General features: G+C 40.0%; 2 protein-coding genes and 8 long non-coding RNA genes across 19 annotated transcripts in view; 5 read left to right on the top strand and 5 right to left on the bottom strand.

Annotated features, from left to right (window-relative positions):
• Positions 1 to 15,679: 15,679 nt before the first annotated feature.
• On the top strand, positions 15,680 to 18,917 carry LOC137462689 (uncharacterized). The gene is made up of 2 exons (XR_010993756.1): positions 15,680 to 15,984; positions 17,769 to 18,917. It is a non-coding gene; the product is annotated as an uncharacterized lncRNA (long non-coding RNA).
• LOC137462682 (uncharacterized) lies at positions 16,018 to 22,891 on the bottom strand. 2 transcript variants are annotated; one of them, XR_010993752.1, is made up of 4 exons: positions 22,660 to 22,873; positions 22,343 to 22,427; positions 20,625 to 20,786; positions 16,018 to 16,233 (listed from the first exon to the last, which is right to left on the bottom strand). It is a non-coding gene; the product is annotated as an uncharacterized lncRNA (long non-coding RNA). The 2 variants fall into 2 exon arrangements; XR_010993753.1 differs by lacking the exon at positions 16,018 to 16,233 and adding an exon at positions 19,917 to 20,012 and having other exon boundaries at positions 22,660 to 22,891.
• Positions 22,849 to 27,376, top strand: LOC137462685 (uncharacterized). The gene is made up of 2 exons (XR_010993754.1): positions 22,849 to 23,071; positions 26,807 to 27,376. It is a non-coding gene; the product is annotated as an uncharacterized lncRNA (long non-coding RNA).
• A 5,300-nt stretch (positions 27,377 to 32,676) lies between these two features.
• LOC137462693 (uncharacterized) lies at positions 32,677 to 42,358 on the bottom strand. The gene is made up of 3 exons (XR_010993757.1): positions 40,838 to 42,358; positions 37,987 to 38,061; positions 32,677 to 33,609 (listed from the first exon to the last, which is right to left on the bottom strand). It is a non-coding gene; the product is annotated as an uncharacterized lncRNA (long non-coding RNA).
• A 7,113-nt stretch (positions 42,359 to 49,471) lies between these two features.
• On the top strand, positions 49,472 to 92,712 carry ITGB1 (integrin subunit beta 1). 3 transcript variants are annotated; one of them, XM_068173256.1, is made up of 17 exons: positions 49,473 to 49,644; positions 69,012 to 69,081; positions 69,324 to 69,409; positions 70,862 to 71,084; positions 73,094 to 73,264; positions 73,582 to 73,820; positions 75,032 to 75,187; positions 76,199 to 76,294; positions 77,062 to 77,151; positions 77,791 to 77,931; positions 78,064 to 78,266; positions 79,264 to 79,502; positions 80,901 to 81,123; positions 81,896 to 82,128; positions 84,227 to 84,393; positions 85,136 to 85,216; positions 91,428 to 92,712. In XM_068173256.1, the coding sequence occupies exons 1-16, from the start codon at positions 49,636 to 49,638 to the stop codon at positions 85,208 to 85,210; spliced, it is 2,421 nt and encodes an 806-aa protein (XP_068029357.1). In that variant the 5' UTR covers positions 49,473 to 49,635; the 3' UTR covers positions 85,211 to 85,216; positions 91,428 to 92,712. The 3 variants fall into 3 exon arrangements, with proteins under 3 accessions (XP_068029350.1, XP_068029357.1, XP_068029342.1); XM_068173241.1 differs by lacking the exon at positions 49,473 to 49,644 and adding an exon at positions 68,816 to 68,833; XM_068173249.1 differs by lacking the exon at positions 85,136 to 85,216 and having other exon boundaries at positions 49,472 to 49,644.
• Positions 92,713 to 98,591: 5,879 nt separating this feature from the next.
• On the bottom strand, positions 98,592 to 103,277 carry LOC137462657 (uncharacterized). Its single transcript, XR_010993746.1, has 2 exons — positions 101,895 to 103,277; positions 98,592 to 99,612 (listed from the first exon to the last, which is right to left on the bottom strand). It is a non-coding gene; the product is annotated as an uncharacterized lncRNA (long non-coding RNA).
• Positions 103,278 to 104,179: 902 nt separating this feature from the next.
• LOC137462652 (uncharacterized) lies at positions 104,180 to 105,245 on the top strand. The gene is made up of 2 exons (XR_010993742.1): positions 104,180 to 104,326; positions 104,739 to 105,245. It is a non-coding gene; the product is annotated as an uncharacterized lncRNA (long non-coding RNA).
• Positions 105,246 to 113,791: 8,546 nt separating this feature from the next.
• Positions 113,792 to 119,393, bottom strand: LOC137462647 (uncharacterized). Its single transcript, XR_010993741.1, has 2 exons — positions 119,212 to 119,393; positions 113,792 to 116,925 (listed from the first exon to the last, which is right to left on the bottom strand). It is a non-coding gene; the product is annotated as an uncharacterized lncRNA (long non-coding RNA).
• A 9,190-nt stretch (positions 119,394 to 128,583) lies between these two features.
• Positions 128,584 to 144,179, top strand: part of EPC1 (enhancer of polycomb homolog 1) — a 65,066-nt gene continuing 49,470 nt past the window's right edge. Inside the window, exons 1-2 of one of the 7 annotated variants that reach the window (XM_068173176.1) lie at positions 128,584 to 128,725; positions 129,457 to 129,560. Coding sequence is in view for 6 of the 7 variants with exons in the window: in XM_068173184.1 (XP_068029285.1) it covers positions 142,832 to 142,984 (153 nt within the window). In the remaining variant the exon portion in view is untranslated. Of the gene's footprint in view, positions 128,726 to 129,456; positions 129,561 to 142,452; positions 142,985 to 144,179 lie in introns of those variants that run through there. The other 6 variants (XM_068173184.1, XM_068173145.1, XM_068173193.1 and 3 more) reach the window with 6 other exon arrangements.
• On the bottom strand, positions 128,605 to 137,186 carry LOC137462636 (uncharacterized). Its single transcript, XR_010993739.1, has 2 exons — positions 136,113 to 137,186; positions 128,605 to 129,349 (listed from the first exon to the last, which is right to left on the bottom strand). It is a non-coding gene; the product is annotated as an uncharacterized lncRNA (long non-coding RNA).

Genomic DNA, 144,179 nt, shown 5'->3' with positions numbered 1-144,179 from the left:
AATCTATACCCTTATCTTCATGTGTACTGAGGTCTTAAAGTGGTCAACTTAAAGCCATCTATCTTGATAAAGTGGCTGAATTACTGCTGCTGAATGGGAGGCCATTATCTACAATTAGTTTATGGCTCTTAATAGCCATTATTGCAAAAGATGGATTTCTCGATAGGGTAAGTGTCTTACCAAAGATCCTGTTAGTAGTCCTGCTTATGAAAACCTGAGTCGTAGCTGCTTTCTGGAAAAGATCAGGTTGCTCTCCAAGTGAAATAAACCATTACCAGCTTATTACTATGGGTAATAAATAGTTTATATGCATTATAATAATCATTGTAACTTAATATGGGGACTATTTGGTTCTTCTGTGCTGTGTACTGTATGCAAATGCATGCAGCACTAGATAGACAGACTGAAAAAATGCTGTGAGGATGTCACCATATGGTTTAAGAGAAAAATACCAAACATCTCACAACTAGAAGATGTAGTAACTTGCCTCAGAGTAGCAGCTTTTCATTCTCTGTTTACAGAAGTTTGGTGGTTAGAAGAGTTAGAATGTGTGCCTGCCAATTCATTGGAGAAAACTATGGATTTATGAATCTCCTTGAGGAAGTGCCTCCTGATGAAGGACATGAAGGAGTAGAGAGTAGAGGCAGAGTAGATGGGGTCATGAACTTCATTTTACTTCTCATCATGAGTAATAGTGCTAAACTGATAGTCAGTCAGATCTCTCATTTTCTTTAATTTAACGCTATACTTCTTGCTCCTTGCATTACTGACCCCACATTATAACTGAACCGTGTGTTTTATTACAATCCTAAGCGCTGCTTTAAATGCACAAGAAGATTTCACTGCTTTTTATACTGAACAGTTATCTGTGGTAAGTTTTTTTCTTTTCACATGAAGAAGCAATTCAGAGCTAACAACTTGTATAATTTTAATCAAGTCTCATTTCGTACGGGCTGTGAACTTTAATACAATTGCTGTTTCTTCTGGGTTTCAAATACAGTGTACAGTTCAACACAAGCCTGACCTTTGTGGTTTCATATGGGCACATACTTGCTAAAGTCACTTCATTAGACATCAATGGCAATAGAGCTTTCAACCTTGTTGCCAACTTCTTCAGAGCTGCTGCTGATTAACACTATATGCATTTTAACCAATGTCACATTGTTCATGCATTAAATATGGAAAGCAGACATATGTACATATCTGCTGAGATGCAGCTGTGGCTCTACATCAGAAAGTGAAGGAGTACTAGAAGCACTAGAATGGAGTGTTTGCTGAAAAGTAAAGGTGTGTGCAGTTATTTAATATCTGAAAGCTTTAGTCAGGTTTGTGGATTGCTTCTGACATTATAATGCATTTCGAAATGCAAAGAGCTTCTCTACAAGCAGAAGTATTTTCAGGCTGTTCTTTCTGCTCTTTTAGCTCACTTCCTAATTCAGATTTGAGAAAGTCTTTAATGTTTGGCAAATACTTTGCTCTACTATTTTATGCATATAATATTCTTTGAGATAAATGAATTTGTATTTAATGTTTATATTTGGATAGTCCCTACATGATTACAATTCATGGTCCTGTAAAGCTAAGCATTATCAAAAGATACAGAAAATGTGCTTTCCAACCTCACAGAGAGGAGCTGTAATGGCTGCTGTGACCACAGGTGGTTCTGAATGCAGTGTGTTCATCAAGTGCCTCTGTTTCCAGCTCTGTCTCTCGTATTTTCCAGAGCAGTTACTGGATTTTAGGATCAATAAAAAATAAAATAATAAATAAATAAATAAATAAATAAAGATAAAAAAGCATGGGATGTTAAGAAAAAATGTGGTCAATTAATCTTCAAGCGTAACATCCAGCTTGTCTATTACTGGCTATGTTGGACATCATGTCCAAAGTGTGAGTTTCATTCACGGTTTCAAACACCTTCCTGATGGGGTGAATTTTTCTTTCACAGCCCCAGTTTCTCTTTTCTGTACAGTAGCTTGAATTAATAGTTTGGATTTAAGGACCTGTATTTAGATGGATAAAATTAAATTTAGAAAACAAAACCCTCCTAATCATTTCTAATTATGTGCAAACTAGTTGTGGCTTTGTTTGATTTTACCAAGGACAAGGATCTTTACTCCATTGACTGATTTGTACCATAGCTTGTTTTGACATCCGGAAGCATTGTGCACCTGCCAGTCAGTGAGCACAAGCAAAATTTCACCACTTAGGCCATAGTAGGAGTCTCAAAACCTATTGGCTCAGGTTTGGTAGTGGAGGAAAATATGTAGTTTGAAGGTAGGTAGAACACTGGATCCTTCATCACTGTGTCAGCCACTGCTACTTCCAGATTCATGATATGCCTTGAAGAAGAAGAAGCTTTATCCTACCCTCATACTTAGGTAGCCTTGGGTCTAGTCATGTCTTTATTCAGAGACTAGAACTAAGAATTCAACCTGGTTTTTTATAGGTCTGCTAAATTTGCTTCCTAAATTGGTTTTGCTCTGGCTCTACAAGGTAATTATAGTGTTTCCTACAGTGCTGCAGTTCAGACCCATAGTCACCTACCTCACAATCATCTATTCATTTTCTCACTTCTTTTTGTGTTTTGGTTTTATTCTGATCTATGTGTGTAACTTCACATAAAGCTGAGGGTTTTCTTCTTACAGATTTGCTGTACCTACAGTTTTATTCTCTTGTAACTCTGTGAATAAAAAGCATCTATTTCAGAAGTGCAGCTCTTAATTCTCTCCAGAAAGTCTCAAACTTCTGAAACTTACAGCTTTATTTTATAACTTCACACACATTTCTAACCATTACTTTAGATAGTTTGTTAAGTATTTTTCTCAGCAACAAGCATACTTATGTCCATGACAGGCAGCATGAGGATGACCCAAAATCATAGTCTGCTTTTAATACAGAAAAAGGCTTAGTGAGTATATTAATGAAACCTGTCAGAACCCTGAAATGAGCTGGAAGAAACTATCATCAGAAGTGTAGTGAGAAATATTACAGTTATTATTATTAACACCATTGTGCTTGCAGCAAACCTCCAGTTCTTTTCTGATAGTTTTTTATTAGGAAAAATAATATTTCTTATCGGAATGTATATTTTAACAAAAGGGCCATGACATGTCTTCCTTCTTTTTGCATTTATGTAGGCAAAGAGGATAGGTCCCAGTAGATGCCATATGAATCACCATATTGAAGAATCATGTTCTGATGTGATGTTTTGGTGCTTGCTACACTAAAGAAACAGAGGTATTCCTATTATTTTCATGTTACTTTTCAATATATTTGCAAACCTCTATGGTTCACATTATAGTCACTTCCAAGCACAGTTTCTGTTTCTCCATCCTCACTGTGAAGAATGAAGATAAAGATTTCCTGAGTCTCCAATCATTCTAAAAAACCCACTTTTTTTATTTTATGATTATTGTCTCAGGTTAGTGCATGTTCCAAAGCAAATATGAGTGTGTACAGGAGATATCTGTGATCTCTTAATGCATATGTTATCAAATGTCTGAAGATATTGTGCAAACAAAATGCGCAGATGATAGAGAAATGGAAATTGGCCAGTCATTTCCAAGCCCTTTAAACAGAGTAATCAGACATCCCCGTATCTGCTGAGCTATGCTGAAGCTGCGGAAAGTACAGAGCAATCAAAATGTCACTGCTCTTCCTGCTAATGGTGCTGCCAGACCCAGTTTGACAGGTCTTACTCAAGTAAAGCAGCACACAAGGTCAGGTGGAGCTTTTTTGGAGAAATGTTCAGGGCTACTGTTCACTCTTGCCACTGAAAAACAATGTCAGTGTCTTAGAGGACTACTAGCAGAGAAGTAGTGCCATAGTAAAAAAGACTAGAAAAAATTGAAAATGAGAAGTTAATATTGACTGACTGGAGAAGCAGAGAAGACTGGTCATTAGCAATTCACACAGGCTTTCAAATATGAAATAATCATTATAACTGTTTGCACAGACCACAGTTTCAGCCTTTTATCCTAATAGCTTAGCTACTAGCACTGAATCTATTTTTACATTCAATGCAGTGTATTTGTTGACTTTACTGTATGAAAACCAGGATCTGTAGGTTTGTAATGTACATTCAGAATGTAAGAAGCCGCCATATGGCAAGTTTCAAACAACTCCTGATGCTAACAAATATACAAAGCCACTTTTTACATCATTCTCTAAGGTTAGTAGCTCCTCATTCCTCAAGCAGGTGAAATAACTTCTGCTCCCTAGACATGCTGTTTGGTGCATGACTGCAGCAGATACGGGTTCACCTCAGGCATGTAACTCACAGAACTCATTAAATATCCAATTTCACTGTTCAGAATTACAGTTTGTGAGAGCTTATTTCTCTCAATAGAAAAGAAACTTTAGACGACAAGTCTCGTCTTCTTCTCTCCCCCGAATCAGTTCCAGAGCTCAGCTCCTGCTGTAAATTATTATTCAGTGCAAGCCAAAGTCTCGAGAACTTGCTGGCCTGTTTGCTATTGGCAAGCATATCACAGTCATTCAGCAGTTTTTCAGTTTTTTTTAAACCCTCCTGCTCTTTATGTCACTGAAAAGGATAAAAACAGAGGAGGTTGATTAACATGGACATAGGATTTATCCAAGATTTTTGACCCAAGAATATGGTGGCCATCATGTGCATCAGCAAGAATACTTTAAAATATATCTGTAAGGTTTGGCATCATCTCAATATTCCACACACAACAAAACTATATGCCTGTAAAATCTGTTTGATCGCCGTTGGTGCTGATAGGATTTGTCTTTTTAAATTCCATCTCATCCCTAAAGTAATTGAACTCTATTTGCACCATAGTTCAGATCTTAGAAGCTTGAATTCCACCTTCCAATAAATCATTACCATTTGACTGCAAAGACTTCACTCTTTTCAAGACACTGAAGAGCAATGTAAGTCCAGCTCTGAGAATTAATATTCCAAAGACCATGGATATTTTTAGACCTTTAAAACAAACTACCCCCATGGAGTGAATAAAAACATACCTTGTCAGCCAATCAAGATGAAATGATCCCCTGAAGCAGGGATTTGGCACTGTGAGGACCTTTTTAAAGCTTGCTTTGAAACCTGCTTGAACACAAGCTCGAGTATATTGAAAGAGTTACTGAGGAGTAGTTAAAATACTATATATTTTATGTGTGACCCTAGATTCTACATTGATAGAATAATTTAATATAAGTGAAGAGAAATAGTTCATTAAGCAATGAGTGTAACTGCAGTTTCCTAACATATGTCTTCATCTCTGTACAGACAATGGTTTCTATTGTTTTCTTTAGCTTGTGAAATAGAACCAGCTGTCACCAACACTGTTGCCTTTTCAGAAAACAGAGCATTTGGCTGTGGCAAATTGTTTCGTTTTTCTAACTATTCAACATACAGGTTCATCTGTCTCTCTTCTGAACATTTTACACTGAATGGCTAACAAGAAGACACACAGCTTAGTCATATTACTTCCTTAATTAAAGAGGGTGCTACTAGAACAGTGGATTTAATCCCAGTGTTTTAATTGAGTTCTAGCTTGGCACAAGTCCACCTGCCTGGATTCAATTGGATATAGTTCTTTCCTTCTTGCTCCAGACATTACGGTTTCCTGCTACCATTGAACTGCTGCAGTGATTCTCCCCTTGCATCTGAGCACATATAAAGGCAGTCCTAGAATACAGAAAGTCTCCTGCATAAAAGGGATGTAACATAACGCTACTATTTAAAACTAAAGCATTTCACTGCTTACATGTTCAGTTGTCTGAGGAAGGCAGTTGTGCTCACACGCTGACCTCATACTGAGTGTGATGGTGTAGCCACAACATGGAGCTCAGCACAGACAACTAAAATTAGTTCAGAAAGGCAATATCTGTCCTGTTAGCAAAACCCAAGTTAGCACTTCAAAATCGTACTGGACAAGTTTATACATGGTGCAGTGACTTCATAATGTCACAAACAAAGGGGACAGATTTCCCACCCAGAGTCACAGAGTGGGTGAAGCCAAAATCCCAAATATATTGACAGTGGGCAGTATTTTGCAGCTTCATTTTACTCATCTTTGAAAATCCTAACTATTTAAACACAAAGGCTTTCAGAGGAGTATATTTCTACTCCTTCTTCTGCTGTTAAAATTCTTATGTTAGTTGTCCATAGGTGGTAGTTATCCTAGAAGTGGACAGGAACCCAGTACAACCCAAGGTCACAGTTCAGTTGCTCTTAGGGCAGAGAGGGCTCTGAATCCTATAGGTCACCAGTCTATCACTAGTCACCAAAAAGAAAACAAAGCAACACAAAATAGGGATCTCATTTTTTCCACTTCACACAACAAAATTTTAAAACTTGATATTGCAACCTTTCAAGTCAGGATAATCTATGATCCTATTCCATGATTCTATTTGCTGTCTCTAGACAAAGAGTTGGTCAGGCATATCATGAGGAAGAGGAAAGGACAAGGGTGGAAGGAAGCAAAGAAAGGGACATGGAAGCCAGAAACTTGAAAGGAGTGAGTTAACATCCTCCTGCAAAACACCAAAAAAAGAGAGCAAGCACTCAGTCACAGCAGTGGGATTCATCTTCATCTCTAGTCATTCAAAGTGAGGTCTAAACCAGCCATGTAATTTCCTTCTGTGAGTAGAGATGGGCACTTCCACATGGCAATTCAGCTCACAATTCTCTGCTGTCTGTCTAGGTAAGATTAACTCCTCATGTTCCAGCAGCCATGTAGCTACATTCACCTCTGAATCAAGGTTTCTTGGTTCATCGAGGGTTGAAATGTCAATATATGCATTGCTCACCACTCCCACAGCCTTGATCTTCTCTCAGATCTAACTTCTATAGCTCATCCTTTTAGTCCCTCCTTCAGACATAGGAAGTAACTCTTGAAAGACACTTGATCTTTTAGAGTCAATGAGATTCGTTATATTTTAGAACTACCAAAAAACAGACCGGTCTCAGCACAGACACCAGTACACCTGGTCTGTACCAGTATGATGGCTCTGTTTCCTCTGAGGTGACATATGTGAAATACTGAGACTACTCCCCCTCCCCACATGAAAGCAAATACTGAGAATTGCACATGTTTACCAGCCTGAAAGCCCTGCCACATAATACAATTATGATCTGTCAAGCACTTGCCAGTTTCACTCTCTGCAAAGAGCATTTTGCCACTCTCAGTTTGCCCATCCATTCTGCTGCTAAAAGACGACTTTTTGCCAAATAAGATTAGTAATAAGGAAGGAGATATTAAAGGGGGAGGCAGGGGAGGGGCAAGAGTGCTACATTTCTTACTGAAAGTTATTTTCTTACTGAAAATAAGTGCATAATTAAATATCACAATGTGCATTGTTGTGCCTGTTGAACTTACTTGACTGCAACATATTATGAAACTAAATTCATTCACTTACCTGGTAGGAGGTAAATGTCTAACTCAAACTTACGTACCCCCAGATTGATCTTTATAGATAATTATAAGATAACCAGAGGCATGTTTTTTCTGTTGTTTTAATTTAGGATAGACCCACAAGACTTCATACTGAGCAAATTCTGGAGATTAAAAAGTGCTTTCTAAACTCATCTAAACCTCAAGTGCCCAATAGCCTCATGATTTTGAGAATCACCCCAGCCTCAGCACTCAAACAGCTGGTCCAGGCAGAAGCTCACTCTCTCCTCTCCTCTGTACAGAGCTACTTCTTCCCAAAGGTAAAACCATGATTCATATCTGCAGTTTTGCCATACTTCTCTCTTTCATGACTTCTACTTTTAAGATTATGCCAATGCCACGGGCAGGGAATTTTCCTCCATGAGGCTGTACTCTCCTCTCTGTCTAATGTTGTAGATATCTTGTTATTTTGTGAGTTAGTGAATTGTTGTGATTAATCTTCAGCTTCCTCAAAGGCTGGAATACGGGCTGACTGCCCTTAAAAATCAGTGATATAGAAGTGTTTTCATTCTCTAAGGTCCTCTACATCAGTTAGGCCACTACTTGGTCTTTATTTCACACTGATGGAAGCAGGTATTGCAGAGGAGGAAATGATAGCACTATTCAAATGAGAACCTAAGCCTCTGTGTTCTTTTACCAACTGAGACTAGTTACAGGCACCTATCAAACTTTCATCAGTCATCTTCCCCTTCCCCTTCTCCTTCCCCTTCCCCTTCCCCTTCCCCTTGGAATAACTGTGCAGTTTTTCCTCTCCCCCACCTACCAATCCCACCAGTCTGCAGGAGACTCAGTTTTGGTCTCACACCTTCTGTGGCAGTACTAAGGTTGCAAGAGGATCTGGGAATAAGAGAAACAGCGGGCAGCCAAATTCCTTGCCTGTGCCTAACATTGGGATCACATCAGCTGGGCATGAAGCTGAAAGCATTTCTCAAAGTGCAAATAGCTCCTCACTTTCAGGGGTAACCTCCCACAGTGGCACCATCACTTTATAGTCCCAGCACTTGGCAACCACAGGGCAGGGTGTGTGATCCACACAATTTGGATTACCATTACTCCCAGCATGGTTTCACTTTCTTACACCCAGATGTGTGGCAGCAGCTCTCTGGCCACAGAGAGAAGGCACAGACTTTCCCAGGCATTTTCCCAGAGAAGGCTGTGAGAAGATCAGAGAAAAGAATGAGAAACCATTCTCATCTCCACTTGCACCTGCTGTTGTGCACATGTGGAATGTGCCATGGAGATTTGTTTACCACAGGGTGGTTTCTTAATTGGACACTGGATGGTGTTTGGATGGATTGAGCAATTAGGTCAAAGCTGTATCGGACTGGCTGTAGGGGTTACTGAGTTTCTTAATGAGTATAGTATAATATAGTATAGGATGAGATAATAAAGCAATTGATCAGCCTTCTGCAATCATGGAGTCAATGCTAATTGTTACCCGACTAGGGGCCTGCAGCGACACAGAGGTACCAGACCTGGGGAGAACAGCAGCTCAGACTAGAGGATGGGAGATGTGTGTGGCAGGTCAGAAGGCCACTTTGCTCATGGAGGCCTGCTGGAGGCAGGAGGGATGATTCACACGTGCATGCCTCTCTCCAGCTCAGGGAGCTCCATGATGTGCGAGGAGCCAGCAGATTGCAGAACTCCCCTGTGCGTGTGGTGCTCGGAGGGAGCAGCTTGTGGCACTGCAGGTTCTGGAGGTGCTGCTCTGCCCCTGCCTGCTGCTGCTGCTGCCTGGCACTGCCTGCCTCTGTCAGTGCTGCTGCTGGACCAAGCAGAGACCAGCAGGGACACACAGCAGAGAGGGTGGGCTAGCAGCAGCAAGGTGTGATGGCCCAGGCTCTTTGGAGATGTGGGAGTGTGGAAGAGGCAGTGAGGGATTCAAGTTGTTGGGGGGGTTGAGGGAAGCAGAGGGGGATTGCTCAGTGTCTGGGGGGACATCTGGGTTGGGGCAGTGGGACTCACAGGATGGCTGAGAGAGTCACTGGGGAGGGAAAGGCTCCCAGCCAGATGAACATGTTGGATTGTTGCTTGCAGGACCTGGCAATCTGGGCACCCCTGTCATAAGCGTTTAGAGGCACTTTGGGTTCTGTCTTTCCCAAATGAGTACTTGTAAGTCGCCTTGATGTTAATGAGAATTACATGCACGCATCAGGGAAAGAATAGTCCCTCTACAATGGGCATGTGACAGCTAAAGAGCATCAGTCAGGAGGGAAACAAAAGAGGTCATAATTTATGTAAAAGGTTCATTTTTAATGTAAATTCTGCCCCCAAATGTTCTGCTTACCAGCCTGAATATGTGGTATTTGGCAGCAGAAAATGAAAGGGGTGAAAAACTCACTGCTGGCAGGTAACTGCATAATGTGATAGATTGATTTAAAATCCTTGTCATCTTTCTTTTTCACCTGCATACATAACGATCCTCTGTTAGTCATTAGGGCTCCTTGTACCTTCAGCACTCTAAAAAAATATTGGCTTTGAAATGATACTTCATTGTTAAGGAATTTTTGTCAGCTAGCTCCATTTATCGATGTATCAAAGCCATTTTACAAGAGATAGGCTCCACTTTGGCACGGATAGCGCATACATTACACGCCTTGCGAGGACTCATCTCATTCCAGCACTGAGTGGAAGTGCCAATTGCCACCGCGGTACATAATGAGCCATGTCACCCGGCGCTGGGGACAGCAAGGAGACGTGCATGAATCAGCCCCCAGTGTTTCCTGCCAGCCAGAGATGAGAGGAGCGGGGACACAAGGGTCACAGCTGACACATGCTTCGGGTACTCCTCTGCCCAGAGGAGCAGGGGACTCTGCTGTCAGGGCTCCCAGGTGAGGGGGAACATATGCCACCAAGCTGCAGCTTTCTGTTGTTCTATTTACACCTCCTCCCCCGACAGCAAGAGCCAAGCCAGGAAACACTCTTTTCTGCAGCCATATGTGTGTCTGCAACAAGGATTTTTTCAGCGTATCAGCAATAACAGGGTGTCATATTGCTTTGTGAGCAAAATTTTGTAGCATAAGCCAAACAGAAAGACTACCAGCAACTACCTCCAAAGCTGTTCAGGCCATCTTGGGAATTAAATAATTTTTCTTTGTCCTTTTGTTTAGATCTTTACCTTGTGTTGCCAAGCAACTGCACTTGGAAGGTTAATGGCAAAGCTCTCCTTTTGGACCAGGCAGGTAGGAGCTCTTTGAACTGAGTCGATCTGGTATGGAAAAGACAATGGCTAACAGAGGAGAAAAAGCTCATGGTCGTTTGGATCTTCTTGTATTTTCTATGCATCCTAGAAGCAGAGGATGCTGTAGCAGAGATAGCCAAAGACAGGGCTTTCCTGTGTATGGGTTATTGCTGTGCAAGTTCAAGGAAACTGAACCCAAGCGCAGGCTATGTCAAAAGTAAAATATCATTGCACCAGTGATTTCCACTCTGAATTATCCTACCAACAGGCTTTCTACCTCAAAAGGAGAATCTCAATTCACTGCCACTCCAGTACTCATAGTCTGAGCCTCTGCAGCCCAAGAAGGAATCTGTCTCCATTAAATCACAGTGAAGCTATAAATGATGTCACGGCTTTGTACCAGCTATAACTATTTCATCTTCCCGGTGAAAAACCCAAAGCCCACAGATTCCCTGTGAACTGGGACATGTATTTTTTTAGGCTGAATGTTCATAGCTTAAATAGCAAAAGAGGGACCCAAGACTGTCTCATACTGTTTGCCACACTCAATTTGCACAACTCCCTGAGCACAGTCACAGGAGTTGAGGAGTCCTGACCATTAAGCACTTCCACACCCAACCATCAGACTCCTGAGCCAGGTCTTTTCCATTCACTGCCTTGCTTTTTCTTTTAGGAATATTATTAATGATCCCAATCCTGTTTTCTAGTTACACCACATAACATCCATGTGTCTCAAGGCCAGGATTTCAAAGTGCATTATTCCTAATTGCATCCTTCATTTTGTAAACTCCTGGGTTTAGAAGGTATTAATTAGATTGGCCTAGTTAGTACTATTTTCAATTCATGATTTTTTCCATGCCTCATATATTTGGCATTATTCCCAGGAGCTCTACTGCTGGCCTCAGGACACTGCACAGGGACACTTCCAGCTCTCTTTGCAGAGAAGAAACCCAACAAAAGTCAAAGCTTTTGCACCTACAGGCTCAGAAGAGCACCAGTAAAAGTGTTAGTTAAAACAAGCCTCTTGAGTTTTTGAACCAATCAAGCTGTACAATGACATTAGAGGTTCTGATTTTAATACTACTACTAATAAGTTGAGCTAGTGTGAGCTCAACTATTTAAACTCTGGTCCAGACATGGCCAGAATAAAGGAATTCACCTCCAAAAGCTATATGTGTTATTTGTGCCTCGCTTAATCTCCAAAGGCCAATAAATACATCAGCAGGATCATGAAAGAGCTATGCATGGAAGCCAGAGATTCAGTAAAAAGCTGGTTTAGTTTCTGCTGGTTTTCTATGGGAACCAGAGGGAACATGAAAAAGACATAAGAAAGGCAGAGAATTGCTGAGGACTCATGGGATGACTTCAGTTGAGCCAAATGGAGCACAGCCTCTGTGCCTCTGTCTCTCTCACTGATCAAACCTATTTAGAAGTGAACATTATTCTATGTTCGCCATTCACACTGGGAAAAAAGTTACTATTGCAGACAAAAAACTATACCATGATAAAAAGAAACTGCAATCAAGCCTAATTTTTGTCATGCAGTATCATAGGTGCAGTCGTGAGAGTCGTGCTGAGGCTTGGTTAAAAATACTCCTATGGTATTTTGCAAAGTTTGCAGGCTGAACTGACCTGGCAGTTTCTATGTTTCTATCAAGTCTAGCATCCTGTCTCAGAGAGACACTTACAGCAGCAGCTTCAAACAAGAAATGAAACCTCTCACAGCAAATGATTGATTACTGAAGGCAAACTGGCTCAGCTTTGTAACAAATGCCCCATATGCAATAACAGCATAGTAGTTACAACTTGTGTATGTTAAAAATCAAGAAGTCTTTGCTTTATCACTAACAGCATAATGGACGTTTATCAGCTGTAGAACTGCTTCCAGCTCTCTCTAACTATTTTCTGAACACAGTAAATGTTAGATTATTTAACCTAGCAAGGTAAATTCAGCTGTGAGCTATAAGAAAGAACAAATACTCCTGTATGGTTAAAATTGAGGAGATAAAAATTTAAGATCTCAGCTAAAACTATAGAAATCTATCAATTGCCAACATCATAATGTAATTGTACACAGCCCAACTCACAGTACTAATATGGTTTAATTTTTCCTTCAAATTTTGCCTGAAATAAACAAACATTTTATTCTAGTTTGATAATGTTTTATTTCTTTTAATTCAAAGTATTTGTGTTCATATATATGACTGATAACCTCTTAGTTCTCTTCTAAACAGGAAATTACACTGTAGAGTTCTCTTTTAAAATCTCTGATAAAGTTCACACCTATGTGTACGTATGCATACCTGATTAGGGCTGGGATGGAGTTCATTTTCTTCTTTGTAGTTGGTACACTGCTGTATTTTGAATTTAGTAGAGAATAATGTCAATAACACACTAATAGTTTAGTTGTTGCTTGTGGCACTCACTCTAAATCCAGAACTTTTCCGTTTTTCATGTTCTGCCAGCGAGCAAGTGTGCAAGAGGCCTGGAAAGTGCACAGCCAGGACACCTGATCCAAACTGGCCACAGAGATGTTTCACGCCACAGAACATGGTGCTCAGTATATAAACTTGAGGGAGTTGTCCGGGAACCAAAGGTTGCTGCTCAGGGACGGGCTGGGCATTTGTCAGCGGGTAGTGAGGAATTGCACTGTGCATCACATGTTGTTTTCAAGTTTTATTCCTCTCTCTCCCTCTTTTCCATTACAATTATTGTTGTTGTTTTCATTTGTGTTGTTAGTAGCATTATGTTTTACTTTGTTTCAATTATTAAACTGTTCTCATCTCAACCCACAAGTTTTAATTTTTCTTCCAATTCTCCCTACCCAGAGGCAGAGGTGTGTGGGTGAGTGGCTTTGTGGTGCTTAGTTGCTGGCAGGGGTTAAACCACAACACAATATTTGTTGTTAACTTGTATTTCTGTGTGACACTGTATGTTCACACATGAAAAATCACTTTATCAGGAAAGACAATAATAAATTTCTCTTTGCAAGCATTCTGTGTCTCCAGAATTCCCTAAACACCATTACAGCCTTTCTGGTTCTTTGCAACCCATGTTAGTTAATATTAATTATACATTAATAAGAATACTCTGTGGCAGACAGCAATTCTAGACAGACCATAGACAGAACAAATCATACCTTTAACTGTGTTTTAAAACATGCAAAGTATAAATTCTGTATAATGCTTTTGAAGTTGAGAGGGCTAGGAGGATGTTATGGTGGTCTCTGTCCTCCCTAAGAGAGATGAGAGAACTCACTGACAGGAAACCACCAGATAAATACAGATAAATACATACTCAGAGCTCAAGGAAAGTGTTGTATAAGTTCCACATTAATTACCCTCCCTCCTCACACACACACTGCTTCTCTATGGACAAAGAGACCAGTGTGGCCGAGCACACTTCAGGTACACACAGGTTGTTTGCCTAGAAGCACCAAAGTCTGGAGACATCAGACAAAGCTTAAGATAGGTATCTGCACCTGGGACTGCTGCCATCAGAGTGAGAGAAGGCCACCTCCAAAGAGACTTGAGGAATAAACCAGCAAGAAGCCCTTGTACAGGCTGGCTGGCAGAACTGGCAGTCTGTGATGCTGGGCGTCTGAGCTGCAGAGCCTTCTGGTGCCCAGGAGATAAGGACAGGTGCTGATCCTGCCAGAAAAACCAGGATGCAGGATCTAAGGGTTTGTATGGAGCAATCACATGCACACACCTATAGCTGAACTACACTACCTACGGCCAAGCAATTGCCAGACACTGCCTGAAACTCACGTTCTCCTCTGATGAATGAGATACCTTCTTCAGATGGTATTCAGAGACAAGGATTCAGGGTGTGGGGAGCATTGGGAACACAGGCACGAGCTATGGAAGGGTGCCTGTAGCTATTGAGGCACTTTTGTGCCTCTGCAAGGAAGGATTTTCTCCCCCTTGAAGAAATGCAATGCAAACAGCTGAGCACTCAGACCTGGCTGACATTTTTCCCACTGGCTTCTCATGCTAATAAATTTTAATTTAGCAGAGTACAACCTTCCAGTTTTCTTAGTGTCAATTTTTTTTCAAGAAAGATATTAGGTTAATGCAAAATGCTGTAGTCAGGAAATCAAGAGCTTTCTTTTCTGTCGCCAGTTCTGGCACTGCCTCTCTCCATGCCATCAGCATTGTCTCAGGGCTCTCACCCTCCCAGTGCACACAAAAGATTGCAATGCTTCAACAACTGGAGGAACTTGCTGGTTACATTTGTCCAGCCCTATATAAATAGCAGGAATTTTAAGAGCAAGAAACCCTCCATAAGCCATATGGCATTTATATTAATATATTAATAAATTCCTCCCTAACTGCAACAGATGCTCAAGTCAGTAGTTTCACCATACAATACAATGCACTGTTATGTCTTTTTCTGTGAGCAAGAATAAGCCAGATGCTTTTCCACAACATACTGGCAGAAATATGGTGCTATACAGCCAGAAAAAGCAAATTTTACCTTAGCTACAGATGAACATTTACAGAACAGCTTTTTCAACCTTGCTTCCTTAAAACTGATTAATTTTGACAGAGGATTTTCCTACCAATGTCTATCCAGATGATCAAATACTGTTGGAGCTGAGATGGCTTCATCATCAAGCAATATGAAATTCCCCTAATGTTACAATTATATTTTTCTTATTTCTTTCTATAATACCATTAGACAAAGGAAAAAATTAGTGATTTTCATTTTTCCTCCATTAACTACTTTTTTCTTATTTATCTTCTCTATTCACTCTCATTTATTTTTCTTCCCATTTCCTCAGAGAGCAAGGAGTGCTAAACCTGCTTTCCTACTTCACTCATTAAATATAATTTTAATTATTTTTACTTCACCCATACCTGTTGGTTCTCTAAAGTTCTCTTCCAGCTGCATAAATTAGCACCTCACTATTCTAATCATTCTCTCTTGCAAATATCACCACCTAATTTTGGCATTTGATTCTTTGCTCTTTGATCCTTTAATTGGCATCTACTGCTGAAATCCTGTGGGGCTACAGACCTCCCAGTAATTCACATTACCAGCTCTTACCTGACCATATATCTCAAATTGTTTAAGCCAACTGAAGACTGCATGGCCACCAACCAAGTGTTATCCCACCATCCCAGCATCCCTGGGTGCAGGCTCCCACCCTGCTGCTGGCACTGGCATTGCCACTTGTGCACCCACACAGTCAGCAAGGCCACAGCTGCTCTTTCAGCTCTTTGTGCCTTTTTTGGGAGCTAAATTTTCTGCCAGATCGTGCCCAAAGGAGCCAGCAAGGAGATGAGCAGAGAGGGAGAAAGGCAGGACTGCCCTTTTTGCCCACAGGGCACACAGAAGGATTCACAGCAAGTATGAAACTGCCATCTGGTAAGTGCAAAAACCACACAGCGACAGGAGGAAATGTGCATTTAGATTCTTTCCAGCTACCACTTTTCTGTTTTAATCACAATCACAGTTTCATGTGGGCAGTGCATTGCCCTTGTGGGGAGGGGGTTGCTATTTGCTTCACTGAACTGTTGAACTTCTCCAGGCCCTCAGATCAGCCAAGAGCAGAGCACACAGCAAGAAAGGGGCAGGTTTTGCAATCCTCAGTCACCAGTTTCAGCAGGAGTTTGTCTGGAGGGGAGGAGGGAAAGCCGTTAACGAATAGGCCTAAAAATAAATGCAGGGGTTTCCTGGCATTGTTTTCTGGTCCTCTGTATTCCCCCTATGAAGGAAAAAGAACAGTGGGATTCAAACTGCATTTTAGCTTGTTGTTAAAATTCAGATGCCAAGAAAATATATGATAGGTCTTGGAAACAAAAGCACATATTGGATGATGACCTTCACTTCTGTTGTCCCTGGGGTTTGTAAAAGAGAAAGGAAATCACCCATCATTACCAACACCCCTTCAAATTATTAGGTACAAGCTTAGGGATCCAAGTATCATACACTTAGAGGACCTTCTTTCCTCCAAAAGCTAGACCACTTTTATAGAAGAAACCAGTACATTACATTTGTAGGTAACATCTTAAACTTTTCCATGTCAGAGAATATAATGAAAGGTCTAATTTTTTCTTCCAGTATGTTTAGGGAACCTGTCAGAAATTCTCCCACATCTGCAGCAGCCAAATATACAACTTTTCTAGCTATGTATCTATCTATGTCACAGGAGAGGCTTAAAAAAGAAGCAGCAATATTGATCTTTCAGAAATCTATACAAAAACTATTTAGGTTCATCTATCTTGGATACCATAATTATACAGCACAGCTCTGTCTAGCTGTTAGGTTCCTCAAAACAAGCTGGAAAGTAGCAGTTTGAGTATTTATTTTCTCTTTTGGAGTACCTCATTGCAATTGCCCTAAAGATAAAAAATCTACAAGTTTTCAAAAGCAAAAAAGCCCATTTTTAGTGGGAGGGCTGTACAAGATGTATCTAACAGGCAAACTCCACTGGAGTCTGGATGTATCTGGGGTCTGTTGTGCTGATGTAGCACTGTATGAGTTTTCTCACCATTGCCCTTCTGGTGCCCTCGCCCAGCTGCTGTGGGGGAGTGAGCCAGGGCCTGTGTGAGTCTGAGCTACCTAGCAAGGTTAAACTAAAACAACTTATTTCACATTTTTTTCTGTCCTAGTCAGTCTTGACTTCATGTTACAGAGCTTAAGAACCCCTAGCTTATTGTTGGTTGACCTCATAAGACCTTCAGTACACAGAAATAAAGTAAAACTCACTCACACAGTTATACTCACAAAGATATTTGCTTGACTAAAGGTTTCCAGTGTGGGGGACAAGAGAGCCAGTCTAACTGGTATCATTTGCTGCTGGTTTGATGCTTGCCAGATGCTTGTCCTGGTCCTCTGCTCCTGCAACACCAACAGCTGCTTCAGCTGTTTCCCCCAGTGCTCTCAGGCATTTTGCTACCCCTTGCATGTCTGCTGGCATCCTGAATCCTTTTGACCTGAGTAAGCAAGTCTCCATCACCACCCTGACTTCTGCTAGACAAGAATTACAGGTGCTCAGAGCCACCTGCTACTCTTCCATCCCTTATTTCCTACCCATCGAGTCACACTGCTCTTGTTTGTTAGGGGCCAGAGTGCTTTGAACACAAGACAAAGATGTTATCAGCATTGTTTCTGTGTACATATCCTGTTTCAGTCCTTTTTTCTTTTAGGTCCTGCCCTCCTTGTGACTTCTCCATGACCTTACCACTTGCTCTGTGAGAGTGCCTCTGGTTATTGTGCTTCTAAGCTTAGATGCTTTCCTGTTATTGCTTTACCTTGATCTGCTGCGTTCGTTCCCAGCAGACAAACAAGTGGAAAAAGGCTGAAGCTGTAGTCACAAAGCATTAATTTGGAAGTATAGCATATCTATCTGAGGGACAGGGGAATGAAAAAGATCTCAAAACCAAGGAAGTAGATTATATAATAGAAAATATGTCCACAGCTTCCCATTTTTCTTCTGATGCAGTTTAACATGACAGTTCAGCTTACAGAGATGACCTGGATGTTGTCCTTCATCACTCTGACCAGTGAGCACTAGCTCAGAAAAGTGGCTAAATATTATATAAACTATTATCAGAGACAGCTTTGTAAAATATACACCTACAGACCCAGGGCTGCCCCTGTTTGTTTGAATTTTAGCTCTCCATCTGACAGATGCCTGTCAAAGCCTGTGCTCTGCTGAGGGCAGGGTGTTCCTGGCTGGCTGGTGAAGCTGGAGCATCATCAGTGGAGGCAGAACACAGCGAGGAGCCAGCCAGGCCGGGAGGCAGCTGCCATCATCTGCACTGATGCAGAGAGCAGCCACCAGCTCAAATCCCTTCTCCAGCTCCTGTTCATCTCCTGATAATACAATTACTTGATCAAGCCCCAGATTCATCAAAGACAAACTCAATCTCTGAGTCACGATGTGATCTCGGGACAATGAAATTTTCACAGTCGGGATGAAACGCACAACAGGAGCTTTTACAGGAGCTGGGAACAGAACATTTTTGGATGCTGAGAACTGACACTCTTCTTCCTGAAAAAAGATAAGCCTCAAGTCTGATTCATAGAATAAAAATAAACATTATACATTAATATAAAATTGGTGACCATTTTCTATAAAGCTATGAATATAATTTAAAATAGGAATGGACCACCATGATAATTTGTTTTGATCCCCTACAAGGTATTAACTATATGAATTCCCTGAATTCTTGATTTAAAAAAAAACAGTTTGACAATATTTATTACAAGCCTGTTACCAATTATCCTCCTTACTAATAAATTGTACTTTTATCAGTGAAAATTAAAATAAAATATTGTCATTCTACAGTGAATGTAGTGTGGTAATACATTAGTTCATTTTCTTATAAAATGTTGAATTTACAGATCAAAATTCATATCAAATTGCAAATATGTAAATAGACATTTTCACTGTTCTGACAGCCTTTAGAAATAATCAAATACACATAATGTTGGCATCACTGAAAACCTGTATAGAAACCTGGTTTGTATCCAAAGTAAATTAATTTCTTTCCAAAATGCATTCTAAATAAGAATTGATTTGGTAACATTTTAAAATTGTATTATCAAGAAAGCCAGGTCTAAACGTACCATTTTAACTTGATTTGCCATTTCTCATTATCATTTTACTATTTATTTTGTCCCATTTTTCAATTGAATGACTTAAGTATTGCCCTTGAGATGCTCCTATTTATAGCATATCTTAGAATTTATTAGGTTCACAAAAATTCAGTCAATGATGTTGACCTTTACAAGAAAGAATCACTCAGACTTCTTAATTCCATTTCACTGCATTGCAGTGGTAGCTATCTTTCTCCATTTTATCTAAATTTTACCTATTTATTTCACTATCCTAGGGTTCCCTCAAGCAGGAGGACATTTTCAAGCTTCAATTTTTCATAGCCTCTTTATTAAATGCAAATTTCCTCCTTTTGTACTTTTCCTTTTCACTGAAAACATAGAACAGATCCCTAAGATCTAAGAAAAAAATGTTGGTTAGTGAGGTATTTTAAGGTATGTTCTGCAAAGACAGAGAAGCCTTTCTTTCCACAAAAGCATGGACAAGTCCAGACGAGGGTTAAGAATCAAACTGAAGAGTGACCATCCAGGGCATCTTACAGTAATCTTACAATAAAGCTTCAAATTAATTTTGAAGCTTTTCTGCTTCAAAATTAATAGTAGGACCACTAACTAAGACTAGGAATACCAGCACACAAGGAAAAAAAAAAGCCAAAACAACTCATGCAAAACTGAATTAACTCAGTAGATTTCCAAGAGGTTAAATAAAATGTCTGCACAGGGAAGAACATACATCACTGAAAAGCTTCAGCATACCAAGTAGATAATGGGACTGTGGATTCATGGAAAATAAGGTGATAGCAGGTTAATTAACCACATTTCATGTAGCCCTAGAAAAATCACAAAAGGGGAAGAGTCTCAGAAATGATAGTTAAAAAACTATATTTTAATTTTCAAAGTTGGAATTGGCACGAATTTTGTTTGCAGTAGCTGTCACTAACTGATGACTGTTTCATGCTGGGGTTCAGGAGTATGTGCTCAGTGACAAATGCCTCAGCACAGAGGTTCTTTTAGAAACTCAAGAGGAGCTAGAAGGATGGCAAACCTAGACAGAATCATGATATTTACTCAACCAGAGCCAAAAGCAAAAGCACCAGCTCCAGTGCAATAACACACAGAGGAGTCAGGTATTTATCAGGGCTATAAAGTGATTTTGTCACACCTAAGGGGCAGCAAAGTTCATACTTCCAATCTTTCTTCTCACTTTCTTATGATTATGAAAAAAGTGGCAAAGTAGCTTCCTCTTTGCAAATATAAGACCTTTTCCACCTCACAAGCCATCTCTTCCACCCAAAGTCACCCCAGGATCCTGGCTGCTGGGAGAGCCAGCAGAGAAGACGAGGACCCCAGCCCCTCTGAGGCATCACAAGGCAAATTAAGTGATGCCCAGATCGAGCCTCTGGAAAACTCTCCTCCTCTTAATTTTGGAAAGTCAAACTTACCAGTTTACAGCATGCACTTGCAGATAAATGTATGTTCCCTAACAGACTCTGCAGGGACTTGTAACCATACAGTGTGTGGTGCTGAAGGAGAAATCCCACAGCTCCAGTGACTGCAGCTACAGTATCCAGTGCCTGCCTGGTAATAGCAGCTCAGTTCCATCCCTACAAGATGGGGATGAAAGATAAGGACCATTTCATTTTGTAAGACACAGATTAAAACAAAGATCTGCAATAATAAAACTGTAACAGAAAACTACAAGGCAGGGTTTTTCCAGTAAGGCCAGCACCTTCTCAGCTGTTCTGGTGAGACATGTCTGTCCCTGTCTATCACCTTTGCCATGCTTGGAAAACCTCCTTATTTTCTGTCAGGATTTTCCAGTGACAGTATTCTCTGTGACAAGTCACATGGCAATGTGAAAAACTAGATTATCCTTTCCATTCCTCCTTGATGTTTCCATGAATCACATATTCATTGGATCCCTCTGCTACTTTTCCCAGGAGGAGTATTTTAGTGTGGGGAGGGTGAAAATAAAAGGAGGGTGAGATTTGTCATCACACAGAGAAAAAACTCTGGAGTGTGCTATTTATGGGACACATCTACCTGCTCACTGACCTTACATTCTCTGCGCATTTATATATCCATTAGAATTTATTAACTATGAATACATTAGGCTCCAGGTGCATAACACAGTGTCTAGAAAATGTATTTTAATAAAATATCCCAACAGCATGTCCAGATAATGCTTGCAATGTCCCCATATGTCTCACTACACAGATCACACAACTTAGTATGTCCTGGTAATGTATGAGCGGCAATGGTATCATCAGCTGCACTCATTACCATTTAAGACAGGACAAAAAGGCAAGCTCCTATTAAGTGTTTTTGGGTTTCTAACTGTTCTATTTGATACTTAAGAGCATAATATTTTAATTAAGGGGGTTGTTTTCCCATTATGGAAATAATTTTGAAGCAACTTTCCTCCTGGTTGCTTAAGCAGGTTCATTACAATGCAATGCAATTTACCCAGCTGGACAGGTCTGCAGGTGGCCAGAAATCCATTAGAGAGGTATCTACCTACTACAGGGGAAACTAATATTCAGGAGACAGGAAATCTCACAGGGACTTCGATTTTGCCAGGCATTAACACAGCTGACTGGGTAGCAGGTGGCTGGAAGCATAAATTTCCCTGTAAGTTATTTATTAGGTCTCCCTTGCCTCCTTTCTTCTAGAATTATGATATGCTCTTGGCATTGATAAACCCCAGCAAGGGCACACTGTAAAGACACAAGTAGCAAACTCTTGATAAATATTTTTTATCTATTTGACCTGAGCTATTTGAACCAAACCGAGTCTTTTTCTTTTCTTTTCTGAGGAGAAAATAAAATATTCCTATGATGCAAACCTCCCGATTTAGAAATAATTTATAACTGCCTGTCTTCCTGAATAGAATAAGAGTCAAAGTGGAATTAGATTCTTCTGTCACAGCTCCAAACCTCCTTTCAGCCAACTCTCTGCTTGGAAAGCTTTCCATCAGCTTTTTTTCCCTACACTATAATCTGGTTTTCCTCTCTATTTTATCTCCTCTCCATATTTCCATTATGTTTTCCCTACCACTAAAGTTTTAGTCCCTCTGCTCATTCCTGTGGAAATTACTTGGGCTACAAAGTTTGGTTTTCACTTACCATATGCCTGTGTACTGTTTCTATGTTTCAGTTACCTGGTGCCCCCGAGGAGCTCATCTGAAGTTCATGCTTCCATGGAAGGCTCATCGTCACGCTCCCCAGCTCTAAAGAGGTTTACTTCTGTGTCAACCAGAACACAGAAAAGAAGAACATTTTCCATTCATTCTGGCAGGAAAAGCATAGACAATTCTCTCATGAGTGCTTTGGGAGTAGTTACTCAAATTCCCTAGAATATTCTGAAAATTTCAGCATTAATCCACGAAAGCCAAGGTCTGTATGACTGCACTGCACGGCTTACAGAGCTGCTTGTGAAGCAGCACTCGTGACACCTTCAGTTTCACAGCACACTCACCTGTTCTGCTACAGCATAGCAGACACTTGCATTTAGGTTTTTTTTCATGGTTCATTCAAGACAATCTCATATTCCCCCTCCAGCTCCATGGCCACATGTGCCACTTGTGAATGGCTGTGGATTTGTGCAGATGTAAAGGAGCTGCTTCAGTCCTCCCTGCTCCATGTGCCACACATGTCCCATGTCACTGTCTGACACACCACTAACTCTTGTACTGCACAAAGAGGCCCTGGAGGGGCACAGGAGTATATGGAGAGCTATGGCATCTATCTATCAAGACCAAAAGTTTTTGGAAAAAGCATTGCCTTATGCATACTGAAGAAATAATTCTCCCTGCTAACACTCACATGGGTTTTCCTGGAACTCACAGTCTCCGAGTAGGCAACGGATCCAGAAAGTTGATATAGTTACTGTAAGTGGTTAGGAGAATGGAAGTAGGTCTTACATCTGTTTCTAAGAAATTTCATTAATAAGTAAACATATCCATAAATATTCTGAATAAAATAGGGGCAAGAAAGACAATCATTTCATCCACTTAAGCAGCAGGAAAGCAAGAAAGGATTTCTTTTCATAGGCTTTTCCTGTAAATTATATGGGAGAGCTGCATAAATCTTCTTTGACCCAGTTTAGCCATACACTATGTTTTCCTGTTAAAATATTCACATACAATTAAGTATCCACTAGGCAGACAGACAGGAGCAGAGACCATGGAGGCATAGGAGGCTGTCAGAGAAATAGACTCCTCCTCACAAGACAAAATACAAAAATCTCTAAAGTGGTCAATGTAACTTGAATCTCTTCAAAACTGGCTTTAACGTATTGTCATTTCATTTGTCCTTTCTCCGAAATCATTCCAACTTTTCTCTGTTAAAGCTGGCACACAGGAAACAAATCGTTACAGTACCACACACCATTACTAGACAAATCCTGCTGGCTTCATTCACACACATCTCATCTTAATGACAGTCTAAGTCCTTTAAAATAAGGCTTTAAATAATAAACTCAACCACAAATATACCACCATTGCAATAAATTCATATAAGACATTCAGACACTATGGCAGTAAGAGGTTAGATGGCTAGGAAGGTACACTCTTAAAGCCACTTGAAACACAATTACAAAGGAAAACCTTTCAGCTCTTTTTTCCCTTTATAGAAAGCAATGCACTGCACCTTCAACACCTTCTGTTCCTGCCTTCCTTCCAAGTGAAAGAGAAAAGGTCCACTTTGCAATCTCTTGACCCTAAAGAAAGAATTTGCATCAACCTCAGGAATTCCTGGGTTTGGCCCCAAAACATTTTCTTCATTGGTGTCCTGGACTTTTATGGTAAAACCACTAGCCTGGGGGTGTATAAGTTTCTTAGGAATTACCCTTCTACCCACATACCTGCCTATAAGCAGTCCTGATCAGCTCCAAGGTAAGCAAATGCCATCACATTCTTCACAGCAAATGGGCACCTACCCTGAAAAAAACAGATGCAGTTAACTCCAAATCATCAAGACACCAATTCCAAATGGAGCCAAGCCTCAGGCACATCAGATACATCCAAAGAAGTAGTTTTTGATGTTGTCTGGTCCCAGAACACTTTGTTCCACATACAGGAGCCTTACATCAACCTACATAAGAGAGCAAGCTCCCCACTTAAACAAAGGAAAAAGCATTTCATTCACATTCTCTACATAGGTCTGCAGAGGTACTCAGTCCCTGCAGTGACTGCAGAATCCTGTGCACCTAATTTCAGCAATGTTAATTCCCCCTGCCAAGACTAAACACTCACATGTTTTTTCACTGCCTAAATAATGATGGTAGGTGATCAGAGTCTGGCTTAATACCACGTAAAAGTCCTTGGAGGTGAATTATTCCTGAAAATGTATTCAGTTTAATTTCCTGGTAGGAAAAGTGACGGCTCATGATGACCCTTTGTGAAGTGGTTGCAAGCCATAAATTTTACTTGTTTCTTCTCTAATGTTTGGTCTTAATCTTTCTACATCTTTCCATGCTTTCTCCTTCCCCCCTCCCCCCTTTGTATTTAGGCACAGAATATTGTATTATATTGTACTTAGGCATAGGAGTATTGTTTACTATCTCATTAAGCTCATCTGAGAACAATCACAAGCTCCATTAGACCCCACTGGCAATATATGGCTTTAATTATTTTTTCATAGAAGATTCTCACACTGGAGTAGAGTAATAGAGTGTTTGTGACATCTTGCTACAGATTCTTACATGGGAGTCTATGCAGTGGGAACAGGGCATGGGGAGGGCTAATGGAGAGGCAGGAGAAGGCAGAACTGTTCTTCCGGGGTTCTCTAAGGAGAAGGATCTTGGTGAAATATTTCCATATGCTACACATTCTAAAAGAACTTCCATCTTTAATGTCATATGGTCAGAATTACAGATTCATCATGCACTAAAATCTAAATCAGGTCACTAGTCACTCATTGAGATGATAGTCATACTTTTATTAAAAGTTTTAAGCAATTTTGATCTGATAGATTTTCATAATATTTGATCTCTAAGCCATATTCCACTATTCCTGTATTTGCTGTTCAACCTACCTTACAGCACAGTAAAAAGTCCTACCATCTGGCAGAACAATCAAAATCTTGCAAATTAGAACATAATTCTAAGCTTTCTTGGTATGTTTTTTTGGCAAAGCCTTTGTCCCAAAGTATGAATTCTCCTTACAAGCTAGAAAATATTTCTTAGATATTTACAGCCAGAAAAACTTTGGTACACAGTGTCTCTTTTCACCAACTCATGCTGCTTCTAAAAGCAGGGGAAAATAGGCCTCAACATCCCTAATGCTCTTGGCTTTCACTTCATTAAGGCTTTTCTGTTGAAACATTCAATACTGTCGATAGGAGAATTTTTGTGCTGGCAAGACAGTTTTCCTCTTTCAAGGGATCATAAAATAGCATTATGCATTTATTCAAATCCTACATAGTAGAGTTTATTCCACTGCCAAGGTTGTCAAGGTCTAAATCTTGGCCTCACTTTTTCATCTCCAGGATATTTGCCATTACTTCATCTCCAAAGAACTATTTCTTTTTCTCCAATCTCCCCTAAACACACCTAAAGAAAAGCCTTGAATCCTCCAATAAGTCAGTTTAAGAGCACACAGCCCTTGAACACTCCCCAGAGAAGCCAGCAGAGTCCACGTGAAGACTCCAGCTGGGATGAGGACAGTCACAACTGGTTCTCCTGCAAGCAAGAGGCTGCTGCCCATAGAGGGGTAGGGTAGCTTTGCAGGGGTCTGAAAAAAGCTTTATGAAAAGCTCTTTAGTCCTTCAGCTTCCTCACAGTTTCGTGATATTTTTCAAACCACCTGGCTAGGGCCTGTGAATTGGCAGGCACTACTGACCTTCTGGCAATTTAATGAGACCCATTGTTTCAGTTCCAGACTCCACTTCTTTAAAACAAATAGCTGGTGCATAGTGAGTGTATAAATATGCACAGAACTCCAGAAATTTCCAGCCTCGCAATCCCATTGTTCTGCTGTGATCTCTGGCTCTCAGGGGCCTTTAGCCCTTGTCAGTAAAATCCTGATGGTGAGGAACAGATAACTTAATTACCTTGAAATTGAAGTTTCAGCCTCAGTGTTACCTAGCAATGCGTGCATCGAAAGCATTATGTTTTAAAAGCCATCTGAAAGCATGGGAAGGTTGCCAACTATTCAAGTATTGTCATAGTTCTGATTTTCTCCAGCTTCCCTGATAGGCACTCAGAAATGGGACCAGCCTTCCATGGAGGAAAGACAGCTGGAATAAGGACAACTCCATTTACGTATCCTGAAAACTTTCAAAGCAAAGAATTGTACTTGGCTTCACTGTTGTCATGTGGGTGCCCCCACTTCTCACTGGGCAAAAAGTGCCTCCCTCCACTCCCTGCTGCCTGGGGGAGGCAGGTTCCTATTGAGTCAGCTCGTCAGGAGCCCTACAACCTCAGCTTTTTTAACAGGAAGCTTTGTCAGCACGTCTCTGCCAGGCCCACAAGATTGCCATAGTGACTAGATTGGGTTTATTGTGGATTTCTGCCTCCTGGTCCACACTGTGAAAGCTTGATTTCAAGGTAAAGAGAAGCCCAGAAAGCCATGGAAGACCTTGGGAGATTCACCCTGACTCATCTTTTCACCATCACTTCTTAGATTACCTGTCAGTCCAGGCCTGTTACCTCTCTCCAGATGAAGCCCTGATGAAGGACAAAGGGCTGGCTATCATCTTGGCTGAGGTGCTCTACTCACTGCTTGGCTGTATAGGCCTTTGCTACTTTTGCAGACTTTGGGGCAGGACCTGTCATTTAATGCTGGAGCTGCTCTGACAGGCGCTGGTCCAAGATGAAGGCTGCTAAGCTCTACCCTGATAAAAATAAATAAATGAGACTCTGGGCAGTCTTTGTCCCCCTTCACATTTACAGAGCTCAGAAAATCTTCACCAGACGATTTCATCTATGTATATTTGTCCATCAGAGAGACTTGTCACACAGATGTGACTGGTGACTATAGCTCATTCTCAGAGATTTTGTGTTCTTTTCCTTGGAAAAGTTCTACATTTTAATATGGTGCACTCTCTTCTCTGGAAGCATCTTCAGAGCTAGACAGAATAAAATAGGAAGTGAAGAAACACTGAAATCAAGCAATGTGGAAGGTCAGAGAAGAGTGTAAATAACCACATAAACATTTACCTCTCCCGACCTATCCCAGGATGGAGCAGTTCCCCTCTTCAAAGTAATGACAAAGTTCCTCTGCACAACCCTTTTGCCATTCTCCCTTCCTTCCACTGCTGCTAACAGTTCTGTAGATGCTACCTTAAAGAATCTGCTCATTTGAGCTAAAGCCCTGTGTTTGTACTGAAACACAGAAGTAACTCATTAACTCCTCTTAGATAAATTGTTTAGACTTAGTAATTCTCTCCTTTCCTCCCCTTACGTGTTCAGCCTATTGTTTATAGCTAGCAGTCCAGGCTGTGTGTGATGAAAATGCTGATGTGTTTCCTGAGTTACAGACTCAAGCTTTATCTCATCTGTCATTTAGGAAACTGGCTGCATTATCATTTTATACTGCTGTGTGCAATGTTTATTTTCCCCCATTATTAACATTGTATAGGAGGAAGTGCCCAGCCCCATCAGCTGGTAGCTGCATTGTGCATACCATACAGAAACACACACAAAATAAAAGGGAATACATCGTGTAAAGGTTTGGGGAAATTTGTGAGCACACATAGTTTACAAATTCTCTGTGATATTTGGGACAGCCTCTGGGTGACAGTGTCGATGTGTATTTATATCCTTCACACACTATCTTGATGCAGAGTTTGCTGGTATCCTCTGCTGTGTTTAAGTTCCATTTTTCAATCAAAATCCACAGGATGTGATTAAAAAAAAAAACCTCCTGACCTTTGTCAGACCTAAAAATATCACCTATGTATCAGGAGTCCTCCTAGAAATAACTCCTTCCCAGGTTTTCCTCTGTTTGAATTCCAGGGGAGACATCACTAAGCAGTGACTCACCCAGGATCATGAAAGCAGCAAAGGCGACACAGGTTGTATGTGAATCTCTGACTAGATGTTCTGGTCAATAACAAACTAATTGAAAAAGTCAAAGACAAGCCCATGATTTAGAGAAGCTATGTTTAAGAGAAAAAGAATCCTGAATTTCCGATAGGATTTTGACTTAAATCCAAAGAATGCACAAGTGGTTAGTAAAAAGAGGCACATACTTATTAATTTGTCTACAAGAGATATCTCTAGGGCTAGTTCAAGTGCATTGATTTTTCAGTCAATTTTTGCAAAGCCTGTTTAACTTTTTGGTTTAACTCCTGAAAGCAGTAAGTATTGGGAGAAAAAAAAAATTGTTTCTTCTGAAATTAAAAAGAGGAAAAGCATAGGTTGTAGGGGCCAAAAGAATTGAATTAAAAGATAACATCACTGTGAAGGTGTAAAATTGCCTATTTTGGGCTTTGTACTGCATATGAGTACAGCTTCTAAATCTGCAACATTCTCACATGTGGTCGTCACCATAATTATTTTGAGTTACTGTTTTTATCAAGTGGGCTCATTGCATGCACACAATGGATTGCCCTGGGTTTCTGAAGAATCCCAAAACTAAGGCTATCATACCCTCTTAATGTCAGACAGTTTAACTCTTCCTAGAGATTCTATCAAGTGCTCTCTTGAACCAATTTTCTTTTCAGAAGAATAAGCATTCTAATAATAAGCATTCTACTAAAAACATATTCTTTACAAATTTCACCTACAACCACAGAATACCCAGAAAATTAGTTACCAGTTCAATCTGTTTCAACATGGTTTATCTACAGTTGCTTATGCTGACCTTTGTTTGTAAAGAATTATCTCTCCAAAATAACTTACATTTACCTAAACTGGAACAAAGAGTCCTGACAAAAATACGTCCTGTCAAAATCCAGCTTGAACTTAGACTTGCTGCTCAGGTCTGCTTCCTTCCCTCTCCACACCCAGCAGTATTTTTTTCTCTAATTTAAATGGTTTCAATTCCATTTAATATTCTCTTTCTAAACACCTCACTTCCTCATTAATTCCCAGAACAATGTGTGGTTTCAAATGTTTACCCTGTGGTCATCCACAAAACTCACATAAGCAGTGCCAGAGCTACATAACAATCTCTGTGGATTAGTTGTCGGAGACTTGGGCCGAGTGGATTCGATTTTCTAAATTTTCAGACTTTTCATAATAACTTTGGCAAGGTTCAAACCACCTTGGAGTTGCTGACTTTCTACCAAATTTCTCAGCTCTCCAGACATACTTTTTTTACACCACTTAAAATTAGTCACTTACTAGAACACCCATCTCAAGGTATTCGGTGTAGTTATTTTGGGATCAATAAAAACGGACGTACTGGAAGAACTACAGGCTAAACCAAAATAGTTTAGAGATGAAGTGTTTAAACTGCTCTTCTTGTTCTGTGCATGGTATCTCCTGCAGGGGCCCTGGAGGCGAAGCCTGTGCAGTACCAAAACAGGATCTGAGTCTATATTAGACTTACACTATATCCAGCTGCAGCACAGGGACATTCAGTCCTTTTGCTTTAAGCCAAATTTTTCTTCTTCCCATGCAGGGAAGATGTGCTGCATTGATGTGCTGCATTCCAGTGTATTGTGGTTGTGATGTGATCTAGTGGCTGTAATATCCTAGTGCAAGCTGCAGGTGCTGTTTAAGCTGTGGTATCTATCTGTAATCTGAAGGAGCTATTTCAGTGCTCTCCCCTCCCTTGGCTCTCCCTCCTCCATCCCTTTTCCAGCCCTGGAGCCAGCAGCGCCAGGGTCTGCCTGCCAGCCCGCTCTGTGCATGGAAGGCAGGACTGCAATGGTCTTACAGGGTCTTTATGTGGGACATCCTCCCCGTGCAACCCAGGCGAACCGGCTCAGCAATCTGCTCCATATAGGGAACACTAGATGGCACACCACAACCGCTCTATTGCTGCTTTTTTCGTTCGGAAGCCAAAAATTTGTTTCAAAGCATCAGCCTGGAATGTGGCTAAAAGGACCAAGCAAAACATGAGCCTATGTACACTGTTAAACTCCACTGGGCAGATAACCTTTCCAATAAAATTTCACCCCTCTTACTCTGTCAGAGTTGTTTTTCTATTTAGAGCTCTGCCTAACTTGGCAGCCTTGGAAAGTAAACAGATACTTTATTTAGTGGCGTGTTGACAGGCAAGGGGATGCTCATTTTGGTGCAATGTGAAATAACAGAGTGGCATGCAAAGTAAAGCCCACTTGGCCCAGCAACCTCCACAGTTAAAAATATAACTGCTGGGACAAGACTCAAGTGATATAATTACCTATCACAGGGATTCTGTTAAAGGACCTGTGCTTCACTTTGCAAGTAACAGCAAGTACTCACTTTCACTCTTTACATAGCTATAAGTACTTTTTCCTCTGTCCCAAGGGACCTAAAAGCCCGGAAACAGAAATTCTGCTATTACAACTTTATACACTTTATTAGATCTGTACTTACTGTGGGTCTGTTTTAATTCTGGGGGGAGTGGAAAACCAAAGGAAAGCATTTACAGGAGGAATCTTCACACTTCATTTCCAAAATACTGAAGCAATCAGTTCTTGATGCTACTTCAGAGATTCAACAAGCATAAAGTGATGAAGGGTCTGGAGCACATCATATGAGGAGTGGCTGAGGAAGCTGGGGATATTTAGCCTGGAGAAAAGGAGGCTTATAGGGGACCTTACCAATCTCTGCAACTGCCTTAAGAGAGGATGTAGCCAGATTGGGGTTGACTCTTCTTCCAAGTAACAAGTGACAGGACAAGAGGAAACAGCCTCAATTTGCACCAATGACCTCAATTTGAATTTGAGGTTCAAATTGGATATTAGGAAAAATACCTTGAAAAGCATTGTCAAGCATTGGAACAGGCTGCTGAGGCAAGTGGTTGAGTCACCATCCCTGGAGGTATTTACAAAATGCGTAGATGTGGCACTTAGGGACATGGTTTTGCGGTGGACTTGGCAATGCTGGGTTAATGGACTTGTTGGTCTTAGAGGTCTTTCCCAACCTAAATGATTCTATGATTCTATGACTCTAACTTATGTGAATGTAAGACTTTACTATTTAACTGAAAAAATGTGAACTTTCAATTTCCTCCCTACTGCTAGTAATTGGCATGTCTTCTCTGATAAAGAGAACCATGTTCATGATTACACAATTGAGGTTCCATCCTAAACTCCCTGAAGCAGGAAGCTGTAAGCACCAGTTTACTGGCAGAAGGGTGTAAATCCTTCCTTGCCTGTATCAACTAGCTGACAGGGGGGTGGGGAGGGGAGTCTTGACTCTGAAGATGCCTAGGAAGAGACCTAGGGGCCCCCTAGGTGGGGACTTTTCTGAGAAAGTAACCTCAAGCTCTAGAATCAGGACCAGTGTAAAGCACCCACCAGGTTAAGAGATGACTCGTCCAGGGAGAAAGGACATTCATTGCTAACCAAAGCCTCTGCCAGATATGAGTGTTGGGGGTTTTTTTTTCTACTTTCATTTCCTTTCATGTATTTTTGCATGTTCTGCATTTCATGGGTTTTTTTCCGACTATATAAATAAGTCGTTTTATTTGTTTTTAACTTTCTCCTGTTTGTGTCAAGAATAACTTCTTATATCTGGCAGAACTTCATGGTATTCCAGTTCTCCATAATGACCATCCTAAAAAAACAGAGTTCTAGATACCTCTCCCCTGCTTCTCCTCTTTGCCACACATAACAAGGTATATTTCCACATAGTCTCAGGGACCATTTTGAGGTGGAAAAAAATAGATGCCTCGGGAGAAGAATTTATGCCTGGAAGTATCATTAACCTAGAAAATTCTTCAGCATTAAGTAAAAAAGAGAGGAGGAAGAACAGATAAATTCATGGTCTTTTTAAGGGATATGTAATAGTAATTACTGGTATCTTATTTTTCAGTTCCAAGTTAAATTCCTGTCCAAACATTGTTTGAGCTAAGTGATATCTATTTCAAGGATGCCATGGTAAGCAAACTGATGAAAAAATTGTGAACTGTGTAAATCCACATTCTGGCCTACAGGAAATACTCTTCCAAAAATACTGTTGCAATGTTGTGAGTGTGTGCTGACAGTTTGCTGTAAGAGCTGCATATAATTAATGGAGGCATATAAACAATTCTCTCATTTTTTGTAAAGACTCATATTTTTTATGCTACTTGGAACTGTAGCTGCTAATTTTGTATTTGTTGCTTGAAATAGTTTTTTTAATGTCATCACATCATTAATCACATCAAATTAATGAAGAGTGATTGCAAGCTTCCCAACAGCATGGGAATGCTTGAAGACACCTGTCTCATACACAAGGACAGACATTGAGAAGGAACTTCAGGCACAAGAATCCTCTGCCTGAGACCAGTTGAATGCTGATCCAGCTCCACCACTTTCAGAAACACAAATACCTGCTCCTGATGTTGACCTGTTCCAGTTGTACTGGACTGATGGGAAGTGACTGTGACATTACTTTTCAAAGGCATTCCTTTACAAAGGCATTGAGGTCTCTGAGCCAAATCCCTACCAGCCTGTCTGAAAATGCCCTTGGGGATTACTTGCATCTGTAACACATACACACCTAAATATTTCTCACTAACATTCTATGGTAAATCTTGAAAATTGATAGTAGGAACTTAGTAGCATATATTTTAATAAAACTACAGAGAAATTGAATGTTAGTATTTTAACTAACATTTTCTTCTCTAAACATATGGTATTATTCTACTCTACATTTTGTTCTATCTACTGTGCAAGAAAAAGTAAAAAATGTGAGTTGGTCACAGTCCAGAGGAAAAAAGAGCAGATTGGAAACAGAAGCAGTGTGATCTAGGCTGTACACTGGCAACAGACTTCAGGCTGTAAATTGCAAACAGTAAAAGAACATGCAAGAGCTGGTTGTGGTGGATTCCTCATCAGCTGAGGTTTTCAAGCAAAAAGTGAAAAGCTCTCTGAAAGATATGCTTTATTCAAATAGGCATTTATGCAAGGCTTGTGTTATGTAGGAGATCATCTAGTTTGATCTTAAGGATCCCTTATGGCTTTACAGTCTATGAATAAAGAGCCTCTTTCACTATAAGAGACTCAGTATTTCAGCTACTTTGGACTCAACGTGGTGTAAGCAGGACTGCCACAAAGCAGGAATTGTGTCAGATACTTCTAATGCTGTGAAGGCCCCTGCAGAACACAATGGGGGACAAGTGTGTGAAAGAAGTCCTTTCAGTGCCCCATCAGGTCAGTTGTTTGAGCACAAAGCTGGGCTGAGTAAAGAATTACAGTATCTTACTTCTCACATTATGAATCTCTTTCACTGACATTTCCACGGACCCATTAAATTTGATATTATGGCCACACAAACATGAAGTCTTCCGTGATTAGTGAGAGGTATACAGGTCTTCTGCATTGCCATTTTATGTGAGCACTACTGTTTGGAGGGAAAAAGAGCAATTCAGAACAGAATTAAACATGGTGTATGAGAAAATTTTTCACACTCGAACACTCAGAAAACTGACTTGTTTTTTGAAAAGGTAAAATAGAAATACTGACACGTTGTCCACTCTGAAGTCCAAATTAGAGACAATTTGCTCCACAAATAGAAGCTATCAGTAATAGGGTCTAGACAATGGAAGAACTGGGTTATAAAAAGGGATTACATCTGACAAACAAAGACACTTTGTTTCTTACTATAAAAAAGAAAACAATTTCATGGTTATAACCAGCAACAACTTGATTTTAGGAAGCATTCGAAAAAGTAACTACGATATCTTAAACAGCGTTTGGCTTGAAGAAACCCCAGAATCTCAATTGTAGCTTCTGCAGTAATTTTGGCTGATGCGCAGAAATGCATAAACAAGCTCTTCCCCAGCTACTTCAGATATTACAAGGAACATAACCATGACACCACAGAGCTCATCTCCAGTTAACCACAGAGCCTTCCCAGCCTTCCTAGACGCCTACTGCAAACCTTTCCATGTTTCATTTGGCCATTGCTAGAGAGCCATCAGTAACTAAGCTAATTTCTACTGGAAGCCAGTTCAGATCATTTTTCATTTAACACCAGTTACAGCAGTAAGCAAATGACAGGCATACTCATAGTACCTGGCGCTGAAAACCAAAATAATTCTGAGTAAAATAATTATGAGCTGAAAGAAAGAACAGTACACGTCCAACAGGAAAATTGTTATAAGTCTTATTTTAAGTTAAAGTATAGAAGAGGGATTAACACTACATTTTGAAAGGAAAATTATACTGATTTAGAACGGGTTGTATATCTGCAGTTCATATAAAACACCAGCTATTTCTGGAATGTAAAAAATATTTCAAGCAGAAATATTTACCCTCACAATCCACTCTCAGAACTCAAGTTCTTGTCTTGTTTACTGGAGTAAACTTCAGTTCAAAGGTTACTACTCGATGTCCCTCACAAATAAGCATATTATACACATCCTTTTTGGTTTAGGCTAGCTTCATGGGGGTTTGTGTTTCTCCTGCTCATTAACTAGGGATAAAGGCCAAAGTCCTCAGTTCCGCCAGGCAGAAGCGAGGAAGAAGCAGAAGTGGAATGGCCCCAGTTCAGGCGGGATTTTAAGCATGTACATTCTTTCTCTCTCCACCACATTTTTCCCCTCTTGCCAAGAGTGCCACACCATTCAATGAGTAAGAGCTTCCTTTTTGTTTCTGCATCTTCATTTCCTGCTGCTTCCACCCTGTAAGCCTCCTTAGGGATTTTCAAAATTTTTCCGCTCAGGCCGAGAGAATGCATTGAACTGAACAGATGATGGAGGAACTGATGTGCAAGAAAAATAGAAAAGGAAAAAGAGAGAAAGAGATGTGAAGATATGGAAACAGGGACGAAAATATGTCCTTCTGTATGCCGAGGCTCTAAGGTGGATTTAATGAGTAGCTAAGGAGTACAACTGTGAGTGCAGGTCTTGAGAAGGCTTCATTAGATACAATTTCATGTCTTAAAAATAGATAATTTTATAGTGTGGCTGCATTTCCAACACTGCGTGCATTTCTGATCCCTCAGTGAAAAAAATGAATGCCTAATGTACTAAAATTCAGGTAACACTGCCTCAGAAAGCAGTGCAGAGATTGCTACTGGTCTCATACCTTCATCTCAACAGTGCAGACTTTATATAATTTCAAATACGTTCCCTAAGTAAGTTATAGGGTTGAGATATTCCAGTTACAATTTTTAAATATAGAAAGCCAATGTTTTTTGAACATGAGAAAATAAATGTCCAAAACTAAAATAAAGTGTCCCCAAGCAGTTTTCTGTACAGCTTCTGTTCATAAGTCCCATAACAAGACAACAAACATAGGTTTGGGGCTTGTTTTGCATTGTCCTGTAATCATCTGGTTTGCAAAAGCTTCTCATTTTCCTAGAAAGGGACTTAGACGCCAAACCACAAACACATTCAAGAGCCAACCATTTTCAGACAAGTTACTCGGAAAAATTAAGGGGAAGGGCAGTTTCTTCTCTGCTCACAGATCAGATTAGTCAAGCAGACAAGTCCATTCTAGTAAGGATGTCTGAACATGCACTAGCAACTTGTGTACCTGATCCTGGGCTGGGGAGCACTCTCTGAAACTGCTGGGATTCTCATTTACCAGCTAAGAGGCGCTTCTGCCACTTTTTAGAACAGGACAAAGCTATTGAATGGGAAAGATTAAGTAGATGGGTGATTTTCATCAGCAATTCTGCCAGAGCTCCAGATCAAACACCTGAACACCCAGGATGGTGCTACCTGCACACTCAGTGGATACAAGCTGAAGCTGGGTCTCTTGGCACAGATCTTACTCTGCAGCCAGATAAGTGGCTCTGCAGAGCCCTCCAGGCACTGGAATTCCACAGTCCTATGTCTCCAGGGTTCATCTCTACACACCCAATTGCAGATCAGAGCTTTAGTCTACAATTCTTTCAGGGCATGGGTGAACATTTCCCTTCAGTCTTATTTTCTGTCTGTAGACTGCCATCATACAAATGACACCAATAATAAATTTGTTTCTTCCTAAAGAACTTCAATCATGACTCTTGGGTCACCTTTTCCATCCTTCTACTGCATGCTTCTATCCGCAGAATTCCAGAGAACTTTATAAATGATGACACAAAAGAGTTTTATTTCTGGAGTTTCATCCACAAAGCAGTAAACCTTGGAGTTTTTTTCCTTGTACTTGTCCAAAAATACATTTTTGCTCGTGTTTTAGTTATTCTTGAGTCCAGTATAAAGTCTTGGATACTCCTAACAAATTCTTCTCCTTCTTTGATGTCAGCATCCTTTGAATACTTGTAGAGGTTAATCCTCCTCCCTCCATTTGCCAACAAAATTCTGCCTATTTAGATTGTTTAATTTTCTTACATAGATTGAAAAAAAACCTCAGCAGAGAGACAGAAATTTCTTCAGAAAATTAAGCGGCTATAAAAATGTGCAGAGGAGAGAAATCTGTTAAATGCCCTCACAGACACAAAGACTCCAAAATCAGCTCAGGACGTGGTAAGCAGCAGAAAATGTATCTGGCAGCAAGTCTACAGGAAGAGAGAATACTTTATTGCTCAATAGCAGAAGAGGCTTCAGTAAGGTTTGTACACCTTGCACACTAAAGAAGTAAGAATGATCATAGCACAGCCACTTGATCTGTTTTGTGTGTCCAGCAATGACCAATAGCCTTGGGAAGAACCAGAGCAAGCAGGAACTGTCACCTCCCTCAAAGTCCTGCTCCAGAGCCATCTGGCCCAGGGTCACATTTCCTGTTCCTACTCTTGCCAGGGAAAGGATGCTAGCAAGTTCCAGCAAGCTGATACCTGCATCACAAATTTTATGTAGGGTCAGAAAAGTGAAACTCTGCTTACAAGCTCCATTAAAATTATTATTTAAGCTAAAACTAGTCCAAGGTCACATTAAAAGATAGTATCTCCTATCTCCATGCTTGGTACCACAGCCAAAGATAAGACAGAGCTATTTATAAGATCACTGCTGCAACCAACTTTTGTAAAAAAAAAAAAAAATCTGCATTGTTGAATGTGAAATGGTCTGTCTGGAATATCTCTTACTTGGCACACCTTCAGCAGAGCAGGAGTTTCTGAGGAAGCCCAGCACATGTGGGTTGGACAACACCAGAGGTAGCAGAACTTTACAGCCCTACAGAGATCAGGTACAGCTCTGAGCTGGGAGACAGGCAGGTCCAGCAACTTCTGGCTCACAAAAATGTTTTCAGACTAAGCTGGGGGGAAAAGAAAAATGCCTTTTTTTTTTTTTAATATATGTGCACTGCAAATGGAAAGTCTTCTTTTTAATAAGTTGCAGTAAACTCAGTTGATGCTCAGCCCTGAAGTACATTTCTCCATTACTGGATTCAATTTAATGAAGCAAAGAAGAAGAATAGTAGAGTTTCAGGTCTGTTGGTACTATTTCAATTTTCTTTCATAGTTTTATTAGAAAACTATGGGAGAAACATCATTCCTTTCTTCTTGCTCAAGAAAACAAGAGACAGAAGGAAGTCCATTCCAGCCATGCCTTTTCCCTATTCTCCAGTGGAAGATTAGTGTTTTTGTATACTAAACTCAAGTACTTTGAATTCTCTTCAAAAGGTTGCTGCCTTTTTTTCCTAATTATTTGTGTGTGACAAAGTCTGACCTGTTTTAATGAAATCCTGTTTTAAAAATATTTTGGCAATATTTAGTGGGAAAAGAAATCATAATGTAACCACTCTTTTAACAGTCTTAAAATGAGACAATCCCACATGAAGCAACGTTGCCCTGCCTTGCAGAATCATTACCCAGAGGAAAAGCACACCACACCTATTATACACTTTATATCTTCAGAAGCCTCTGCCAGGACCTTCAGGGTATTATTTTCTCTCACTGTCTATAGAACTGAGGAACACAAAAAATAAGAAACTAGTTCTATGTTATGAAAATAGAAACTCAAAACATAATAAAACACTGAATAATGTATTTAATGTAGAAGAAAAAAAATCGGGTTTGTCATGTGAAATAAAATTGTTCTAAAGTACTCACATTTCTCTTTTTCTTTTCTTTATATAGGTATTATGCTAAATACATACTCTGAGTAAGATATCAAACCTCACAAGGAACTCTAGATTTAGGAGTTCAGAATAAAATGAGCCCATCATTTGCAAAAAGAGCTGCATAGGATATCTTGCAAAAATCAAAACTATGCTTGATTTTGACTAATTTCCCTTTTTAGTATTGCAATTTAAGTGAGTCTATGAGGCCAATGGACTCTAGATTAACAGGTTTACCAAACTATTACAACCAAATTGGTAATTACTAATGGTCATCCCTTCTGGAGAAAGTTCATGGACTTGTAAAAGACCTAATGAAAATTGTCCACACAGTAGAAATGTGAAGGAAAAAGCTTGGACGTCTGTCTGAGAGGAAACCACAAGATTTACACTTTAATAGATCCACTGGTTACAATGGAGATGTGGATGAGGACAACAGCTGGAATCAGAGCTGACAACCCCACAGTTTCCATGGAGTTTCCACCACATCCTATTATTTATTCAGAAGCTATTTTCCAGGAAAACAGCCAGCCAGCTCGTGAAAGTGTTTTCAATAAAATAATTTTCAAAGGATGGTGGAACAATAGAAGAAGCAGACCACAGAGAACAGGTGGCCAGGCTTTTCTTTTGGATTACCCGATTTGCATGTTTGAATAATAATTTCAAGTGGGTTGTAGTATATTAAAAAGTGGTATATAGCAGTATCTCAATTTTGCACAGCCAAATTACATTTTTACACTACTGGCTCATTTTTAGCCCAGTTAACATGGAAACATGAAAGGTTTTTCATCTCATCATTGAAGCAGGTGTATCTATGTGTGACCCATAGTGTTTGGACCCCGTTAGTGGATCTCTAGAAAATGCAGAAAGAGATGAGACGTGAACATTTTTGGTTGCCTGAGGAATATTTTTAACAGAAGAATGAATTTTGAACTGGAATTGGCCAGCAGCACCAGTAGCCAAAAGTACTGCAGCAGCTGAGCATCTGGAAAAACACTCAAGGACAGGCACAATGTTTAGAGCAGCAGCAAGGCTGACGGCAGCAGCCTGCGATGAGGGTTTGTGGGGTGGCTGACCTGGGGTGGGGACTTGTGGCACCAGTAGAAAAAGGGTTGTGAAACAAAAAGCTTTGGCAGTTACCATGGGACATTTCCTCGCTGAGATATCTCAAGCCAGGGGCCTAATATGAAGCAAATGGCATAAACCCAGGGCTGCTGAGCCATGCCAGCAGCACAGCACCATCCTTCATGCTGTCAGGAACGGGGTGCAGCAGCCATAAGTACTGCAGTCTGCTGCCAAAACACCCCACAGGAGAAGGGAAGGACAGTTTAGTTGCAAAATAAATTCTGATATCAAATTCAAATATTGCCATAGCTCATTTAAAAACCAAGCAAACCATAAAGATACAAGCACTTAGCAGAAGAGGCTTCACTAGTGTCTCATGAATTCACATGCTCACTAAGGTTCATGTTTTCCCTAGAAAAGTCATGAGGAGCAGTGGCATGTCAGGGTCATACAGCAGCATAAGTTACAGCATTTTCCTATCCAAAATAAAGAGTGACAAATCTTACCTATTTCTAGAACAAATAGGTACACCAGTGAGGTATGAAACATGGGAACTTAAATGCTAATAAAAACTTGTTACTCTTCTCAGAGAATATTGTAATAACACTGCTAAAGAAATCAAAAGCAGGACTATTTTTGTCCTGAATTTAGCCCATACAATTTAGCCTATAAAGTTTTAAGAAATCAGTAAATAGCTACTTCATCTAGATGAGTTATTTAAATGTTCTTAATCAGTATTAAAACCAGACAGTATAGAGAATTACCACTCTGATACAGTTTAAAAAAAGATTTTTAGTGCAGAAGAGAAAAACCTTTATAAATCACATACATATACACATATGTATATGCATCTATGTGTATGCATATATGTGTACAGACATAAATAGATCAAGATTCAGATTCCACTTACACAATAATTAATCCACCTCATTTCCCTCACTTCAAGAAATGTAATCATTTTTTTTTTTTTTGTTATTTATTTACCAGTACTAGAAAGAAAAGAAGATGACAGTGAAAGACATCTAAAATTTAAGGAGGCAGACACCAGAATTCACATTCCTTGCTCAGCCAGGAAAGCCCTTTATCATTGACGGGACACTCTACCACTGGATATAAGCGTAAGAATATGAAACCCTAAATATATTCTACAAGAGAGTGCCATGTGAGTAAACTGTCAATGAACTCCTGTATGAAATTAACTGCATATTGTGTAGTTGGTGGATGAGCAAGACACAGCAAGACACTTAATACAACCACCCTGGGATTTTCTTTTAGACATGAATTACCTCATTACTGAGTATTTCTTTTACTAGGCGATTCAATGACTTCTGTGAGAAGAAAAAATTACAAAAATTACCTAGTAAAAAAATTTTAAATTTTAAATTAAATTTCCTGTATCCCAGGAAAAAAAATATTTCCAGAAATACCACAGTGCTCTTAAGACAGTAAGTCCAGTAAGATAAAGAGAGTAAGGTGATACAAGTAGTTCAGTATATGGATTTATCAGTGCTGTGTCATTTGGTTTTACTTCAACAACTGAATAAGAGCAAAGGACAAACCTTCTCCTGCAGGTGAAGTGTCATAAACAAGTCTGCACCTTTTCCCATAAGTGACTCAAGTTCCTGTTTGCACTTAGAAGTCAAGGCTGAGAGTATGACTAAAGCAAAAATGTCCAGACAAAAGAATGACAACCTTCATTTTCACTTCATTCCTGTCCTTTCCCAGCCGAAAATAAAAATGCCTCCAAACAAAAATTACACCACTTGTATTCAGTTTACCTCCAGTAAAAGGATGAGGTGCAGCAGATAAAACTGTTACATAAATACCCAAGGCCTGGTATAAAATTAAATTTTAAATAAGGAAGAACAAACAAGTCACTTGAAAGCCTTAAGCATGTTGTATAAATAACCTGCGATGCTATCCAGAATCAGCTGAGCTGCAAGCATCATCTGCCCCAACCATGAGTCAGCTTGAGTCAGTTCACTGTACTTTTATGGTACTTTCACAGGCAGAAAATACATCTCCTGGCAGCATGAAAGAAATCTCTGAAATGTGAAACAAGTATTTGGTGGGAAGGTGTTCTCAACTATAAGATAGTAGTGAAACTAGTGGAATAAATAAAATGCCAGTATACTTAACATTTCTGTCTCCTTATTTTTAGCCCAGAGGACTGAAATCAAAGCATGAAATGAAAAGCAAATCATGTGCTCTTAAGGCCAAACAATTTTAAACTCTTTGTGAACTGCTCCTTCTGCACAGCAATTCTCCAACTGTGCAAAGCAGCGCTATGGCAATATGGATTCAGTAAACAGGGAATGCTTCCAGCTGTTTGCATCCCTCCCACTCCCAGTATGCATAACATCCTGGCTGGTAGAAGTTATATTTGTGTTTAAACACGATAAGGCTGATTTACATTAGAGGAATGTTTCTGATCAATCATTTGTGCTGAATAGCCAGTGATTAAGTGGAAATGTTTCACAGAGAAGAACTGAGTAAGAAGTTTATAAAACTTCAGGACGCGGTTACAGCCTCTAATCTACTTAGCAGAGAGCTCACAATTTCCTGCGGCTCCCTGCACGGGGCACGCACACATTTCTCCCAGTGCTCAGATCCATTCTGCCCAAGTAACTGGGGAACAGAAAGGGGAGGGAGGGCTCTCCACACCCCACTTTGCCCATGGAAAGTTAAGTGCCAAGTACAAACTGGTTGTTACAGTCAAGGGAGAGAGATGCAAGACTTTTCAGGCACTAATCTTCAGGCAGCATGAATCACTGTGTCCACTGGCTGGTGCCAGCCTGGAATCTAAGGAGCTGCCTCTGGCTGGGACAGATCACGGGGAAGGTTTGGTGCTGGCTGCTTGCAGGATGGATCATGCGCTGGGCTTCTTTGTCAAGCTGTCAGTAGCAATGGGGCCAGTGGAGCTGTGGAAACCAGCAGAGGTGAAGAGCTGCTCTTACCTTAGCAAGCTGAGAATCCACTGGCCTGAGAACAGCAGATGTGTTCTTGAGGTCACCTTGCAGAATAGTTTTATAGTCCACAAATAGATATTTACACCAGTATAACATTTCTGCTTTGATATTTGAAAATAATAAAAGAAATTAAATTAATTTAAAATAAGGTGTTAGACTTTTATGATGCTTTCATATAGAAAAAATACTAAAAGGAGGAGGTTATGGACATTTTTTTTTTCTTTTAAAGACTTATGCTGTCAAAAGATAAAATTGATATGCTTCAAAGCTAATTTAATATATAATATTAATCATGGCTTTTAAACTTAATCTGTCAGACTGCTTAGACAATGAAATGACACAGCACAGACCAATTTTAATTTAGGATATACATGTTATCTCACAGCTATGTCACTTAAGATAATTATTTAAATTGAACAGCATCTTCTTTTCATTTTACAGCTTTTTACAAATCTCAGTTCTAGGAAATTTATTAATATGACTTCAGCAATGTCCCCATAAACCTAAAAAAACTATTATGTAAGTATTACTGCCTTCAGTCAAGGCCAAATTTCTGTTTATAACTCTATTTTACCCATTATACAGCTTTACTATATCAATGCATTAGGCTGAAGGCATCTAAGAAAATAATTTTCCTGAAGTTGTGTGTTTTCCTTTGGAAAGTAAAAACAGACATGCCATTTTCAATAGTGTAAAACTAAGATACAAAAAACAAAGTTAAAATAATTCCTGGAACCTCCCATCCTCAGGGCAAAGGTCTTAAAGCCATTTAGAGGCATCCCTGGCCTTTCTTATGACAGCTTTGTAAATCAGGCTGCTTTATGAGACTGGACACATATATCTGACAGAAACTAGAATCTGACATTTTCTGAAACTTTGTTTATAGCATGCAGACTCCAATCTAGAAAGTAGCATGGTGGATTTTTCTTGGAGCCTGAAGGTTCATTTTCAGAGGACATGGTGTGCCTCAAGAGCTCTTGGAATTCATCTTTTCTGAAGGGAAATCAGGGACAGATCAGTGCAGCAGGAATGTGCAAGCATGGGGGTGTACGTGCTGCTGGCAAAAGGAACAGCCCAGAGCCCACACTGCAGACCAGAAAAAGAAGACTGTTCAAAGCAGGTGGGGAAATCTGAAGGATCATAGATGAAAATGGGGAAAATAAAAAGGAAGGACAGGGTAAGATGGAGGATGGATCATATATGGTTCAAGATTGTTTGTGATACAGATACCAGACAAGCAAAGAGAATTAAAATTTATGTTTACTAGTCTGAAGACAGTTTAATTTTAGCTAAACCTCAGCTACAGCAGAAAGCCAATGCCACATAGTCAAGTATGTGGTTACAGAAAATACCACAGATCCCGGGTAAGCTGTGAGGCAAAAGGCTGAAAGCCAAATGCCTTTCTACCATCTGAGCAATGGGACATCCAGGATGGCCTGCATGTGCATTAGAAACATTGTAACTTTAAAATACATTTTTAACCTGTACTAGAGTGATCAATTCACCTCCTTGCAATGTTCAACCTTGTTCTTTTTGAGCTTTTCTCAAAATTGTTTGTGAATCTCTCTGTTGTATGCAAGTTCATCAACAACTGTCTTTTCATTTTCATTCCTTGTTGGTTCATTACACCCAGCTAAAATCAGAACTTTGTATTTTTAAATTCTGTGGCCAGAATATACTACTGCCAAGGATACTAGCAAACTACAATACTCTCTACCTGATGATGAATTTCATTAAGAGCCTGAACCTGTAGACTGAGAAACTCAATTATTTGCTTGATGAGTCCTGCGAGTTACACAGCTTATTGCTGCAAAATAACTGCAGCTGCTGTCAGAATCATAAAGAAGGCAAGAAAAGCTGGGTGAATAGACAACAGAAAGTCAAGAATTGCTTTATATTAGACTCTGCTTAGATGACAAGGCAGTGGGATAAATCAATATTCAAGCAAAACTGCTATTAAGGTCCAGACATAACCTCTTAAGAAAAAGAATATTGATGACAGTTGTTCTAGAAAGATGACATCATATGGGGATCATTGAGAGGGCACAAGTGAGAGATTCTGGCTGTAAATCTCTGACATCTTCATCCAAACATCATTACTGCCAAAGCATTTTAGATATGAGCCTTAAAAAAAAAACTTTTAAAAAAAGTCAATGAAATTATTTGAAGAAACACAATCATGAAAATAACTTCAGGTGTGTAATAATGGGGAGGATAAATTGGGGGTTTCAGAACAATCTCAATATAGGACTCTTCTACTTGACAGAAATAGTATTAGGAAAAATATTCTGTTCTGACTTTTTTGCCATTGTTTTCTACTAGAACGGCCAATCACCTCATACAATAGTCATTCCATTTGCCCAAATCTCTTTTCCCAGTGGTACCATTACAATTTATTTCCTTCAGACTATTTTTGTCTTTTTTCTTGCCTACTAGTCTTGCTTAAAATATTCTGTTTTCCACACAACTCCTCTTTCCCCTATATATCAATGAACATTAAATCTGCCCTTACTCCCGCTCTCAGTACTAGTAGACTGCTACCATCTCCTACATTTTCTGTAACTGAGACCAAAATCCTCCTTTCTCATTTCTATCCTTCCTCTCCTCTGCAAAAGTCTAAATTTCAGTAAGTTTATGCACTAATAACTACTGCATTGAGCTTAAAATGTTGCAGAATGTCCCTCTGGGCAAAACTGAAGCTGAAGAATTCTTGCAATTGTCCTTGCTCATTTCTCTGGGGGCAGTGGAATTCATTTTTTCCCCTGAATGAGCATGAGCTGCTTGTCTAAACAGTGGGAATCCCCTTGAGAAGGAGGGAAGAGAATATGCAGGCACGTGATCTCAGAGTTTCACAGAATAAAACCAGCACATGGTAAGAATTAACTAACTGCTGAATCTCAGAAACTTACTGTGCATTCAGAATTACCATCCTTTGGGGATATTTTTAATCTCCCAAAGGCATTTTTCCATGTGTAATTAAACACTAAAATATCTTCCAGCCTGAGGTTTTAAAATCTAGTTCTTTAGAAAACATGATTAATTTCAAGCAACATAAGGAGCTGGTGCAGAAGTCCTCTGCCCTGTGTTCTCATGAGTATGAGTGCTTGAACATAAATCTCTAAGACTTCAGTCTCTTCACTTAACTCCTGCTCACTTTTTTACTTTGGAACATAGGGGCAACCTGTAGTTCATGCCTAAGGATGAAAAAGGATTCCTGCCTTGCTTATTGAGGATCAAAATATCTTACAGAATTTCTGCATAGAACAAACTCTCTTCACAATGATGTAGGAGTCCCACAAAAGTGCTTTGGAAGATATAAGTCCATGTGACAAACGAGAAGGAATGTGTATGCTGATGGCAGCAGGGATTTTAACAGCAACAGCTCAGCCTTCCCAAACATACACACAGAGGGGAGAGCAGCTCCTCAGCTGAAGGAAGTGCAGAGAACGAGTCAGAGGAAGCATCAGAAGGCACAGTGCAGCTGTAACAAAAGCTGTCCCCCAGCCCCTCTGCTCCAACAGCCTGCTCTGTGCCAGCAAGGGCACAGTCCCACCAGAAGGGCCATGTGCTCTGGTGACCTCCCCTTTCTTCTTGCCTGACAGCCACAAGTTGCTTTTTAAACACTGGTGAGCTGAAGGAAGGGCTTGGTGGACTCTGACCTTTTCAGGCTTATGTTAAACACAGGACTGTCGATTGAACAAAGCAGAGATCTAAGCATTGATCATAAACCAGGTGTTAATATATCAGCTCTATCGCACCTAAGTGCTGCACATTGCTCCCGTGAACAGCAGGCAGACAATCTTGCAGAGCAAACCTTTGCCCGCAGGATACAGTCTCTGGCAATCTCCTGGCTGAACATTTGTGACTCACTTCACTCCTTGTGTGGGGCAGGAGAACATGGCTCCAGTGTAAACACAGCATTCCATATCAGGGCACACTGCACAGGTCTGACAGGCTGCCTCCAGAGAAGTGTTGCTCATTCCTCATGAGGAGCCAAATAGTGCTGTTATCAAAAGCAATGACCACAACCATTTAGCACCATCACTTCCTGTACTAAGTGACCCTTCTAAAAATACTTCTCTACGAATCTTGTGTCCAAGCCCTAACATCTCCATCCTCCACACTGGAAGCCAGAGCCCAGTGCCGACCAGCTGCCAGCGAGGTCTCAGTGCTCACTGTGCCCCTTGGCGACTGCACAGATGCTGCTGGAACGAAACAGTGGCTGAAGCTGCTGCTGCTCTGCTCCAAGGTCAGGCCAGGAAAACTGGGTGCTCCCGCTGCCAGCTCAACCCAGGTGGCTGCAGCCTGATGTGCTCCCAGGAGACCTGCTTTCTTTTCCTGGCTTCATTGCTATCCTTGGGAAAATGACTTTGACTTCCTCTTTTCTCTCCCACCCTTTATCTATCTTTTGTGATTAGACCATGATTTTTTACCTCGGGTTTATAATTTGGTTGTCTTTAGTTTGGAAAGAAAAAAAAAATACCTTAAGTAGGGTAGAAGCATTTTGAAGAGGCAGGGAAGGAAAAAAAGAGGGGTGGAAAGGGAAAGTACTCTGCTGTCAGTAACACAGTTTGTTGGGAAAGTGGAGCAGTACAGATAAATTATCCCTCCCTGGGGCAGAGGTGAGCGAGATACCTTGTACAGTATGAAGAAGTAAAGGTAGAAGTGTTAGTGGCTGGTGAGATTACAAAGTTGCCTAATGGGTGCCCTGATGGGAGGCATGTGCATTTGGGTATTAATGTGCAAACCATGCACATTAAAACACATCCTGTGTTTCTTATCATTGAGGCCCCGGTTGAAAAATATCTCCCTCTAAACCCTTTGCAAGCTGCAGGAGTAGAGAAGATGCTGGAGAACAGGGTGACAGCTCCCTGGGCTTTAGTAAGTCAGAGTTCAGCAGCTTGGCAGCAACATGTGGCAAACGGGAAACTGCAGCCAAGGAAATACCCTGATAACTGGTTAGGAGATGCTGCAGCTTCTCCTACCAACCAGTTCCTGCTTCTCTGGAGGCAATGGCTCCTGAGGCAACCAAGTGACCCCTGACTCCAGAGGTTCCCAGCCAGGCACTGGGAGGGATTGCAGTAGAGCTGCTTGGCACAGGGATACTCAGCCCCAGCCCTGGAGCTGCAGCTGGGCACCCTGATTTACACAGCTGGCTTCTTTACAAAGGCAACACTGGACACACCAAAACCTGGTTTGGGATTCGTGTTTATGTAAAAGTTATAATAAAATCTGTATCTGCAAGATAAGTTAACCGTGAACCAAACACTTCCCAGCTTCCCACTCAATCCATGAAAACCCATCTTTTCTTGAGCACTCCTGTGCAAAACTGCTCACTCACTCTCCCAGATGTCATGTACACTGCAGTATAGAAACACTACGTTAAACATTTTGACATCACCTACAATTGTGCCTACTGGCTCAGATACCTCCAGCCTTTTTTTTTTTTTTTTTTTTTTTCTGGCATCTTTAGTACTTCACAAGTGTTGGAAAATAACTCATGATTTTCATACCCATCTGTGCTCTCCAAAGGAGACCAGAAAGCAGCCAAATGATTCAGTGACTTTTTTTCAGCCATTTGTGAGACTTTTTCCTGTTGATTTCCTATTGCACAGCACAGCCAGCCACTGGCTACTTGTCACAATAAGGTCTGAGCAGAGCACTGGGTAGCACTTGAACCAGTCTGTTGAGCACTTTTATTTACTCCTCAGAGCCCCAGTGATCTCGGTAGCACATTTTTCCACCACTTCTTTGCAGCACACTATAGTGGACGGCTGCTCACTATTTGCATATTCTGGCAAAATCACAGAATATTCTGAGTTAGAAGAAACCCACAAGGATCATTGAGTCCATCTTTTAAGTGACTGGCCCATACAAGGATCAAAATCCACAACCTTGTCATAATTAGCACCAGATGTGCTTTTTTCTCCCTGCAATAAAGAAGCAGAGAATACCTTGGATAGAACTAATTTTTATCGTCCAATACTTAAGTGTCCCACATTTTTTGCAGACCACTATCCCTCCAGCATTTGCTTTTACTTTGCATGGCAATAATTTTTACCATTTTTAAAACTTTGGCTTTCTGGTGGCTTTCTTCTTTACTGGCAGTATTAATATTATATATTGATTCACCTCTAGAAACATATAGACCCTGCTGTCCTTATCTCTGGGTGTAAAAATCATTTAGTTACCATTTCATTTATCCAGTGCTTGCTTTTGATGGAGCTGCTTGGAGCAGTAGTCTGTCATTTCAGTCTCATTTTCCAACACCACTAAAAGTTTTGCAATTACAGCTGTACCAGCATTAAAAGCTTCTGCTAAAACAGCTGTTACGAGACTGCACCCTATACCACCGCACTGCCCAAGAGGAGCACAGGGTTGAATCACAGGCCACACTTGAGTAAACTAGAATCATTCCCTTCTTATTCCAAAATGCAGCTAGAAAGCAAGCAGGGGGAAAGTGATTAAAATGATGAACAAGTTGCAGCACTGCTGGTTAAGTTAACCATACAAAAACAAGAACTGACTCAAGCTCCAGTAGCTACACATAAAGGCACAGTGCTTAGAGCTCTGAGCTGTGTTTCCCAACACCTTACCTTCAAAAAGGTGTCGGAAGGCACGCTTTTTCATTTTTTTAATCGGTAATTTCCCAAGTATATTTTAAGGGGTGCACTTTAAAATACCAAGAGCATGCTCCGAACACCAGCAGACTCCGGCAGAGGGATTTGGGGAAAGCGACTTTTTAGCTCGGAGCATGTGTTAGCACCAGACAAGCCCACTCATCACTTAGTGACTTCCACTGCTCTTGGCAACAGCTGCCAGCAAGAGGGACGGGGGATCCCCCTCGGCCCAGATTCCGCGCTGCGTCCGCGCGTGGAACCAGGCAGGGAGGGGAGCAGGGGAAGACCTCTGGAAAAGGGCTGGGTTCGAACAGCCTCTCGACGCTGCCGGGAGCGAGCGGGCCGCGGGGCAGCCCCAGCCCCGTCCCCACCCACCGGCCCGGCCCGGGGGCGGCCGAGCCGCCGGCAAACCCCGCCAAATAAGGCGCTGGCGGGCGGCACGGGTGGAAGCGGGAGGGAAGCGGGAAGCGGGCACCAGCCCCGCCTCAAGCGCGGCTCTCCCGTCCCTGCCCGCCGCGCCGCTGACGCCTCCCCGGGCCGCTTGACGGCAGCGGGGAGGAATGCGTTTCCGGGGCGGGTAAAGCGGAGCGCGGACCTCCCCTCCCCTCCCCCGCGGGCCGGGCTCCCGCAGCAGCTCGGAGCAGGCGGCGGCGGGCAGCCAGCGAGGAGCGAGCCCGGGCGTCCCGCCGCGCCCAGCCCTGCCCAGCCCAGCCCAGGACGCCGCCGCAGCGAGCCGGGCGGGCCGGAGCGCGCCCGCTGCCCGGAGCCATGGCCGAGGTAACGGGAAGACGCGCGGGGGTCGCAGCCTGCCGGGAGCGAGATGAGCGGTGCCTGTGGCCGCCCCGGGGCTCAGCGCCTCGGGCGGGCTCCGGCGGGCGGCGCGGGACTGCGAGCGCCGCTTCCCGCGCCGGGAGCCGCCGCCGCCCCGTGTGCGGGTCCCTCGGCGCCGGTCCCGGGCGGAGGAGGGGGCGCCGCCTCCCGCCGTGCCCGCCCGGCGCTGTGGGCGGGAAGGTGTCGGGCCCAGCCTGCGGCTTCCTGTGGCGGCGGGACGGCGGCCGCGGGCCTCCCGTGCCGCCGGGGCCGGCCGGGCCTTTGTCCGCTCGGGGCCGGCCCTACCCGTACCAGCGAGGTAGTGTCTACCCCCGGCAGCGCCCCGAGCCCCCCTCTCCGAGAGGGACGGAAGCCGTGCCGGTGCCGTGCCCTGTGCCGGCCGCCGTCTCCCGCCGGTGGTGCCCGGGACAGGGGCAGCACTCGGCTGGGAAAGTTTCGGGCGGCTTCCCGGGAGGGCGGGCGTCCGAAGGGGGAAGGTGCCTTCCGCGGCAAGCGGGCGCTGGAGTTACAGGAATGGGAACGAAAGGAGTGAGGCAGTGCAGGAACTTGAGTACCCAGGGCTTTGATCCGCACATTTGTGCAGAAAGCGAGCGCTGAGAGCGGGGTATGTGCGGTTTGAATGACGGGATGGTCGCAGTGCAGCGTTTGGCTGCTCGATCCGTCCAAACTGGCTCTGGGCCTCTGTAGCTTGCTGTAAACTTGTGTCGGGATGGAGTGGGAATGTGAGGCCTCTATGCCATGTCCCACACGGGGATTTCTGAAAAATCTTACAGCAGTACTGCAATGCTTTGTCTCCTATTATTTCCTTCAGTTACTGGTCGTTGGAAGGAAACATGGAGCGATGGGAAGTTCATTCTGACTCACAGGCCCATATGGGTCAGATGTCTTTATGTTATGGAATAAGTATCTGACTGCCTGTTAAACTCATTAGGTAGTCTTTGTGACTGTTTATGAAAAGAAGTTGATGAGCGTTCATGTTTGCTTCTTCGTTTGTCCTTGATAGAATACAACAGTCCATTCATGCCAGCACATGTGCACATAGCTGTTGGGTGAAAATGTTGATTTTTCTGGTAGATGTGCCATTGCTGCTACAGTTCTGTTCATGCCAAGATACACAAACCTTTAGGAGTAACGTTTGTCTCCATTTAGATTAGTGGAACCACTCACAGCTAATGCTACTTGTGTGCTAATGTGTTGAAATTAAGCAGGACGTTATGTATGTGGAAACAGATTTAAATAACTTGCACTCCTGGCACACAGATCATTTGGTAGTGATGGTGGCAGTGTGAGAAAAATTAGTTTTGAGAAATGAGGCAGCTTGGTAGCAGTGAGGGGATTTTGTTGTTGGTGGTTGTTTGTATGGGCCTTTTAAAAGTAGTATTATACTACTAGAAAGATGTAAATTAGACTAAATTAAACAAGACTAAGAGTAGCAAAGACATTCGTTGTCCACATCCGTCCCAGCAAGGAAACCGATGATTCATTCTCCTGTCACAAAAAAATATTACTTGCCTCTGGGTAATGATTAGGTAGCATTTTGTAAGCTTGCCTAAGGCTCTATTTATAAGGGTTGCAAAAACAGTGAGCCATTGGCAATAGATTGGCAAGACAAGACAAGTTTAAGATGTGAACACCTTCAACTTTTGTCCTTTTCAGAGATGTTTCAGCTGAAAGGTTAAAAGCTGACAGGCATGCATAATCTTACCTTAATCAAAGTTGGAGCTGCTAAGTGCTTTATCAGTTTGCCAGCCACATGATAAATGAACCATATTTATTTCAAAATGAAATGTCAGCAGTTAAAACTCTGTTGTTCTCTGTGGGTTCAGCCAGGGAGCTCATTCTGCTTTCTCTGTTCAGTTGTCTGATCTGTGCCATGTCCCCAGTAATGCCCATCCTTGTGAAGGACTGATTTGGAGGGATGCTTGTTTCTCTAAGGATGTGCATGAATTTCTGATGGGAGTGCAGAATTTTAATGCTTTGTCTGGAGTGTTTTAAATGACTCAAGTGGTTAGCCTTGCACCACTTCCTTTGGGAAGTGATTCCCAAAGCTGAAAAAAAACTGTCTGAGAACTTTTCCTGCTGTTCTTTCTTCCTGATTCATGATTTCATTCCTCTCTCCATACCTCTCATTGGGTAGCTCTGCTGTAGTTCAGATATGAAAAAAGCTTGTTTGCTGTAGCAGCAGCTCAGGAAGTCGGTAACTGGGGTAGCAGAAAGGCGAACTTGGGGAGAGCCGTGCACACATGGGGTGGGCACGTGCTGTGGTCTCCCTTGCCCTGAATAGAATTCCCTTGCTGCTGCTGGTATGAGTGCCTGTCAGTTGTTTGTAAATAGTTGTCATGCCTGCCTTTCCACCCAGTCTCGATTTAGCTGAGTGATGTGATGCACACTTAGCCAGCTTCTCATCAGTCTGCTGCAGGCTGTGCTTGGCTGTGGCTCTTGGTACTGGAACAAGTACAGCTGTGATTGCTCAGCAGGCTGTTAAATACCTTGTCTTGATGGAACCCTTTTGGTAAGCAAAGGCTCTAGTTCTGCATCAGGCTCCCTTTCCTTCTAGTGGACAACCATGCAGAGTCCCTGTTGCTCCTCTCCTGCACGTGGGCTGAGGCCTAGGTGTCTTCAGTGTGGACCTGCTCATGATGCAGGTGCAGCCTTTGCTTGTGTCCCTGTCACTGCTGCACAGGAGGTGGATGTGTGACTGTGCTGCTTTCTCTGGTAGTTCTCATGTGGTGTGGGGAGTGGATTTTGTGGAGGGAGGCTGGATGGAGCTTGCTGGCCATTGCTATACCTGACCTTCCTATTCCTTTTCATTCCTTTCCAAGTGTAAGACAGGCTGTTGTAATCAGTGAGGCATTGCTCAAATAAAGTTAAATCAGTATTAATCACTGGCTTTAAGATTGCTCATGCCACTTCACATGGCTCTTGAAAAAGACATTGATTAGATAGATCCAGAAAAGACAGAATCCATACTTAACAATAGCAGAGCCTATTCTGCCTCTTTTGCTTTTCTAGAATGTCAAGTGATTTATTTTTTCCAACTTTTTTTTTTAGGATGGCCAATCCCTTTGGCATCCTTTTAATTCTTAGGAGCTGCTGTCAGCCCTCTGAGAGGGAATCCTTGTTGGGAGTGCCTTTTTTTCTTGTTTTCTTTTCTTTGCCTTTTAAGCTACTTCTATTCTTAGAGCTCGTAAAGCAATTAAATAAATTTAATCAATCTTAAAAATTTAATTAAGGCAATATGTAGTTAGATTTATTTTGAAAGTGTCATTAAAAATACTTGTCAGTATGTGTACTATTCCCCTATGACTAGATTTTTAAGTCAGCTGCTATATTCTATGCCTGGTAGAAAATTTCCTGTCTCCCAGCAGCAGAAAACTCAGAGTTCAGTCTGTGTTTTCCTGCCTCTCTTCTCCCATCTGTCTTTATATTGCTGATTCCACAAATTGTTTCACTCGCCCCACTTGCCTTGCTCTGAAGTCACCTTCTAATAGCAGTTCTCCCTGCCACTTCAAACATTGCTGGTTCCATACTCAAGGTTTTTCAGGCTTCTGCTCTGGTGTAGGTGTGCAGGGATATTTTTTAGACAAACACATCTCAGAGCTGTACATGACAATAAGTTTTTATTGTAGGGGAGAGTTAGCTGGTTTTTTTCTGAAGAGGATGTTTGTTTGCTTTCCAAATGGGAGTGAGTATCACAGATCTGAGAACAAATGAATAGATTAACAAATTCTGTGGCTCTGTCTCCTGGGCAGATACTGGCAATATCTATGTGTGAGTTAATGCTCCTTTTGTGTCAGAAAATTAAAACCTGTTGGATAGTTCTAATGCTGCTGATTATTGTCATTTATGGTGGCAGATATGTTCTCCTTTTTACTGTGTAGTTCCTCCTTGCTCTGCTCTGTGGTGTATTGTGTTGACAACTTTCTAAAAAGGATGATCTTTCTTGTCATGTGGTAACCAGAGGGGACCACAATATTGACCAGTATCTGTCAGTTGTTGTGGTTATGGCGTTTCTGGGGTAGCCTACAAAGCCATTTTTGTGTTTACCCACAAATGGGAAGACATATTCTATTTCTTTTTTTTTTTTTTTCCCCTAATTTGTTCCTATTTTAAATAGGTGTGGTCCAGTAACCTAAACTCCTAAAACTGTAAGTCAGAATAAATTTATGAGAAGACTTTTTCTCTGAACTTTTTTCTTTCCCACCATGTGGATTATTAGTGTAAGAACCAGTAAAAAGTATATACGGCTTCATTGTAAGAAATTGTCATGTGTTTTAGCTGTGTGAGTTTCTAGCCCAATTTAAGACACATCTAAGCTTGCTGAACACTTTATTTTGGGAATGTTACACAGAAAATGAAAATTCTAACTTCTGTGAAGGAAAAATGAGACACTAGGCACCTCTCTATACATCACTAAATAATATGATTGCATTTTCAGTACTAAGGGTGCTCTCTTTAGCAGAATGTTGTTATTAAACATCAAGTATTTTTGTAATAACCACCTTGTAATACTTTTCTATTCATAAACTAATCAGAGTGGTTAGTGGACTTCCTAGGCTATTGTATTTTCTCATTAATGGATTGGATATGTTCATAAAAATGGTAAAGTCTCTAATCTATAACAAAATTTGCACATAACCAAGCACGTAGTAGGGGAATTAGCCTGATGAGACTATAATATTAATGGGGTTTTTTGCAAAAGGTGATAGAATGCCTACTTGTAATAATCTTTAGGGTGTCACTGAGCAGAGGCTCTTGAATATTTTAGTGATTTTTTTTTTAAATATATCTTTCTCATTGGTCTTTACAGTCAGCTGCAAAATGGCTTATGAAACATGCTTTCTGTCTTAAAAGCAGTTTCATGTGTTTCATTTTTTCTTTTTCAACAGCAGCAACAAAATACCATTAGTATTCTTGTGGTCTTATTAGAGGGGGAAGGCTTTGAGTAACAAAGCTGAGGCTGGAATCTTAACTTTGTTATTGCTTGTAAGAGCTGAGAAGATCCTGGTCTTTTCTCACCATCTTTTTCATTCCTTTCTATCGCAGAAAAATGTTTTGCAAATCTTTGTTAAATTAATGCAGTTCTCACATTTTGTCAGCAAATTATTAGACTATAAAAGTTGCTTTCTCAAAAATTTTGACCTGTAAGACCATGTTTAAGTGCAGATTTCTTTTTATAATGCTCATAAACTGCAACATATACAATACCTAATGCCAGTATTTCCTCCCCCAAATGATTGGCATAATATTTGTAGTTCTCCTATTTCTGCTTTGTGTTTTGTATGAGATCACTTACTTAGTCCTAGTTTTGACTCACTTAGTTTTAACTACTGCTCTTGGTACATTCTAGTGCAAAAGCAGGAAGAAGGGCTGTTGTTTGCATGAATTCTTCTTGTTTTAAACTACAAATTTCTCATTAGTATTTATACTACAAAGTACCTGTATTTAATTTTCTGTTATAGCTATTAACAATTCTTTTAAAAAATTTGTAGATGTACATGTAAAAGCATTTTTGATATGGAAGCTGAACAGAAAAAGTGAAATGTTTCTTCTTTTCTCATCCTTTGTGGTAGAATGAAAAACAGTAATTATATATTGGGCTGAACTGAAACACTGAACTTACCCTTATTCAAAGATGACTGATCTGTGGTTATTTAAAAGAGTAGAAAAATAATTGTATCAGATTAATTTAGATGGAGTCAGTATTTCACTTAGAAAATGGTGATGAGTCAAAGGTGGTATCTTGGATATCAGTGCATACTTGGTCTCTGGAAAACAAACCTGAGACTGGGATGTGTAGTTTGGCATACTCTTGCCCTTGAAGTAAATATTGCAATAAGGATGTGCCCGTTCGGAAAGGGGGATAAGCTGTCATTCTGGTCTTTTTTAATTTTCTTTGGTGGAATTGTAGTTTAATGTGTGTTAACATGTGGTTACCTTGGGCAGTGGCACCAAGAGTCATATCCTCCCCTTGTGCAGGAGGCTGCATCTGATCTGTCCTCAGGTGCTCTGGGTCCTTGTAGGCTGGCAAGACCTGCTGGGAATGATCTTCCACAAAGCAGAGGATGCTCTTCAGTGAGCAGTAGGGTAACCAGAGCATCCAGGAGCATCCTGGGGACCATAGGAGGTCATTTGAAGGACCTGGCATTCTAGTTGCTTGGCCAGCATCCTCCACAAATTCACCTGCTTAAGTATTAAATTGACAACACCCAGCTCTGCCTAGACCCTCAGCTGTCTGGTATTCCAGATCCTGGGTAAAGAGGTTTTGTATTAAAGATGAGTACAACTAAAAGGAAAGCCTGTTTCAGAACTGGAAACAAATACAAAAGAACGTAATCTTTTTGATGTTAAATCAAAGCACTCTTCCAGGTGTCAAAAGAGGACACATTTTAGTAGTTGGTTATTGATAAATTTGGAATAGATTTTGTATCAGGATGACTTCTGATATTGCTAACACATCTTTGAGAATGGAGTGGCTGAAGGCTTTGTGCTTGTCCAGTCAGCAAGTGAAATGCTCCCTCTTCTGTTAATGAAAAGGAGAAATGAGGAAATCTTTGCTATCATCATCCACAAGGTTAGTTAGGGTAAGCATGGTTGATGTTCTGCCAGTGAATTCTGGCTGGGTTTTTTTCTTATTACACTGATGTTTTATTTTCTTGTGTATTAGGAAATTAGTTTTAGTGGGCTTAGGATAAAGTCAATAATTACTTTCTCAGAGCTTCCTTCTGTGCTTTTACAAGGTTGTAAAGCATGCATGTAACACATGCAACCCATGTAACACATACAAGGGTGTGTTATTATGCTGACTTTGTGATGCCAGGTGGAGATTGTCCCACAGCTGCAAGGCGTGCTATAGCCCATCTGCATAAAATACAAGGCTTGACAGTTTTTGAATTCTCAATTTGCTGATTTTGTGACAGAATAGATTAAAAATCTGTCTTTCAGTTGCATACAAATATAACTTAACGTGCATTTCCAAAACATCTGAAAGTGTAACATTTCAGAAAGTAACACTTGTTCTTTGCTTTTACTGTGCGGTTCAAAAATGGGGAGTGATTTTTTGTTGTTTTTGTCACTTTTATGCAAATAAAAATCAGTGTGAGAAATTAATGTACAAGAACTTCAGTGTAATTTTTCCTGGGTGTGGACTTCAGCATAAAAAAGGAAACGGCAAATTTCCTTTTTTGGAAGAACATGCTGTACATACCAGCTATAGGTTTTTAAAAACGCATAATAAAACCAATAAAAAGCAACAAACATTTTTTTCTATGTATGTGTTATCTCCCTCCACTACACATGTTGTTTACATAACTTTTCAAAAGCTAGACTAAAATGTTACACGGCCATGTTAGAGAGATCTCCTTTCAGTAAAAAACTCAACTTCAGCTTTAAGGAGTAACTATACTGTGGAAGATTGCTGCCAGCATTTTTACCATTGCCAGCTGTCTGGTTTGGATAGTAATAAAAGAGTTTGCACAGGTACTGCCTCTTTTTGGTGCATAATTCACAATACAGTTTCACTTTCTAAATGAAGACTATCTGTATTAAATATGATTAACATTTTCTTGTGGCTGGAATCAGTTTTAATGCTGTGTCTTTGCAGAGGTTAAAAAAAATCATTCTTCGGTGATAACTCAAAACTTGGCAGCAGACAATTGGTTTTCAAATTTACCTGAATTTCATATTTTGTTAAATGTTCCAGTGGCTTTTGAGCCATGAATTCGACTAAAATTGTGTTTAATTTTCATAGGAATGTGGTTCTGCAGGAATTGATACGAGTGCTAGGTCTCAACTGTCCCTCCTGCCTGTAGCTGTGCAGTTTTGCCATCCTGCTTGCATCAGCTGTGGAAGTTATAGGGCTGTACATTGAGTTATTGAAATAACTGTTCTGGCTGAAAAATAGCTTGGTCAAAAATGAATTTTCAGCTAGGTCAGTTGTTGCAGCTGGGAGACCACATGCATTGCAAGGGACGTGCTTCAGAGCCAGGGGAGGAAGGGGAAAACGTGCAACTCATAGCGAGAGCGTGTGGCACTGTGGCAGTCCAGAGATAAGTTGGCATAAACTGCTGTGGAGCCTCACAGCATCTGCTTGTGCCTCCTTCAGTGCTCTTCTGACTTGAGTAATCCATCTTAACTTGCTAGATCAGGTGAGAAATCGCTCAGCTTGTTCCACTGGCTCAGCTAAGAGGCAGAAGTATCGTCCATAGTTGGCACCAGAGAGATGAAGAGTGCAAAGTGGGGAATTTGAGGGTCTGGAGAAGCTGAGCTGGCTCCTGGGTTCTCCACTAGCAAACTGGTAGCTGTATTTGGCTACTGCAAGAAACTTCATTTTTATTATATTTTGCAGTGCTCTTAGAAGCATCTTGTGGACTCCAGGCTTAAAATCCTGCTCTGGAAAGCAGCAGAAGTGTATGAATAGGCAGATTGTTCAAGCCAGGGCTGCTTTTTATGAAGTACTCTGTGATGAGTCTGGGTGGTTTTGGTTTTGATTTTTTTATTAAGAAGTCTTTTAAGGTTGAAATTATTTTTTTCCTGAGATTGATGTGCTTTTTACAAGTGCTCAGATTTGCATCAAAATCTGGATAAAGTCCACTGTTTGTGTCAGTTTGTGCTTTTGCCTAGCCTTTAATCACTGCTGTTGAATTAATAATCATCATTAGTTATGTACACAAAAATATATAACATAAGTATGAATAATTAAATATATATGGAATTAAATTATATTCAAAATTTCACAGATACAAATTAATAAGGCTGTATGTAGTTCTGTGGGATGACCAGTTTTTTATTGTTTCTACATGATCATTTTTATGGACACTGGCATTAAAAGAACGTAGAGGATGAGAGTTGTTTCAGTACAAGTCTCATTGTGTTTGAATAGGGAATCTTTTTAAAAACTTGATGTTAAATATTTGAATATTATCTGTAAATATTATTTTATGTGCTTGCTATTCAAATTCTGAACTAAAATAGGAACAAAGAACAACAAACCTAAAATCCTTCAGTATTTTTTTCTTTGCTTGTTAATTTTTTCAGCCAACTAATTTATTCTGATAACCTGTAAAAATAAAATCAGAATAGTTCCCCAAACTGGCTGGCTGTGATGCAGAGCATTTTTAAAGAATTCATCCAAGATCAGCTTAGGATGGTTGGCCTGTGACAACCTGAATTTAGGCTGGTTTAGCAGCAGAGAGCCCAGTGTAGTTTTGAAGGTAGTCTGACAGCCACCTGCCCCTTCTTAGAAGCTGTTTCCTTAGCACTCCTCTGTCCATGTGCAGGTCTGGTTTTCAGTGAGGCTTACAGAAAGTGGCTTTTGACGCAGAGGAGAAAGGGATAGGCCAAGGTCCAAGTGGAGCTGGCTTGGGATGGAGGTGGGGGAGGTCCCTGAGTGGTAGCGCAGGGTCAGAGGTTGCTCTTGTGGCAATGCTGCAGCGCTGCTGATTCTTTCAGCTGCAGTTTGCTCCCATCTGGGTTTTGGCTGCTGAAACTGTACCCTGAGTGTTAATGATAACTCCTGGTGGGTCAACTCTGCCATGTAACGACAGACGAGTTTCCGCTGAGTTTTCTCTTTGTGGCGTGCCAGCCGCTGGCTTCCTGCGGTACCTGCAGCAATCGCCAGCAGCACATTTGCAATTGTTTTTTCTTAAAGAAATAGATGAGTGAGACATTGCATTTATTGACATTCTCTAGCTTTCTACTTTGGAACATACTTGCCTCTGTTCTACTTTTCCTTTAACAGAAAAGCTTGGATTAAAGTAAGTTTAGCCAGATGTTGTGACAGTCATGGAGGCAGTACAGCCTCGGAAGCATCAGTTACAGTCATCTGTGTAAGAGCTATATTTATATGCTTAACTAAACTTTTCGTTTCCCTGTGTGGATAAATGTGAGGTTTAAGTTGCACAAAATTAAATAGTGTCTTTATGGGAGTAGTAAGTGGTGCAGAGTATGCAGGAATTTAATACTACCACATGGATCAGATCCCCATGTTTTCTACTAGAATGGCTTAAATCATTATGTGGCATCCTTGATTGTAATCTGTCTGTGATGGAAATGCTAAACATAGCCAAGAAGTCTTGTAGGCTGGAAAAAAACTATGTAAACAAGTTAAGTATCCAGTTCACACTTTCTCCCACCAAAAAAAGGCGTTATATTTAGACTAGAGAAAAAATTAAGTTATTATGGCAAAAACAAGTCATGGTTCTAAAAGCATTTGAAAAGTACTGAAACAACAGATTTTTACAACTCAGTTTTAATCACAGTTGTGTGAAGAGATGGTTGTAATAATGAAAATCCTGAAATATTTGTTACAGAAAAAATGCCTACTGATTAAGTACGGTGATAATTCTTATCAATTTCTGGGGACAATGTGCTTTGAGTCAGTAAAGTTGTGATGAGCTATTGGAAGCTTATGTTTGAAAGAGTATGAAAAAGGGATATTTTTGACAGTGACAGTTTTAAGGGGGGGAAAAATATTTGTTATTGGCACACGTTCACATTATATATTTAAAGAGGAAACTTTCTAGGTGTGCATGTGTAGAGGTGCTATAGGTGTAGCAAACACTTTGAACCACAGTACTGGTAGCAGTGGGCTTCGTGTGTTTTTTAGTGGTTTAAGCTTGGAGTGGTGCTGCATTTGCAGGGTTCTTGCATGCCTGCATAAGCAGCACAGGACATTGTTTTGTCCTTTCCTAAAATTCAAAGAGCTTCATTGTATCCTTGTATGAATCCTCTGGTTCTGTGGGCAGGATGCAGCAACATGGGATTTCATAGGCACAACAGTTTGAGAAGTGTAGAGCAAGATGTAGTTGCAAACTGGATTGTCAGAGATGTAAATGTTATAGTTTAAACTAGGTGTAAGCCATAGGTAATCAACACATAAAGCACATTGCTGATGTTTTAATGACATGTAGTTGCAAGAGCATGCAGAGTTGTATTTCTCTTCTAATTTAGTGTTGAACTTTAAGCACAATACACCTGCTTGTTAGTCTAGTTTTCCAAAATACAGCTGTCAGAGTTTATGCTGTAAATTGCAGTTTGTGGATAACTGCCTGGCAAAAGCATTTAAATTAAAAGGAACATTTTCGTGAGAAAGAGTAACTGACTTGGCTCTTGAACAGTTTCATATATGTGGTCATCATGCACAGGTTGCTTGTTCCTGTGAGCTGTGCCTAAGTACTACTGTCTTTCAAGCACTGAGATGCTTTCCAGAGTAACTTCTGAACTGTGGAATCTTGGCTTCAAATTATGATTCAACAGGTCAAGAAAGTGTTATACAAATAATTTCTTCGTGTTCATAAAAGCCAAGCCAGGGACAAGGATGGTTAATACAGCAAAGTAGTTTAATGATTTGTGGTATGGTAGTACTGTGGAGATCTAGTCATGAACAAGCTGTCTGTGCATGGCAGTGTTTACACACACTGTCTGAAAAAAGGTCCTTTCTTCAAAAGTGGTGCTGACTAACCAGTGTTAATCCTGCCTACACCACAGTGCTCTGCAAAAAGCCTGAGAACAAAGGGAAGAGATCAAGGTTGCACTTGGGGTTTGCTGACTAGAAAAATGAAGGCTCTTTGTCAGTAGCTGCATCTTCAAGTTGCCGCTGTGCATCTTTTTCCTGTTCTTTTACCTTCTGTCACCATGAAATTCCAGCATGTGTGGGTTCTGAAATAGAGATATTTCATGAAAAGACAAATCATGGTGTGATTCTTGGGACTGTCCTGTGCAGGGCCAGGAGTTGGATCTCAGTGATCCTTGTGTGTCCCTTCCATCTCACAATAGTCTGTGAATAAATTGAGTGGGCTGTAGTAGCAGTAGTCTTCTTTACAATTTGCTATGGCACTTGTTTTGCTTGTGATGAGTATTACTTCGGTAATAATCAGTGCAGCCGATTGCAGGACTTCATCATTAAGAGAAATTGTCAATAGATTTTGCTAGCGAAAACGCAGAAATACAGTGAAACACATATAGAAATACAATGAAATCAGGCATGGTATGTAATTTACCCTGCCTTTATAGGTTTGCTATGTTCCATAGAAGTCTACGTTCTGTAGGTTTTTATGGCTTTCCAGAAGTTCCCTGGCTGCCTTTGGTTCCTTGTATTTAGCTCCTTGTATGCACTTTTAACGCATGTCCCTAGAGAAGTCCATATTGTTTGGATTGGTCAGGTCTGCAAGTAGGGAGGGATTTCAGCTCAGCATGCACTGGTCAGAGTTGTCATCCACGACACAGGAGGTTTGCAGTCGAGGCTCTCTTAACGTGTCTGAGTGTAAGCATACATCTGTTTCCCTTCAGTTCACTTCAGGGTAGAGCATGTGATCAGAAAGAAATCAAGTTCGTACTCCAGATTATGAACCCAAGGCTCTGTTTTTTCTCATGGACAATATGCTGTAAATCTGTAAATATTACAGGGAACAGTAACTGGAACTCCACTTACACCTTTTTATCTAGCTGCTGCTGTATGAGCCCTTCAGTAGGTAAACTAGAGACAAAACTATCAGTTCATTTTCTGCCTCTGTGCCTTTTGTTCTGTGTAGCAGCTATGGATTAATTAAAGCTCTTACTAGTATATCCTGTAGGATGATAGAGCATTCCCAGGAAATGGTAATGCAAACCCTTTGGGGCTGACGAGGGACTGGAGCCCATTTACCCTACTTCCTGTGTATGCCACAATACTGCAGAATATCTGGGATCGATTACCACCTTCTGTCATGTTTCAACTGGATCTACTGTGTTTTATCTTTCTCATTGTGGAGAGATGTCAGATACCAGAAAACTTTATCATCTACAGTTGTTCTGAAACCGCTACCTGTATTTTTTCTGATTATAGATGAAATTTATATCTTCCATCAAGAAAAATCTTCCCCACCACAATTCCCTGCAGCCAGGCACCAAACTTGGGCAGATTTGTTTCCGTACCATAATTCAAATCAAAACCAAAAGATGCTTTGCATAAAAACACTCAGTTGCTTTTAATTCCATTATTTAGAACTGTTAGAAAGTTGAGAACTCCTGTGAAACCCAGAAACAAACACCAACAAATTCTGTGTAATAGCAATAATATGGTCAAACCATGCGAGTGCTTGTAAAGTTAGTGGTTCAGTCTTGAAGCAGCTGTGTCCTATATAAACTAACAAACATACTCTGGGGACACAAGATGATGCCATGAACAGCCTTCCAGCTCTCTTCTCATGAGCTGTGGCCTCAGCCTGCTTGTACTTGTACATGAACATTTTCATTTATTCTGCTGAAGGGGCTGTGTGTTGTGGGTGCCCATGCTGGGATTTCAGCAAAAGACACAAAGTTATTTTAGAACCAAACATCTCCTGGTTTTTCCCACTGTATTCAGTCCTTTTTGGTGAATTTTAAACTACTTGATTTCGTGGGAATTTTTTTACAGCTGTATGAATAAACTGTGGGTAGTAATGTAATGTAACTCAGAGTCTTAGCAGTTGTGTTACTCTTCGTGTTTGTCTACCTTACTGGGCATGGGAGCAGGGCACAAGAGTTTCGATGTCAAACCTGTAGAATTGTGATATCTTTTTTCATGGTTTGGGCATGCAGAAATGTGTATTCTCATCTATTTTTGGACTCCCAACCCTGCAGGGGAATCTTCTGAACTAACAGTGCCATACACTAGCTGTGGCAGGTGACCTTGTAGAACCATACTGGAATGGAGGAGCTGGTCTCCCTAACCTAAGCAGAAAATCAGTTTTCTGTAGATTTTAACTCTCTTGTAATTGAAAGTTAAGTCTTTACTAGTTTATTATATATTATTTAAATATGTAATGCCCTACCAAAACAGTGTTTATGGAAGTGATTCTCATGAGTATTCGGAGACGTGTTTTATTCCATTAACTTAGAAATAACTGACAGAAGTTAAGTCCAATGTGAAATACTGTTAATTCTTTTATGCTGTAGCATCACGGTAGCTGGAGTGGTTATGCCTTAAAGTTTTCTCAGGAAACATTTTGAGTAAGCAGTCTTGATGTGCTGAACTTTTTGCGTAAAAGTTATTTCACTGCTAAAGAATTTTTTATTTTGCTCTTGAGTCTGTGATAACATCCCATTCTTTCCATATTACTGCAAGAGTTCAAAACCTGCTGCATTTATATCTGTGAAGTTACCAGGGGCAGAAGGAACATTGTGGTCCTGAGACGTGCTGTTAGGCATGATAGATAGGCTGTTGAAGGGAGGCTTACTTCTAGCGTTCCCATTTGGATTGGTGTGTTGCAAAGCCCTGCTCTGGGGACTGCACTTCAGTTGTCCATCTTGACTTTTCCCATCAAATTCACTTTCCCTACATGGGGGATGCTCTGCTAGTTCATTCTTCATGATGCAAGGTCAGGAGCTGGGCCTCTGTGAAGGACAACCATGACAAGGCTGGTCTGCATCCCGGGAACAAATAGTTTTGCAGGCTCAGTTTAGGATTGGGTTCTTTGATTAAAATTGCTGGCAATTCAAGCACCAGTGTTTATCCCAAATCTCTGCTTGTTTAATGAAGAATGCATTGCGTAGTTTCTTAATGGTGGTCCTGGAATTTACTGTGTGGTGTATTCTGACTATACTTCAGTATCACAGTAACACTGATTAAGTAAATAAGATATCTGTGAAGGGCATAAATGAAGAATTACCAATTTAAGATTTGTGGGAAAATCTATTCTGCAGGCTTGAAAGCTTTAATCAAAAGTAACTCCTTAGTGTAAAACTTCTTTTTTAATTTTTTTTTTGTACTGGTGCCTTAGCAATATGCCTCTCTCAGAACAGCAAGATAGCATTTTACTGCTTTCTTTTACAGTGAATTGCTTCTTTACAGTGAATACCTGTACAAGCAGATATGTTTAGAATTATTTCATGTGCAGGCAACTTGGAGATTGTCATTAATGACATCTGTTGAGGGAGTTCTGCTGTCAAGAGTATTTGCAGGTCATTACTAGAGGTTTGTAGTCTCTGTAATTGCTGTCCTGTGTCACTGAGGTTGTTTGGTTCTTCAGTCCCTTCTTTTCCCCCCACTTTTTTTTTCAGAAATATCAATGGGATTAATTCTGCCAGTCAGTAAAATTCATACTGAAAAGCATGGTCCTCAGCTAATGCTAGTAAACCTTCTGGAGGGAGGGAAGAAGGAACTGTTTTAGCAGAGTAGCCATTGAGTTCTGAAACAGGCATCTCCAGAGACTATTTCATTCTGCTTATTTTAGAAGTGTGTCTCTTCCTGCTCCTTTTTCAACCAGAGCCTTCATGCCTGGGGGTGGGGGCTTGGCTGTGTGACCAGTGTAGTCCAGCACACAACCACAGGCTGTGCCTGAGCTGCAGGAGCTTTTGTTTCCCTGCTCCCTCCAAGTTCTCTTTTCCTCCATCTTCATCTCACCACTTCTGCCACACCAGGAGAAGTGATTTTGTACCCAGGTGGAAGGAACAAGACACTTTCTTTGTTGGATTAGTTTCAGACAGATCTTTTCTTGTTCCAGCCCTCCTGGTGGCCACAGTAATGCTGGCATTGATCAAAAAGGAAAGCAGTAAGAATAATCAGCCAGGAGGTTGACTAACAAGAGGGAATAATCAGCAAGGAGGATGGGGCAGCTCTCTTCAGTGACTTTCCATCCTTGCACTACATGAAAGTGGCTGTAAACGTAACATCAGCTCCAGGAAGAATCAATTCCATGCAGCATTTCTGAACCAAGATTTAAACCCATGAAAATACAGCTCATGCTAAGAGGTGTCAGGCTGAGGGAAGCACGAATGCAAGTCCAAAAGTGTGAGTTGTGTATTCATTTCTAGGTTTCTAAGTGCAATTAGAGTGGTGTGTGGGGATATGAGTAAGTTGGCTGTCTGGATACTGCTTTAAAAAGGTGCTGTCTGCACACTGAAATGTTTGTCCCATGGTCTGGTTGTGTGCTTCAATGGAAAGCTTTGCAGAGGCACAGTTCAGGTGCAGCAGGGGCAGATGCCATGGAGTGTTTTCCTGTGCTTGCCATCAGCTTGGTGGATTCTGCATTACTGGGTGAGATGAGGAGCAGCTCAGCTGAGGGGAGTAACACTGCAGGAACCCAACACGTTGTTAATATTGCCTTAATATCTGTACAAACTGTGGCTGGAGAGTGATGAGAGGAGAGCAGCATAGCCATCAGTATTTCATTTCAAAGGAATAAATGTGTGTATAACTCTTACCTTTCTTCCTTGATCCCGTTTGCCCAGTTAAGTTTCTGCAGGGATGCTATTGTCATTCAGTAAATAAACTTAAAAAGGCTTCAGTACTCTGGAGTGGTTAATTTCTGAATATTTTGATGATTAGCAGAATGTGAGGGTTCTAAATATGTAATTTACAAATTCAAAATTCTTTGGAAAAATAATCCTTCCTTCTTTCTGTTGTCACTTAATGAGTCTCTCATTTCAAATTAAAAGCTCCAGAAATTTCCATCGAAGCTGATTTTATAAATAATTTTCTTCAAGCATTACTGTTTCTCAAGACAGTTAGCAAAAAACACAAAAAACTTGGAAAGCATGGAATCTATTTATGGTTATGTCCATGTTTGCTTTCGTAAAATATTTAACAAAAATAGAGTACAGTTCACAAATATGCAGAAATGGTTTTAAAATCACTTTTTCAGCAGCACACCATTTGCAGCCTTTTAGAAAGGATCCAAGTGGTAATACAGTATTAAAGAGATTTCAGTCTCTTGGCTTTGAGTTGCTTTTTTCATGGAGGAGAAAAACACTTTTTCAAGGATTCTGGAATCTTTTTCAAGGCTTTAGAAAGGGGAGAACAAGTAGAAAATAGTTAAATGTTGCATAAAAATATTAATTTATTTCTTGTAACAATCGGGGTTTTATTCAGTTGCAGTCATCTGTGGTTGAGCACTGACACGACATTTAGTTGTAGCTCCACCGAGGGTTTCCAAAGGCTTCCTTTGGCCAGCCGGTGTACTCCGGGGTTACTTGCTTGGGTTGATTCCCTCGGTGGAAGAATCTGCAGGAGGGCAGCTCTGCTGCTGACTGGGGACTTGCAGGGGAGTGCATTGGAGCAGCCAGCAGGAGGGTGGCAGGACGAGAGTGCATGGCTTTGCTTGCCTGGCACAGCAGTCAGAGCTGGATCCGAAGCAGCAGATCTCTGCTCCCCAGCGCTCGGCAGCTGGAAAAGCTGTTAAGCTGCGGAGCGAAAGGAAGCGAGGAGCTGTGCGCATCGCTCCGGGAGAGGCATTGGCGCAGCCTTATATGGACGAGGACGTTGTCCACGTTAACTTTACTGGGACTCTGTGCCCAGATCTGCATTCATCATGCACATGCATTTCCACTGGAATGTTTCTCTTCCAAACGGTCTTAATCATAGCTTTAGCACTGTGTCACATCTTTGCTGACTTATTTATATAGTCTGTGTGGACTTGCTGTGCATGCACTCTTAGTCTGCCCTAAAAAGGTGAACTGTTTATAATTTTCTTGTCTAGGCTGACAGAAAAGATGGTACTCACCTGGTGCCAGCAGCTTGGATTTTTTTCTTACTGAAAAGCCCACCCCATTCTGGACTGTACTAAAAGCAAAACTGCTTGAGTAACAAAATATCCTTTCACTCGAGTGAAGCAAGGTTTGCTGAACACAGCATACCTACCATAAAACCAGGAAGGAAGAACCTGAAAGTTGAGCAACCTGGTAAGGACTTGCTGTCCAGACTGCTGGTCTGGTAGGTGGGCTCCTAACCTTGTCTTTCCAAGCCTTGGTTCAGTCCCTTCATCTGTCTTCCACCTACTCACATTCCTTGGGTCACCATTCCCCTCTGAACAAGGTTTGTGGTTGCACAGGTTGAATTTAGGTGATAGTTTATAAAGGGGCGTAATAAAAGTGTTCTGAAAGAGAGTTTCTGTGGATGAAGGACTGGTCACTTGCAGCAGTGTGCAGAGAGAAATTTGAGTTGCATATGTGCTGTAAGTAGTGTTCAAAGGTTAAGTAAGATATAATTCACAGTTCAGTTTTTTCCTCTTCTTTTAACCAGTGATTTCTTTTGTGCTTATGCATAACATCAATCGAAGTAGTTCAACAGCATATTCTCTAAACTCCACTGCCTGTCCTCTCGCCATAGCATCCACTGAAAAGTGAGCCAAAATGATTTACCAGAAAAATATGAACCATCTAATACTGTTGTTGGGTACAATTTATTAGCAAAGGGTTGGCTTCTGTTTGAAACTTTCCCCATCAGATTTTGGAGCAGCCATCCCTTCTCTGATAGGTCTGGCTGGATGTGCCAAGTAACAACTGTGTTTCAGTGTGCAAAAACCAAACTCAACTGCTGTACTAATTTGAGCATTGCTTACTTTGTTGCTAATTTATATGAAAAATAGTGCATCTTCTAGAAAAATGACATCTTCAGTTTAGGAGAGTCTGCCAAATTCACTTTTCCTTGGCTATACTGCAAGATATTTTTTAGAACAAAAAGTTATTAATAATACTTTTGTTTCCAGGATGATTGGAGAGGCTTTAATTAGCAGCATTTTTGGGTGTTCAAGAAAACTGCCCGTTATCATCTAAGTTCTCAGAATTTTTATAATAAATAAAAGAGAAATAGAATTTAAAATAGTATCAAAATTTAAAAGGCAACTGATCCTGGCTGACTACCTGCTATTAAGGTAGGAAACAATTTAGAAAAATTTAGCCTTTTATTAATACTTATAGCACTAAACAATTTTTTTCCTTTGGATGGATGGTATCCAATTATTTTCTATTGTCTAAAGAAGAAAAAATAGGGGTAGAGTTTATGTCAGGGATTCTTTATGGTGCATATTTTGAGATGAAATTTCTAGTTTGTTGTATAAAGTGCGAAGTTAATCTGCAAAATGCCCTTTGAAGATCACAAAAAAAATGTTTTGTCAAGGGCCTTGGTGTTTATCTTGAAATGGAGGTGTGAGTATAGAAGCTCTGTTTCCGTCCTGTATTGCTGTGATAGCTTTATTTAGAAGTGTCTCTCTGATAACATTCAGAGCATAAATATTTTTATAAGGTGTTAAAAAAACTGCTCTGGGTTCTTCCTCCCAAGTAAACGACATTTCCAAATTTCTCATTGCTTGCTGGTTTACCTAGCAGAAGAGCATTTCAAAATAATTTAAGAAGCTACCCTGTTTGATGTCTTCTAAGTACAGTGTAGCCCACAAACATGGTTTGTATTAGGGCAAAACTGTGCAGCTGGTACAACTAAGAGAATTAGAATTGCATTTGTTCCATGTTCCTTGTCTCCTCTGAAATAGTTATATGTCCACAGCTTGGTGATTTTTTTTTTTTTTTGCACTTACTCATTAGAGTAAATCATCCAGTTTGGTTTCTCTTTTGTCTTCCAGGCTAATTTCAAATGGCTCACGTGTGCTGGCGTCCTCTGTTGCTTAATATGGAATGGATTTGCCCAGCAAGGTAAGGCACTCGATTGCACTGCAATAGTTAACTGCTGCTTTAAAACTGTATCTGTTCAGCAGTTATTTCTGTGGATAAATACATCCTCATAGACAATGCTAATGCCAGTAGGTCAGTCATGTCTCATGCTAATAACCTGTAGTTGGAACTTAGCTTACGAAACCAGAGTGAACCAAAGTGAAATGCTGTTGTTGTAAAACACCTTTTTATAACTGAAGTGACGGATTTGCGTTCCTCGCTAGGTGGAAGCGACTGCATAAAAGCTAATGCAAAGTCATGTGGGGAATGTATACAAGCAGGACCAAACTGTGGCTGGTGTAAAAAAACAGTAAGTGTTGCAAAAATCTTCTTATGGTTTGGTTTTTTCCCTTGGTTTTAAACTTTAGTAAATACTTCGCCTGTATAGAAATGTCTGTTTTCATTAATAGAAGTTTCCTCTAGTTCTTCAATTCGATACTTATTTGTACTTAACAAATCAAATACTGTGATTTTTCTGATTTGAGTATAAATGTTTTTCACAATGTATTTACTTCTCCTTTTCTGAATCCTAAGTGTATACAGACCCTATAAGCTGTCTCATAGTTATTTAAAATTACTCCAATGTGGAATCTGTCTGAGTATGCTTAATTATAGTCTTCCAGTGACATTAGAGTTAGAGCTAATTTTAGACAGATGTAGGTGGAGTAGGGAAAGAGATTGAAGGGGATTTTTCTTCTAAAAGAAAGATTTTCAAATTTTAGTTTTCTGTTGGTAGACCTGAGGAGTAGGACATAGGTTTGTGTGGGTGGGTAGTTTGTTTCATTATGAAACAAAAAGGATATGTTCTTAGGTTAAGAAAAATTAAGCTTGGGAAACTGCAAAATATAAGATATAACCACTGTATGCTGACATATCTTCTTCAGGTTAGAAACAGAAGACAGTATTTTCTATAGCTCTTCTTTGGTTTGTTTTTGCAACTGAGAAATTTTCCTTTTTCTTGCTAGGAGATGATAATTTATCTTTTATTTCTACATATTGCCTACTTACTATTCCCCAAAACTTGCAATATTTAATTAAACTGACTGATTTTATAATTTTGCCTTGAGCTATCAGATTTCCTGTAGGTCTGTGTCACCAAAAACTGACAAGCTTTAGTATACATTTATTTATAGCATATTTTAGGGACAGGGGCAGAATCAGAATTGCCAAGTTTCTCAATTAGAAGCCTTATTTATTTATATTTGAGGTTAGAGCTTTTTTAATGTTTGGTGTAATAAGAATTTGTTGTTCAGAACAATGTTAAGGATTAGTTTTGCTTACGGGTGTTACTTTCAGATTTAATTTCCCCAAAAAAAGAGTTGTCTTTGCCCTGCTCTGTCAACATATAGCTATTGCTTTGTTGTGGAGTACCAAGGTAACTTGTATAATCTTAATTAAAAAGGAGAGAATGTTAAAAGTAGGCTGTATGAGTAGGTTCACATTATTGGTAACTACGTGAAAATGAAAGATTTTTCTACTTGCAGTCACTTTTAGAGTCGCCTATTTAAACAGATGTCCCACTTCTGATGGAGGTGGCATTGGGCTTTATTTTTTTTCCTTCTTGCATCTTATACACAGATAAGTATAAATAGTACTCATTGAATATATGTAGTATCATTTAATATGTTTCAAGACTGTGTGTTTTATTACTGAACATTGTGAAAAAATAGATGTGATCATTGTAGAAAGGGCAGTTTGTGGTTAGAATATAAGAACTTGCACATAGCTGTAAACGTGATTCTCTTTTGTCTGTGTTTTCTAGGACTTTTTGCAAGAAGGAGAGCCAACATCTGCCCGCTGTGATGACTTGGCAGCACTGAAGAGTAAAGGCTGTCCTATGGAAGACATAGAAAATCCCAGAGGCAGCAAGCAGGTGCTCGAAAATAGAGAAGTAACAAATCGTAAGAAAGGTGCTGCAGAGAAGCTGAAACCAGAAGCCATTACACAGATCCAGCCACAGAAATTATCACTGCATCTAAGAGTCGGTGAGGATAGTTTCATTCCAGTTTTGGGATGATTCTCTGCCACCACCACATCTGCATTTTTTTGATTTGCATGTGTAACCATTTTGTTACAGAAATGACTATTTTTCAGATAATATGAGTGATAGCAGAGCCATTCAGTTCATCTGCAGGTGTTGAGGTACTCCAAATACTGTTCAATTTTTGAGAAAGATTAGATATTATCACTTGTTCTATTTTTCCCAATAGAACTTAGGAGAAAATTGATACAACATGGATTGTTAGATGTATCAGAAAGGTGAAATTGTTTTGTTTTCAGTATTTTGTAGTTGATTTTCTAGTGTGCCTGTAGGATGAAAGTAGAGGAGTCAGCAAAAACTTCAAGTTACTAGAGCATTTCCTTTTGCTTGAAGTACTGCTGTTTCCTGAAGTCTGCGTGCCTGAACAAAGTGGTTTTGTAGTTATGCAGCCCAATTTTTGGATTGCTACGCAAAATACCTTCCAGAGGCTAAAGATGTGGGCACAGAACCACAGTAATGAAAAAACAAAGTAGCATACCCTTTCTAACCCCTAAAGAGAACTTTATCTCATTCAAATGAGGGGGGCAGGGAGGAACAGGGCTAGTGGCTCACTGGAGCACAATGGAGATTGTCCTCAAGCAGAGTTCTTAGGTACTGTAGACACGTTGAACAGCTGCCGTGTATTTTCCTGGAAGAAGAGATTGTACTGGGGGTCAGCTGCTTCATGGTAGTTGCAGTAGTAAGTGGAAGGTGATGTGAAGCAGGCTCAGCATGATGTAAAGAGGAAAGTAATGAAAATTATTTTGCAATTTTGGTATGGCTCCTATTTATTTCTAATGTGAACTTTTTTGCTTCAAACCAAATTATTGTTCCTCTGTTGACACAGAAGTTTCTTCATCAGAACATAGCAGGGACCTGGGCAACCAGAATCTAATTATCCAAAAGATGTTTGTAAGCACTTCCATTGGTATTAGTTCTCTGAGGGACTGTGTACTTGCAGGGGGAGATACTTGCTTTCTGTGCAGGCTTTTTGAAATATTAGCTAAGGAAAATCTAAACAGTTTTTTGTGCTTTTTTTTTTTTTTTTGTGGTATGGCTTTTTCCCCCCCTTTGTTTTGTTGTTCAGGGTTTTTTTGGTGAAAACCATGTCAGCTAGCTGTGTGATCCGTACGCTGTTCAACTTGCCCATATAATGTTTTTCTCACTTCACTAATTTTGCTGATGTTTAGCAAATGTTTCCTAATTATTAAGCAAACTTAAGTGGCAGCAGTACTACCATTTAAGCTCATTGACTGAGGGGAGTGGGAAATCCTATTGATTTAACTCCTTATTTTATATAAAATCGGCAAAAGAATACTGTTCCAGTTTCTGGGAAAGAGGGTGTGTGGTATGTGTGTGCAATCCTTCTGCACTGTCTTTCAGCATCAGGGTGAGACTACATTCTTTTGTAGGTTTTCTGCAGGGCCTGGGGTTACAATCACAATAAATACTAACTTGCTGTTCTCTCACTGCCATTTCTGTGCTCTGAGCTTGGTAGATGCAAAGTAACTTGTAACATTCCATCCAGAACTAATTTTTCTGTTATAAACCTATTAAAACAATGTGGTTTTTTAACTTTTCGGAATTATTGAAGTCATCTTGGATGAAAATAGATGTCAAAAACTTGTGCTATTAGGTCTTACGGGAACCTTGTTAGAATGACTGTAAGCACGAAGATTTGAAACTTCAGCAACTATAAGAAGCTTGGGTTTTGGCATGCTAATTTTTCTGTGGGGAGATAAAGTACCTCAGAAATATGAAGTTGAACATTTGAAAGAAACACTTGTTGACCTTTTTTTTTAATCATAATTTGATGTTAAGCATTTCAGTCAACAGGAGGAAAAATAACTCACCTGTAATTCAAAACCTTCCTAAGGATTTACAAGCCTTCCCTTAGAAAGGCATTTTTCTTGCCAGTTCAGTTATGGAATTTTTATGGAATGGTTTCTGTTTGTGGTTTGTTCTCTGAAACAGGGGAGCCCCAGACATTTTCATTAAAATTCAAGAGAGCTGAAGACTACCCCATTGACCTTTATTATCTTATGGACCTCTCCTATTCTATGAAAGATGATTTAGAGAATGTGAAAAGTCTCGGAACGGCTCTGATGTTAGAGATGGAAAAAATAACTTCAGACTTTCGGATTGGTAAGAAAGATTTGCCTATTCTAAAAAAACAATATTTAAGCCTCCCAAGTTTCCTTCCTGATGTATTTCACATCATGAAAGAGTACTGAATATGAAGAGTATTTTTTTTTCAATTTAGCAGTATTATGGTGGATGTTCTAATACATACATGAACAGCATAAAAGTATTTGGCATTGGTGGAGAAGGTGGGACATAACCAAGTAGAAGGGCTATTTCTGATGTCAGTTCGGCTATAATGCATTTGAATTCTGTTATGTGATAATAGAAATGAGACTTCCATTCTTCAACTTACAGGGATTTTGTTGTTCTTGTCTTAGGCTTTGGCTCTTTTGTGGAGAAAACTGTGATGCCTTATATAAGTACAACACCTGCCAAACTCAGAAATCCTTGTACAGGGGACCAGAACTGTACAAGTCCATTTAGCTATAAAAACGTGCTCAGCCTTACCAGTGAAGGAAACAAGTTCAATGAACTTGTAGGTAAACAGCACATTTCTGGGAACTTAGATTCTCCTGAAGGTGGATTTGATGCAATAATGCAGGTTGCAGTTTGTGGGGTAAGTGTGGTTTTTTTTGGGTTTTTTTACTGTTCTATTAGATGGAATTGTTTGAATGCAGCCTTAGTGTTTTATGGTGGCTGGCATTTGAATATGTCACCTCCTGTGAGCAAGACAGGGTACATGAAGAAGATTTCAGTGAGGAAATGAAACTGGGAAATATGAAGGTGTCAATCAGAGGCTGAGATCACAGCACGAAAATACAAAGGTTTTAAAGTTTGCTGTACAGGAAGAGTCAGGTTCTGCTTGAAAGTGTATGAGGTTCTGAATAAGCAACGATTCTCAGATTATTAAAGGTCTGTAAGCTTGTTGTGGTTGCAGAAATTTGGTGTGTTGTGATTTCTACTAGTTTCTCAGAAAGTAAATGGAAAACTGTTTTTTTACTTACCTTTGAAGGCCTAAGGATTCTTTGTTTCTGTCATTTTTTCAGACTGTTCTATGATCCTGTACAAAATGGACTCCCAAAAAAGCAGTACTCAAGTTTTTTGCTTTGTTTCTGTACTATTTTTGCTGTTGATCAATGGATTCAAGACTTCCTGAAATGATCTGGAGTCTTGATTAGTGCAGTGTTTATCATAAGCCTTTTAGGGTTTTTTTGGTGGTAACTGTTAGTGTATGACCCTTTTACATGGTCGTCTTTCATTGAATTAGCAAGGGTTTCAGCTCCATGGATAAATTTTTAAAAATAGGAAAGGATAGTCTACATAATGAGGCCCTGCAGTTGTGAGCCAGGATGCTCATGGGCCAGTCCTCTGGCAAGCACTGTGCTGGGTGCAAATCTGCACTAGGTTGGCAAAGCCTTGATGATTCTTCAGAGTCTAAGGCTGGGCAGTTAGTACTGCAGCAGTGCTGCACACCAGCATCCTGGGGCTGCCTGCTCATGGCATGGGAGTGGAACTGGCACTGAAGAGCCTGATTTCTTAACCCTGTCACTCTTCAGGTACTCCAGTGAGAACTGAACAGTCTATCTCAAAAAGAATCTTTTTTGCCTTTAATGAAAAACCTGCAGCAGATGTTTTGGAGCAGGCATTTAATGAAGCACAAGTGTTTCCAAGGTTTACATGAAATAATGTTTTCCAAAGTGGCACTTCTGCATTGTTGCTTCTCCTAAGTCTGTCTACCTTTCCATGCACTTCTCTCTCAAGTGTTGGTCTCCAACGCTTTAAAATAAATTGGTACAAAATACCAAAAATATGTTTGTTTTTCCCAAGGAACAAATTGGCTGGAGGAATGTTACAAGACTATTAGTGTTTTCCACAGATGCTGGATTCCACTTTGCAGGAGATGGTAAACTTGGTGGAATTGTTCTACCAAATGATGGGAAATGTCATCTGGAAAATAATGTATACACAATGAGCCACTATTACGTAAGTCTTTGTATCATCTTCTAGGGAAATGAATATGTTATGATGCTTAACCTCAAAAGAACCTATTGGGTCATCTGGTATAGTTTCAGACCACTATGTCTTAGAAAATTTATCTGTTTACATCAAGTGAATTCAGTTAAACTAAAGCAAATGTGCAAGAATTAATCCAGTCTTAATTGGAAAATTTCAAAAAATGGCAACTTTCATGCTATGATTATGTGTTGCTGAATTTAACCTTTTTGATGACTAATAATCCTGTATGCCACACTGAATCACAGAATATTCTGAGTTGGCAGGGATGCACAAGGGTCATAGAGTCCATCTCCTGAGCTGGACTTGTATATCCACTGGAAAACTGTGGTGATTGTTTCGTTATTTATCATTTCACCCAGTCTTCATTTTCAGAATAGTTTACTAGTGAAAAATACTGTAAAATATCTGCTTGAATAATTTTTGAAGACTGAAATGTTATGATGCAAAGTTTATGGTAAGAGTTTGGTTAACATTGCCTTCGTGGTTTACCGGAAGGGATATCTGACAAAAAATGCAAAGAGAAACATTTACCAGAGGGGATAACCACAGTAAGTTTTACCAAGTTTGTGTGTTCATATATTCCTAACTTTGAGTGAAAATAGTAAAATAAAAACCTAAAATTAATTCAGTTTTATTTCATCATTTCTTTGTGAAACACTGCAAAAAGCAGTGGTTTTGAGGGACTGAAGATAATTTTCTGAGGGCATTGAGATTAAGGATTTAACCTTTTGTGTGGCATGGAATGTGAAAATGTCCATGTGAACAAACAGCTATCTTCATGAGGCATATATGAAACCTTACCAATGCCTGTTTGTTTTCAGAGGTTCTTTTGCTTTAGAACTGTGGCATGAGCTGGCTAGTTAGGAGTTCTGTGTATGTTTCTAGAGATGATTTGAATTTATGATGTCAGAGTCTTTCTGATTATTTTCTAGCAACATGTCTCAAATTTGAATTTAATTTTATGCTTGACTTTTTTAGGATTATCCCTCTATTGCTCATCTGGTACAGAAACTTAGTGAGAACAATATTCAGACAATCTTTGCTGTTACTGAAGAGTTTCAGGCAGTCTATAAGGTAAAGAAATTATTCTGAAGTCATTAAAGTTGACTTATTTGAAATTAAAGTAATTGTGGAAGTAAGTGATCGTGGAAGTAATATTTTGCTACCCACATACTTTATTATTAAGCTTTTTTATTTCTTCAAATCAAAACTGACTCTCTGTGTATTTTCCAGTGAGAAAATGCCCCTTCTTCTTGCTACTCTTTATAAGTATGAGTGAGTGGAGAACACATTTGCAGTTCTAATTTTTGTGAACGTTTTTACATCAAAATAACTGAGGGGGGTGTGGACACTGAATCAGGGGACACACTTATGAAAGAACATATTTTGTCTCTTTTGTTCTATTTATATATCCCATGTTTAAAATTAACTAAACTGCTGGATGTGATTGTGCAATAGGAAATGTCTGCATAAAGGACATGCATATTTTTCCTTCTTTTAACCTGTTTTTTTGGTTTTGGGGTTCTTTTTTAAACTCTGTTCAAGTTTATGTTGGAAAGTGATGCCTGCCTATTTTTAATGTATTCTGAGAGTGGTTGAAGAGAGATTGTGGTCAACTTGTACAAGAGAAGGGCTTAGTATTCTCTTACCAATGCAGAGTTTGTGCCAGTAAGGCTGTGTATGACCTCAAAATTTGTGTTCATCACTGGCAATACAGCTTTATTTTCTGAAGTACTTGACTAGCTAATCCACTAATGCATTATATCACCATTTGTACTGCAAATTATACTCTGTTTGCTAGTAAGACTGTGCTTTTCCTTCTTTTTTGTCAATATTGAAAGGAACTGAAAAATCTGATACCAAAATCAGCAGTGGGAACACTGTCTTCAAATTCCAGCAATGTGATTCAGCTGATCATTGATGCATACAATGTAAGTTCAGATTTTATATATTGATTTTTCTTGCTCCTAAGTTTTTCAAGCAGAGACTCTAAGGTGGATTAGTTAGTGTTCTACACTATAAACACACTCCATTGCTGTAAAACCATACTAAACATTAAGCCTCTATGGCAGTAAGAGGTTAGATGAGTAAAAAGATACACTCTTAAAGTAATTTAAAATGGCATTACAAGGAAAACTTACCATCCATGTTTTCCTTTTCAAAAAATAAAATTCACAACCAAGACCCACACTGTTTCTTCAGCTTCTCCACTTTTACCTTCTTTCCAAGTGTTAGCAAAAAAGGCCATTTAACTGGGTTTGGCCCCACAGTATTTTCTTCCTTGCTGCATTGTGTGTAAATGAGCCTCACTTCTCCTTTGGAGTACATGGGGTAAACCAGTGCCTCCAACATCTGTGGAAACCTGTACTGACCTTGTAACAAGTTCAGACATGGGAAGGAATCACCACAGCACGACTTTGGGCAGCCCTGGGCTGGTGTTTCTCAGCACATTGGAACTTAAGTAATACTGTGGGGTTGATGCTTAGACTGGCCATAGTTGTATAATGTCTGTTCTTCAACAGAACACTTCTTCAACTCAGTTTGAAGTTAGGTAATAACTGTTGTTTCAGTCCCTTTCTTCAGAGGTTATCCTGGAAAATACTAAGCTACCAAAAGGAGTGACAATCAGTTACAAGTCTTTCTGCAAGAATGGAGTGAACGACACACAAGAAGATGGAAGGAAGTGTTCTAACATTTCAATTGGAGATGAGGTAACTCACAGTATAGTATATGTTTGCTGCTCAAATACAAAATGCACTTAAAATGTCCAACACAGCATTTCTTTTTAATGGTGCAGTCAAAACTCCTTGTAGTAACATGACACTACATTTTTTCTTTTGCAGGTTAGATTTGAGATAAATATAACAGCTAATGAATGTCCAAAGAAAGAACAAAATGAAACAATTAAAATTAAACCACTGGGATTCACTGAAGAAGTTGAAATTAATCTCCAGTTCATCTGTGAGTGTCAGTGTCAAAGTGAAGGAGAACCTAATAGTCCAGCCTGCCATGCAGGAAATGGAACATTTGAATGCGGTGCGTGCAGGTAAATAAATAGACATTTTCTTTATTTTTGCAAAAGAGAAATATGAGCAAGATCTTTGTTTCCTTAATTAGCGTTTACTTGGGTTTACTAATTTTTTTTTTTTGGTGAAAGAACAAGAATTGCTGTTACAGGCCTGTTTCTTTTAGGCTACTCTGAAATACTGCCGTATCTCTGCAAATAATCCTATGCTTAAATGTTGATCATTAGATCAGCATTATTGTATGAGTCAGAATTCAAATTTGGCCTTGAGTCAGTACTTCAAAGGATATAGATCATTTCTGGTGTTTCTTTTTAAATCAAAAGAACAGATGTTCCCATCTATGTGTAGAAAAACTTCTTATACTTGGTGTCACTGTCACTGGTGTCCGCTTGGTTTCACGTGGGCGAGAACAGGCCTGTGGATAAGCACAGCCTTTTGTTTTTGTAAATGCAGCAGTTTCCCAATGATCTGTTGTCTCTGGTGGACACCATGTAACAGTCTGTCCATCACTGATGGGAACAAAGAGCAACCTCCATTTGCTCATCTGTATCTTACCCTTGATAATGAGAAGTGCTGATCCCTGAAGATCTCAGTTTGGCAGCTCTGAAGATCATCTATTCTCCTTAATTGCTGTTCATAGGAAACTTTTTCATTGAAATACAACAGCAGTAAAAGGAACATTTGCTGTCACTTGAGAAATAATTACTGTTCTGTCACATGAGAGAGGGATTAATAATGTTTATGTGACAATTTAGTTAGAGGGGGTGACACATAGTCTCTCACCTGGTATAACAGGTAAGATAATCAGCATAAAAGCAACTTTGTCCAGTTTGCTCCAGTGCCTTCAAGAACTAGTACATAGGGGTCAGCTGGAAACCTCATTTGAAGTTTAAGTTGGAGCATCTCACTATTGAGAGAGTAATCACTTTTACTCCTGTTCTTTGTGCTATTCTTGTGGCCTTTTTTTGTGTGACTTTCAATTAAGGTTGCATTTTCAGTCGTGTTTTTACCTTGCAGATGCAATGAAGGACGTATTGGAAGACTATGTGAATGTAGCACAGATGAAGTAAATAGTGAGGATATGGATGCTTACTGCAGGAGGGAGAACAGCACAGAAATCTGCAGTAACAATGGAGAATGCATTTGTGGACAGTGTGTGTGCAAAAAAAGGGAGAACACCAATGAGGTGTATTCTGGCAAATACTGTGAATGTGACAACTTCAACTGTGATCGATCAAATGGTTTAATCTGTGGAGGTAAGAAATGCCTTAGCTTTCTGTAGGCAAAGCTAGTCAGCAGTTCACAAGTCTGTTTTCTCTACCCAGCAGAGTGGGGATACTTAGCTAAAAGATCAAAGCCACCTGATAACAGAGACGAGGATTCTCACAGATTTAGTGATTACAAACACTTGTCTATTAATAAAACAGCCCTCTGAACTTGTAGTCTGTTAATGCACATTTCACCTTCCTTGAATCACAGCTCCAAGAAGGGTGTAAAGTGAACTTGACTTCTGCTGTTTATTGCAGAATTACCCTCTCAGGTATTACAATAAAGAAGGCTGAGACAACTGTCCTGAGATTGTAATGTTATACTAGCTCAGTGTAACCACTGTGTCAATAGAAAGAGAGAATGCTCTCAGCTTACTTGTGAGTGCTTGACAGGATACCAGTGAGATGCTTGACACTGTTATGAAAGGTAAGGGAAGATGAGAATGTGCAAGATCCAGAAAAGCACCTTAAGCACTTGAAGCAAGATTTTGATGATAGTTAATTCCTGAAATCAAAACCATTCAGCAGCCAGTGTCTAAATTATTTTGCTGCTTGGCATGTGAGAGTATCCGGTAGGAGTATAACTACTACCTCAGTGTTGTCTGTGATGCAAAAATAAAACAGAGAAGCCACTAAGCTCTGACTGAGTGATGAGAATACCTCAGTTGTCTGATTTGGCCAGAGTCCACTATTGCTCCACAAAGATGGGTGCAATGGTGGTGATGTTCCAGAATACACAGTGAAAGGAAAGTGTTAACTGAAACATTTCATTAATTGGAGAAGGAGGGGTGTACCCAAAGATCTTTCCTTGTCATCCAGATCAGTATAAAGGCATCTTTTTTCTTGTGTAAGGAGCATGAAGTTGGGTTGGGTGTGTGAGGTCAGAAGTACAGCAGCTGAATGTTGGTGTCCTGTGGAGACAAAGCTGTTTCATTTTTGTGTTTTGAATACTCAGTGCACTCCTCATCTTTTTAAGTCTTGCTTTATACATTTGTATAGTGATAGATATGAAGACAGGAGCAGTCTATTTAGCTATAGCAGTCTGTATCTGTCTATATTTTCATATAGTGGTCAGTGCTCTCCACCCAGGGGATATGGTCATCACATTGTACTATTCTTGATCTGATATTCCTGAGTCTTATTGTTCTGTTTATGAAAGGAAATCCAAATGTATAGGAGAATGGGAAAAGGGACTAATGCCTGCAAGTAGTCTTCCAAGGAGCTAAAATTTATTTTGTACCTCTTAATTCATTAGAGTCTTCATTATGTCTTCACCATGGCTTCTTTTTATTTTATCTGCCCTGAGGTGGTGAACATTTATTTCTCACTGTCACAGATTTTTTCATATTAGACTTGATTTCATTGCAATACCTCTTCACTGCACAGGAAACGGGATCTGCAAGTGCAGAGTGTGTGAGTGTTTCCCCAACTTCACTGGCAGCGCCTGCGATTGTTCCTTGGATACTACACCGTGTGTGGCATCTAATGGGCAGATTTGCAATGGAAGAGGAACCTGTGAATGTGGCACCTGTAACTGTACAGATCCCAAATTCCAAGGCCCCACGTGTGAAATGTGTCAGACTTGCCTCGGTGTCTGTGCAGAGCACAAGTACGTACCCAGAAAACCAAGTCCCAGCTTCTGTGCATTTTGAGTTTGTGATATGTGAGGATTTTTAAAACATAGCTTTTGATAGTTAAAACTTCAGCTAAGATGTTTGGTTAAAAGAAATACTCCTGAAATTACTAACTTCACAGTCAAAAACTAAATCTAGACCTCTGTGGACCAGTGAAATTTGAATCCTTCCTTTTGAAAATCCAGGTTTTTAGAAACCTAGCATTTTCTGTATGAAAACTTAGAAATATGTTTAGGATTAGTGGCTAAGTAGATTCCTGTGCAACTCACTTTGTGATGAGAAAAAAAAATTTGGTCTTTTTAGTATAAAAATCCTGTTCAATCTGCTTTTTTCAATGAATTATTCAGTGACACCCCACTGTAAAGCTTGTCACTGAGTTTGTTCTTTTTAACCTGTGTGTGTTCCACTGTAAGTACCCTGTTCTTACAGTGCCTTCTCTGAGAGTACTCATTTCCCAGGTAGAGGTGTTGAAAAAGTTTGGGGTTTTTTCTGTCCTTGAAACCTGTGGGTCATTCAGGGAAATAGGAATTTATGAAAAGGGCTTTTGTTAATCTCAAGGTATATAAATGTTCTGACTGGTACAAAGCCATGTCTTGCTTTATTTTTTTTCCTAACCTGTATGGCAAAAGGGTTGGTTTTCTTGGGCTCTTTCCCCGATGTTTTCTCCATAACATTTCTTGAGATTAAATGCTAGAAATCTTCCATGAACACATTCAGAAGCACTGCTTCTGTTTTGTTCTTGCCCAGGGACTGTGTTCAGTGCAGAGCTTTTGATAAGGGAGAGAAGAAGGAGACGTGTTCCCGGGAATGCATGCACTTCAACATGACGCGCGTGGAGAGCCGGGACAAGCTGCCGCAGCCCGGCCAGCCCGACCCCCTGTCCCACTGCAAAGAGAAGGACGTTGATGACTGCTGGTTCTACTTCACTTACTCTGTCAACTCAAATGGTGAAGCCAGTGTCCACGTGGTGGAGACCCCAGGTAGGAACATGATGTTGCCTGTTCCTCTTTAGTTGTTAATTTGTGCAGTTGTTGGTTGCTACAAAGTACCTCTGGTTGGTTTGGGTGAGTTAAATGCATTCAGAAACACGTGCCTGTTACCCAAGTACAGTTGTGCATGTCTGAGTGGCTTTAGAAAAACACAGGTCTCCCTAGATTTAGATTTTTCAAACCCTTGGGCTGATAGAAACAGATTCTATTTTTTAAAAACAAAAGGTAAATCAGATATATATATTTGTTGAATCATTTCCTGTTTGCATTTGATGTACTCTACTTTTTCCTGTAGCAAGTCCTATTTAGATAAATTTTGATAATTTTTTTTACTAGGCTTCTGCTACAGGTAATAAACAATAGTGTCTGTGGGGTTTTGATCCTTTTATTATTTTCCTTTTCTTAATAATTTGGGATCAGTCTACATAAAATTGTGTACTATACTTCAAACTGCTTGATTTTTTTATGCTGAAAACCTTTGCTTTTACTTGACTGTGGTACCTTCAGTAATAGATCCCAAAATAATTTTGTTCAGTTAATCCCAAATAGATCAATCTTCTGATAGAAAAAAAAAAGTGAGAACAATTCTATAGCTCCATCAGTAATTTACCATTTATTTACCAGGAGTATTGTTAGTTTGAATCACTGGATATTGCATCTAACAGTGCACAATGTGTGGTTCTGTATATTAGCAGTTTGTGGTCTCCTGATTTATAAAGCCTTATAGAAAATGCACACCTTAGAGACAGAATTGATCATTTTGATGATCATGACTTTACACAGTCCAGTGGCTAGTGGCTCTTAGAAATAAATACTGCTTCAATTCAGAATGCTTTAAATTCTCTACAAAAATAGTCCACAGCATAGAGGAGGAACTTAAGCTCTATCTCCTAGGACAAGCCATACATGCCCTATGCTTTTGGGGCCTGACCTTTTCATGTACAAACTTCTGCTGCCTTGGGTCAAAGGTGAATCAAGCCCATCGTGCACAAGGAGGCACCTTAATTTGTGCCATGCAAGTGCTGAAGGAACAAGCTCTGGCCAGTAGAGCTGTGTTTTGTGGAGCAGACACTTGTTCCTTACTGGCTCCCAAGGAATTCCTGTCGTGTCCCTTCCCAATTCCCTCACTCTTGCAGAGGCAGCTATGAAGGTAGGGAGTCTGCAGTGTGGGGGAAGCTGTGTTCTATCCACAGTTGTTCTGTTGCACAGGACTTGCATTAATTTGCTTCTGACTCCTTCAGTCTGTACACTGAGCTCTGCAAAAGCCTTTCTTCAGTTTGTGGTTATTGGGAATTTTGTGTTAATAGTAGAGTTGGATTTTAATTTGGAGGATTATTATTTCTGTGTCAGCCACTTTAAATCACCTTGCATCTCATCACAGTCTACAGCTTCCTCGTGAGGGGAAGAGGAGGGGCACACACTGATCTCTGTGGTGACCAGTGACAGGACCCAAGGGAATGGCCTGAAGTTGTGTCAGGGAAGGTTTAGGCTGGATATTAGAAAAGGTTCTTCACCCAGAAGGTGGCTGGGAACAGGAACAGGCTTTCCAGGGCAGTGGTCACAGCACCGAGCCAGAGTTCAAGAAGTGTTTGGCCAATGCCTCAGGCACAGGGTGTGACTCTTGGGGCTGCCCTGTGCAGGGACAGGAGTTGGACTCAGTGATCCTTGTGGGTCCCTTCCAGCCCAGGATATTCTGTTTCTGTGTGTGGTGCCTGTTCTGCTGGTTGGCATTTGTGCTCCGGCTGCCACAGCTTTGACTTGGAGCTCTTGCATGTTTAAAAACAGTTGCCAGTTATTTTACTCTTAATACTGTAAATAATTAGCTTAAGGGGTTAGCAGTGTATAGAGTTTATCATCAGAACAGGTTGTTCTGTTGCCAAGATCAAACACAAATTAGAAGGATAAAAATAAGCTGGAATGTTACAGGATGTACATATTCCAAAAATTCTGTTATTTGAAAGAAAAGTAGTATTGGCATATCTGATATTCAAAATACTGGCTTCAGTACAAAATCAAACATTAACGGCTTCTGGATGTGCATTACCTTTACCATTTTGTAAAATCATGTTTCCCGTGCTTTGTTCCCCAGAGTGCCCCAGCGGTCCTGACATCATTCCCATTGTAGCCGGTGTGGTTGCTGGAATTGTTCTTATTGGACTTGCCTTATTATTGATTTGGAAACTACTAATGATCATTCATGACAGAAGAGAATTTGCTAAATTTGAAAAGGAGAAGATGAATGCCAAGTGGGATACGGTGAGTCAAGAAGCTTTTCTATGTATAAAAGCTGCAGGAGCGGAGGAAAAACAGAAGATTTTTATTCATGTGCTTTAAAGTGTTTCAGATTCTAACCAGTCCTCTTGAAGAAGTATTTCTTCAGGCAGAAAATAGTAGTTAGTAACTCAGGTTTAAGTAATATTTCAGAGAGGAAATGCGATGGTGACAGAACAGTTCAGCTTTGCAGTTCTACCACGCTTTATAACATATGATTAAAATGTTTATTACAAAGATGAGTCACTTCTGTAGAAAGCAAAGAAGAAAATTTTGCACTCATTGAGGAAATCTTGTAAATACTCACACAGGGTTAGTTGGGAGACTTCCATAAAGTCACAAAATCATGGCTGGTGCTGGTTGGTTGAAATCTTCCCAGCTCTTTGTCAGCAGAGAAATGTGCAAGAAAAACAAGCCTGTGGTCCATAGGCTTCCACAGACTACGGAATCACTGCCTCTGGGCAATGTCAGGAGCCTGCTGATCAAGAGCCCCTTCACTACAGTTCTGTAGAAGTCAACACCCCCATGTGCTTGATGAGAAAATATCATTTTTAAAAATTGTCTTAGGAAGCCTTTTGGTTTTATTTAAGAAAATTGATTCATCTCATACTGGGGAAAAAAAATTACTAACACTTTATATATATATAGCTTTTTTTTTCAGTGATAGTTGAGAATGTTGCTTTTTTCCTGTTGAATTATTCGACATTGACCATTTCTTTTACTTCAGCAAGAAAATCCAATATACAAGAGCCCTATTAACAATTTCAAGAATCCAAACTATGGACGTAAAGCTGGTCTCTAAGTCTCAGTTTGTATCTCCTTTCATTTTCTTTCCTTTTTCCCCCCTTTGCATGTCACTTCAAACTCACTGTGTGTCGCAGTCAGTTAATCACAGTTTGAGTCTTGCTCAGTGTATCTACTGCTGCTTTGATTGTGGGGTTTTCAAGAATGCAGCTTGAAAATTTTTAACTGGTTTTGAAAGCGAGACTGCTTACTTACTAATACAGCCAGTACTGGCTTAAACTATTCTACACGTGATTTTTAATTTTTTTTCTAAATGTGTGGATACATAATAGAACAGCTGCTAGGATTGAAGAATATTTTTGGATTGTAGAGAGACACACAGGGGATGCTTTGTCTTCTGTTTCTTCAAATCAGCAGTCAGTTTACTTAAAATCAATATTTTTGCTAAGCTAGATTAGGTACTTCTAAAATATCCCAGCCTATAAATATCACTGTTTTTATTAGAATAGCTCTGTGAATGTGCAGAGTAGCATTACTTTTTTTTGTAAACTGCTTTGGTTTATTAACCTAGTATAAACCTAGTCTGTAATTAAGGTGTGAAATGCATATACTCTACTAATTTTATAATTATATATGCACCCTATTTTTTTGATCCTTATTTCTATTGAAACTGGCAACATCACAGTCCTTATAACCAAGCCAGCTTTAGGTTGTCCATAGATATGGAACATTAATAGGACAGGAGGAAATATCCTTGTCCTCTCTAGATGTATTTTTCACTCAGTTTCTTACTTCCTCCTAAACTCAACCTGAGCACCTCATTGGATCTGAGCTGCTGAGTTCAGTTCTCTTCACACCCAACACACCAGAAGTAACAGCAGTATCCAGGAGAGGAGTCTGAAGCCCAAGTGATGAGTTGATACCTTCTGCAGACTCTCAGATTGCCCTTCCATGAGTGCTCAAGGTGTTCTCCTTCCCTGGGACCCCCAGCTGCTGGGGAAGGAGTGAAGGGGAGGCTGAAATGGGGAATGGATGCCAGAAGAGCACTAAGAGAAAGTAGTGCAGAGAGGAGACTAGAGGGAGAGGAATGAAGAAGTTGTGAAGGTAGCACATCTATTAAACATCCATGGAGTTTTTTTCAGAAGCCAGTGGAAGGGAAGTATCTGTATCTAACGTTGTACTGTCTGCTGTCTCCCTTTTTGAGTGTTACATTCAAAAGATTTTGTAAAGAAAAAATAAGGGGAAAAAGCAGAAACTCAGAGTATCTAAGCTCTTACTGTGACAACAGTTCCAAATACTCTGTGTAGCATTCCAAGCCCTTCCTGATGAAATAAACTTTCCTCTTCACAATAATTTTGCTTTGCAGTGTGTCCAAAATGGATTGTAAACAACATTCCTTTTGCCTGCTACATCAACCACATTCACCTCCTTTTCATTTTTTCTCCCAGAGCCAATTATTCTGGGGAGGAAATTGAGTTTTTCTTTCTAATACTTCACATACTCCATCTGGTTAGGTCTCTGTTACCTGTTCTTCTGCCATTCACTTAATTGTGTACTTTCTGCTGCATGCAGGACAAGCACCTAACAAACCATACGGTGTGTAACCTCCATTCTGTGTTCTTGTTCTCTACCCTGTGACTCTTCAGGATGTAATGTTTGGTGCTGCCATTTCTCCTCAAAATGTATTTCCTGCAAAAAGCTTTCCTCTGGTGTAAATGGAGGGATTGACTTCTGTCTTTTTGGTTTGCTCAGATGTGAAGGCTAAAAGTGTAAAAGGGCGTGGTTTGGGTTTTTTTTAAACATGACTTTATAATTTTTGGTATTCATAGAAATATTAGACGTCTGGGGAGAGAGGGAGGTGGGTCTATTCCTATGGACCATCAAAAAGGAGGAGGTCAGAATTGTCAAAGTAGGTGAGCCACGAGATGTAAAACAAGGTCCTGCTTTTCCCTATAGATAAGATTTTCAGGTGGTTTTACTTTCTTGCCATAGCCTGTCATTTAGATGAAGAATTGCCTTGTAATGTCAAGGCAGGAAAGCCATCTGAAATCCCATTATATGAAAATCACACCGTAGTGGATTCCCTCCAGGTGTGTGCATACACAGATTAACTTTGTGCAGTTTGTGTGACCCTCCCCCTCTCCCACAGCCATCATCCACACACGGGCTGGGGCTCTGTGGTGAGGGAACTGCGGCACCATGGAGTTTGTCATGGACCAGGTACTCAGGTATTTCCCTGGTGCTGGTCCATGGTGGCGCAGATGGTGCCACGGCATCCCAGTGGTCAATGCTCAAGGCAGCTGGGTCAAACGGAGTTCTGTCTGCCCAGGTTCTACCCCAATCAGCCATAAAAGCTTTGGTGCAATCATGCTTGTAACAAGTCTAGGGATAAATTTCTTCTGGACTGAAAAGCTGCATCACAAGTTTAAAACATAAAGCTGCTATCTGTAGTGAATGCCATCACCACTCCTGCGTGGGGATAGCTTGTGCATTGTTAAGCATCTTCAAACAGGGTCCAGATTCAGTCATCTTGAATTTCTCAAGTGATAAACACATTTATATTAGATACTGAGTCTGTAGTAATTTGGTTGGCCTTATTAGCAGCTACTGGTTAAAATGGGGAAAAAAAAAACCACAAATAATTCAAAGCGCTCAAAATCGCAGGAACTTGTTCTTCTCCTGACTTGGATTTTGTGCTGTAATTTACCTTGCTGCTGAAGGATGGACGTGCTCTGGGTGTGGGAGCCGAGATGCCTTTCACGTAAATCCCTTTCCTGTAAATTCTGCGCTCACTGGTGGCCCAAGGGTGGACGGATGGGGTTGGCGGTGCCCTCTGGCGGCCGCCCGCGCTCCGGAGAAACAGCGCTGGGACAGCAGCGGGGCTGCAGTAGCCACAGCCAGCTCTTGAACAACGTGGGCATGAGCTTTAACTCTGTTTCTTACAGTGACTTAGGTCTTAAACCCACTGTGGAGGTAATGTCAGTGACTGTTGAAACACTGAGCCCCTGGAGCAAAAGGAATAAGAAGGTTAATTGAACACAGAACTATTCTGTGTGATAGTTTCATCTGTATGCGACACTGTACTGAACTGTTGTCCTCTGAGCAGCCAGTCTAGGTGAAGTGAATAGTTGCAAGTGATTATTGTTGCAAGTGAATAGTTGAAAGTGAATATTGTTGCAAGAACATGGCTCTTTATTCTCAGTTGAAGGTACTTTTTAAAAGTACCTCCATCTTTATTTTGCTCACTGAGTCTTGTTTGTAGTTACTCTTTGTTAGTTTAAATTTTGGTTTAAGTGTGCATGGAGTTTTCAGTTGTTGGGGCATGTGGCAAATGTGTTTTCCCTAACTCTGCATGCTTAAACCAGTGTATTCTCTGAAGAATACATGAAGAAAAGGGGCATTTAAAATAATACTATTTGTCTAAGACACCAAGTTTGGAATCCCATGTTTTAATGGCCAGTTAAAAAACTGAAATGTTTCTAATGTCTGAAAACGTATACCCTCTGCCAGCTGTGAGGAGCCCAATCATGTTGGATTAGTGGATATTTATTTAATGAAGAGCTGTCTGCAGGAGACCCTGCCAAGGCAGGCCCAAGGCAGGGTGGTTGGGGTGGGGCTGGAACAGAGGAGAGCAGGGAAGGAACCTGCACATCCATCAGATGCCTGTGTTGCAATTAGAGGCAGTAAAGCCTCAGGAGCCATTTAGCTGATCAGTTGTCAGGTTGGGTTAAGCTGAAGAGTTGTGAATATTGACTAAATCTCCATTATTTGTAATGGGAACTGAGACACTGGCCTGACGTGGGGAGACAGCTAGTCAAGTGCTTTATCCAGTGACCTGAATCCCACTGCGTGCTTCTGAGAAGTGCAAGGGAAGGCAGGACAGAGTTTCAATATCCTTACAGGGCTTATGCTAAATCAAGAGCATGGAAACATCAATTCTGACTTATCTTCAAAAAGCAGTGTAGTAGAAAACTTGCAATCCTGTTATTCAAATTGTATTTTAAGCCTGATTTTAGATTCAAATTAGTTGTATGAGTAGCACCTAGCAAATTCCTAAGTTTTAGTCCTTACCTTTAGACCCATTCCTAGGCTATCTGGTAGAAGTTACCTCTCTTTTACAACTAGAAGATGTCAGTGTATACCCCCTGTATGTGCTGGGGGGAGTCTGTTCTGTAAAATGTTGGAGGCTAACAGCACAAGCAGTACATAATGCCTTGCCATGGAGGAGCTGTACAATAACTTCTACTCTGCATATGATGCAGCCTCTTACACTTACAGACCTCCTCTGCATCACAAACTTTACATTCATATTTTTAAGAAATCGCCATTAAAACTTGTTGAGGAAAAAAGCAATGTACATTGCCAAGAATTGTTGAGGCATAAAGAGATATTCAGTACCAGATTAAATCCCTCATCCCTGCATGTTTTACCCATTTTGTTTGCATGTTACTATTGCAAACCTTTTGCTAAAAATATGGGGGAAGGTCATAATTTTGCATTGATTAATTAGTCTGTCTGAGATCTAGCCACATCACATGATTTTCCATGATTTAAAATTTTTAAAAACCCATCCAAATGTTATTCCTCATCCCTTCCCAGACAGTAGGTGATACACTTCTAATCAAGACAGCCTTTGCCTGGGACCTGATAGAAGGGGGAAGGGACTTTTGCTGTTACACTCTATTTGTGAAGTACAGCCAGCACTGAACTCCCAGCTCCTGCTTCACCTCTGTCCAGGTGACATTGACTCAGATCTTGAGAAGACTGAACAGAGAACTTTGACTTCCATTATCTGGCAATCCAGGTTCTGGCTGGACAGGTCTCTTAGATCTAGGCAAGATTGGATGTGCCTCCTTGCTCTGAGTGTTGGAGAAGCTGGCTCTGAGGGGAAAACCCTTTTTCTTTGAAAGGAACCATGGGAGCAGCTGCAGGGTGTCCCTCAGCAGCAGCCACTGTTGTTGGGGTAGACCAGTTACTCGTCCTGGGCTGGGCCTGGCAAACAGAAGGCAGCAAACTTCCCAGGAACCATGATGAAAAAATTTCACACCAGCTGAGGTTCTTACTTGCCTTTGGCACATTCTGTGGTATTCCTAGCTGTTTTTCCAGGTTTGCGACCCTGAAAAATAGACACCTGATGTTTGTGCATCCTTTAATTGAGTGTAGGAAAAATTGGTTTAACCTGAAATATTGCAAATAGAGGTGAATTAATAAGGTTGTATAGTGCATCTCAGACTGGGGTGGGGGAACTCTGAAGGGACAGAGGTTCCCTCGCTGCTGCTGAAGGCCAGATACAGCCCTGGCCAGAGCAGCACTCGAGCTGATATCTGCACTGAGCTGAGTTTTCTCAGGAATCAGTTGGGTATGCACAGAAGAGCTCCGTGCTGGCAGACAGCATTCATTTAGGCTGAGGTTCAGGCTGTGCTAAGAGCTCAGAGCTGCAGCTCCAGGCTGTTCTAGCAGTGGTCCTTTCTCCTGTGAAGATTTATCTGTTAATTTTGAGTTCAAGCTGTTCATCTGAGGTGTGCAAGGATGTCATAAATGGAGTAAGATTTACTGACATAGAAGGAAACCTGGGGGGGAAAAAGCTTAAAATAAGCTTAATTTAGGGGTTTCTAAATCTTCAGCAAGAGAGATGTAAGTAATTGTTCTGTAGGCTTGTCTCATATCAGTAGAAATAACTTTTTTTATTACAGCATCTGCACCAGTACAAAAGTTTCTTTGTTTTATCTGTACATTTTGCCTTCATGGGGGTTGGGGAGACCTGCAGGAATCAAATGAGAATGACGAGTACTGAATGTTCACTGTAAATATTGACTGTGTATTAGCAAAATACTAGAAGTCTTTCCCCGTTGTTTCTAGAATTCAATTACAATGCAAGATAAGCTGTTTAAATGTTTATTATAGCAGAATGTGGTCTGTGGTCAGTCCTGGTGTCAAACAATGTTGTTTACAATTCTGTTCTTCTCTATAAGATGCCCTGGGCTGCAGAGCCCTGGGCGATGGCTCAGCCCTGAGATGAGCCTGCCAGGTTCAGCTGCCTCCAAGGAATTCTGTGCTGCAAATGGAACAGGATCCTGCTAACCCTTTGCTTTATTTATTAGCTGTGCATGCCTTTGTTCAAGTTGCTAGTAGGAAAACTAGTTAGACTTAAGCTGTTTGTGTGTACAAACAAAGCATTAATGGGTAATTTCTTACGCTAGTTTTTATGCTTCTTGCAAACACATATCTTTTTCCATATCTTTAAATGTTAATATATTTTATTTTTATTTTTCCAGGGTGAAAATCCTATTTACAAGAGTGCAGTGACAACTGTGGTCAATCCTAAATATGAGGGAAAATGAACACTGCTTGTATAACTTCACAACACTGTATGCAGTATAGCAACTTTTGTAGTCACGATAAGATAGATTTAGGGCAAACTGCAGTGATTTTACTAATTCATTACATATAGGTTTGTTTTCCTATGTGAAAATGTACCATATGTAATTTTTTTTTCTTTTTTTTTTCTTTTCTTTTTTTTTTTCTTTTCTTTTTTTTTCTTTTTTTTTCTTTTTTTTTTTTTTTTTTTTGCAAATAAGAGTAATTGGTGCCAGAGGTTGGACAAAAAAAACTTGAGACTGTGTAGGCTAGTCAGCCCAGGTCACATGGTGCCTTTTTGACCTTTCCCATTCCCATGCTCTGAATCCAGGTCCTGTGCAGGGTGTGATGCTGCATGGCATGACTGGGGGGGAAGGGGTTAAAGCAATCAGCATATCAGCATGAGGGCTCTGCCTAGCCATTTAGTGTTAACTTTTTAGCTTTACAGGGAGATCAGGGCTTGAGTTTGCAGATGTAATTAAACTCATGTAGCATGGAGCTGGTGGTTAACTGGTCTTTGACTTGCTGGATGTATGATTAAGTGTTTGGTAAGTTGAGTAAGCTGGAGGGGAGCAGTGTAAAAGACTGAAAAGCGTGTGCATACTTACCTTTGATTTTCAAGTTGCATATTGCCAGGTTATGGTTAAAATGAAAAGTTTTGAGAAGAATGTTAAGAAGGAAAAAATAGCTTTAAAACATGTGCCATTACTGAAGAAGTTGCTGACTGGTAACTTACTTAGTTTTTCTTTGTAAATTCAAGCCCTGGGTGGCAGTATCATGAAGTACCTTACCAAGACACCCTCAGATCACCTAAGGGCCTTACGTGATGCTGTGTCTTTATTCTGTCATGTTTCTTTGCTTTCAAGCCTGGTGCTTTGTCACCTTCTAATCTTTTTAACGTATTTGGTTGCGATTTTTTTGTAATATTTTTGTATCAACACAAGGGTTTTTTCCTTTCTTTTTTTTTTTTGAGCAGTCTTAGCTGTAAATTTGCCTTTACCCCGTAGCTAAGATTGCATAGTTTGTCATGTGACAAGTCACACATCATTCTTGACATGTGCCATGTATATTTGCCTCTGACCATTCAAACTGCATCATAGTCATATTCTTGTTTTAAGTGCCTTTTTATTTTAACAGATGTTCACTTTTTACAGTGCTATTACTGAAGTTATTTATTAAATAAAAGTACCTTAAAATACTTGATCTCGTCTCTTTATCTTGTAGTAGTTGGTACTATTCAAAAAACCTGAGAATTGTCTCTGCAAGGTAATAATTGTAAAAATACCAAACATGTCCTGAAAGGAGTTTAATGTCACACAGGAAGCTGACCTTTAGGAACACTCTCCCCTGTACAGTATTACCAGTGCTCCCAAATTAGGCCAATATTTAATTACATGTGCATTAACCTGTTTGTGTCCACTCATTATGTTACACGTTCTGCAGTTTCCCTAACAAGTCTGGTTTCAAAATGCTTTTGTGGATTGGTAGGCTGCTTTTCCACAGGGATGCTGAAGGCTTTGAATTTAAGTGGCCTATTAAGAGAGCTTTTCTAAACCCTTGTCTGAACTGGGTTTCCAGTAGAGGCTTCCAGGCAGATGGAAGCTGCTTAATATCTCCAAGTGAACAGTTGCTTAAATGAGAGAGAACAGCTGCCATCCTACAGGATCAGATTCAAGATAAGTGTCACAGATTGTGGGATTTGCTTTAAAGCAGGATTGGATGATGCAGCTAAGAGAGAAGATGTAGTTCAAGTAGGATAAAATCTAGATGATGGGAACCAGAAGTAGTTGTGAATCCTCCTTGGTTTGTAAACAGTGTCCTCAGGTACTTACCTGAATTCTACCAGTTGACAGAGCAGTGAACTCTTACAGTCAACAGCAGTGCATAGTCCCAGAAGAATGTTCCCACACAAGCCACGTGTAAGATCGCAGCAGTTTCTCTGTTTTAAAATAATTACTGTTAATATACCCATAATCTCACTATCTTTAATCCATCCATCTCCTCAACTCCTGTCTCATAACTAAAGAGCTAAGATAGAATTGTTTTATGGCAGTTGTAATAATCAGAGTTTCTTATCCTGTATAGAAATGAACAGCAAAACTACAAGTCAGCTAAAGAAAATAGTTCTGTGTAATCGTGTGGTTTATGAATTAACTTATTTTGCCAATAGTATGTTGAGCCTCCTACCTTAAAACTACCTCTAAGTCTGCTTGGAAAGTAGTCTTAGCACAGTCTTGAGCACCTACACATGAGGAATCTGGACTGATAAACTGATGTTCTGGGGATGCTGACAGGTATTTTCCTTTTCTGCAAATGCTACAATATGTTCTTTTCTGTAACAAGTAAAAATTCATTCTCAGAGGAGCATAGAATGCGAGTAGGATAAAAAGGAGAAGCTTTTAGTTAAGTAAAATACTGATGAAGTAGAGATGGTGAATATATTCTAGCTTCTACTAGAATATAATACACACCTCTACTGTTTAGAGTGTTTTTCAAGCACTTCTGATTTTCTTTTTGAAAAATCAATTGCTGCCAAAGCATTTATCTAGCAGAAAGAAAATATTTATTAGCAGCTATGAATACAATTGTCAGAACACAGATCAGTGAATGTTCTTTAATGATAATAAATACATTAACCCCATCTCGATAAAATGCAGATAAAAAAAACACTGTAGGACATAATTTCAAAGTACTTGAGAATGTTTTTAATGAGGGTGCTGACATAGCCTAGTATCAGAATAATAATAATGCAATCAGAATAATATCAGAAACTCTAAATATATGACAGTTGTTAGTCAAACCATCTACTATAGCAATGCCTAATTGCAAAAGGGGAAAATAAAATTAATTCAAGGAGGTAACTGTAAGTATGTTTGAATGGAGCCACCAAATTTTTCATGGGCACCAGAGAACCTGTTCAAGGAAGATTTTAGAAAGATTACACAAAGAGAAGGCTGGATTTAAAAGGCAGTAAAAGCAGCTGATCAAAGATGTCCTTGAAAAAGCTGAAAATATAAAAGGCATTTAAACATTAGAAGTATGCTAAAGAGGATTTAGTTCCTCATGAAAGGCACAAGAAATAATAAATACACTGTAAGAAGAATTCTGACACCGAGATTAAGAAGGACAGTTGGAATGAAAAAATGACAGAATATGTAAACTCATTCTTTGCTTATATATTTCTTATGGCAGTTTCATGAAATAGCCAAACTAACATTCCCCAGCAGACGGCAAATACCAGAGAAATTATTCAAAATGGAGTGTCAAATTCTAGAGAGGAATCAATAGAAGGAGTAGCAGCAAACTGCCAAAAGCCAATGCTAATAATTTGAGAAGGCTTAAGGAACTCAAGGATGAGTGCCAGGTCTCATTGCCATATGAATGGGAAATGGCTAACATACATAGTCTCAATTTTTAAGAGGCTTTCTGGAACTTAAAATAAAAACGCTACCCAGACCTACTGTCTGGTAGGAATTATAAGTGGACACAGGGATAAGTGTGACATATGGTGGAAGAATCAGCATGGGCAGAGGGATGTCATATCTCACAAATGTGAACTTTGAGCAACATGCAAAGAGATCATTGCATAGAACTGGACTTCCAAAGCCTTCTAACAGTGCTTTGCATCAAGGACCATTGCAGAAACTTCCAGGGGATTTGAAGAAAGTCTTCAAAAGAATAAGCAGCTATTAAGACAGAAGGTTAAAAAGCACAGCATAGGAACTCAGGTACCGGTTCTCTAATCTGAGAGGTGCCGTGGGTGACTCTTTGACCATGGCACAACCCCTCTCAGTGCAGTCCAGAACACCACTGGCCACCTTTGCCATGAGGGCACTGAGTCACTGCCTGGTTGTGTTGTCACCAGGACCAGCAAGGTCCTTCTGCAGGGCTGCTTTCCACACACTGGCCCCCAGTGTGTGCTGGGGCTTGGGGTTATTCCTCCCCAGGGGCCGGTCTTGGCACTTCCCTCTATTGAATGTCAAAAGGTTTCTTCCATTCCCAGTTTCTTTCCATTCCTGGTCTGCCAGGTCCCCCTGCAGCACCATCCCCGCAGTGAACCGGCCACTCCTCCCAGTTTTGTTCATCTGTGGAGGTGCTGAGGGTGTGCCCCATCGTCCAGGTCATTCTAGGGGATGTTGAACTGGGAGGGGCTCAATGTCAAGCCCTTGGATCCACCAGTGGTGGCTGGACTCCAGATTTGTGCCACCACTCACAGCCCCCTCAGCCCTGGCATTTCAGGCAGTTTTCAACCTGCCTCACTGTCCTCTTGTCTGCCATAAACTCCAGCACCCTGTCTGCAACCATGCTGTGGCAAACAGTGGCACAAGCTGTACTGAAGGGGAGATAACATCCACTGCTGTCCCCTTGGAAAACCAAACCCATACATTTAAACCAAGCTAAAGGGTACAAATCAGTCATTATCTGTATGTATTCAGTGACAGTCCCTGAACTACCTGGTGCCTACTCAGGAAATAAAATACCATCAGTTTAATGCTTGGTAACAGTCAATAAAACACACAGCATAAGTAGAAAAAAGAGTAAAATGCAAACCAGAAAATAGTAAATTTTTTTTAAGAAAAAAAGGACTGCTGTGACTAAATCTTGAGTACCACTTCAGTTTCAGCCTTTCAGCAAAGATAAAGGGAATGGATAAAGTGAGAAAAGACACAGAGGAGGATGACATAAAAGTTGCACACCAGTTTCTGTGCAGGGAATTACAAAATACAAAGGGATTTTCAGCCTGGAAAAGACAATGAGGGTACCAAAGTGACTTCCTGTGAAAGGCAGTGGAAAAGGTGAATAGGGGAAGACCAAAGAGTTATCAGACAAAGACAGCCCCAAGAAATAAATATAAGGTACATCTTCCCATAACCCAAAAGTTGTAAAATATTCTGACATACTGTGGGTAGTATGTATTTAAAATGAGCAGATAAATTCACAAAAGAGGAATTAATCATGGGATATTAGCTACAGAACCTAGCAAATATTGCTTTGCTTGAAATTGGAGATTATGCTGGGAATAATCAACTTTTTTTCTCTACACATTTTCTTGTGAACAGAGATGGAGAGAGGGCACTAGAGTATATGAACCCTTAAGTGACCCAGGAAGGTCGGAAACCTTTATGTTCTTTGGTATTTACCATTCATGTCCCAACACTGGCCAGCTGTAAGAGCCCCAGCTTCTTGCAGACCTTTCCAGTTTGATTCCAATCTTGTAAGCAAAAGCTTTCAGTCACCTCCTGCAGTTTCTTTTCTATCACAAGAGAAATACTTTGCAGCAATAATTAGAAGTAAATTACATTTACTATTTTAAAATATGAATCAAAAGAAATAATGGACTTATTTCAATAAGGCTGTCTGCCCTGCTCCTTTGTGTCGTGTTAATGGGCTCATCAAAACATCCCTCCCAGAACAGAAAGCACCAAATTCTTTTAATTTCCAGACTCTCCACTGATGTACAACTAGAGCACTTTCCCATAAATGTCTCAAACAGCAATAGGATGTAGGGTGTATTGAGAGATCTGGGAGCTGTTGCAGAAGAGATTCCTGGCAGTAAGAGACACTTCACTTTATCTGATACATCAGAAACAAATACCCAGGCTGTTACCAGTACCTGATTTAGGGGACACCCCCAGCCCACTGCTTCACAGTCAATTTTTTCACATGATGCATGAATTCTCCTACCAGAACAGAAAGTGCAGCCATTTTGAGGTAGTTTACAGACACTGGAGTTACCAAAGCCACCTCTAACTTGGAAGCATCCAAATACATCTACATTTCTGTAAGAACTGGTGTTTCAGTGAAATTATCCAAATGCCAGTTCATTTAATCCCCAAACTGAAATATATGTCATTCTCTGCTTCTGTTTGAAATATTGTCTACAGTGAGCAAACAGAAAATATCTAAAATGAAATTTTATGTCAATTATTTCCTTTCACTGGCACCTTCATCCATACAGGATCCAGAGCCCTGAGCCCTCCCTGGGTGTGGGCAAGTATGATACAGTTCAGTGGCTGGAGAGCACCACAGAGTAAGAGTTTTGTTGGACTCCATTCCCTGATGAAACTGGAATGGAGCTGGTGCTCCATTGAATGTGAAACTGGAATGAAACTGGTGCAGTCAGAAACCTTGAAATCTTTTGGACAGTTGAAAACCAGGAAGGCATGTTACTCTGTAAATAGGTCATTATTTAACACGTTCAGCTTTTCTGGACTGCTCTCTTTGACTTGGGCACCTCAGTTTTCTGTGGAGCATTCTGCCTTAAGTGCCAAAGCAGGTAAAGTCTGACCTTTGCACTGAGTTCAGGGTCATGCAAAACACTGACCATCAGGTTTTTTTAAATTAATTCCTTTTGAGATAGAAAATTAAAATGAAAATAACCTATTTTAATTTTACATTGGTAAGGAGTACACCACAAAGCTGACAAATATTCAGCTGGAATTACTTGGCAGAACAGTTAATTCCATATTTATCTAATTTTGTAGTAAAAATATCTTTCTGTAAAACTCTAACTTGCAGATCTCAGCTCTGCCAGCATTAAAACTGCTATTAATAAATAGAGTACCTTCAGCACTGCTCAAAAAAAATTAAGTTGGTTTGCATCTTATCTTCCATAAAACAAGAATGAGTGACATCAGCTATATTTTCTTCCCTTAGTTTTCTATTGATATTGCCCTGCTAAATGATTCTATCCAATATCAAACTGATACTGTCCCCTATATTCTTTTGAAACACTAGCACAACCATTGGTTTTAAAATACTTGCACAACAGTAGCTCCATTAGAGCTTCCTGGAAACTCTCCACAGTTTCAAGAAAGACAATAAATTATCTGTCCAAGCAGCTCCTTGACCAGCCCATTTGTTCAGTACCTTTCCAAGACAACCTTCAGCTCACAAACAAGCACTCTGCTCATGCACATGCAGACTGGGGCACTACCTGTGCCCTTGTAGTACAACATTTGGTAGTGTAACAAGGTTAATATTTCTTTCCTGTTGTCTGAAGCATCCCATCAGTTTGATTAGAGTTTAATAAAATCAGAAAATCAGACAAAAAATAGAATAAAAATTATTTCTGAACCAAGTTTTTCCTGCTCTTGGAAAATCTCTCGAAGATGTATTATTTATTTCAGTAGTTCCCAAATAGATATTATCAGAATTTATAGTCTATCAATAGTTTTATACCAAAATGGTTTGTTATAACTGCAATATTTTATCATCAAATTTTCATATTAAGTTCATATACTAAAATGTCACTAGCCACATCACAATTGCAGAGAGCAATTAAGAGTTATATTTAGATATAAAACATGTCCTAGCCAACACCTAAATCATAGCACAGCTTTTCAGGGGCTTGCAGAAGGAAGGCAGCTGCAGCTGAGCAGAGAAGATGAACACAGCTCGTAAGGGTTCTGCATCTTCAGTGGAACTGCAAGGACACAAAACAGCAATGACTGCACTGAACAGAACACGGAGGGAAATTCTGCATAACTTAGCTCTGCCTCCTGTGCCTTACCCTGGTCTTCAAAGATCAAAGTTGGCTGCAACATCACACAATCGTATTTCAAACCTCATTGGGAACTTTCAGGTAAATTTGATTAATGTTAAAAATACTTCAGTACATATTTGGATCGTTAACTTTATTTTTTCTGTTCTACTAATTAAGGTCTGAATTAAAAAGAAGGAGACTGAGGCATCTATCAAAAAAAGGAATTTGGAATCTCCTGACTTGTCTTCCCATCTTGATAGGGCAAAAGACTCTTAAGGCTAATTATCTTTTATAGATAATGATCTGCATAGATCAGTTTAGAATATTCACATTTCATCTGACATATTCCAAATCACACACAAATGTCAGTAATATGTATTTTCAGTTAAAATAAAATGAAAAAATAAAAAAATACTTTAAGTATCTATCCTAGGACTGTCTACCAAAGCCATAATTTTTACTGACTGTACATGCAGATGAATGCCCACAGAGGGTCTCACCCTCTGGCCCATGTGCACTTGGCTGTTCCGCTGCAGAATTCCTCACTTGCTGCAGGTCTTTCAATTTTTCTTTCAGACTTGCACCTAAAATTCTTTTCAGCTCATATCCTCCCTTCCCTATAGGAAATGGGAGATATATTACTCAATTTAAAGTTTTACAAGCTTTTGTAATGTAAAAATTTAAGCTAGAGTGCTTACTGTTGAAAAGTTGTCTTTGCATTCTCATAGTAAATACAGTATACTGAAATTAGACACAGAAAATATTCATATTAATATTAAAATTATTTAAAGTGAAGGTAAAAAAAGTCTATAAACCAAAATGTACTATGACAAAGATATAATGCAAGTACGTAACACCCTCTCTTTGTACAGCTTAGAGAATAAAAGCAGCTAATTCCTACCTGCTGAAATTTATCCCTTTGATAACATTTTCCATTTATAGTGACAATCTAGTACTGCAGACATAGATCAGAAGTTTATTTTTATGCATCTTTAACTAATATGTTCCTATGTTATCAGTGTTTCAATGTTTTTTATTTAAAAATGCTTAAGTAACTCTCAGACAATCTAAAATATCATTCCCCCATGTCAGAAGTTCAGTCAATGTCCATTTTCACCTATGCCAAAACAGATATTCCCTTCAACTTCCTTTTCTTCACATCTCAAGGGAAAGAATTCTGAACATTAAAAATTGCTAAAAATAATTTCCATGTTTATAAAAAGCCAGTTCTGCACTCGTAGTCCTGAGAGATATGAATGTCTCCCTGATTTTACTCCACGGACACACAGGAATAAATGATACAGCATCAGTCTGCAGCTGTGTGTTACCATTTGTGCTGCCTGCCAGACCCAGGCTTTCCTGCAGGTCTTTCAGATTTCATTCCAAAACTGCAAGAAGCCTTCACTGGTTTGATAGCTCTTTTAGCTAGAAAACTACATTCATATTTTCCTTTAATAATTGAATCCTAACAGATGGATCTTGAGCTTAAGTTTTACTCTATGTTGGAAATAACATCAATGATAAATTATTAGCCTATACTGTGAATGATGTTTGAAAAGTTTTTAAGCCGTGAAAAAAACCTCACATATAAACAATAACAAAATTAAAATGTGCACAGGGAATGGAAAACAATACCATTTCTTTTATCTTGTTAACTCTTCCCTTCTGAATGTGTTGTACTTTATATTTAAGCCCTTCAAAACACAGATTATCTTCTTGTTTTTATCACAATGCAGCTGTGATTCTCATTCCAGCCTCTAGATCATAAGAAACTATTTTCCCACTTTACACATTGCAATAGCAAGAAGGAATTATGGTCAGACATAGGCCTGGGGATGAGTTCCTGACTCTAGTGAAACCAATGACAAAATTCCCGTGACCTGTGCCCGAGTGCAGCACAAGCCACGGGGTGCAGCGAGTCTGTGAGCGCAGCCTGGAGGCTGTGCCAGGGGCTGAGCTGCCCGTGGTCAAGGCTGCCTCTGGAATGGTGCAGCTGGGCACAGAGCTGAGCAAAGAGCCCTGCCAGAGCCAGTCCCTTCTGCCCAGGCTGGACCTGTGAGTCCCCAAACCCTGCCTGGGCTCCGCTGTGGGTTTGGGCTTGCCTGGCCGTGGCCTCGCTGACCTCCCCCTGAGCTGTCCCTGCCGTGTCACTGCCCCTCTGCCCGCCAGTGGCTGCGCCGGTGACTGAACTTGGCTGCTCTTGCCAGCCGGATTCTGACCTTGATTCTGGCTTGACCTCACGTTGTGTCTCATCATTTTGCACTTGCCTTGTGACCTGGACTGTTTGGTGACACCAACAACCCTAACCTGACCGGCTCAGCTTGCCTTGCCCAGGTCTGTGGGATTGTGCCCCTGTCAGTACCTCCGACCATCTTTGCTGTCATTGTCATCTCCCAGAGGCCTCCCCATGTGGAAAAGTCTACTCCTGCTGCTCCTTGACATGCACAATCTCCCTGTCCTTCATCCCCATACTTCCTTCCTTTAATCTTCTTCCAGTTTTTGATGCCATTGATCATTCTTGCCTTCCTGGTGTTCTACACCCACTAGACTTGAAGATTGGTTTTTTTTGCTCCAGTTCTTTTCAAGACTGTTCTTGTAGTTGATCTTTTGATAACTATTTTTGCTCTTTCCTGACTCTCATTATTCCCCAGGGCAGTATCTATAGCCTTTTGCTCATCTTACATTATGCTCTCTCTCCAAGCAATTTCATCAGCTGACACATCCTCACTTATCATCTCCATGCTGATGACTAACAAATCAAGCTCAGCATCATTACTTGTTCTTCTAGCAATAGTCTCCATCTGTCCTTCTCTCAACTTATATCATTTCAAGGTTTTATCAGCTTTAACCAAACTTGAGAAAAAGAGTTAGTATCTTTCTTCCCAAACTCTTGCCATACCTTTACTTTCTGCACAGTCAGGTATGTGTTCTCAGGATACTTTCAAAGTTTTTTCCTCACATTGCTCTTAAAAAAAGAAAATCCACGTGCCATTTTGGGATCTTCATCTACTCAATGTCCTCCTTCCCTCTTTGTCCAAGCAGAAGGGGCTTTATTTAAGTCCTAATAAAATGTAATAAAAAACCTTTTAAAAACCCTTTCAATTTGTTCATGCAAAACCCTTGCCTCAAGACTGTACCATCTGAATTCTTCCACCAGGGCCCAGTTCCCTTTGATATCAAACTTTTCAGTACTGCTTTTAAATGTCCACATGACATAAATCTGCATGTTAAAAAAAAAATAAATTGAACACTCTGCAAGATAAACTATATCCAATTGCCAAGTAGAAGAAATATCTGAGCTAGTTTAAAATTAGAACCAGTGAAGTGCCCCCAGCAAGAGCAGTACTGAGCTTCTTGGCAGGATGCATTAGTTCATGCACAACTCTATGCATTCATGGGTATTCTTCCTGTTCATCTGTATAGCTCTACAGTTCCCTCATAACATATTTTCTCATTAAGCTTGATGCCTATTTATAGTTTGTACATTCTGCCAGTATTCCCAGTCTTGTGTAATATGTTTGACAGTCTGTCATCTATGTATCAGATAAAGTGTTTTACCCTATTTAAGTTCCTCTTAAAATAATTCTGCTTTTCATGGCATCTCCAGTAACTTCCACTAGCATCTGTTTCTTCATCCTGAGACTGGGAATGGCCAGAGCAGTATTATTTCTTGAATAAGTGCATGTGAGGTGGTAGAGTAAATTAAGCAGGGACCTAAATAATGGAATACAGATATCTCTATCTCTGCTGCATTTAGCAGTACTTCTGTCTATTTAAATGTCTTCAAAAGCTCCTGTCTTTCAGATCTTCTGTACCTGATGACAGCTTAGCAAGTTTTACTGTGCCAAAGCTCCATTGTTTCCTTGCAAAGATAAAAGCTACTCAGAAAGATGTTCAAAAGAGAAAATATCTCAACAGTGTCTGCTTTTCCTCTAGAAACTGGCACACAGAGTTTTCTGAAAAGAGTGAAGAAAACTTTCTATAACTCCTAAGAATTGGCCTTCCTGGCATTTCTCGCTGCAGGCCTGTGCAGTCCCTGCATTTTCACTCAGTGATGGAGGCAATGTAAGAACCAGTCCAGACACAGGAATTTGGGCCCATTTTGGAAAGCACTTGCATAGCACAGAGGTTGGCAATTTCATCCCCAGATGAGAATTTTACATTTCACTGTAGCATATCCTTACCTCATCCTTCAGTAGCCATTTCGTGCAGATAGATGAGGAACTGGCACAAACTTAAGATTTTATGGAGCTAGTCAGGTTTCAGTAATAGCAGGGGAAAAAGACCCAGAAGATAAATAAACTTCACTGAGGGCAAACTGTCAGCATCCTCATGACATGTTTAATGTTCTCTAATCAGGACCCTACAGAAGCAGCTTTCCATTTAGCAATTTCCGGGCCAGCTTCTGCTGCCTCTTGGATTTTACTTACTTGATTTATTGATGGCAGTCTTTTGTCATCTAGTAGAAGTTCTAGTTCCTTGGGAATGGTGAAAAAAAACAAAGGTTACTTTAGAAAAACACATAAGCTTTAAGCTAGGACATAGAGTAATAGATTTTATTTTAAAATTATGTTCTATATTTAATTCTATTGTGGTTTTGGACTATAGGATCTTATATATAAATACATAACACATTACAGCCTTGATAATAATTTATATTAAAGCTACTGAATACTTTCCTGCTATAATAATAATAATAATGAAGCATTAAAATAGCTGAAGCACCACTTAGTACAAAACAAGATCAAATAAAGGATTCATATATATCATGTTTCTGTTGTTATATATTTACCTAAAAACCAGGACTTAACATTTTGCTATGTAACAAATTTATTTGCATGATGAGAATATATTCCCAAGCAGGCAAAGCTACCTGCAGAAGTAAAAATCATTATTTGTTTTTACAGAAGCAAAAACTCAAGGTTCAGGAGATAGACATGAAAAAGGTTAAGAAATAAATTAATTGCCAATGTAGAAATATCAGTGCAACATCCCAACAGTACCTTTTTTTGCAGTCTGAAAAGACTGAGAACACAGATAAATTCCAGTTTTCTTGGCTACCTACTGAACAAATTTATTTCACTAATTTTTACAATTTTAAAAAGTACTTATGTTGCCATGTTTTTAGCCCATAAACAAGGAGCACATAAGGCTGACAGTCATTTCAGGAATTGCAGCAGAAACTTTAAAAGGCCAGGTGTGTCTGATTTCTCCTGATCACCCTGCAGGTTCAAAGCATTCAGCAATTAAGGAGACATAATGTGGTCATTCAAGGAAGACTGACTGCCACAGAAGATAACCCGAGTCACTTTGAAAGTAATCATTGTCATTGTGGGGACTCTACATTATTGTTTGTCTGGACCTAATTTAATTATGGGTATTATCTGCTTCTGGTGTAGGCTCCTCATTTGACAGCTGTTACAAAAGTATAAGCTTTACTTGTATAAATATTCTCCAGACAGCAAAAATATTTTTAATGGCAAAGCACATTAATGCACATAATTTTTATATAATTTTCACCACATATTATATTTTACAATTATTTAACATTCATACTTTCTGTATGTTAGTATGACTGAATATCTTTAATGTATAATCAGCTCAATTTGAAACATGTTCATTCATATAATAAATTCCCAGTGCATCCAAGAGAAATAGTCCTTAATATTGTTAAAACACTGGTTTGGGAAGCAAATCCAAGGTCTCTGGTGATTTCTGACATGATGGCAATAGTTACAATCAGGTAATCTTCTTTCTAAAGAAAAGAGAACATTTATCTTTAACATCTGCTACTTCCTTTTAAAATAGTCCGTGGAAGATTTTCTTCTTCAGGTAAGATGGTTTCCAAAGTTACATTCTATAATGAAAAATTATAACATTATATTGTATTGTTTACTCTTATTACAACGTTAGTCAGCTGATAAATGCTTTTATTTTAACATATCCAGGTCCTGAGTAAACTCATTCAAACTACAAATTAATGAGCTACCTTAAAGAACTCAGAAGTAGTTAATTAATTTAATAGAACTAATTTCAAAACTGATAAATTGAATAATGTTTCCCTTTTTTCCCCTCAATTTTATGTATACAAATTCACAGAACCTTATTCAGAAATTCAGTTCCTTCTTCACTTTTTTCCATCAACTTTTTCAAGATTGAGAAGTCTGATATGAAAATGATGAAATGCTGCCAGTTGATAACTTCAAAGAAATTCTTCGATATTTGGAAAACTACAGAATATCCATTATTGCTGAGGTATTGATATGTATTTTGAACTGCTGACTATGGGAACAAATATGACAGAGAAGAGAGCTGTCACACAGCAGTGCTGGATGGGCTGTGTCATCTTCCAGTGCTCAAAGGAAAACAGAGATGATAAAGGTTTGCTGTAGGTTACCACTGCTGCTTTAAACCCCTTTAGAATCATATTCATTGTTTCCACATGGCTAGCAACCAGGGAAGTATTTTGCTCCAAAACATGTTATTGATTGTGCTTTAATGCTTTTAAGGATAATCCTATAGATTTCAATTTCTGTGTTAGGTTTTTACCTCTGTCCACAATGAGATCCTTGTAGATGGCTCTGCAATCAAATACTGCAGTGTAAGTGTCAGGTAACAGTCCAGTGCATTCCACTGCAGTCTCTGTTACTGCCATGTAACTTATGATTATAAGGAACTTATGAAGTCCAAGACAGAAAATATTTTAATGCAAAAGTCCCCAAAAGCCAAACATGCCATGTTCAACTGCTGAAAATTAATTTCTGGGGAGGGTTATGTGGTTCACTCCAGTTTAAGGAAGCAAAACTCATTAATATGTTCAAACATGGGAACTAAGAATACCCAAGAGCCAACAGATTGTTTTGGAAATAGAGGAAATATTTTGTTTCACATTGTAATCTAGATTAAGTTCCTTTATATTTGTATTTTTCTCTCACAAAACAATGAGAAAAATTAAAGTGAAACATTTTCAATCCTGGGAATTTCACAAAACTGAAAAAATAATAGGACAGGTAGGAAAACAAAAGAATTCCTTCTCCTGCAATCAATTTCTCCAAGTTTAAACAGCTGCTGTTCAGGTTATGAACAAGACAGTTTTCTCACTGAATTAAGCTAAGTGTCAATTGCTAACAGACAGAGAGCACTGACACAGTAATACTGTAGCAATAAAAAATTATTAAATTCACCTGTCCAGTGTATGAGAACATTTAATAACCTTTGTCCTCATTTGCTTCTGTTTCTTCTAGAATATTTTACTACTATACTAAGTTGACAAAACACACTTCAAGATTGGAATAGGCAAAATGCAATGCAAATTTGTAGGTAATGTGATGACCAGCATCTTGAAAAATAAGACTCTACCATCTCCTACCATCTAGTTCCTTTAGACTAAAACCACCAGTAAAATACATCTTGCTGTAGCTGGACTGAACTCAGTAATTTGATCAGGTTTCTGCCTATTTTCAGTAAAACAAAGGGAGGTAGTTATGGCTGATTCTTGATACTGTATTAGCCAGAAGGAGGAAAAAAAAAAAAAAGAATTTACTTCTAAATGACAAGCACAAGTATAATATCCTGTCCCACCCCATCCTCCTTCAAAAGAACCCTTTTTTATTCCCAAGAATATGAAGGAAACCTGCCTGAAGGCTGGATGAATTTAGAGTTTACATGAGTGAAATACAAGGCTTTCTATTCAGATGGAGAGGAAAGAAATCAGACAGCCCCTGAACACAGACATAACTCAGCACTGTCATTAGAGGTGCTGTAAATTGTGGTGACATAAGGTACTTTGATGGCAGTAATACTAAAGAAGTACCTATGAGAGCCTGGCAGAATTCTTACCTCTCTTTATCACAGATTGCACCTGCAGCAAGTGGATAAGAATGCTTATCTGTTTTTAGAAATATTTTTAAGAATTTCAGGTTAAAAATATGAATCAGCCCTGTGAATGCCAGACCTGGAATGCAGAAGCAGCAGTTTTCTCTTGTCTGTCTGAGATTAATTGGGGTGAATCTAATTCCTTGGGTTTATCCAGCTCACCTTATTTCTGAATATGATCTTTTTTCTTAACTTGCCTGCTGAACCCACACGATTGCTACACTTCCTTCTGTCTGCTAATCATTATTTTCATAACTTAACATCCTTTTTTGAGGTGGTGCTCCAACTTCTTCAGTTTTTTTCCATTCATGTAGGACCTTTCCTTTTTTTTATAGCTTGTTTTCCTTAATTCACTACTCTCAATTTCTGTACTAATTCATCAGTTTCAGCAATGACTTTGGAAGGTAACACTGTACTGTTCCCTTCACTTTTAAGTCACTTTTTTGTCCTTTCTCAGATAAACCTTCAGCATTATGTTACATTGTAATATCAGAAACACCAATGTGATCGTGTTCTACATTTCTGTAACTAATTTTTCATTTAAAAAAAAATCTTGAAAAAAAAATCTTGTGTTGTGAATATGAATAGATTTTGCAAAGTTGCTTGTTAGACTTTGAAGCTTCCTATTAAAGTATATAATATAAACATATTTTCATTGAAATTTTGTTGCTCAGGTTCACTTCAATGCATATAAGCACTTCCTAAATCCCTTTTCAGCTGAAGAATTCTTTAAATTCTAACATTGTTTAAGCTTCAAGTCGAATATACACTTAATATCTGTAGCACAGATACATGAAAGCACATTTAAATATAAAAGTAAAAATATAAAGTCGTTAAAACATTATTTAAAACTTTTCAAACAGAATTATTTGAAAGTAGAAAAGTTGAATTAAGCTTTTATGAGAAATTACTGAAAATTTTCCCTAATTTTAGAGTTTAAAGTTCCTCCATTTTTAAGTTAAAACTTGTTTAATATTTTGAAATGGAACACCTTCCGTAAAAAGAATTATACAAGTTACAAACGGAAGTTTAAAATGAAAGCTCAGAAAGACAAATGAATATGCCAGTATATATAAAAAATTGCCATACTTTTAAAATTCTACACTGTTGCATTTACAGAGACATGACTGATCAAATTTCCATTTCTTGCCCTTTTTTTTTTAAGCTGAAGTATTTTAGCATTCCATCAATGCTTTTGGTGTACAGGAAATATTTTTCAGTGTTCCAGTTAAAAGTATGGGCAAGCTGTAACCTTGCATAAGATTACAGAGAATCAGTAATTCATCTCATCGAGTTTACATGTCTCCTTTTGAATTAGTCTCTAATTAAATTTGTTTGACTTTCTGGCAAGTGGAAAGAAATGGATGTTTCTAGAATGCAATTAATCTTGCCCCAGAATAGATCCTTGAAACAGTTGAGATAAATTGGTCATTAGAAATGCCTGATTATCTCTGTTAACTATGAAAGGAGTTTAGTAGACCAGCTCAAACACAAATGTCTGTGTGACAGACCTCCAATGTTATGAGAAATTAATCTTGATGCTGTATTTCCCATTTCTTTGAAAGAGGAATAAAAGACTACACTAAGGAGTGGGAATTTATCCGTTATTCCTGTGGGAATTTATCCATTATTCCTGTAGGAATTTATCATTTTCCTTTTCCAAATTTAAAATTGTTGTTCCTTTTAAGAAAGGTATCAAAACAGTAACAACAACAAAAACCATAATAAGGAAGTCAAAGCAATACATACATTGATATAAATACTTTTCCAAATTCAGTCCTTGTAATGCTTCTTCAGCTTTCCCTCAAGGATTTTTTTTCCCTCTGATTCAATCATCTTTTGGTGAGTGGAAACTGTGCTGCTGATCCACCAATTGCAGCAATGCCTTGACAAACCAATTTATTTTGAAACATCTAGATTAAGTTTTGCCACCATACAAGCATCAGACAGTTTGCCTGAAGTAGAAACACATTTTAATTTGTCTTGAAATAGTTTTGTAGGTAAATGGATGAGTAGAGATTAATATCTGAATATACACTGCAGCTAATCTATTACTGTCCTCATGTAAAAATAACAGCAATGCTGCTGCAGAGATTAAAGGTGATCCTGTATTAAAGGCTGCACTGTCTCAGATCTGCTAAGTGATTTTAGGTCATTCAAATAAGCTCTCCATGCCTCAGTTTCCCCATCTGTCAAATGAGTATATCTGCTACTTCACAGAGACCTGGCAACATTAATTAATATTTGTAAGGTACTGAAATACCATGTAAGCCATAAATAAAATACACTGTATTCTAGTTGAACGTTGTGATGGTCATAAACTGATGTTGGCAATGAAAAATTAATTCACAGAGAAAACGGCCAGTAACAGTGAATGATGTCTTTACAAGCTCACTGTGAAAAACCCTGTTTATAACACAAGCACACTGCTATGCACATAAGTCATGACTATAAACATAAAGAACACAAATCAAAAGTATATTTAAGGTATAGAGAACATTAACAGAATGAGACATGATCCACTACCTGTGTGAAAATGTTTTTCTAATGGAAGGGAAGTGATCCTGGAAAGAACGGTAAGTGGAGCATTCTCAAGTTGTCCTGCTTATTTCTACAGTGAAATAGTGAATGTCCAAGTAAAAAAAATTATACTCAGTCTAACCATAGCAGGATTCAGATTATACCCACTTTTTCCTCTTTCTGTGTGTCATAGATGTAATATAACCTGTTTTGAAACACTGATGGGGCAGGTCATGGGCATGGAGGATGTGATGGTCACAGGAGCAGCCTCCAGCCTTTCAGCAACTTCTCCCAGGTCTCTTTGTGCAATTTTCTTGCAGAGACCACATTGTCCCAATGTCTGTGCAGCACCAAGAACCACAAAGCTTTCCATGGTGAGTGTGCGGGAGTCCAATTATTGTATTATTTGCATAATATCTAATGATTAGTGACTAGCAAGAGGACAAGCTTAATATGCAACACTATAGTGCAGTAAACTCATTAACTGAAAATTTAAGTAACACTCCTTGATGTGCACGTGTCTTTTCTATTTCGAGTGCTCAGCTCCAGCAAGAGAGAAATCAATCCTGAATAAAGAGAAACCCCATCCCTCTCATAATATCCACAATAAAACAGAGTAACATTTGCACAATAAATTGGGTAAAGCAAGAATAAGCAATCATAGCTAATTATTTTAAAATGCAAAAATATGTAATCTTTGCAACTGCATGTTTATTTTATATATTCACTCTTCATTATAGTGTATCTTTACTAAGATAAAAATCATGCAGCCAGGCAAAGAGATTAATGTGATGACTCATTTTTAAAAGGTGGTTGCTGAGCAGCCTGTAAAAACATGGGGACTAGGTATTCAAATTTCATATTTGATACAGCAAGGAGCATAACCCTGGACAGATGACTAGGCCACATTATAAGCATTGAACTTGGACATATGCTGTATTTAAATACTTATTGTTGTGTGATCAGGTACTTGCAGCTTAGGAAATGCCATAGCTAAGTTTGCACTTGTAACTTCAATTCCTGCTTCTTTGTCCTCGATATGTCATAACATCTCATGGGAAAATTCATATGCCATCATGTACCCGAAACATCTTGACTTTACACAGTGGGAATCCCTAAACCAATTGCTATTGACAACTTCATTCAAATTGTTGATGTACATTACACAACCTGCAAAAAATGCTTTGGAAATGGATTATCACTTCCTGATGGCTTTTCCCTCTTTCTTTACAGGACAGGTCACCTCTGTGAGTACTTTAAAAACATTAATTCATGCATTTTCAGAGACACTTTGTATGATGGATGAGGTGATGGTGTAATTCTATACATGAGTGTGAAGAGAGCAAAGTCAGTAATGTCAACCTATTCTGAAAGTCCAAGGTGAGCTTTGTTTTGTTTTTTTTTTCCAGTGTTAACACTTTGTGTGTTCTGGTTTCCCACTGACTTCACTTTTGACATTTCCAAACTGGTTAGATATTTGAATTATGAACACAAAAAGCAGACCGACATAAACACTGTTTCCACCACTTCTCCAGCTTTTACTAGAGTAACTGAGCCAGAATCATACAGGAAGACAGAATTTCAGTCCTACTGGGGGGGGCTGTGCAGCTGCCTGAACTGTTTCTTTTTCTGAGGCACATTTCTACCTCATTTCCTGCACACTCAGTTTACATATCCTGAAAAGAAATTATCTGGGAATATCAGAGACAAATTCATTCCATGAGGACCAAGTTTCGTGCACTGTAGGAAGCAGGGATCTTGTAGAAAAAATACAAAGCAACCTCCTACTTGCAGAAGTTCTCCAAATGAAGCTTGCACACACCACACATTCTTGAACAAGAAACTTGCAATTTTAATATGTCTCAAAAACTGGGCTTTGAGTGCTGGTTTTTATTATGCTTTAATATGAATATAGCTTCTCAAACAACTAAAGAAAAAAAAAGAGAAGTATAAACATGTACTTCTTTGCCCTGCCTCTCCAGAAATTTCATCATGTGTAAATACAGTTATACACACATAGGGTGTGACAATACTGGACCCTTCAGACTGACAACACAAGGAAACTGCCCAGCAGCTTGTTGCTGTCTTCTACACAGAGAAATCAAGAGAGGTCACTTACCTTTTCAATTATTTCAAAGCTATTTGATGATAGCAGACACACGCATTGACTCCAAGAATTATGGATTAATTCTAAGAGAGAGGTTTCTCCTTCTTCCTTTGCCATCCAGCTTTTGGTTTTTCCTGCTAACCACATTCTCTTTGTCTTCTTCAATATGCAGCTGCCCAGCAGACCTGTGCACCAGTCAGTCTGTATCTGCAAGCTCTCCACTTGATAGTGTTTGAGCAAGGAGAGCCTGAGACATTAGCCACAGCCTCAGTTTTAGCACCACAGTAACCTCCAGTACCATGACAGAAATGCTGGGCATTCTGCTCAGCTCTGGAGTTCTCACACTAAGCCACCTCTTTGCTAAGCCAGCAGGGAGGCAGGGATAGAGAAACAGCTGTAGGGATCCAATGACCCCTCTTCCTACAAGGCACAGCAGAGTTAGAGTCTAATTAATATATAGGAGCATGTAATGCAGAATGCTAGATATAGATGCAATATTTTTAAAAAATATATGCCATACACAATTGCTATAAAGAAGTCAAAACAATTAAATTGGATGTCTTATAGTTAAGAAAAATTTACTGAACACATAGGAGTTGTTTTCCCAGACTTCCTTGGCCAAAATTTGACGGCGGCCCTAAAAATAGCAAATTTGCATCACTAATATCAGAGAGGTTCTGCTGCCAAATTCCAAGTCTCTGCTCCAAAATGTGACAATACTAGACCTGATTGTTCCAAAATCTCAGTACCAGGGAACTGAATGTGAGAAACATAATCACTTCACAAGGTGTCCCTATATGATCCTGGAAACTCTAGGCTCCTAAGTGTGACCTCCATCTTGGGAAAGTTATTAGCAGAAAGTATTACAAATGCAATGTTGAAGATGGATAAATATGGTATACCTGGAAAGAAGTCACCATCATTTCTGTAAGTGCACACTGGGAAAATAAAGTGCAACTGCATGTATATAAAAATGGGTTCTAAGTTACCATAAAACCTCTTCCCACTCCTGAAAAAAAAGATCTTATTGTAGTTAGTTCTACAAAGAGAAATAACTCTTAGTATTAAGTGAATAATGTTTAAATCCACTGGATTATTGAAATAAAAATCAGCACAAGATAATAAGAAAACTAAAATTCAGAAGAAAACATCATTGTCCTGCTGTATGCATGGATGGTATGCCCACATATTGACTACTATATCTATCTCTGGCAGTCCTACCTCAGAAAGAATAAAAATGTAGAAAAAGGAGTAGTGAAAGGTGACAGAGATAGCAAGAGGCATTGAATTGCTTCACTTGAGTCACGAAATTGATTGCAGTTTTCTCCAAAATACAGCAGAATCCTTATCTGACAGATACAGTAAAGCCATGGAATTAGAAGTGATGGCAGAACGTGAGTTAAAAATTATCACTATTTCTAAAATCAGGACAGATTAGAAAATCAATCAGCCATTTACAAATTAAGTCTAACCCGAAATAATTTCTATTATAGAAATTAAAATATAAATGGCTTTTAAATATGCTTCACAAATTCATGGAGGGTATGTCTGTTGGTAAGTAATGAGCATTGGAAAGCAGATGCAGAAAGAACTTCCCTCCCTCACCGCCTGTCAGCAGCTCAGGATGTGTCCACCTTGCAGGGATCCCCCTGCACATGCCTGCTCCCCATGTCAGTCCCCAGGTGTCTGCTGTCCTTAGGAGCTGCCTGACGTTTCACTTCCTTCCCTGGCTGTCCTTACTTTCTCACCCTACTGACCAAACACACACGAGCCCACGTCAGACAAACAAGGGAGAGCGGTCCCAGATCTGACGGGGCTGAGATTCCTGTGCTCTTCTCCGTGTCTCTGTGTAGCAGCTGTGTTTGAATCCCAAAGAAAACATTTCCTAGTACCATGAAAACTCTGCTTTCCCAACAAGCCAGAACTACTGATTCATGGAGATGTCTTATTCTCCAACTGTTTAAATTCTAATTTATTATGCTATGTTATTTGAAATCATATTTAGTTGAACCTTTGTCAGAAAACACATTTTACTTCTCAAAGTAATGCAACCAGACTTCTCACTGATTTCTCCAATTCCATGAGTGGGGTGAAGTGCATATGAGAAAGCATTTTATTCAAACCCTTTGGTAGCTCAGGATAGGATCCTAACTAGGCAAACAAACTGTTAATGTGGTGATGGAGCTAGAATATATACACCACAGAACTGATAACGCTTTGTTATAAAACCATTACAAGTAATAAAACCTTAAAATTACAAAAAAGTACCAGAAGGACAGAAGCCAAGTCTCCACTGTAGAACTTCTCTGCGCATTTATTTTCTGTAAGAATTTCTTCAGAGAGGGTATTAATATGGTATCTCTCTGTTTAAATGGAATTAGTAGGAGTTGAATGCATTTACATACATGAATATCACTAGGAGTTCACAAAGCTCTGATTGTGGTTAGATATTTGAATTATGAACACAAAAAGAAGACTGACAGTTTCTTCCTTTGTTAGATGTGATTGAAACTGGCTAGCAGGTTCAAAAATGTATTAGAGATGGACTGCAGTACATGACAGTAAAAACTGAATTTCCCCATGAAACCTGCTACAAAGCCCTGTTGGACATTTAAGGGGAAATCTGTGGAGAAGGAAAGGAATTCTGGGCCCTACAATAACACAGATGAGCTGAAGTAAAGACAATAAAAAGACAACATTAATTGAGTAAAGAGAAAGGCCACAGAAGTATTTAAAGCAACTATTCACTCTAAGGAACATCTTAGAGTGGCCTTACTCCGAATGGAGATGAAGTTTTGCTAAAATAAAATATTTCTGAAATTCAGAAGAAGTATAAAATGTCATTGATCATTTAGCAAACCACATGTGAAATGATGAATTGATTATTTGAAACATTTGTCAGATGCTATCCAAATATCAGTCAACTTTAAGAAGGTCTCTGTAGGCACAGACATAAAAGAAAGCTTAGAAATAATAATCTTGCATTTACCTGTAGCCATCTAGTAATGATACTTCAATACACTTGTACACTGCATTAAACGACCAATTTGACTTTGTTCTTCTTGACAAGTTCATCTGAAATTAATGAGATCTTTCATGTTGGTACTGGTCTGCATGACTGCAAAGGAGCTGACAAATTGCTCTTTATTTCTGAATTTTATTTAAGAACCTTCTTCTTAAATTGTATCATTAGAGAAAAAAGTATATTCTTAGCAATTTTACATCCACGTCTACCAATAAAATTAGTACCAATAAAATCAGTCAATGAGAAAATAAGCATCAATGGTGTATTTTAATGTAGGATTGTGCCAGTTTGATCTGCAGGCCCTCGATTTTCCTACTTATTCATTGAACTTGTTGTGCAAAGAGCTTGAGCTGAAAAATGTATTGAGTTAATACATGGAAATTGTAAACAATTATCATGCTATATAAAATTCATGAAGTACTTTTAGTTTAAATATAATTAATCTTTCATGAATCACATAAATATGCAATTTATGTATTTCTAGGATTTAATACTTTACTTATGCTAAGTATAGTACTACCTACTACCTAAAATCTTCAAATGTAGCTATAGAGAATAAAAGTGTTACTCAACCATCAAGCATTACTAATCTGAAGTGTTAGAAATGTGGAGCAAAATAGTTTATAAGCAAAGTCACAAGTCAATAAAGCCCCAATAATTAAACTAAAATGTTCATGTTTTTTGTAATATTTAATCTTATCTGAAATTTCCCAAAAGGATTAGCACTTTTAATATCAGTTGTAAGGCTCATGTAAAAGAATATTCCTAACATTTCCAGCCCTTTGACTGGTAATACTTTACTACAGAAACAATCTCCTTACTCATGTGCTTAATAAAGAATTAGATTCTCCTTCCATTTTATATTTTACTCCAGGAGAATTCTTCCTATGAAGCTTACATGTGTTCAATCTTTTCTTCCTTCCTTTCCAAGACGTTAAGCTTATTAATACTGTAGTAATAAACTCCATTTGGTGTGTTGTTTGATAAATGAGGAAACTCAATGAAGTGTGAGTAGGTTAACTGGTGATTGATCAAACAATATCCAGTAAGTAAAAAGAAAAATGTGTTAACAGTGGGGAGGACTTTGGGCTCAGAAAAGAAAATGAGACTAAAACCAAGTAAACCCATTGAAGCTGTTTTTTTTTTTCATAGTGACAGAAGCATTTATTACTATCCTGCCTGACAAATGTCTTAAGTCTACCTGTAATAAAGGTCTGCACTAAAGCTTTATAGAAAGCAACTAAGAAGACCATGAGGGAGCTCAGCTCTCTCTTGTGCAAAATAATTGAGTTCAGCTCAGTGGCGAGTTCATGGTGCTTGTGAAGTACTTTGCATGAAAGTATTATCAGTCTTACAAAGTACTTCCAAGCAACATGAACTTAGGTCCTAGCTCACTTTAATTCTTTACAAGACTGAAAAGATATAAATGTTGGTGAAACTACCTGACATTTTTGAGCCCAGCTTCATCATCATTGTTATTTCTTCGTGTCTGAACAAAAACTGCTGCATTTCTCTTTGCATCAATTCATGTAACTTGTTGGCCACGGTGGATGCTAGAGCCTTACAGCTGATTCCCACAGCTCCTCTCTACCACACTGAAGTGACCAGTCTGCGTGTGGGTGTTCTGGCATTAGCCCAGATACCCCTTGTGGCAAACACACAGAAGGTACTTCACTGTTTTTAATATTTTATTTTCATGTCAAGTAACTGTAGTATGCACCTAATGCCTTCATCTGCTTCCACGTAACTGCACGGCTCTAAATATAAAAGTTTTCTTTGTCATCCACATCTGAATTAGTGCTACTATGTGCTGCTAAGTACAGGAGGGCGGACATCAGGGCTCACTTTATAATGTGAGAGGTTGAGAAAGCTCCAGTCCAGTTGCAATTCAGTGGTCAGTATTTTGGCACAGGGATTGATTAAGGCAACCACTGGAAACAGGGGTAAGAAAGGAAGTTTCAAAGCTGTTGCCAGTGATCAATATATGTGGTTCACACACATTGCACCAGGCAATATTTGCACAGGACATGGGCTGCAGCAGTCCTAACATCTTCAGTAAATCAACAGTTATGATGATATATGTCAAAAGAATACATAAGTTAACTCAGAAGAGAGTATTTCACCAGTCAATCAAGGAATGAAAAAGTGTGGTACATGATTTCATTGCAAGCTGAGTCAGAAATAATTTTCTGGGGACTGAAGGGATGGCAGCTCCTTGACATAAGACCATGCTCTAATGCTCCAGCCATTTTCTCTCACTACACATCCCAGACATCAAAGTGTTCTTCAGCAGCTGTAGCTGGTATTGATGCCAAGCCAGTACTGAAATGTGACAAAATGTGGGACATAATCCAAAGCCCGAGTTCTTATTCTTGAGCCACAAGGACCGTTTGATACATTTGGCTGCCAAAAAAGACTGAAAAATTAGGGTATTTTTAACAGTTTTATCAAGAGGGTTTTGCCATGTGAAACCTATTAATTACACCAGCATACATTTGGGTCAGAAAATACTGTGTTACAGGTTAGAAAACATACTCGGGGATGGCAGGTTTCTTTGGTTTTTTGGGTTAAGGTAGCACAATATATTCACAGTAAAGTAGATATTATTTTCAAAATTTTTTACCAGACAGATACTAAAAAGACTTTGTACCAGATACTACTCTATTATCTAGGGCCAAACACTGGCAATGTGAAACCACACATAGAACAGAATAACGACTTTAATGTTAATAGGCAACAAAACAGGCAAAAGTCTATGTAATGCCATATTTATTGTTTAAAAAGTATCATTGGGTTCAGTGCAAAGGCAACTGAGATATGTTTTGGCAAAGATGCTCCAGATAGATGCTTGAGATTGTTTTGTACATTTGTGCATGTCTAGAGACATGGGATGAATTTTAGCTTATTTTTCCCAGGGCTGTTGATTCAAAGATTTTGAAGCAGAATGAAAAGAAGTACAACATGGTATGAATTTTCAGGGCTATTTTTTAATCTCATTTTTTCAGTTTTAATCTTTTGTCTTGATATTTTAGAAGCTGCTGTTCTTGGGCCCTTCCTTAGATTGTCAACATTATTTCTCACCTTTTGATTTGCGTTGCACAATAAGTTTTATAAGGTTTAAACTACTGTTTGTTTTCCTTTGCCATAAAACCTAGGAGTCACAGGGAAAATTTTGTCAAGTTTTCACGCAGCTATGAAAAAACAGCACTTAAAGGAGCTATAAGACTTGGCCTTTTAAACAACAGTCCCAGAGGAAACCTAGAGCATATAAAAGAATAGAAGTTCCAAATGAGAGACACTAAAATTAATTTCTAAGCTGCTCTCAGAGCAAGGCTCAAGCTGAAGGGGGGATATGGCTACTGAGGCCCAAGTCAGCCAAAGGAGTGGGTTAAAGCAGCTTCAGGGCTGCTTGAGCTGTTCCCTGCAGGTTGCTGTTATGCCGTGTTGCCATCTAGGGATCACCAGAGTGCATACCCAGGGGCATGCTCCAGCACATTCAGGGCCTGGGAAAATATGGTTGTATTTTGTATGAATTAATTTCAAGGATTACTTAGACAGCAGTCACATCTGCGATTCTAGTGAGGACCTACACACTGCGATTCTCCCTCCTACTCTTGCATTATATGAAGAAGGAGCTGGGACCAAGACTGGCCCAAAAATATGTTGTCAGTTTAGGGAACATTAGTTACCATTCAGGAGTGGTTATCTCTGTACTCAAGAACAAATGAGAATCCTTCAGAGTTCAACTGAAATAGGACACAAGCATTTATTTCCCTCTCTGTAACTTGAAGCTCTGAACATAACATTATCCCACACTTCAGGACTGCTGAACTGCCAAGCAGAGTTTTAAAATTCTAGTAGGCCATAAGTTTTATCTTTTTGACAGAAGAGAAAGACAAAAAAGTACAGGCAGAGTGTTGCAAATGGTAAGAAACAGAAAAATCTTATGTGGAAAGCACAGAGGAAATGCAGTGCCTGTGGAGCAGGGAGAAAAACAGCAGTGAAGGTCATGACAGGAAAAGTAAAATAAAGAGTCATGCAAAAGATGAAAAGAATAGCAAAGCTTCATACAAGAGCATGCAGGGCACACAGTAGCCCTGGGAGGGACTAAGAACACAAAGAGAGTCTGGCTGGCAACAGAAGGACGTGAGGCACTGTTGGAGAGATAAGGGACATCTCTATCATCTGGAGGAAAAAGTACCACAAAGCCTGGGTGTCTCTGGCATGGGAAAAGGTCTGGAAGATTTCTGAGATAAGTAAATATGAGACTTGGCCGAGTGAGGACTGGAGAGATGTAATCAGTGCTCTGCATGTGCACTGAGCATATTGAAGCAGGCAAACTTAAAGAAACTTTGCTAGGGTAGAGTCAGGAACAGGATCACAATAAAAATAATCCAGGATTAAAAACCAGTGGATGAACTAGCTTGAAGAGCAAGTGTGGTTTATGGCAATGCAAAAAAGCCAGGCAGTAAAGGAGTCCCTAGTATAAAGCACAGCAGTGGAGCATGCCATAAAATCACAGACTAACCTAGGTCAGAAGGGTCATCAAAAGATCATCTGCTCCAATCTTTCATGGCAAAGGGAGTCTAGGTCAGATTACCCAGCAGCCTGTCCAATCACATCTTAAAAACCTCCAGTGTCAGGGACTCTACATCTTAAAAACCACCAGTGATGGGGACTCTACCACACCCCTAGAGAGGTTGTTCCAGTGAATGCTTGTTCTCACTGTAAAAAATTTCTTTCTATCATGGTGAAACCTTTCCTGATGTAATTTCTTCCTGAAGCCCCTTGTCTTCTCCATGTGGCTTCTTGTGATTTGAGAACATCCACCCTCCTTGTAGCCACTCTTTAAATACTGGAATACTGTGATGAGGTGCTGTGGCAGCAGCTCTCTGGCCACAGAGAGCAGGCACAGACTTTCCCAGGCATTTTCCCAGAGAAGGCTGTGAGAAGATCAGAGAAAAGAATGAGAAACCATTCTCATCTCCACTTGCACCTGCTGTTGTGCACATGTGGAATGTGTCATGGAGATTTGTTTACCACAGGGTGGTTTCTTAATTGGACACTGGATGGTGTTTGGATGGATTGAGCAATTAGGTCAAAGCTGTATCGGACTGGCTGTAGGGGTTACTGAGTTTCTTAATGAGTATTGTATAATATAGTATAGGATGAGATAATAAAGCAATTGATCAGCCTTCTGCAATCATGGAGTCAATGCTAATTATTACCCAGCTCGGGGCCTGCGGCAACAAAATGCCCCTCAGCCTTCTCCAGGGAGAAAAAATCACATTCCTCTTTCCTTATATAGGACAGTCTCTCCAGCTCTCTGCTCACCTTTGTGGCCCTCCTTTGAGCCTGCTCCAGCCTGTCCATGTGTTTCTTGAAGGGTGGTGACCAGAACTGGGCACTGTGCTCCAGGTGTGGCCCAGCAAGCGCTGTGTAGAATGGGATTATCACAATTCTTCTATCCCTGCCAATACAATCCCTGCAGGTGCAGCCCAAGATTCAATTTGCTTTTCTTGCTGCAGTGGTGCACTGCTGACTCGTATCAGGTCAGGTTAGACAGATCTGCCAAGGAGCAGAAATAAGAATTTGGGAGTGTGTCATAGCCCAGGTGTACACTGAAGAGTGAAGCACAGATATTGCTGCCTAATGCTGGCTTGGGGACAATGTTGAGTAAGTGGACACTGCCTTGTTGGTGGGGCTTGCTGGGCCCTCAGGCGCTGAAGAGACACTGCAGCTGCTCTCTCACAGGCTCTGCCTGGCCAAAGCAAAAGTGGCCGGGTGCATGACTCTCTCATGGTCTCTAGCTCAGATCTCATCTATCAAAGGTTCATTTCCAGTGAGGACCTACACACTGCAAATGACAAAAATAGGAATATTTTGAATACAATAAGCTTCAGTTCTTAATGAACTTGTACCAGAATTGGCACCTTTTACTGACAGTCAGCATCTTGTCATTTGCTTCCCTTAAAAAAATCCAATCACCAAGAACTAAATACAGCTGCCAATAACTTTATTAATGACTGAGACTAATGCAGAAATTTTCAAACTGAACTACTCTTCCAAGTTTCAACAATCTTCCAACACAACTAATTAGACTGTTTTCAGAAAATGCTCATTCTTAAAAATATGCATTTTGACTCTCAGAAATAAACCAAATATAAGCTAAATAATTTTAGGGGAACAAAATCAGGAGGAATGTTAATGATTAATTATAAAGTAAAAGCTAAAGTTATATTACCACAAAAGAAATCCCATGTTAGTTTTAAAAATTAAGAGGAACCTGAGATGAAATAAGCAGCTATGAGAATAAAGAAAGTATTTATAAACTGTTTAATTCTCCTTTCCCTCATTTGTAGACTGATGCACACCTTTTTTAAGTTGGCCTCTGTGGTTAAGGCAAAACAAAAGGCTTTTTTTAAAATCTTATACCATACTGTGAAACACATTTCTATAAGGTTTAATGATCTCTGTTGCAAGTGTAGCTCACAACTTGCCATTTACAAACCACTGGGAAACATCAGCATTAAGATTTTTGTGTGGCAGTCTGAGCTTTGGATGCTGTGTGTATTCTCCATCTCTGCTCTGACCAAAAGGGCTCTGACAATGCTTTATGGAAATTTACAGTGTAAATAAGGTGTTGTGATCCAGCTGGCAGTACAAGTACTACATCTAGCTTGTAGGATATTTCCTTTTGGTCCGATAGTTTTTTCTTTGTGGAAATTACAGAGGATTTTTATAGACAGAAGAGAAAGGCTCTTCCAGCTCCTTGCTAAGAGATCCTGCTACCATTGGTCCCTGTGAGTGGAAGGAGCAGGGCAAGGAGCACATTTCTTACTGTACATGAACAGCACAGGAATAAAGGTTATTGCTGCCTCTGCAGCACATGTAGGGAGGGCAAAATCATGGCCAGTGTAAGATGAGACATGCAAGGCTCGACATGAAAAGGCAGCATGGTACCTTCAACTAATATGTACTTTCTTGTGCTTGATTGCATTTCTAACCAACAAGCCAATTAAGTTTGGTCAGCTTAGTCTTCAGAGATTTTCTAACGTTAATAAAAAGACTAATCATAAACACATTGTTTAAACTTAAAAATAGAGAAATTGCCAGTAAATACATACTGTAAGTCAGAATCTCTAGAGGACCAACAAGATTCTTAAAAAGCAAAGAATATTTAATCAGCAAAATTAGGATACAAGAAAGAATTTTAAAATAATTAGGTAAAAAATAGGTCACAAGTCTAGTATTTGTCCCTGAGTGGTTTGAAATATTACAGCTGATAATAATAATGCAGAAGAGCAGACCTGTCAAATAGGCAGTTTCATATTTGAGAATATGATGGATGCTGTAATAATACCAGAGAATGTATTTGAACCACTTTGCTTTCCAACAGCAATTAATAATGGCATGAAAAAACTGCCACTGTATTCTAATATCTTAAAATGATTAATGCCTTATCATTTGCATCTTGGAATTTCAGATGAGATGACCAATTACTGCCTTGAGCTTGCTGACCAGATTTTATGTTGCCTGATTTTTAGCTCCCCAGTAAAATGTGCACAAACCAAAATAAAATTATATATAAGAAGGCTAAACTTATTTAAAAACCAGGAGGAGAAATCAAAGCTTTTATGACTGCAGTTCATAGTCTTGTTGAATCTGGAATTGTAAAGCCCTTTGCTTCGGACATCTCAGACCTACATATCCCCAAATCTGTATGCAAATACAGGCTTTTCTTAAATTCCCCTTGATATCCTCCTTCCAATGCTCATCAAGCTTTGGCTGACAAAACTGCCTTCCATTCACTATGTCACCAGCATCAGAACATTTCAGAAAAGAAAACTGAATTGTGACAGCGCTGCCTTTGCCACACAGATGGTGCATTTGTTTGCAGCAGCAGTAAAAGTGAACACCAAGGGTGACTCTGAACAGCTCTGAGATGTTTGCAACAGTGGCCCTTTATTCTAAATGACAAATGTGAATTCAGAAAAGGACAGATAAAATCTGCTGAGCACATAAACCAGTCAACAGGCAAGTCAGCGGAACACAGATGGACTGCAGCCATTATTCACCTCATCTGAATCCATGGTGTTTCAGCTGGAATTTCCTAGGTACAATAAATCATATGGGAAAACGGTCTCCAATAGTAGCTCATCTAATAAAATCCATGAGACTCCCTTAATTATCAGAAGGTGAATGTATGAGAAAACAGCACAGTGAACCAGTAAAGTAGAAGCAACCATTGCACATTCCCTTGTTTTGGCACAGCACACCTTAAATAATCCAAGAGTAGCAACAGGTCTGTCCTGCAGTCTGGGAACAGTGCTCTCACAAGAGCCACTGCAGGCACAGAAAAGGACTGAAAGCAAGTGAAAAAGATGTTTTTACAGTTAGTTGTGCTTGCAAACATAGCATTGAGTATTTATTCAGGATCAGTTTTAACACATGGGTGAGGATCCAGTGCTTGGATTAAAGACACGGAATACCTTTCCACATAAAATTTCAGGATCTGCTTAAAATTTCAGGACCAAAGCTTATATGACTCTGTTTCAAATATCAGCACATAACAGGGACAGTGCACAGAATAATACCAATCAATTAGCTGGCTAAGTTAAATGAAAGCTTTCACAGTGGGCTTTTCTTTTTTTCTGGATTTTTTTCTGATTTATTCTGAAATCACACCCAGTATTTCCCCATCAGCTTCAACCAACTAGACAGCTAAAAAAGGAGAATTTTTCAAAATGCATCTGTGCCAACATGGGGTGGCTACATTTTTTTTTAATAATTATATAATCATATCGGACTTGTCATATGGATATAGCTTTAATTCTGAAAGGACAACATACTTTGAGTCCTATAGCAATTCAAGAGAAGATACATTCCAAAACCTAAGAAGATTGTTAATTCATAAAAATATGTAGATTATGACATGACCAGTCTGTGCAGGGGGTCTGATTAGGTACTTTCAGGTCATCAACAAATACACAAAACAAAAAACAGGAAGGGAAGAAAAACGATACTCCAAGATGTGTGGCATACCTTGGCAGCCAACAGCAACAGATGTTCTCGAGGTTTATTTCTGGTTTTTATTTTCAGAAGACCTACACATACTTTTGTAACAAATTGCTTTTCCACTTAAATTTACTTCATTCTTTTTCCACACCTTTTGCCGCCAAACATCATCCTAAAACCATGAGAACTGCCACTGGCAGGACTTGTGATGTGAGAAGAGTGAAAGACATACCAACCTGTGACAACACTGTTTTAAATCCTCTTGGTCCAGTCATAAAGCATTTGAAGACAGCGTCCCAGCACAAGGAAACAAAGTCAGCAGTAAAACTTTGTGTCTGAATCAAATGCAAACACTGCTTAAAGTAAGAGTAACATGGAAAGGAATCCTTTCTGATGCTCACAGTGCTGTGGAGTTTGAATGAGACAAAACCTGCAGTGAATGGGTTATTGGTAAAAGGTAATTTGGATAGGCTTTGGATAGGCCCAAGTAGGGGTCCACTTAAGGTGGGTCCATGTATCTGTGCAGGGGCAAAAGTTAAATTCTGAGAGCAATGTTAAGTCCTATTGAGAGAAGCAGGGAGATGATACGACTGAAAAGAGACTACTGCAAAGGATATAGTTATTAATGGGAGGGTTTACCAAACCAGGCATATCTGTAATGGTAGTGCTGCAAGAAAGCAAATAAAATTTTGGGATATGCATAAAAAATACAAGGAGTTACTTTAGTGTTGGCAAGTAGAGTCATTGCCGTTGGCATATTGTGCTTATCTCTGATGTGTGTGGAATATTGAGCATGAAGATTACTGGTAAACTAGAGAAGTACTAAAATCACATAAAATCCCTAACAAACAGTAACATTTTGTGAGTCTGATATACTCAAACAAAACCTGGACTTGGACAGAGAAATGGAAAGAGGAGGTTTAATATGTAAAAAAGTGTGTGATTTAAAGTTAAATTTCAAGTGAGTCAAGTAATCACTGCAGCAATTTAGTGAAGATTTTGTGGATTCTTTTACCACTATGCATTTTTAGTCAAGACTGCATGCTTTTTAAAAAATATCTGACCTGGGTCAAGAAAGAATTAAGCTAGGGGAGCCGGTGTCCTCCTTTATAATACAGTCAGGCATCAATAATCCATTCTTCTGCTATAATTTATGTATTTTCCACATTACAGCAAATGAGCTTTTTTGGTTCTTCAAGAGCAGTTATGCAGCTATGAGAACATTACGTACTGAATAAAAATGCAAACTATTTATGCATTTGGTGATTTCAACTGAAAAACATTCAATGCCACTTTTATGAAAGAAAACAAATTATGATTTACATATGAGTTGCAAGAGCACTTTGATAACCTCCAGCACTTGCTATCTATCTAATGTTTTACTGACTTAACAGGACTGGTAATTCACTTCACATCAAGAAAATATTGTCAGAAGGAGATCAGTGTAATTTGTTTATTACAAAGGTAGAGATAGAGAGCTTCTTGGAAAATATGGCAATAGAGTTAAATCTTTATGGGCAAGATAAAGATTAATGCAAATGAAAGATAAAGAATAATAAAAGTAAATATACTGCAAGCAGAATGTAAAAAGTAGTTTCTCTAATTTCAGTAAGGAGCTGTTATTTGAGTGCTATGATGTTTTAGCCACTTTTTGTGGTGTTAGTCTAAATCCTAAAATGTAGTTGGTTTTTTCTTTGCTCCTGCACAGATATTCTATTTCCCAGTTTTTGAGCAAAATCTCAAGGCAAACATTCACACCAAGCAGTGGACAAAGCTGAAAAAAAAAAAGTGCAGAATGGGTGATGGTGCTCTTTTCGGTTACTCTGAGCTGTAAGAATTTTGGGGAAATTTGACATCAAGTCAAGTAGGGGTTATTCTTAAAGCCTGGGAACATATGGTTCAACTTTTCTTGGAAAACTTATCCAAATTTAAAAAAACCAGTCACAACGTGTATTTCAATCCCTATCTCAATTCTTAACATTTAACACTTGATATACACTGTTTTCAGTTAAAACTGATGATGATATCCAACATGAGAGAAAACAACCCTGGCTTAAACAGTTACACATCAGCTTATCTACAGCACTAGTAAGCTCCAAATCTGAAGGAAATTTGGGACAGTTGCAGTTCAGTTCAGCCTGCAACAAAAGAATCCAGCCAAATTCTTTCACATTTGCCACACCACAATAATTCCACAGACATTCACCAAGGCTTTGCTTATTTGAGGTTATTTACTGTGCAGTGTTTAACCCCAAGCTGTAGCACAACTAGCTAACAGACTTAAGAGCCTCACAGTAAATGCAAAGTTATCTAAGGTGTTTTGTACAGAAGTACAAAGAATTTGAAAATATGTGCCTGCTACTACTGCAAATGGAGAAAATAAAGCAAAAAGTGTTTAATAGCATAGCAACTAACTACAGCAACATAGTAAAGGATGTCCTGAGAAGGCTCTGAGCCTATGGACCACATTCCCCTCCAAAGCATGATTTGCTGTCGTGGCTGTAGCTATGCCCTAAACCAGAGTCCTTTGAGCCCCTCCACCTTGTATCTGAGGGCTCTGTCAGAGCTGTGCTGGTGTAAGGCATGCAGTAACCTACAGGGCACTGCTGGCAGATGAAGGTTTCTCCAAAAATAAGTGATGGAAGAAGCAACCCTCCCAGTGTGCAAGGTCAGCTTGGTCCCAACCTTCCTATGTGCTTATCCACTCACATTAACAACTTTGAGGGGACCCTTTAGTAATCAGGTATCCATACAGGTGGTATTCACATGCCCTCTGAACAGAGAGAGACTTAGTTTTCTCAGGATTTCTCCGGAGAGAAGCTGTGAGAGAAGCAGAGAAAAGAGAATCAAAACAATTCTTATCTCATTCACCGCTCCTGTTTGTGCCCACGTGGAATGTGGTATGGAGATTGTTTACCCAAGGTGATTGCTTGATTGGATTCCGCTGATGGTGTTTGGATTCATGGACCAATTGGATCCACGTGTGTGTCGGGACTCTCGGGCAGAGAGAGTCACAGGTTTTCTAGTCCGTTAGTTAGTGATAGTTCTTGTTAGTGTAATAAAGTTATAGTGTAATAAAGTTATGGTATAATATAGTTTAATAAAGTAATTAATTAGCCTTCTGAAATCATTGGAGTCCTGCACATAATTCTTCCTGCCGGCTGGACACCGCATTTTACTATACATACACTAAACACTACCACCAGGAGTAGGACTTAAGTGTTCACTAAATACAAACTAGGAGGGAGGTGCAGACAATCAACACAGAGTCCCTAAACTCACAGTTAAGAACAACACTTTTTTTTTCCTAAAAAACTGTGCTACATCTCTTCAGGCCCATACAATGAGAACTACTGTCTACTTTTTTTCCTAGGGCTTGTTTATTGCTAGCAGGCCTGGTTTATGATTTTTCTGCTATACCTTTTGGATCATTTCTTTGCTTCTTCTGTCTCAAACATAAGCTTTGTGTCTGAATTTTCAATGCTTTCAATAGCCTACTTTCTCCTTATCTATTTTCTGTCATTATACAAAGATTAATGCAGATTTGATTAGGTTTCTGTAGTTCACCTGCTGGTTTTTCAAACATCTTTGTGCTTTCTTCCATGTTGTCCTTCTTGCTGGAGTTTTCTTTCAACACCCACAAAACCTGATTAATTTTCCTCAGCAAATCCCACCTTATGTCTTCTTCACCATGAAGTACACACAGAAACAAGAGTTCGACTGATGGTGTGCTGCAAACTGTGCCTTCCCTGCTGATCAATACAGTCTCATTGTTTCCCTCATCTGCCCATAGCCATCTGCTGTCTTTTGTCTTATACTTTTTGAGTTCTTCAGGGCAGGAATTATCTTTTTGCCCTATAATCCTATACAATATAACATGATAATCACAGTTCAGGCAGGATTAAGGCTGCTAGATAACATGATAATACAAACAAATTACAACAACGGAAAATTTGCTCCAAGTTATCTGCAGGTTTTGTTTTTGTTTGTTTTGTTTTGTTGTTTTTTTTTTTTTTTTTTAATCTAAGACTTAGAAATATTAGGTGGTTCAGAAAAAGCATCACCAATTCCACTGCTTTTTCAATGCCTCTGACAAAGGTTTAGAATAGCAGTAGGTGAGAATATTAATTCAAGTCTTTTAATATAGGGCTGGATCAGGCTCGGCAGGTCTGACAGCCTGTCTCCATTGTAACTCCTCCTAAAGGCAGGAAAAGGATTCTCACGGGAAATGAATCAGCCCCTACGGAGCCCACGAGGCAGCGTGCAAGAGGAGTTGTGCTACTGCCTGGCAAGATTGGTGGCTCAGATACAGGACCACGTAGTGACATCTTTATCATAATCCCCAGTAGAAATATGTCATATTTTCCTGTTTAGTTTTATTTAAAGGTGAATGTCGCAAAAGTTAAAGGGCTGCAACACTAAACGGGGTCATAATAAGAGAAAATCCAAGATTATTTCCACAGAGACCATGATTCAGAGAGACTGCTGTGAAACACAAATGCAAAATTACAAAGCGTGTATTTATGTGCAAGAGGCCTGAATTTCAGTTTCCGCGGAGAATCCTCCTTCCAGGGGCCTCTTGGTGCCTACATGCTCGCTGACGAGACTGTGATATGCAAGGGGGATTATTTTCTCTTGCACTGAACAGGGAAGTGTCAGAATTTGCCCGTCTTTTCAGAGCCGAGCTCCAGCAGGCACTACCTGACTCAGCTCACAAACTAGAGCCACAGCATCAAATTTCCCAACCCACTTAATTTGAAAGCCTGCCAAGATAGGTGAAAGACCTTATAAATATGTAAAGCAGGAAGTTCAAATTACACAGTGATGTAAACTCCCAGTGATTGATGCCCTTTTAAAAACAATAAAAATCCTCGAGAAACTACAGTGTTGGTGAATGTGCTTCCCTCCCGATGCTGTCTGGCGGTGCCGTGCGGAGTTTGGCTGATGTATTGTACTTTTCGTGCGGATTTTATTTTGGATTTCTACCACTTCCTGGAGGCCAGGGGGAGGCACAGTGGGAGGAACCAAAAAACTCGGTGCCACAGCCATTTTGTTTGTGGGCAGCATGGTAGAATTCTGTCAGTCAGTATAAGGAGGGGTTTTTAAAACAGTATTTATGGAAAAACTATTCCTGCCGTAACGGATGTATCTGTTGAATTTAGTGTTAATTTAGTCCTTTCATAAGGTAGGTATTTCTAATTGTAAGTAAATTGAATATTTGTTGGGATTCAAGCCTCCCCACTTTCCAGGAATCATGGATTTTGTTTCAGGCATGACTGGCTCTTTCGGATGCTGCGAGGCTGCCGGAGCCCGGCGGGGCGGGGGTGCGGGGTGCCGCGGGGGGAGGCCGAGGGATGCGCCGGGCGGCACAAACTTGCTGCGGGGTTCGGAGTGGGGGCGGGGGCGGGGGGAGGGACGGAGGGAAAACGGCGAAGTCTTGGAATTATTTTGTCCAACTGTCTTTCTTTATTAATTCTCAAGAGGCAGCTGCTCTCTCCGAGGGGAGGATGAGGCGTGGGGTTGCGCGGGGCGAGCCGTAGTTTTGCAGTGTCACCGAAAACCAGCGCTAGACTTTGGTCCTGTGTGCTCCAGAGGCGGGTGTAAAATGGCACACTGCATATTTCCAGGCGGCGGCGGGGGGAGCGCCGGGGCGGGCGGGGGCGCCGCTGCCCGCGGAGCCCATCGAGCCAACGCCAGCCCCGGCAAAGTTGTGACCCCGGCGGCACCGGGTCCCCCGCCCCGGCTGCGGCCGCCCGCCGGCATCGCCCGCCGACCCTCGGGAAGCCGCCTCCTTCCTCGCCCGGCGATCCTGGCGGGGTGACGGGGAGGGGAAGGAGAGAAGAGAGGGAGGAGAGGGGGAAAAAAAAAGGAAAGAAAAGAAAAGTCTCACTTTCTGCATTTGCGAAATATTTTAAGGATGTTCGGGAAGCCCTTTGCAGCATGGAGGTGGCTGGTTGTAGGAGAGCGAGTATGCAGTCCATATTGTTACAGCCCTTTTGCAAGGGTTGCCTTCTTCGAAGGTAAGTTTGTGGTTTTAACCAAAAATATTCCTTTCTGCGGGTTTTTGGCGTGTATTAGTGCTGTGAAGGATTTTCGTTGTGTTGATGAACAAAATGTAGTCTTGTATTTTTCATAGCTTTGATCTCATGTGAATCCCACCCAACGGTGTCTCCTTAATAGCGACAATTACTGAAGTCAGTTTTGTTTCCTCTTTAAAATTTTATACACAAGAAGATTAAAAACAATTTAACTTCAGTTTATGAGTATAAGAACTCAAATATTTTCCAGATGGACTTGGGTTTTATTTTTTTTTTTTTTGGTTCTGGCTTTTTGTTGGGGCGGGGGGGCAGGGGGGAATTCTTTACCACGTACTAAACGGATCCAGGACCAAATATGTGACTGTCTATATAAATATAATGCAGCTCTCGTGTATAAAGAAGCATATTATGTTGCTACTGTATGGTCTGATGGTAGCTAAAAGAGTTTACAATGCCATTTGTGATGGCTCTTGATGGATTACTTTGGTCTAAAGTAAGGGGGAAAACTGCCCTTGGTATGGTGAAGGTGGAGATGGGCATAAGAGGGTTTATATTAAGTTATGTCTCTTACTAAACAGTGACCTTTTTATTTACAAATTCCAGCTCTTGTGATAATTAGCTTAAAGCATTAGTTATATAAAGGTTCTTATTTCCCCACACTTCACTTAGATGTCTTGGTGTTGGGTTGTTTGTTCTTTTTTTTTTTTTTTTTTTGGGGGGGGGGTGGTGTTTGAGTGGTTTGTTTGGTCTTTTTCTTCCAAGAAGGTACATTTGGGAGACATTTTGTAAATTTTGGCATTTTTCTAGGCGCTTTCTTTTTTTTTTTTTTTTACCCGGTGGGAGATCTTTTTTGTTTTGCATTGCTCTGTGCTGGTGGCGCTGTGGGGCTCCGAAACAATTCGTGTCCCTGGCTCTAAAGGCGGAGGGGGCCGGAGGGAGAAAGGTGGGGCACGGGTTGATCTATTGTATCTTTTCCTTTTCTCTGTGTCAAAAGTAACCGCAAAATAGTTAGAATTACGATGAAATTGGATCTCTAGAAAATTGTAGTGTCGCATGAACTATGGCCCGGCAGAGGCATGACCTCACCCTTTCGCTGGTTTGTGTAATGAAGCAGATCCTTAATTTTTTTTTTTTTTCAATCCCATACCTAGGGTCCAGTTTTCCTCAGTGATAAGATCTTCGGTCCCACCCCCAAAATGATTTTACAGTGGTTGCAGATGAAAGATTTTAAAATTATTTTTTGCAGCCAATATGGAAGGCTTTGGCACACACTTATTGTGCAACTAGTCCATTGTTTGCTTGTTGTGAAGTTAAAGGGTCCATCCACGGCTGGTTATGAAGCCCTAAGGTCCTCCTCGCTCTCCTCCTTGCATATGCAAATCTCCTGATGAGGTCTATAGGAGTCTGGGTTGTGTATGAAGGTGGGGTTGAAAAGAAGGAAAAACCTAATGTAGTCCTTCAGATTGTAAGAGGATTCACCTGAGGTGGGCGGGTTATTTCTTTCCTGTTGCTAAGTGGAGCATGCATTTTACATGTCTTTATACAAAGATACATGTTAATGTGTGTTGTTTTCTTTTGTTACAACCTACAGATCACCTCGGTTCTAAGTACAAAAGGATTAGAAGGCTTTCTGCTAACATCCATATTAGGTGTAAGAAAACAGAAGTGATTAATGTTCTAAGATGGGTGGGAAAACACAGTCAAGCCCATGATTAGAGCATATATTGGAAACTCAACAGGTTCAGGAACAAATTTGACATTAAATTTAACACCTTTTCAAGGAATCAATGTGCCTGTTATTTTAGAGTGATAAAAGCTGATAATTTTAGAGGCCTTTACATCTATTTTACATTTCAATGTCTTCAGTATTTTCAAAGAATAAATTTGACAAATACTAGGCAGTTCAAAACAGTCTCTAAACTTATTGTGAATGTTTAAATCTTCAATAATGCATTTAGATATCAGTTCAAAGAGTTTGCTCATTAAGTTAATCAGTTTTATGGAAACTGATATACAACTTCCGTAGATCTCTGTAATGGTCTCTTATTCATTATTCCTTTTTAAAAGAAGGTAAATTTTGCTTCTGTCTTAGGTAAAATACATCTTGCAACCTCCTAACAGTAACAAACATATATCCAAGAGAGCAGCCAACTTTTATTATCTCTGCTCTGCCAGACAAGATCTGTTTTTATGGATTCCTGGCTGGAGCAGAGACCTGGTGGCCTATGACAGCACAGTTTGACCTTTACTTCTGTGGTGTCCTGGTACAACTCTTAGACTTGAGGACAAATATCAAGACATAAAACCCTCTTAGAAAGCGTGGATTTGGGCCATCCTACATTTCCATTTCTGAGACGTGATCACTAGGATTTAAGGTTGGCATTTTGGGCACAGTTTATGCCAATAGAAGTCGTGCCAGTTGTTGAGTTTATTACAATAATTATCAATCTTAGAGGTTCACTGGGCTGTTTAATTCTGATGCAACTTTTCTTTTTTGACATCATTTAGATCAACGCTCAGTGTGCTCATCCATGGACAACAGTATTGAACAAATGATAAACTGAGGTGCTTACTTGAAGGTATTTTAATGCTCTTATCCTGCACCATGAAAGTGATGATTTCTTATGGCTGCACCCTGTGCATGCAGGCCATGAACAAACTGAGTGTTGTGGTCTTGCTGCTCAGAGTCAGTTCGAGCTCAGTGAAGTCAGCAAGAACGTGAAATCTGAATGGAAACTTGCTTCACACTTGCTCCCCTCTCTCACATTCAACTGAGGCAAGTCTTTAACTTTGGTTGTGGTTTTGTAACTTTGAAGTTACAAAGTGATGCAAGTGTCTGGTTTTACTCCCATCAAATAGTAAGGTGAGAAGAGTGAAGAGCTGATCTTCTGCAATTCAGTGGTTCTCACACCTATCTCCTCCTTCCTTTTTGAGCCATTGTGTTGCCAGTAAGGAGTAAGAAGTGTTTAAGATTTTGCATCCTCTCAAAGCTAGCAACTAATTTACCTCCTTCATCTTCTGCAGAAATGCCTGGAAGAGTAATTTCTGTGGCGTAGCTCAATCTTTATTGTGTTTTCCCCACCTGCTCCTTCTGAAATACCAGTATGTGGAATTCCAGGACCTAAAGCATAAGAACTTTTTTTTTTTGGCAAGTTTCTTAATTTTCTCCCTTACATATGCTTCCTTTCTCAGGTGCCAAAACTAATGTATTTTTCTCCTAATACAGTTTTCCTTTTACCTAGAAAGTCTATATAGTCCAGACACCTTTGTAAGATATCTGGGTCTCTTGGCTTAAAACTGTTTGAAGTATGGGATCATACTATAAACCAATCTTTTTCAAGAGCTTAATTCAACCTGACTGACCAAAATGTTCTTTGTGCCTTGGTGAGACTACTTTTACTAATATTATTAGTATTACGTACCCAAGTAAGAGTCACGGTAAAAATGGCTGTCTAAAATGGTCAGTAGTAGTTAGTGCAAGATGTGTAGATGCCAGGCAGTTACAATAAGCTTCCAAAGTTAACCAAAATGTCATGCAAGCAGTTCCTCAGAAGTGGGTTGGTGGTGTAGAAGAATGCTGTTTGGGGCTCAGCTCAAACAAAAGCCATACCCCCTGCTTCATTGACTCATATGTTGTGCTCTCCAGTTTCCTGTGCTGATAACATACCTTGATGCCCCGAACTCCTGTCGGCTATCTTTTGAGGGCTCTAAAGTATTCATTGTGTCCTTGATCCAGCAAGGGTTCAAAGGTGGGGGGGCTATCTCTATGTTGGACACCTTGTGACATAATCTTGTTTCTCCTCACCTTTCTTATTTCATAACTTTGCTAGCTGTACTTCTCCACATCATACCTGTCAGCATCAACTTGTAGCAATGAATAATTAATGTTAAACTTACTTCAAGGAACACCTGTTTCCCAGCAGTGAACAAAGGACAGTATATTACATGCCTGCTTCAGACTCGTCTTCTACAAAGTTAGGTCTCTCCATATCTCCTCCAGACTGATATTTGCATGACCTTTTGGTGTTATGAAATTATCTGCTCTAAATCCTATATGCCAGAGGAACTGCTGTAGCTAGCACATCCTTCCACCTTTTAGCATTCTTCATATTTTTCCTCTCTTAGAAAATAGCACAAGTTAATTCATGCTGCAGTGAAGAGACAATCCAAGATTTTAAATTCTTTAGTAAATATACAGGGTGGGGGAATGTCAGTGCTTTGAAATGTAACTCCTGTATTGCTGTTGTGAGCAACAAAATATGCCTTGGACAGATGTGACCACACACCCGTGGCTTCAGGTCCTGTGGGCTTCTTTAAACCCTTCACTAAGTCACATTTCCAGTTTATTGTGTTACCACTGGACTATCCAGGAGCAAGATAATACCAACACTATAAACTTCCTTAATAGGAAGATTTGTTCATCGAGTCTCTACGAATAGTAGCTAGAGCCTGAACTTGGTGGTCAGAAGGTATTGCAGTGCTTAAGAAGTCAGTACATTTGCTAAAAATTATTCTCTCTGCTTATCTCCCAATATAAACAACAGAGAGATGGGAACTGCCAAATAACATGTGAGTCCTAGTCTTCACTACTTGTGCAGTGAGTTGGGATGCTGTTGTGGAGCTCCTGGATGGTAAATGGAAAATTGCTCTGATCCAACCAACACCATACAACAGAAAACAGTAGTTACAGATGCAATGTCTATTGCTGTGAGCACCAGTAAAAATAGCAAGAGCTCTAAATGTAGTCCATGGGAATTCCAGTTTGGAGCAAATGACTGAAAATGGGGCATGATGATGTGCCATCTTATGTTGTTGAGCAGAACCTGGATCACTATTGCTAGGGAATGGGAAAAGGATGAGTTAGATTTTACAATGCATTGAGCACTGGGATTTCCAGAGGAAGAGAGAAAAGGTAGGGTTCGATCTCATCCCCATTCCCAGGACTGCCTCATGGATTTTACTCAATAATGTTTAAATGTAAAATGCAGGAATTCCAGGGAACAGTGAGCAGATTTGTTCTTCCCAGAGAAGTCTTCCTGTTGTCAGGTTCCATTTTGATTTTTCCTTGGGTTAGAGATCTGGGAAATGGGACTGTAAGGTGGTGTTAACTCACATTTCCCTGGATTTACAGTAAGTTGGGCTTCTGAGTGTATCAGAATCCCTGTATTGTATACATTCATATAGAACTTCTTTCACTCACCTTTAGATGAGTATTGTTAAATCTGTAATCCTCAATGGAAAGAAAGAGATCAAGTAAATCATAGCTTTAAAATGACAAAAGGACTCCAACAACAGCAAAAACAACAAGAAAACAAACACAACCAAATTTTGCATGTCTGCTGTGATAAGAACTGTACCTTAAATTTAACTATGTATCCTGATCAGGTCTCCATCTGCCTCCTGTGAGTAATTGAGATATGAATGCCCTCATTTAATCAAAGATATCCCATGCCCGTGAGTTTGCCAATACTGACCTGTGCATGATTTAGGTAATGAAAAGTTGGCTCTTAAGCCTCACTCTCCTTCAGAGCCTTGAGAAAATTACTAAATGGAAGGAAGACCTTTGGCCTCACAGGGATGTGCATCTGGAATATCCATTAACGCAAATAAGAGTGAGCTTTCCATGTTTGTTCAAACAGACTTAAAAATCAGGTGACTCAGATCTGGGGATTTCACAGCATCCCTTTCTACTTAAGAATCTTGGTGCTGCCATAACCTGATCACTAAAAGGATAACTTCTTGAAAGGGTCCTTTCACCTGACAGTTTTTCATCTGTAACACCAGGGGTAGATGGGGCATGTTTTCTGACTTGATTTATTACTAAGATTTTTTTCTTCTCAAGAAAATTTAATTTTAAAGGTTATAATTCAGAGCAGCTGTGTTATTTCTGATGGTCTCAAAGGCATCCACACAAGGCAGAAGATCTTGATGTCTTTAGACAAAGTGCTTGTGTATTCACAATTCAAGAAAAGTGCTGCAATCAGCGTCTTTTAAGGAGAAACCATGCTGGATAATAGAGGGGAGAAAACATACATCTGATAACTCTGCATAGACACTTTCTGTTTAGCCCACATTCATCTAAGCACATAATGAATGAAGATTCCAAAAGAAAGTATTCTGCTTTCTTTTGTCATCTCTGAATCAATTTCCAAGTTAAAAACTGGATGTTGTGGGAATCTGTGGGATTTGGAAGATCTAGTCAAGCACACTTCCAGATGAGCTACTTTAATGTGAGAAACTGTTTTCCTTCCCATCTTTCATATTCTCCCTTGATTTTTTTTTTTATTAGCTTGTGTTTCTTTATGCTAACACCCTTCTTGAGTTGCTTATAAGTCAAAAGCTCAGCAGACTTGGCACTTGTGACCAGTGGCAGGCTGGTGCACATTAACCCCAGTGTTAATGACAGGGGTCTGTCGAGCTCTCTTGGTCAGAGGAGCAGAATGTCAGAACAGCCACAAAACTGACACACTGCACAATAAGAGAATGGGAACTGAGTGTCTTTGTCAGAGATGGATGAGGGGGTTCAAGTCTTACCTGTAACCTGAATGATTTGAGAAAATCACTTCCCATTTGGCTCTGCTTCTCAGGTTGCCCTAACAGCAGATTTGGGGATTTCACAGCGGAGGTGAGAAGAAAATGCCAGTGATATTCACAGCACTTCTGGTTTCCGTTATCCCACCTACATTAGTGACAGAGAAAATAATATAATGTGATTTGTCTATTTTTCTTCTCATGGCAACTTCATGTTTGCATCTAGACCAAAACACTTCCCTCTCAACATCTGCCCATCTCCCACATGTTGTTTCCACTCTCTAAATGTTGAAAAACCTCAGAAATTACATTTTCTTCGGATTAATCCTATCAGAGTTTTACACTTTTAAGCATTTGCTATAATTTAAAAATATTTAGATAAGGATATCTCCAGTCTCATCTGATCAATTTTATATTCAGAACTAGCCTCCTCTACTGGATATTTACAGTCAAACTTAATTCATTAAGCCTTTTTTCCCACTAATGCAGCATTATTAATTTATGCTTTATATATAAACATTGGGTTATAAATATGATCATGATTATTTGTATCCCAGAAGACAAGCAATATTTTTATAACATTCACTCATGCTTAATTTAGTATAAATCAAACTACAGTGTGTAAAAAATTCACTTCTACAATGGAAAGAATATTTGTGTTCTTGCAAGCTAATAACAAGCTTTGGAAATGCAAAAGCTGTTATTTGTAATTTTTTCATTTCTTTGGTGAAATGTATTTATGTTAAGTAAAGATGGTATAGCCTGTATAAGGTACTTAATAACACATTTGTATTAATTTGATGTGGAATTTGGAGTTCACTTACATTGTAGGTAGGTACATCCCACTAACATTAAAATAAAAACAATCAAAACATATATGTTAGGAAATGCCTCTTCATTTCAAGACGCAAATGTACTTTCCTGCACCAAAAGATTTCTGAAGCTAAGCTAATTCCTATCTAGATATAAGTCACTGTTTTCCCCAATTGTGTGAGGGAAGCAGATAACCTACTTTCATTCTGATTTAGGAACTGCAAATTAAAGCATTTGTCTTTGTTATAGTAATATATAAAGTTATATAGTAACTCCACATTAACTTAACTCCACATTATTTAACATCAGCAATGTAATTTTGAAGTTTGAAAATACTTGATCATACTAACCAGAAGCCCTGAAGCACTTAAAATGATTTTTCAAGATGGGATTTCTATCTTGGAAGTGTAAGGTAAAAATCTAAAAAGTTAGAGCATGTAATAGTAAGACACTCAGGTCTTCCTATTGAACTGAATTTGCTATTTTATATGCATTTACATAGAGGCAGGGTAGAAGTAAAGTTTCTGAAGTCATGAAAGGCACAGAGCCTGTCCCCAATTTATCCCTTTATCCCATGTTGGGGTGTGAGCACTGGCAGTTGAGGTTTATGTAGTGATGCTGTGTGTGTTTGTGATGTTGGGGGTTTTTTTATTTGTTTGTTTTTAGCTTAATGGTCAGTTGAAGGATTTGGGACAGTGTGCATTCCTGTTTACAGCTATAATTTCTCTACTTCTGTTTTCCCTTTTTAGCCTTCCACCTTATACTATGCAGAATATCAAAGTTAGATATCCTTAGCTCTTTGATGAACTAGCAATTGTGTTGTCAGGAGAAGGTAGGGCTTTTATATTTGGTTGGTTGTTTGTTTTAGGGTATTTTAAATTTGGTTGTGGTTTTGCTTGCTTTTTTGTTTGTTTGCTTGGGTTTTTTGTTGTTTGTTAGGGTTTTTTTTTTTTTTTTGCAAGAAAAGCATAAGGGCTTTGCCCTTCTGCTGGCTCTTCTACTAGAAATAATACAGGATATAATTATACGATTAAATTTACTTGACTCAGAGATTATTCATGTGTTTTAATCTGATGTTTGCAGAAGTCCATGCCTAAGTCAGAGGTGGTAACCAGCCCACCTTGCTCAAATTGTGTTTACATAATGAATTGTGATTTTAGTATTATTATTGTTTTGTATGTCAGAATACAAAATATTTTGGATAGAGATTAAAAAAAAAACAAACATAAAATCAAACATTTTTTGATTTTGTTTTGCTCCCTTTTTTCTTACTACTTAATCCTAAACGATTAATTTGTGAAATTACTTGTTAGTAAAGATTACTAAATCAAGAATTCAAGGTGTGTCTAGCATAGTATTTTAGAGGGGATATGTGTTAAAAAATGAAAATTCGAAGGAGAAAATCATGTCACTTTTAACCCTTCCAATTCCTAGGACACCTGTTCTGAATCCATTAAAACTCAAACAGGGAAAGATGTATTTCAAGACAGAAGAGTCTCAACATCATTTGTGTCTTTTTATCACCACTGTATCTAAGAGAATAACTACTTCCACTATAACGTGTGTTTTCCTAGACACATAAAAACTTAAGTCTCCAAAACAAGCTCTATAAAGGAAACTGATTCTCTTCTGACAGTACTAAAAAAACTCCATCAAATCCTTTCTGTTTTCAGACAGAACCCATTTTACCATTTCTTGCATATCTGTCCAAATGATGTAGGGACAATGATGAGGCTGTAAAATAATAATCCTAAACCATTAAGTCATTAATCCTTACTCATAAATTCCTTTTGAAGTCTTCTTAGTCCTCCTATGGACAACTGCCTCTACCACCTCTAAGAGTTTAGCTATCACTGGAAAACTAGAAATCTGGCAATAGCTTTTACTGCTCCTCTCTTAGCTTTGTCTCTTCTCAGTAAGAGAATTGCTGGCTGATGGCTTTTCCTTCTCTTTTGGATATGGCTCCATGGAATATCTGTTTGAGGATCAGCTTAGTTTTCGTGAGGTTGCTGGACTCAACTTTTGAGTATTTAAAAATAAAAAATCATAAAAAAAAAAACCCAGGTCAACAAAATTGCTGTATAAATAAATGAAGAGTTATTAGAAGCAGGGTGTAAGGTAGTCACAGAGTGAAAAAAAATTAAAATTGCAAATATTTATGGATACAAAAGTCAGTGTATAGTTTAGTATAATACAAAATACAAACAAACCCTAATTAAAAATACCCAAAAATATTTAAGAAAGCTTTTTTTTTTTAAGTTGAACAATTGTCTCCTAGAATTTATATCCTTAAAATTCAAAATGCTTGAGGCCAAAAGGCAACAAAAGTGACATGGTTTAACCTATATGCACGTCATGTGTAGTACTTTTGTGATGATTGCTGCTAGAATGGGAAGCAATATTAAATCCATGTGCCAAAGGCTACAATTCATGCTTAAATAAGTGACTGGAAGTCTTTCCTGAACTCAGAGAGGTTTTAAGCCATAAAGCTAACTAAATACCAAAACTTCTAACAACTTGTCAAACAGCACACAGAACTTGCAAACCAAAATAGAAGTTACATTACTGGGCTTCACAAACCCAAGTTAGATGAGAGCACAAGAAACCCCTACCCCCGTCTGTAGGTGCATGGATCAAGTTGTATCTTTGCCCATAATGCTCAGTCTGAATTTAGTACTTTGGAATGTATTTTGAAATGGTTATATTTACCAGCTACATATCTGATACACAAAGTGCTTTCATTTTACTTAAGTTGTCCTTTTAATTGTGATCATAAAAAGATAAAGCCTTAAAGAAATGTCCCAAATTATTTCAGCAGTTTAAAAAAACAATAATGATAGCAATTCTAAATGTCTTTTCATTATATTTCAGTTACTTTACAGCTCAGCTTTTAAAATAGACACATAGCACTTAGGTTCAACAAATTAATTTATACTTACTGGTCTTTTACTGAGAGCTTGCAAAGAGTATTTTGGTCACTATGCAAAACTTACCAATTCTGCATAAGCTACTGTCATAGTGCAGCACTGATATCTACAGATGTAAAGTGTGCATTTTGGTAAAGGCTACAAAATGGAAAAACCCCTAAAATATACCTGCGTTTTCTAACCAAAAGGAAGATAAAATGTCAGTCTGGTTATGTTCCATACCTTTTCCTGTCACCATCTTTTACAGAACAGACATCAGGGCTGATGTCACATTGTTTTCAATTATCACACTTTCCATCTTACTAGCAAATTAATTTTGAGGGCTAATCATCTTCTGCTACAAAGTATTTAAACACAATCTCTTTTACTGGGAAAACAATAAAAGCTGATGAGTCCAAGAGTTTCAGGCCAAAACTTTTTCTTAATGCACTGTCCTCTCCGTATCCAAACGTTATTGTCCATTCTGCTTGCTCTGCACTTTTCTCAAGCCTGTGGCAGGGTTAGAAATGCAAAGGTCAATTAAGGATAAGTTTGATCTTGATTATTCTTCATTTATAGTTCAGGATATTTTCAGTATTTTGGTTTTCATTATGTTCATTATGTATTGTTTTCCTTTCATCAGTATAAGTGGAGAATTATACTTAATGGCCTTTTTTTTTTTGCTTAACTGTCAGGTGTTTCATTTTCATTTTATTTTTAAAGTCAACAGTAATCTATGATGGCATATTGTGATTTTTTGTTCTTTTTTTTTTCAGCACCTTATCTCTCTGCTAATTGGGTAAACTAAATTATTTAGTATTTGTGGAAAAGGGTGTAGATGTTTTACGGGCAATTTATTTTAGGATTATATTTCTAATTAGTGTGTGTTTTAAGCTTTAGAATTAGAGTGAAAAGTCATATGCATGTTTAAACATTTGATTCTGATGTAACTACTGAAATACAAATGAATACAATGATACTTTTTAATTCATGCCACTCTCCTAAAAAAAATAAAAAACAACAAACAAGCCTCCCTTAAAAAAAACGAAAACAGCCTCTTCCCCCTAGCAGCTGTCTTCCACTGTATTACCCATTTGCAGTACAGGTAGAATTTAGCATCCCAGAGAAGTTATGAAGCCAAATGAGTGGCAGTTTAAGCAGTTTGGGAAACCTAGCAGGGCTTGGTTTGCCAAACAATCATATAAATAATAGGCTTGAATCATCTCTTAACAACTGCATCTAGTAGTATTTCACCTAGTGTCTAATAGTGGCTTAAGATTGAGGAGAGTGTGGTGGTATTATTATTATTATTATTATTATTAAAGAGGTGGTGCAATTATAAAAAGGGTTTTTTCTTCTATTATAGAGATTTCTAAAATTGCTAAGCAAAATAAGGTTTTCCTTTTTTTTTTTTTTCTGTATCTATGGCGTATTTCTGAAAGTTCTGTTCCCCAAGAGTAATATGTGATAAAGAACAAAGTTCTGTCTACCAATTCTCGTGTGACAGTAAAAAATTTTGCATTAAAAGTGGAGGAACACCTAAATTCAGTCAACACACAACTGTCTCGCATTTTAAATGAAACTAAGCATAACTTCGGTAAGATGGATTTTACCACAGATTACGTAGAAGCTGGTGCAGGGACTAACACGGACTAACACGAGCACGTAGAATTCCTTAGCTGGCCGGCTGCAGCCCTGGCCTGGCCGGAACGGAGTTTGACGTTCCTGTGGCCGCGCTGGGACGCCCTGGGGCGGCTAGCGCAGAGAGCACCGAGACCGGGCTGACTCGGCTTTTCCGATCCCTTGCTTAAACCGAATAGTGCATCAGCTTAATCGACTCATTGAGATGTAAACGAGCTTCCCTAATCAGGCACGCTCAAGTGGGCTCTACCCATTGCCTGGGGTGAGCTCGCTGGAGCGGGTCACTGATAATAACCTAAGTCCACGCAAGGCTTAAAACAGTTCACGAGTCTGCACTTTGCTGCCGGACTAAGTTTCTGAAAACCTCAGAGAAACGGGCTGGAAATGCCGTTGTGGAGGTGCCCGGTTCTTTACCGTTTTCCGGCAGGTGCCCGTATTTCCCCTTTATTTAGCGAGCTCGGTTCGGTGACGCGGAGAGGGACAGCGCCCGGCGGACGGCTGCGGGGCCGCGGCCGGGCCCCGAGGCGAGGGGCGCTCCCGGAGCGGCCCCGCGGCCGGACCCCCCCACTCGCGGGGCGCCGCTCCGGCCGCGGCCGGGGACACCGCAGCCCTCCCGGGTCGGGGTGAATTCAGAGCCCGGCACCGCTGTGCCGCGGTCTAGCCCCCGAGAGGCCGGAAAGGTCGGAACCGGCACCTCCCCGCCCCTCTCGCCCAGGCTTCCCAGAGCTGTCATGGTCAGGCGCGGCTGCAGGGGAGGTTTCCCCGTGGGTGAGGGGCTGGGGGCTGCCCCAACTTCCTCACCCCGGCAGGAGCGGAGCGCGGCTCCGCGGCACAGCTCGGCAACCGGAGGGCGGAGCGGTGCCGCAGACGCTGATTAAAACTCCCTTCGCTCCCGACTGCGCCCCTGATCCCGGTGCCCCGATGTGGCTCCGGCGGCTCTGAGCCTTCCCGCGCTCCCGAGCCCGCTCGGGCCGCTCGCAGCGTCCCGCGCTCCCGAGCCCGCGCCGCCGTGCCCGCGCCGCGCGCGCTCCCCCCGGGCGGCGCCGTGCCCGCGCCCTGCGCGATGCAGTGTGGGAATGGCTGTGGCGCTGGGGTTGGCTGAAAGAGGCGGCCAGTCGAGGTTTAATGTCCGCCATGTTGGCCGTGGCGTATTGAGCGGAACCGGAGCGGCGGAGGAGCGGAGCCAGCGCCCAGCCCAGCCGCGCCAGCGGGCGCCGCCGGGCCCCGTGTCGGAGTGCGCCCCGCCCCGCCGGGGGAGCCCCGGTCCCTCCATGAGATCGCTCGGCGGGGTCCGGCTCTCAGCTCGGAGCGCGCTTGCTGTCGCCCCCCCCTTCCCAGCCGGAGCCGCCATCGCCGCCTAACATGAGCAAACTGTCGTTCCGGGCCCGGGCGCTGGACGCGTCCAAGCCGCTGCCCGTCTTCCGCTGCGAGGACCTGCCTGACTTGGCCGAATATGCCTCCATTAACCGGGCCGTGCCGCAGATGCCCACGGGCATGGAGAAGGAAGAGGAGTCGGTACGTGAGACCCCCCCCCCCCCCTCGGCCGGGTCCCACCATCCCCCCCGCACCCGGGCCCCCACCTTCGCCTCTGCGCAAGCACAAAATGGCCGCCATCTTCTCCCCACTCTCCCCGCCCGCCGGGAGGGGGGGACACCCGGGGCGGGAAAGCGCCGAGCCCGGCCGTCCCTCACCGCGCCCTCCCCCGGAGCTCCCTCGCGGGCCCTTCGCCCCCCGCTCGTGCCCCGCGGCCACCGGCGGCCTCTCCGCGGGGCCCCGAAAGGCACAAAGGGGGTCACGTGACACCGCGGGGCGGCCGCCATTTTGTGTCTCGGTCCTTGGGCCGGGCCTGGTGCGGCAGCCGCGAGGAGCAGACGGGGCCCGGCGGCGGCGCCGTGCGCGCGCTGCCCCGCCGGGGGGCGCTGCCGAGCCGGACGGCGCCGCGGGGGGCGCGCGGCGGCGGGAGCGCGCGCGGGCCCGGCCGCCCTCCGGGGAGCGGGGCCCGGCGGGGCCTGTGCCTTTTCCTTTTCCTTTTCCCTTGCCGGAGATGGGCAGTGGAAGGATTTATGTTTAGGTTTATCTAAGAGCCCTGCAAGTGCCATCACACAGGCGCGGTGTAAGTAAAGTCGTGACGGTCCCCACGAAAATCAGTTCTGAAGCACTACTCAGAGTAAGGAAATCCGTGTTGGAGGCTGGAAGTCTCTCGCTTCCTGCTCGGTTTTGCTGTCTCAGTGGAGGATGAAACTTTAAACCGTTTTGAACTTCAGGGTCATTTAATCATTCACTCAGCACTTTCTAAGATAGGTAAAACAATCAGTAGCTGTTTTTGCTGAAGGTAAAACACTTGGTAACTGTTACTGTTGAAGACTCTGCTCTGAAGTGCGTTATTTGCAGTGTTGTAAATCTTTAATTATTTCCGTAGTATAATCAGTTCTCCCATCTGTGCATTAGGCACAGCAAATAGGGAAGTACTGTAGAAATACAGTTATGTAAGCAGGTTTTGAAATTTGGTGCTAAGAACAAAGGTGACACTAGCTCAGTTGGTTAGGGCAGCGTGCTAATAGTGCCAGGGTTGTGGGATCCATCCCCATATGGACCATTCTCTTAAGAGCTGGACTCGATGATCCTTGTGGGTCCCTTCCAACTCAGAATATTCAGTGATTCGGTTAGAATTTCATAGTCCGGAATTTTTCTGGTTGTCCGATTTCATTGT

This window comes from Anomalospiza imberbis, chromosome 1, assembly GCF_031753505.1.
Source record: "Anomalospiza imberbis isolate Cuckoo-Finch-1a 21T00152 chromosome 1, ASM3175350v1, whole genome shotgun sequence".
NCBI classification, from domain to species: Eukaryota; Metazoa; Chordata; class Aves; order Passeriformes; family Viduidae; genus Anomalospiza; species Anomalospiza imberbis.
The sequence above is the reverse complement of the archived record's forward strand: the minus strand, read 5'-3'. Positions and strand labels throughout refer to the sequence as shown.

Coding starts and splice junctions, on each gene's coding strand:
- ITGB1 (XM_068173256.1), top strand. Junction 78,267..79,263: donor TTTGAATGCGGTGCGTGCAG/GTAAATAAATAG, acceptor TTTACCTTGCAG/ATGCAATGAAGGACGTATTG. Junction 81,124..81,895: donor GGTGTCTGTGCAGAGCACAA/GTACGTACCCAG, acceptor GTTCTTGCCCAG/GGACTGTGTTCAGTGCAGAG.